The following is a 144179-nucleotide window of genomic DNA, read 5'->3' as shown; positions in this document are numbered from 1 at the left end:
CTAGCTCCGGTTTTGACAGCGTTTCATCTTAGGATTCCTGTTCTCTGAGTTTGGGAGAGATATCTTGTTAGGCCTCTAGGAAAATGAGTAAACTGAATAGATCATCTAGGTTGATCTCTAGGAGGCTTGCGTCAGGTGAGCCAGCTACGGTCAGGCAAGTGGCTGATCAGGTCCTTACTGGCTATGGCTAAAAATACTAGATTACTATACCAAGGCTTGGCACTTTTAGCTGTGTCCTCAAGGCTGTGTCTCTCAGGCTGTGCTCAGTCTTACTCTATACCGTTAAGAAATACAAAAAAGGAAATATTGGGGGCACAAGAATATATACACTGTGCTTACATTTGCCTTTTATAATCTGCACTAGGATGTCTCAAATAGCAATGCCTTATACTACTTAGACAGTTTAAATGCTTTACAGCAATTGCGATAATTCTAGACGTCACCTTTTAAGCACATATTCCAATATTCAACCAAAACTTTTTTCCTTAGCTGGACTCTTCTGTTAGACATTTAAAAAGCTACTGATTTGTGCACAAGTTTCTAAATTATAATATCGACTCTACTCCTAACAAAAATAATGACAAATAGTTACAGAATATTTTGCATTTCATGTTCTCCTTAGAACACATCCCACTAGAGGTGTTCAAAAAAAAAAATTACTGTTTCTTTCTAAGTTTGAAAGACAGTAGGCAAGTGTGAATGTTGTCTTGATGAGAAGGGAGCAGGTCTTTAGTCACCAGGGTCTCTCACTTTGGAAATATCCACTTTGTTTTTTGCAAAAACTTGCATTCATTTGAAAACCAAAACTCAAATTTGGTTGAACCCCAAGATAGTGTTTCTAGAAATTCAGAATTTGATCTTGCTTGGTGGATTTACAATTTAAAGAGACAGATGTGTGTGTTTAGTTGCTCAGTTGTGTCTGACTCTTGCAACACTATGAACTGTAGCCCACCAGGCTCCTCTGTCCATGGCATTTTCCCAGCAAGAATACTGGAGTGGGTTGCCATTTCTTCCTCTGGAAGAAAACTATTAAGTTACAGAAGTGGATGTGTGCAGATCCCTCCTTTCATAAGAAAAGCAGAGAAGACTGCTTCACAGAGAGCAGAGAGGGCCATACTTGCCCCATAGCTGCCCCTTCTTAGACCTAAGTAACCACCCGAACCTTTCTCTTTTAAAGCTTCCAAGACTATCATGCCTCAGTGACAAGTGGCCCTACCAATAAAGGTCCTCTCTTCCAGTGTCTGCTTGATGTAGTAACAGCATACTCTCCCAGGTCAGCCTTTAGGTGCCCAGGGAGAAGGCAAACATGTCTTGTGTAAATGAGATTAACACTGCCCCCAGGCTCTTTTTATCCTCACTATTGGTAGTGTGTGGAGAAGGCAATGGCACCCCACTCCGGTACTCTTGCCTGGAAAATCCCATGGATGGAGGAGCCTGGTAGGCTGTAGTCCATGGGGTCGCTAAGAGTCGGACACAACTGAGCAACTTCCTTTTCACTTTTCACTTTTCACTTTCATGCATTGGAGAAGGAAATGGCAACCCACTCCAGTGTGCTTGCCTGGAGAATCCCAGGGACAGGGGAGCCTGGTGGGCTGCCGTCTATGGGGTTGCACAGAGTCAGACATGACTGAAGCGACTTAGCAGCAGCAGCAGCATTGATAGTGTGTGAAAGACAGGATGTAGCCAACATTGAAAAAGTTCACATTGCAGGAAAGCAGAGATTCCAAGTTAAGAAATACAGAAGACATGGTTTAAAAATGGGTGGTTTTTATGCTTATTCTACAAAATTCTGAACAGTAAGTTTAATACAACCAGAAAACAAAGTATTGTCCCCATTAGCCTACCTATTCTGGGTAAGACTTGTATTTGTGGTCATCATTCATGAGCCAAGAACAACCTTGGAAAAAAGTCATCAGAAACCAGGATTCACATGGCTATGATGTAATCAGCATCAAATAAATGCAAGGGTAAGAGCTGTAATGTTTCAGTACATACAGGCTCTGAAGATCCATGGTCTTGTAAGTAACAGCAATACAGCCATTTTTTTTTTTTTTTTTAAATCTCATGATGGAATACATGAAGTTAGCAGTATGGGCATAATTGGCAATAAAAAACCTAAAAAGATAGTTTCTGAACTTTGAACAGGAAGAGGTGGCACTTGGATACCATGTGAGCTGATTCAACAAACAAGTACATAAATAACTCTTCTCCAGCCATTATTCCAAATCTGTATTGATAAATCACTGTATCTCATATGGATCTATGATTTTCTAAATTTAAAAATTAACATTAAATTCACATGAACATAAAATTAATAATTAAGGTGTACAAATCAGTGGCATTTAGTACTTTCACATGTTGTGTGACCATTGCCTATATCTAATTCTAAATTATTATTTTTTTAATATTTATTTATTTGGCTATGCCAGGTATTAACACAGGATTTTTAGCTGAGACATGTGAGATCTAGTTCCCTGACCAGGGATCAAACTCAGGCCCCCTGCTTTGGGAGTGCAGAGTTTTAGCCCCTGGTGGTCCAAATTATTTCTATGACACCAAAAAGAAACCTTGTAACCTCTAAGCAGTCACTCTTTTTTCCTCTCACCAGCCCCCAGCAATTGTTAATCTGCTTTGTACCTCCATGGAGTTCCCTATTCTTCCTATTTCATATAAATGAAAACATATGATATGTGACCTTTTGTGTGTCATGTAGGAAGAATCCATAGAGATGATGTTTCTCAAAGCAGTAATTTGAATGTAGGAAGGAGCAAGACATCATGAAGGCAGAGAGGCAGAAGAGTGGCCAACATTGCCAGAATAGGGCACAGAGTAGAAGCCAGGGCTTGTATGGGAAGAATTCATTCATGGAAGGTCTTGATGGCTGTAAGAAGAGTTTTAATATTGTGCAGAAGGCAGCTGGAATTCTTGTGGGATCCTTTAGAAGAGAGACAGGTGATTTTCAGTGCTGTTTGCAGGAGTGAATGCTGAAGTCAGGGAAGTTTGCAATATAGGTTATGACGGAGGGCTATGCCAAAACAGTTGGGAAAAAAGAGGCAGAAATCAGGGATAAATAATGTTCCCTCAAGGTTTGGGTATGCAGTTATAACTCTTTAGTATTAACAGTTCCCTGTTTCACTTGTAAAGTTTCTGCTAATTCAGGAAAGAAGTGAATATTCTAAGAATCCATAAAAAATATTTTAAGTGCATGAATGCCTTAAGAAACTATCTCTATAAAAGGTATCTGTTTATTCATAATTAACTACTCTCCAGAGTCTTTAATATTCAACCATTCCATACTTTCCTTCATTCAGATTTTATTTATTCAGCAAATATTTACTGAACATGTGCTTAGGATCATACAGAGATTTAAGAACCAGAGAGGTGTATTTGGACTAGATTAGCAGTTCTTACGGAGAAGGCAATGGCATCCCACTCCAGAACTCTTGCCTGGAAAAGCCCATGGACGGAGGAGCCTGGGGTTGCAGTCCATGGGGTCGCTAAGAGTCGGACACAACTGAGCGACTTCACTTTGACTTTTCACTTTCATGCATTGGAGAAGGAAATGGCAACCCACTCCAGTATTCTTGCCTGGAGAATCCCAGGGACAGCGAAGCCTGGTGGGCTGCCGTCTATGGGGTCGCACAGAGTTGGACATGACTGAAGCAACTTAGCAGCAGCAGCAGCAGCAGTAGTTCTTAACAGGAGCAGTACCCTCTATGATGAATTTTAGAACTTTGGGTGTGTTTTTGGTTGTTGCAGTAATTGGGGTGAACTAGTGGCTCATGGTGGAGGTCTGGGAGGTTAAGTGGCCTGGTTATTCCCAGAGCAGTCCTGCACATGGAAAAATGATCTCATGGTCACACAGCTTCCTAACAGCTCAGATATTCAAATAGGTGGTTCAGTTCAGTCGCTCAGTCATGTCCGACTCTTTGCGACCCCATGAATCACAGCACGCCAGGCCTCCCTGTCCATCACCAACTCCCGGAGTTCACTCAGACTCACGTCCATCGAGTCGGTGATGCCATCCAGCCATCTCATCCTCTGTCGTCCCCTTTTCCTCCCGCCCCTAATCCCTCCCAGCATCAGAGTCTTTTCCAATGAGTCAGCTGTTCTCATGAGGTGGCCAAAGTACTGGAGTTTCAGCTTTAGCATCATTCCTTCCAAAGAAATCCCAGGGCTGATCTCCTTCAGAATGGACTGGTTGGATCTCCTTGCAGTCCAAGGGACTCTCAAGAGTCTTCTCCAACACCACAGTTCAAAAGCATCAATTCTTTGGTGCTCAGCCTTCTTCACAGTCCAACTCTCACATCCATACATGACCACAGGAAAAACCATAGCCTTGACTAGACGGACTTTTGTTGGCAAAGTAATGTCTCTGCTTTTCAAATGCTGTCTAGGTTGGTCATAACTTTCCTTCCAAGGAGTAAGCATCTTTAATTTCATGGCCACAGTCACCATCTGCGGTGATTTTGGAGCCCCAAAAAATAAAGTCTGACACTGTTTCCACTGTTTCCCCATCTATTTCCCATGAAGTGATGGGACCTGATGCCATGATCTTCATTTTCTGAATGTTGAGCTTTATGCCAATTTTTTCACTCTCCTCTTTCACTTTCATCAAGAGGCTTTTTAGTTACTCTTAACTTTCTGCCATAAGGGTGGTGTCATCTGCATATCTGAGGTTATTGATGTTTCTCCCAGCAATCTTGATTCCAGCTTGTGTTTCTTCCAGTCCAGTGTTTCTCATGAAGTACTCTGCATAGAAGTTAAATAAGCAGGGTGACAACATACAGCCTTGACGTACTCCTTTTCCTATTTGGAACCAGTCTGGTGTTCCATGTTCAGTTCTCACTGTTGCTTCCTGACCTGCATACAGATTTCTCAAGAGGCAGGTCAGGTGCTCTGGTATTCCCATCTCTTTCAGAATTTTCCACAGTTTCTTGTGATCCACACAGTCAAAGGCTTTGGCATAGTCAATAAGGCAGAAATAGATGTTTTTCTGGAACTCTCTTGCTTTTTCCATGATCCAGCGGATGTTGGCAATTTGATCTCTGGTTCCTCTGCCTTTTCTAAAACCAGCTTGAACATCTGGAAGTTCACGGTTCACATATTGCTGAAGCCTGGCTTGGAGAAGTTTGAGCATTACCTTACTAGCGTGTGAGATAAGTGCAATTGTGCGGTAGTTTGTGTATTCTTTGGCATTGCCTTTCTTTGGGATTGGAATGAAAACTGACCTTTTCCAGTCCTGTGGCCACTGCTGAGTTTTCCAGATTTGCTGGCATATTGAATGCAGCACTTTCACAGCATCATCTTTCAGGATTTGAAATAGCTCAACTGGAATTCCATCACCTCCACTAGCTTTGTTCGTAGTGATGCTTTCTAAGGCCCACTTGACTTCACATTCCAGGATGTCTGGCTCTAGGTGAGTGATCACACCATTGTGATTATCTAGGTCGTGAAGATCTTTTTTGTACAGTTCTTCTGTGTATTCTTGCCACCTCTTCTTAATATCTTCTGCTTCTGTTAGGTCCATACCATTTCTGTCCTTTATCGAGCCCATCTTTGCATGAAATGTTCCCTTGGTATCTCTAATTTTCTTGAAGAGATCTCAAGTCTTTCCCATTCTGTTGTTTTCCTCTATTTCTTTGCACTGATCACTGAGGAAGGCTTTCTTATCTCTTCTTGCTATTCTTTGGAACTCTGCATTCAGATGCTTATATCTTCCCTTTTCTCCTTTGCTTTTCGCTTCTCTTCTTTTCACAGCTATTTGTAAGGCCTCCCCAGACAGCCATTTTGCTTTTTTGCATTTCTTTTCCATGGGGATGGTCTTGATCCCTGTCTCCTGTACAATGTCATGAACCTCATTCCATAATTCATCAGGCACTCTATCTATCAGATCTAGGCCCTTAAATCTATTTCTCACTTCCACTGTATAATCATAAAAGATTTGATTTAGGTCATACCTGAACTAACACCCAAAAAAGATGTCCTTTTCATTATAGGGGACTGGAATGCAAAAGTAGGAAGTCAAGAAACACCTGGAGTAGCAGGCAGATTTGGCCTTGGAATATGGAATGAAGCAGGGCAAAGACTAATAGAGTTTTGCCAAGAAAATGCACTGGTCATAGCAAACACCCTCTTCCAACAACACAAGAGAAGACTCTACACATGGACATCACCAGATGGTCAACACCGAAATCAGATTGATTATATTCTTTGCAGCCAGAGATGGAGAAGCTCTATACAGTCAACAAAAACAAGACCAGGAGCTGACTGTGATTCAGATCATGAACTCCTTATTACCAAATTCTGACTTAAATTGAAGAAAGTAGGGAAAACCACTAGACCAAGTAGGTGGTAACCCTGTTAATAATTATCCATCCAAAATCTAACTCAAATATATGTAATTATCTTAACTTAGAACCTAAACTAAAATAGTTGGACACACACACACACAAATACTTCTTCATAGTTTCAGTGAAAATAACTTTTCCAAGAATGGTCCTTATTTAGGGAAGACAGTGCTTTGTTTCATTCAGCACTTGTTATGTTCACTATTTTGGAAAATGGCACCACCGATGGTAATATTTAACCTTGTATTTCAGTCTTCATCAACCAGTCTGATTTTCTAACTGCCATATTTGTAGTCATTCTAGATATAGTTTTATGTTGAAGGATAATTTTTGAAAGTGCTCATAACTGTGACTTTCATTCAGCTGTAAAATGAGCCTGTGTGATGGTTAATTTAACCTTGGCTAGGGTAAGGGATGTCCAGATAACTGGTAAAACATTATTTCTGGATGTGTCTGTTGAGGGTGTTTGGGGAGGAGATTAGCACAAGATTTGAACTTGTGAAATGAGTGAGAAAGATCACTCTCACGATGCAGGAGAGTATCATTCAGTCCAATGATTGCAAGTCTAAATAGAATATGAGGAATGGCAAATATGCTTCCTCTGCTTGAACTGGCACATCCAGCTTCCCCTGCCCTGGGAACTCTGGAACATTACTACTTCTGAGTCTCAGGCATTTGGACATGGACATAGACTAGGACTTTGCTCACCCTGCCTCACCCCACTACACCCCCACCATTCTCAGATCTTTGGACTTGGACTGAACTATACTACCAACTTTCATGGTTCACCAGCCTTCTTAGTTCTCCAGCTTCAGATCCAGGGACTGTTGGTTTCCATGATCATGTGAGCCAATTCCTATAATAAGTCTCTCATATATATTTATATATATCCTATTAGTTCTGTTCTCTGGAGAACTCTGATTAACCCAGCCTGTGTCAAAGATTCTTATTTAATGTATCAATTAATAGAATGCTGAAAATGAAAGTCATTCAGTCTTGTCTGACTCTTTGAGTCCCCATGGACTGTAGCCTGCAAAGCTCCTCTGTCCTTGGAATTCTCCAGGCAAGAATACTGGAGTGGGTTGCCATCCCCTTCTCGAGGGAATCTTCCAGACCTCGTTATCAAACCTGGGCCCCCTGCATTGCAGGCAGATTCTTTACTGTCTAAGCCATAATAGAATGCTGAGATAAATTTATAAAAAGACAAATAGGTAAAACCTGATCAGTATCCAAGGGAAATAATCAGTTGCACTCTACCAGACACATTTTACCTTTCTAGGGGCAAGAACCATTTGCAGTGTTGCCATTTATTTTTTAGTGTACAGAGTTGTTAGCTCAAAGGCAATGGCTGAAAGATAGATATATCACAGGAAGTAGGCTAAGGCACTCAGTAATCTACGCACTGTTTTTGCCAATTTCAAAACCTCATTTTTTCCTGATGTAGTCATCTGACTTTGTCTTCTAGGTAGTCATGCTTGAACATTTATGTAGTAAAATGTGTGTCTTTTAAAACTATAAATTATTTTCTTTTAATTTTACTTTATATTATAATTATAGAAAGATATTAATTATTTTAAAATTATGTGTGCAGGTAAATTATGTTATCTATGGAGTTAATTTTAGAATATTAAATGAGAGGTTAGAAAATATTTGTTTAAAAATAAAGCATTTGTTCTCTTAAGAGTTGAGGACCACTGGACTAAATAGTCTTTAAGACCCTTTCCAACCTTGCAATTGCTGACATCTTGATTTCAGGATGTCTAATTTTAAATTGTTTTCTGTACAGTATTTTTTGTTGCAGTTGCTCATCATCTGACCTCATAAACCCAAACTTTCAGTAAGAGTCTGCCCCTCTGGGGAGAGATGAAAGGGGAGGATGTCCAGTATAGGGGTATGTAGTACAGAAAAGGGCCAGCCCACTTCAGGGGTAAGAAACAGACAAGAGAGAGGGAATTCAGGAGCAGAAAATCCGAGCTGGAAGTTGCACCAAGACCCAAGCTCCCTACCCCTGCAGAGATATCACAGAGGAAGCTAGATTATCCATAAGCTAGTTTATTTCTAAAGAAAAGGGTGCCCTAATCTGTTTGAGGGCTCCCCTTGTGGCTCAGCTGGTAAAGAACTTGCCTGCCAACGCAGGAGACACAAGAGATGTGAGCTTGATCCCTGGGTCAAGAAGATCCCCTGGAGAAGGAAATGGCAACCCACTTCAGTATTCTTCCCTGGGAAATCCCCATGGACAGAGGAGCCTGGCGGGCTACAGCCCATGGGACCACAAAGAGCTGGACGTGACGGTACGCGTGCACATACACAGTCTATTGGAAGACTTCAGAACTCCAGAAGGATGGCAAGCATAGAATTCATTCCTTGGGTTTTCTTCATTTATATTAGGAGCTTCCTCAATGTGGGAAAAACTAAGCTAGATTCTTCATAAGTAAACGTCAGCGCAGCCTAATGTGGTTTTATTTGCACACAGTGTGACTGTTCCTTAGTTGAAGGATTGCTTCTACTTCTGTGAAGCCACAGAGCACTCACTTCGACTTGAGTCTGCATTAGCTGCATCACCAGATATCCCGAAGACAGTATTGGTCCCCTGGGACTCGGAGCAGAGCTTTTCTTTAAACTCTCTCTTTTATTTAGGTGACTTCTCTGGTGGCTCAGACAGTAAAGCATCTGCCTACAGTGCGGGAGACCGAGGTTCAATCCCTGGGTCAGGAAGATCTCCTGGAGATGGAAATGGTAACCCACTCCAGTATTCTTGCCTGGAAAATCCCATGGATGGAGGAGCCTGGTAGGCTACAGTCCAGGGGGTCGCAAAGAGTTGGACATGACTGTGCGACTTCACTTCACTTCACTTTACTTTATTTAAGTGCTGGCAACAGGGTTATTGCACTCATCTCACACGCTAGTAAAGTAATCCTCAAAATTCTCCAAGCCAGGCTTCAGCAATACGTGAACCGTGAACTTCCAGATGTTCAGCTGGTTTTAGAAAAGGCAGAGGAACCAGAGATCAAATTGCCAACATCCGCTGGATCATGGAAAAAGCAAGAGAGTTCCAGAAAAACATCTATTTCTGCCTTATTGACTATGCCAAAGCCTTTGACTGTGTGGATCACAAGAAACTGTGGAAAATTCTGAAAGAGATGGAAATACCAGACCACCTGACCTGCCACTTGAGAAACCTATATGCAGGTCAGGAAGCAACAGTGAGAACTGGACATGGAACAACAGACTGGTTCCAAATAGGAAAAGGGAGTACGTCAAGGCTGTATATTGTCACCCTGCTTATTTAACTTCTATGCAGAGTACATCATGAGAAATGCTGGACTGGAAGAAACACAAGCTGGAATCAAGATTGCTGGGAGAAATATCAATAACCTCAGATATGCAGATGACACCACTCTTATGGAAGAAAGAGAAGAGGAACTAAAAAGCCTCTTGATGAAAGTGGAAGTGGAGAGTGAAAAAGTTGGCATAAAGCTCAACATTCAGAAAATGAAGATCATGGCATCTGGTCCCATCACTTCATGGCAAATAGATGGGGAAACAGTGGAAACAGGGTCAGACTTTATTTTTGGGGGCTCCAAAATCACTGCAGATGGTGACTGCGGCCATGAAATTAAAAGACACTTACTCCTTGGAAGGAAAGTTATGACCAACCTAGATAGCATATTCAAAAGCAGAGACAGTACTTTGCCAACAAAGGTCCATCTAGTCAAGGCTATGGTTTTTCCTGTGGTCATGTATGAATGTGAGAGTTGGACTGTGAAGAAAGCTGAGCGCCAAAGAATTGATGCTTTTGAACTGTGGTGTTGGAGAAGGCTCTTGAGAGTCCCTTGGACTGCAAGGAGATCCAACCACTCCATTTTAAAGGAGATCAGTCCTGGGTATTCTTTGGAAGGACTGATGCTAAAGCTGAAACTCCAATACTTTGGCCACTTCATGCAAAGAGTTGACTCATTGGAAAAGACTCTGATGCTGGGAGGGATTGGGGGCAGGAGGAGAAGGGGACGACAGAGGATGAGATGGCTGGATGGTATCACCTACTCAACGGACATGAATTTGGGTGAACTCCGGGAGTTGGTGATGGACAGGGAGGCCTGGCGTGCTGCGATTCATGGGGTTGCAAAGAGTCGGACATGACTGAGAGACTGAACTGAACTGAACTGAACTGAACACGGTTATAATGAGGAACATATTTCAAAACCATTTTTCTCCATCCCTATCTATTTCTTCAATCTTTATTTCAGTAAATAAAACCCAGGGTCCAAGTCCTGTTTTCCCCAGGACAATTTCACCTCTCACACAATACTATGTTTCTAAAATACTAAATCAAGGGCTGTTGGGGACATCCTTAGAGCCCAGAGCAGCATGAGTTGATGAGCTGGAGCAAACATTTTCTTATGGGAACTTCATCTGCCTCCTTCCACAGATATAGCAGAGGAAAGGTCCAGAACACAGAATTTTTATTCACATAGACTTCAGGTTTTCTGACATCTGGAAAAAGTGGCTTGCTAGTGGGACTTTCCAGCAAAATTCTCTTTCATTTGGATTCACATAAGACTATACTGCTCAGTTATAGTTTGGACCGTAGTGACACCTCTCCTTTCACTTGGCAGCACTAGAAGCTATTTGGATAGAAATGAAAGCCCTTGAAAAAGCATTAAGGAAATTGCCATCCTCCTGCTGGAAAGGGGTGAGAGACTTGCTTAGTCTCCTTACTGGAGCTGGAAAAGTCTCTCAGCTCACCTGGGTCATCGCCGCCCTTTGAACTGGGGCCTGAACTCCTGATTTTAAGAGTTGGCATATTAGGGCTTAGTCAGGTAGCGGTAGTGGTAAAGAACCCACCTTGCAATGCAGGAAACTTAAAAGACAAGACTCAGGTTCTATCCTTGGGTCAGGAAGATTCCCTGGAGGAGGGCATGGCAACCCACTCCAGTTTTCTTGCCTGGAGAATCCCATGGACAGAGGAGCCTGGTGGGCTACAGTCCATGATGTCACAGAGAGTCAGGCATGGCTGAAGCAACATAGCACGCACACACGAACCAGGCAGTGAGGTTGCAGGGAAGCCAGGTCTGCAAAGGGCAACCTGGGATGAAAACCCCTCTGATTGGCTTAATAAGTCCCTGGGAGATGCAGAACAGTTCTCCCCGCTCATACTCCTAAGCCATCAGTCAGCACCTTCCTCCCTTATCCTAGAAAGAGTTTTCCATAGAAGAGAATTTTATGGGATCTGAGGGGGGCTTGGCAAAAGAATGGAGAAGAGAAAGGGAGCGAACTGGAGAGAAAAATTATCAAGATGAAAAATGAACAAGATTTATGAAGGCAACCCACCCCTTCCCTGCTACACAGTGCTGCTCCTTGAGATATATTTTCCAGCTCCTCATACAGGCTGGTTTCAAATGAGGCAAATTAGCAGACTGCCATCACTTTCTTTGAGAAACTGTCAGCAGATTAATAGATCTTCCCAATATAGTAATTGCCCTCAAAGTGAGCCTCTATTTTCCATCACATCACTGGATTTATATTTTCCTTGGAGTAGCCTAAGCCTTTGTTTATGCCCTTTGAATGCTTGTTTCATATCCACCACTATCATATTTCCCTGTAGCAGTGTGATCTCTTGGCCAGGTTATATAGAGTTAAGCCTTTGGAGTAAAGCCTTCCAACCCATAATTATTTTCATGCCTCTCTTCATGGTTCCTTTGTGTATCATTGTCTTCTTGTGCTTCGGGGTTCTGCTCTGTGCAGGGATAATGATAGTGGAGTTGCGCTTGAACCCTGGTGCCCAGAGCAGTATTGGGTACTTGGGGGTCTGCAGCTCTTTCTGGCTTCCGCTCTTGCTTTATGACGTGTTATTAAACCTCTAGAAGTCTAAAATTTCTTACTGGTGACAAAAGCAATTTTTACTTCTTCCCTCAATTCTTGGCCACTGAATTCCTTTTCATACTGTGTTAACCTCTACATCCATGTCTGGAGGTACCTCATTTTCAGAGTAACCTGTTCCCCACAGTCTTATGACCCTTTTGAATATGGGAACAAGATGAAGTGCACAGAGAAAAGAAAAAGGACAGGTCTTTTGTGATTCTCCCACAAAGGGAAGGAGTTGTAAAGAAATACAAGTTGCCGTGTAGAACACAGACAGAGTTTGATGTTGGAAAACGGACAGAATTTGATGCTGTTAGAATTTGAATTTCTTGGAACAAAAGTGTTGACTAAAGACAGCGGTTACCTCGCAGTGCACAATCTCAAGAGGCTGCACACAAGCTCACCTTTTCTGCATCGGGTTCAGTCAGTGCTTCATTTGCTCTCATCAGCTTGATTTTCTGCGTCTCTGTTCTTGATTTTTTTTTTTCCTTTTCTGTAACCAAACCTCAGGATTCTTGCACTGTTTTTCTCCCATATGTGCTTAAATTTTTTAAAATTCATCTTTGCCCTTTGGTTTTATAGAAAGATCTTGAGAAAACCTGAAAACCATTAAGACTTGTAGAGACCACTTGATTAAGATGCCACCCCCCACCCCTACTCCTTCATTTAAAAAGAAAAGCTCTTCAAAGTCCTGCAGCTATGAAGAACATATTTTTAGGATCCTTGTGGTTACTTTAATGTCTGACCTTGCATTGACATCACGCTTGTGAAAGACGGGGGATATCTCCAGAGATTAAAAAACATTCAGCCCATGCCAAGTCCTAAACTGTTGACCCTGATTCATCTTGTGAGAGTGAAACGTTCCCCTTCTTTCACCCACACCCCTGGAGTGGAGCATCACTCAGGCCCTTTGGTGCCCCTTTCCCCCCACCGCCCCACCTCCCCCCAGTTCATGGAATCAGAAGTTGCTCCTGCATCAAGGCACTGAGCGGTCCTGGCCCGGTACTTTATTTTCCTGCCTGTTACCCTGATCTGCCATCTGTCTGCTCTTCAGGGATGATGAGGCCTGGGCCCTGCTCTTGAGAGGGCTCCTCTGGGCTCTCCTCTGCCCACAACTGCCCTCCAGACATGGGGCCCATGAGTCTGCTCAGAGCCTGCACCCCATCTTGTAGACAGCCCCTAGAGAACTGGGATCCGGGACCCCTGATGTCTGCACAACCGCCCAAGCATCCTTCCAGGGCCTGTGTGCAGTCTGTTACCTGGCCCTGAGGTGGGGGGCTGTGTGAGCACTGAGGGCAGAGCTTGGAGGCAAGGGCTGGGCTGTCAGCTCTCTGTGATGTTGAGCAGAACCAGGACAGGAAAGGGCAGTAGGTTGGGTCACAGGCTGGGAGCTGGGTGACAGGGTCCAGCTTTCCCTAAGCGCCCGTGTCCTGGGGACTCTGAATTCAAATGTGTACTAGGTCTTCTAGGTCTATTATATTAAGATGGAGGAGTAGACACATTTTAACAGTTTGTGTGCTTGCTGTGGGCTTCCCTGGTGGCTCAGATGGTAAAGAATCTGCCTGCAACGTGGGAGACCTGGGTTTGAACCCTGGGTTGGGAAGATCCCATAAAGAAGAGCACGTATCACTTTTAAATATCTAGACCCATACGGAGCAAGCCTCCTTTAATATTCCTTGTCCTGCGCCTGCTACAACATGTGTCAAGAGCAGGCCTGTTCAGGACGGCAGCTCGGAGTGGTCTGATTTTGTTGCTCGGGCTGGAAACTGTCAGAGAGAGTTGCTTTCTATTGAATAAAAGGCGAGGTTAGGGGCTGAATTCCCCAGCCCAGCCTTCCAGGGCTTCCTAGAACATTTCCATCCAAGTATTTGCCACTTCAGGGGAATGTAGCTGTTTGGGGAAAGGGCTGTGATAGTTCCAGAATCTGCCAGCCGTGGGGAGATGTCATTGGCACATACTCTCCTGGTGGCAGGCACGTGAGTCACCTTGCAAAGCTGAGGGGATGGCAGGCTGGTGGGGTGGTGGGCTGCTCTATTTTATTACAGTCATCACTCAAACTGAACCAAACATGTCACTTTACACCAGTTCAGGTCTGTATGGAACCAGGGTTCCTTTCTCTGTTTGGTACAGACATTGGGGCTGTTTGATTCCCAAAGCATTGTTCGCCTAAAGTCCAAGTCATTTGCATCCTTCGAAGAAAGGGTTAAATATCACTGTCCTCTTTTCTCTAAAATTGAATCAAAAAGCCACATCTTCAAAATGATGATTTCTTTCTTTTTTTTGTAAAACCCCCAAATAGAATTATTAAACATTTTCATGCTGATGAAATAAACTTTTCAAAGTAATATGGAAAAAATTATTTCATTTAAACACCTTTTAGCCAAAAAAACATATGCTGCTGGTTAAGCAGTGCAGGAGTGGAGACTTTCACAGAGTTTGTGCGTCTTGAGGTCTGTGGTTCGGCCATGGGCCGTGCTGTCGACTCGAGACTCAGCTGGAGTGGAACCCACATGTCCTGGTAGGCCCCCAGAAGGCAGGCAGGTTTGCACAGGCGTGCAAGGAAGTGACTGAGCGTATGTGTGCATGCCTGCGGAAACTTCTCAGAAGCAGCCTTCCAAGCCATGCTATAGACTCTCAAGTCTTCAAGTGTCCAGAGCGCTAACCCTTTTATGCATGCATTTTTGTGTTCAGGCTACCCACAGATTCAGGACCATAAATCACTGCCAAAGAAGACCCTTCTCTCTTTGAAGTAATTGTTTCATTTTATAGTGTCAGGAAATCTCATCACAGGTAAGCAGTATGCTGGAACCTTAGCATTAGCTAAACTCCTCTGTAAATAAATAAGAGAAAGTGAAAATACAAACTCCTTCCAGTGACCCTGGATAGGTCTGTCTGAGTGCATTCACATAGTAAGTATTTATGAGCCTATTATGTGCAATCAGTGAAGGAAAAAGGTGTGAACCACAAGGATCAGAAGGGTGGGCTGAGTTGGGACAGAGGGAATGCTGGTCTCTTGTCCTGGCTTTAGAACATATTGACTCACCTAGTGTCTTGGTGAAAGTTTTTGAATCCTCTTGCTTCTGTTTCCACCAACACATTCATGTAGTTTAAGTGTGCTCAATGCCTGCTGCATACTCTGGTTGAGAACAATGACAAAGAATCTCAACAAAGGAAATGGCAACCCACTCTAGTATTCTTGTGCAGCGAATCCCATGGATAGAGGAACCTGGTGGGCTACAGTTCATGGGGTTGCAAAGTCTGCAACTAACACTTTCATTTTCTCCCTTCCCAGAACCTCAACACACCCTGTATATCTCCCCATCTCATGTCACAAAAGACATACTTTTATTTTGTTTAACAAACACACAGCTCTTACCAGGCACTGTTCTAAGCACCTTATAAATATCCATTTAATCTTCATAGCAATCCTTTGGGGCGTGTACTATTATTCTCTGCATCTTCAGCAGGGAAAAACCAAAACACAGAGTAACTAAGTACCTTGCTCAAGGTCACATAGCTAAGAAGTGGTAGAACTGGGATTGAAACCTAGGCAAGGTGAGTGGTGATCCTGATTTGCCCAGTACTAATGGGTCTTCCAGGACATAGAACTTTCAGTACTAAAACTGAGACAGTCCCAGAACAGGGATGGTTGGTCACCAGAGAAGTCCAGCATCAAAGAAATGTCAGTTGTTACACTTCACTACTTCTCTAATTCTTTTGAAGTCATTGACTAGCGGTCAGCTTAATTTTCCCACCTGGTTCCTGTTCCTGGAGGGTGGGGACATGAGATGGGGAGATATACAGGGTGTGTTGAGGTTCTGGGAAGGGAGAAAATGAAAGTGTTAGTTGCAGACTCTTTGCAACCCCATGGACTGTAGCCCATCAGGTTCCTCTATCCATGGGATTCTCTGGGCAAGAATACTAGAATGGGTTGCTGTTTCCTCCTCCATGGGATCTTTCCCAACCAGGAATTGAACCGGGCTCTCTTGCTTTGAGGGTGTATTCTTTACCATCTGAGCCACCAGGAAAGTCCCCTGGGGAGGGAGAGACCCTGCATGTTTTGGAGCTGATACTGGTTCTGTCAGTTTTTTCACATTAGTGGGTCCAGAGGTACTTGATCGTGAGGAAAGTGTCTATACTGTTCTATCTCCTCTGCTTATTTCAATCACAGAACAAAGGGAAAAATGACTGAAAAGATAAATCCAGTTGGCATTGATCAGTTTTGATGAATAGCAAACTGTGCCTTCAAATACATAGTCCTTGAGACCAGAAGTGGTTCTTTCCAGAGACAGAGTCAACTTGGGCTGCCATAACAGGCAGAAATAAATAACAATTATTTCTCACAGTTCTGGAGGTTGGGAAGTCCAAGGTCAAGATGCCAGCAAATCCGGTCTCTGGTGAGGACTCACTACCTGGTTTATAGATGGCATCTTCTTGTTTCACCTCACATGGTGAAGAGCAAGGAGAGGAAACAAGCTCATGTCTCATCTCATAATGGCGTGAATCTCATTGTGAGTGGTTCATTCTCATAACCGCATCTAAACCTAATCATCTCTCACAGACCCCATCTCCATATACCATCATGCTGGGATTTCAGCATCTGAATTTGAGGGGACAAGAACATTCAGTCCATAGTACCTTCCTGCCCCCTTCATCCCCAGGCAGTGCTAAGGAGCAATCTGGAGAAAGAACAGTGCATTCTTTGACCAGACAACTTGTCTGTGTGGTCAGACATGTCCACACTGGACCCCACAGAGCTTTAGCTCTTTATGATGGAGAAGTCACCCTCCCCCAGCCACACCCAGGGCACAGACCCCTTGCTCCGCAGGCTTCATTGGTGCCTTATCATTAACAATGCCCAGAGGAGTCAGAACAGTGCAGGATTTCAAGCATCCCAAATATTGTGCTGAAGAAAAGAATCATTGTCTAGTCATAAATTCCACATGTGTTCTCAATAGATGGCCATCTACTTCTCATTCCCCAATGTTCTTTTACACCATAGAACTCAGGCTCAGGCCACTTTGGGTATGAGTCCCAGTTCTCCACTTACTGTTGTATGGTGCTAACTGAAACTTAGTTTCCTTCTATCTAAAATGAGGATATTCAGGCCTACCTCATGGGACCAGCTATAATCTGGGCAATGCACCTAGCTTAGTGCCTGGCCCCTGTGTGCTGTGCTGTGCTTAGTCACTTAGTCGTGTCCGACTCTTTGTAACCCCATGGACTGCAGCCTGCCAGGCTCCTCTGTCCATGGGGGTTCTCCAGGCAAGAATACTGGAGTGGGTTGCCATGCCCTCCTCCAGGGGATTTCCCCAACCCAGGGATCAAACCCAGGTCTCCTGCATTGCAGGTGGATTCTTTACCATCTGAGCTTAGTGCCTTACCCGTACCTGGTACTTAATACTTGGTATACCTTGAGGAATTTCCATACAAGAATAAAGTCTTTATCTTTTGGTAATAGTGTGCATCGGTAATCCATGTGTACATTACATTTAGCAATTAAAATGTAACTTTTTTAATTGCTCTGATTTGGTAATAATTTACATAGGAAAGATATGCAAAACAAACTCGGTGAAGTCTGTCTCCTACTCATAGTTTCTAAACTCCCCTTGGTTTCTCTCTCCAGAAATGAATGTAGTCTTTTCAGAGCCATCTTTGGCTTACATAAGCAAGTGCATACAATAGACCCCCTTATCCGCGGTTTCACTTTCTGTGGTTTCAATTACTCAGGGTCAACAAAGGTCCGAAAATATTAAATGGAAAATTCCAGAAATGAACAATTCTTAAGTTCTAAATTGCATGCCATTCTGAGTGGTGTGATGAAATCTTGCTCCTACCCTCTGGCCCACCTGGGATGTGAATCATCCTTTTGTCCAGCATATCCTGACTATTAGTCACTTAGTTACTGTCTAGGTTATTAAATCAACTGTCTTGGTATTACAATGTTTGTGCTCAAGTAACCATCATTTCACTTAATAATAGCCCCAAAGCACAGGAGTAGTGATGCTGGAAATTTGGAAATGCCAAAGAGAAGCTGTAAAGTGCTTCCTTTAAATGCAGAGGTGAAAGTTCTTGACTGATTAAGGAAAGAAAAAAAAATCTTATGCTGAGGTTGCTTAGACCTATATTAAGATCAAATCTATTTCTGAAACAGTGAAGAATGGAAAAGAAATTTATGCCAGTTTTACTGCCACATCTCAGATGGCAAGAACTGCTGCCACACTGTGTGACAAGGGCTTAGTTAGATGGAAAAAGCATTACATTTGTGCAATACGATGTTTTGAGACAGATAGTGACCTCATTCACATAACTTTCCAACCAGTCCATTCTAAAGGAGATCAGCCCTGGGATTTCTTTGGAGGGAATGATGCTAAAACTGAAACTCCAGTACTTTGGCCCCCTCATGCGAAGAGTTGACTCATTGGAAAAGACTCTGATGCTGGGAGGGATGGGGGCAGGAGGAGAAGGGGACGACAGAGGATGAGATGGCTGGATGGCATCACTGACTTGATGGACATGAGTCTGAGTGAACTCCGGGAGTTGGTGATGGACAGGGAGGCCTGGCGTGCTGCGATTCATGGGGTCGCAAAGAGCCGGACACGACTGAGCGACTGATCTGATCTGATTGTTATAATTGTTCTATTTTTATTATTAGTTATTGTTAATCTCTTACTCTACCCAATTTACAAATTAAACGTTTTCATAGGTGTGCATGTATAGAGAAAAACAGTATATATAGGATTTGGCATTCTGCAGTTTCAAACATCCACTGGGGGTCTTGGAAGGTATCCCCTACAGCTAAGGGGAAACTCCTGTGTATTTTTTACTCTGTCCCTCCGTTTTGTACACCATGGGTTATTAATTAATTAATTTATTTTGACTTAGTGTATCTTAGAGATTATTGAATGCAGAAACTGTGTTTTCATTTATCTTCAACTTTATGGTATTCCATTATATGGATAGCAGCTTACAATCTCCTATCTGTAATTTCTAACTTAAAAAAAAAAAAAAAGCCTGAAGCCAAAAGTTTTCCTAAGATTGTGGCAAACTTATTTGGTGGAGAAACATAACTTGAGTTGACATGAGTTGTATTTCTCCCACTTTGTATGAATATTCATAGTTTCTCCACAGAAATATTAATGGATTTGATTACTGAGTGTTGCCTTAGAACCCTCTAGAGTGTTACATAATATATACCTACACTGTACCCACACTGTATTAGCTTTCTGAATTTCAAAACATTCAGACATACAAACCACATCAAACTCTAGGGTTTCAGATAAAGAATTGTGGAGCTGTACCATAATTCATTTAACTAGTCCCCTGTTGCCCGCCAACTCAGATTTTTAAAATACTTTTTGCTATTACAGTGTTACAGTAAATAACTTTGTACATATGTCATTTCACATGTGTAAAGTAATATATGTAGGAGAAATTCTTACAATTGTGATTGCTGGGTCAAAGAATAAATGCATGTGCAGTTTTGACAGATGTGGTTAAATTGTCCTCCATAGAGGTCATATACCTTTTACCTCCATTGACCTAGTTTCCCATCTTCCCCAACATAGAATTATTCTTTTTCATTTTTTCTCATTTGAATAACAGTAAATATTGCATACTAAATACATAGAGCCATATTTAGTTCCTTTCTTATGAACTGTCCATCTGTTATGCTCAATTTTTTATGTTGGATTATTGGAATTTTTCTTATTGAGTTGTTGGTTTTTTTTTATATATAAAGAAAATGAATGCTTTCTTTTGTGAAATTCACAATTTCACAAATTAAAAATTTTTAATAATTTTGGAATATAGTTGGTTTACAATGTTGTGTTACCTTCAGGTATACAGCAAAGTGATTGTTATACACAAAGACAAATATTTATATATTCTCTGTTTTACATTCTCTTCCATTATAGGTTATTACAAGATATTGAGTATAGTTCTCAGTCCTACACAGTAGGTCCTTGTTGGCTGTCTATTTTACATATAGTATAATATATATTTTAATCCCAAACTCCTAATTTATCGCTCCCTCACTTTCCCTTTGGTACCATAAATTTGTTTTCTATGTCTGAGTCTATTTGTTTTGTAAATAAGTTCATTTTCATCATTTTTTTAGATTCCACATTTAAGCAATATCATGATATTTGTCTTTCTCTGTCTGACTTACTTCAGTTAGAATGATAATGTCTAGGTTCATCCAAGTTGCTGGAAATGGCATTATTTCATTCCTTTCTTTGGCTGAGTAATATTCCATTCCATATATATATATATATATATATATATATATATATATACACAAACACATTTATACACTATATATATATATACACACACACACACACACACACACACACAAACACACACACACACATACATACATACATGCATGTGGTGTGTTTATGTTTGCGATCCCATAGACTATATAGTCCATGGAATTCTCCAGGCCAGAATACTAGAGTGGGTAGACTATCCCTTCTCCAGCAGATCTTCCCAACCCAGGAATTGAACTGGGGTCTCCTGCATTGCAGGTGGATTCTTTACCAACTGAGCTATGAGGGAAGCCCATAGCTTCAGTGAAATCATTGAATTTAACTCTCAACTCTTCAAATCAAAACATTAAAATCAAAATGTGGTTAACCACTTGACATTTCAACGATATGGTTACACACGCTGTAGTAAGCACATAAAACTGAAATTAAAAGGGAATCGATCCTAATATTAGTCTACAGAGGTGCCTATTTTATTAGGGCTCTATTTGTTTTCTGCTCATCATGTAGTTCAACTTGCGTATGCTTTGGGCTCATGTAGTCATCATTTTCTCTTTCACTTTAAGCCTGTGGTTAATTTTCAAGTAAGAGGGCCCGAGGGGTGAGGCCCGAGAAGGGCTGGGGGCGGTCAGGAAGGGGCCCCTGCAGAAGGCAGGCCTCTGTTTATTCAGGGCGCAGGTGCAGGGAGGGGGCGGGCAGGGAGTGCCCCTGGGGCTTTCCCCAATCAATCACCCCACCTGGGCCACTGGGCCTCCCCTCGGGGCTGCTGTGCACAAAATGTAGGGGCTGCTGTGCACAAAATGTAGCCTTTCTCAGTGACATCCAAACAGGCAGAGAGGTTAGAGTTCATGGAGAGCAGGGCGTTTACTATGTGGCTGTTTTTAAGATTTAGTCCAAAAGTTAAATTGGGGATAGCATCCCAAGTGGTAAAAATCTAAATCTCTCTTTCCTCTCCACCTTCCCCTCTCCCTGGAGCTGTTCAAGGGTTCCTTTGACTTCCTTCCTTGAGCCTCCCTACTCCATTTGAGATCACTGTTGTTTTTCTCCTCCTGTGAAACTCTCGCTTAGCTTCCAGCCTTTGGAAGACATGGCTAATATTTTCAGCAGTGAAAACCTGTTTTCAGAAATAGAAGGTCCCTTTAGGAATGAAGACCGTAGCCTGTTCTGAAGCTGGCCTCTACCCAGATGGATTGAAGAGGAGGAAGAAGTGAAGAACTATGTATGCAGTGTATAGCGGGGAGCAAAGGAAGCCCTGAACATTTATTAAGTACACTCTTCCTCTGGGCAAAACACTATGTTAAGGATGGGGCAGGGAGAGAAAGAAGTAGAGATACACTTCGGCTTACAATCTAGCTGGAGAAATAAAATAATGGCACATGAAAACGGTAAACAGTAAATCAAGTAGCTCATGGTTTAAATCCTAGCTCTGTTAGTGAATAGCTGTGTGACCTTGGCAGACTGTTCAACTTCTCTGAGCTGCTATTTCCTCATCAGTAGTTCAGTGCAGTAGCTCAGTGGTGTCCGACTCTTTGTGACCCCATGTACTGCAGCACACCAGGCTTCCCTGTCCATCACCAACTCCCAGAACTTGCTCAAACTCATGTCCATTGAGTTGGTGGTGCCATCCAGCCATCTCATCCTCTGTCATCCCCTTCTCCTCCTGCCTTCAGTCTTTCCCAGCATCAAAGAAAAAAAAAAAGAAAGAAAGTGAAGTCTCTCAGTTGTGTCTGACTCTTTGTTACCCCATGGACTGTAGCCTACCACATTCCTCCATCCATGGGATTTTCCAGGCAAGAGTACTGGAGTGGGTTGCCATTTCCTTCTCCAGGGGATCTTCCTGACCTAGGGATCGATCCCATGTCTCCTGCATTGTAGGCAGATGCTTTACCATCTGAGCCACCAGGGAAGTCTTTTCAAGTGAGTCAGATCTTCGCATCAGGTGGCCAAAGTATTGGAGTTTCTGCTTCAGCGTCAGTCCTTCCAATGAATATTCAGTACTGATTTCCTTTAGGATTGACTGGTTGGATACCCTTGCAGTCCAGGGAACTCTCAAGAGTCTTCTCCAACACCACAGTTCAAAAGCATCAATTCCTTGGTGCTCAGCTTTCTTTATAGTCCAACTCTCATATTCATACATGACTACTGGAAAAATTACAGCTTTGACTAAATGGACTTTTGTCGGCAAAGTAATGTCTCTGCTTTTTAATATGCTATCTAGGTTGGTCATAGCTTTTCTTCCAAGAAGCAAGCGTCTTTTAATTTCATGGCTGCAGTCACCATCTGCAGTGATTTTGGAGCCCCCCAAAATAAAGTGTCTCTGTTTCCACTGTTTCCCCATCTATTTGCCATGAAGTGATGGGACCAGATGCCATGATCTTAGTTTTCTTAATGTTGAGCTTTAAGCCAACTTTTTCTCTCTCCTCTTTCACTTTCATCAAGAGGCTCTTTAGTTCTTCGCTTTCTGCCATAAGGGTGATGTCATCTGCATATCTGAGATTGTTGATATTTCTCCTGGCAATCTTGATTCCAGCTTGTGCTTCATCCAGCTCAGCATTTCTCATGATGTACTCTGCATACAAGTTAAATAAACAGGGTTACAATATACAGCCTTGACATACTCCTTTCCGGATTTGGAACCAGTCTGTTGTTCCATGTCCAGTTCTAACTGTTGCTTCTTGACCTGCATACAGATTTCTCAGGAGGAAGATCAAGTGGTCTAGTATTCCTGTGTCTTTGGGAATTTTCCACAGTTTGTTGTGATCCACACAGTCCAAGGCTTTGGCATAGTCAATAAAGCAGAAGTAGATGTTTTTCTGGAACTCTTTTGCTTTTTCTATGAGCCAACAAATGTTAGATCATCAGTAAACTGGGGATAATCTTAGCATCTACCTCACAGGGTTGCCCCCAAGGATTAAATGGGATAATGTATTTAAAGTACCTCCCTTGACCTTGAGCAAGCCCCAGTGAATGTTCATTGGTACAAACTAAATACATGCCAGAAGAGTGGGACAGACAATAGAGCCCCCAGGAGTTCAGAAACAAGCAACACCCACCACAGATAAGATGATCAGAAAGAAGTCCTCATGAGGGAAGAAAGACTTGGCCTGGGCCTTGAAAGAAGTGAAAAATGTATATACGTGGAGAGAAGAGGAATGAAAAGTTTAGTTTGGTGGGGACATAGGTGGTGTGAGGCCTCCCAGGGGTTGGGGTGGGGCTCTCCATTTTATGTGAACAAGAAGAGCTCCACTGTTAGCACTTCATATACCGGGGAGCTGGGTCTTCCAAACAAGACTTCATTTGAAATCTGCTCATTAAAAACAAATAGAAAGCCAGTGACTCAGTGAAAGGCAATTGGTTAATGAGACAAAAACTTTGTCTGAAAAGATCATTTATATTCTTTAATATTTGTTCGTTTGAGGAGTCATTTAGTAAACACTTGAATGTGCTGGGTAAGGAGAAGACACAAAGATAACTAATATACAAGTAGGTCCTGCTCCCACTTTCTGCCCACAAGGCAGACAGAGCTGGACAGGCAGACAGCCTGCATGAATTAAGTCATAAGCAAGGGGCTTCCCTGGTGGCTCAGATGGTAAAAAATTTGCCTGTGATGCAGGAGACCTAGGTTTAATTCCTGGGTCAGGAAGGTCTCCTGGAGAAGGACATGGTAACCCATTCCAGTATTCTCGCCTGGAAAATCCCATGGACAGAGGAGTCTAGCAGGCTACAGTCCATGGGGTTGCAAAGAGTCAGACACGACCTGAGCGACTAACACACAAACTGTAAGCAAAGGGTTACCAGGGCCTTCAAATTTGTCTGGAATTAGATGGAAAGGTCAAAATGGAAGGGTCTGGAAAGGCTTCATTTTAGTAGTTTGGGGGAAGTGACAGGTGAGCTGTGTGGCTGGACATGCATGCTGCCTCTGAATGTTTCAAGATACAGAGGTGCCTTGCCCCCTCCAAAGATACACTTGGGGATGCTCCCCTCTGTAGAAGGGGTAAGGCAGGCAGTGTGTGGGAAAAAGAGCGGAAAAGCTGAACTCAGGCAGTGGGACCCCAGGTGTGAGCAGGGGAGCCAAAGCTATGCCTTCGGCAGAGCCTAGCTCAGAATCTGCATCTGCAAAGTGAACGGGCATCTGGACCCTGACTGAACCTGGGGTAGGGAGGCAGGGGAGGACTGTTTTGAAAGAGTTGAGTTAGTGACTGTTTTCTAGAACTGTTCTGACTTGGCCTTTCTGCTTCTGCTTCCCCTTTCTACTTTAACAACCATTTCTTACATGCTTGTGCTCACAGGAATAGTCTTCTGTGGGTAGAAATCTGAGTACATCTTCAGAGGGTATACTGATCAGATGAGGATACTCAGCAGTGTGAATGAACGCAGGCCCACCTAGTTCCTCTGAGGGACTTCATTTTCATACAGCTGCAAAACTGCATGTCTAGTATATCTTTGGAGCCCAGGGTGCCTTGCGGAGCATGGATGCATAATAAACGTTTGTACCATGGAATGAAAGAAGCCAAATGGGGCATGGCTTCATAATTAAATTTACAGATGAAACCTGATAGAGATAGGATCTGGGAACACCAGTGACAATTGAGAAACTGCCCCAAAGGGATGGAGGGGAAAGGGACTAGCTGCGTGGGCAGGAAATAACAACTGGACGTTTGACCTTGAACAATGGAAGGGTAATTCACCTAGGGTGACATAATTGAAAACACAGATATTCAGCCTAGAAAAGGCACATTGAAATCTAAAACGTTGATAAGGGCTCGGGGAGGCTAAGTAGCCGATTGGATTGCAGATTAAATCAGGACAGGGCTGCACAAACTGAACTCCAGTGAGGGGTTCTGCCAGACTTGTAGCCCTGCCTGGCTCTACTGTGGACATTGTGGGCTTGTGCAGGCAATAGAAAGCCTAGGAAGACATAAAATAGGAACACAGGGCTCCCAAGATCAGTGTCATAAATACACATAAGAAAGTGGATGGGAGATAATAATATCTGGAAGCCATTGGTTGGTGAAGGCCTGAGTTTGCCAGATTAAGTCTGTTTGGCTTGAATAAAGTGGGGAACGGCACTTTGTCCTATTTTTGTTTGTTTTAATGTTTATTTACTTATCTGGCTGCATTGGGTTTTGTTTCACTGAGGCTCAAGGGCTCAGTAGTTGAGCTTGCAGTTTCAGTAGTTCTGGCACAGAGGCTTAGTTGCTCCACACTATGTGGGAATGTTAGTTCCCCAACCAGGGATCGAATCTGCATCTCCTCCTACATTGGAAGGCAGATTCTTAAGCACTGGACCACCAGGGAAGTCCCTGTCCTATTTGAAAGATGTGTTGGAAAGAGGTGGGGCAGGAGGCTTCAGAGAGAAGGCTGGGGGGCTAAAATAGATGAAGAGAAAATTGGTCAGGAAAGGCTCTCCTCAGCTTTGAGCACAGAATGAAGCGCACGGTGGTGCCCAATCACAATTATTAAATGGATTCTAGTTAAGAGTAACTAAACTCCACTCCCTGGGGTAAATAATACTGAGGGCTCTTCTGTGGGGTCATCCTGGGATTCTCAGGTTGTCCCTAGCTGGCACACTGTCTATTTAAGGAGTTTCGGTGTCCAAGTCTTTGGCCATGAATTAACTTTTTAGAGGTGTGTGTCTTTTCATTAAGTCTCATAAAAGTAGCCACATTAAATTTTTTTTTTCTTTGTGTAGGAAGCAAAAGTATGGAGATTAAATAGCATATTGGGGCCTGTTTAAATTGCCCACATGTCAAGACGATCTAAGAACCAACACTTCAACAAAGTGTCAGTGATGCAGTTTAGAGGCAATTTAGTATCTGTTATCTTCAGGGTTATGCAGACACAAAAGTGCCGTTGGATTTCTATTCCCTCCTGTTGCCACTCGTTTTGGTGATTGACTTCAGTGGATTCTAGTTCTGTAAATGCCTTTGCAGCTGGACCCTTCCCTCCCTCCACAGCACTGACCTACCTGCCCTGCAAAGGGGCTGTGACTTCATCCTGCTCTCCCCATCCCTTCTTGCACGGCCCCCAGCTCCTGAAACTGGCTTCGATTGGGTCACGCCCCTTCTCAAAAATCGTCAATGACTTCTCATTGCTTTTTTTTCCCCTCAGTATTCTCAAATCCTGGTCTGCTAGTCCAGGCTCACCTCACTTGCCCCTCTTACCTCTGCAGCTTCCTCATCACTCTACCTCCAGTACCCAAGGTAACCCCTCCCTCCCCAGGCAGGTCCTAGGCTTTTCCCAAGGATTTATTTTCTCCAGGCTTCCTTCTCTCCAGCACATCTTCCTGCCCCATCTGTTCGCTCCCTCTCCCTTATCCTCAGTTCAGTTCAGTCGCTCAGTTGTGTCTGACTCTTTCTGACCCCATGAACCGCAGCACACCAGGGCTCCCTGTCCATCACCAACTCCTTGAGTCCACCCAAACCCACGCCCATTGAGTCGGTGATGCCATCCAACCATTTCATCTTCTGTCGTCCCCTTCTCCTCCTGCCCTCAATCTTTCTCAGCATCAAGGTCTTTTCAAATGAGTCAGCTCTTGGCATCAGTGGCCAAAGTATTGGAGTTTCAGCTTCAACATCAGTTCTTCCAATAAACATCCAGGACTGATCTCCTTTAGGATGGACAGGTTGGATCTCCTTGCAGGCCAAGGGACTCTCAAGAGTCTTCTCCAACACCACAGTTCAAAAGCATCAATTTTTCTGTGCTCAGCTTTCTTTACAATCCAACTCTCATATCTCTACATGACCACTGGAAAAACCATAACCTTGACTAGATGGACCTTTGTTGACAAAGTAATGTCTCTGCTTTTCAATATGCTGTCTAGGTTGGTCATAACTTTCCTTCCAAGGAGTAAGCATCTTTAATTTCATGGCTGCAATCACCATCTGTAGTGATTTTGGAGCCCAGAAAAATAAAGTTGACACTGTGTCCACTGTTTCCCCATCTATTTCCCATGAAGTGATGGAACCGGATGCCATGATCTTAGTTTTCTGAATGTTGAGCTTTAAGCCAACTTTTTCTCTCTCCTCTTTCACTTTCATCAAGAGGCTCTTTAGTTCTTCTTCACTTTCTGCCATAAGGGTGATGTCATCTGCATATCTGAGGTTATTGATATTTCTCCCGGCAATCTTGATTCCAGCTTGTGCTTCCTCCAGCCCAGTGTTTCTCATGATGTACTCTGCATAGAAGTTAAATAAGCAGGGTGACAATATACAGCCTTGATGTACTCCTTTTCCTATTTGGAACCAGTCTGGTGTTCCATGTCCGGTTCAAACTGTTGCTTCCTGACCTGCATACAGATTTCTCAAGCGGCAGGTCAGGTGCTCTGGTATTCCCATCTCTTTCAGAATTTTCCACAGTTTATTGTGATCCACACAATCAAAGGCTTTGGCATAGCAATAAAGCAGAAATAGATGTTTTTCTGGAACTCTCTTGCTTTTTCGATGATCCAGCGTTTTTTGGCAATTTGATCTCTGGTTCCTCTGCCTTTTCTAAATCCAGCTTGAACATCTGGAACTTCACAGTTCACATATTGCTGAAGCCTGGCTTGGAGAATTTTGAACATTGCTTTACTAGCTTTTGAGATGAGTGCAATTGTGTGGTAGTTTGAGAATTCTTTGGCATTGCCTTTCTTTGGGATTGGAATGAAAACTGACCTTTTCCAGTCCTGTGGCCACTGCTGAGTTCTCCAAATTTGCTGGCATATTGAATGCAGCACTTTCACAGCATCATCTTTCAGGATTTGAAATAGCTCAACTGGAATTCCATCACCTCCACTAGCTTTGTTCGTAGTGATGCTTCCTAAGACCCACTTGACTTCACATTCCAGGATGTCTGGCTCTAGGTGAGTGATCACACCATCGTGATTATCTTGGTCATGAAGATCTTTTTTGTACAGTTCTTCTGTGTATTCTTGCCACCTCTTCTTAATATCATCTGCTTCTGTTAGGTCCATACCATTTCTGTCCTTTATCGAGCCCATCTTTGCATGAAATGTTCCCTTGGTATCTCTAATTTTCTTGAAGAGATCTCTAGTCTTTCCCATTCTGTTGTTTTCCTCTATTTCTTTGCATTGATTGCTGAGGAAGGCTTTCTTATCTCTCCTTGCTGTTCTTTGGAACTCTGCATTCAAATGGGTATATCTTTCCTTTTCTCCTTTGCTTTTTGCTTCCCTTCTTTTCACAGCTATTTGTAAGGCCTCCTCAGACAGCCATTTTGTTTTTTTGCATTTCTTTTTCTTGGGGATGGTCTTGATTCTTGTCTCCTGTACGATGTCACAAACCTCTGTCCATAGTTCATCAGGTACTCTATCAGATCTAGGCCCTTAAATCTATTTCTCACTTCCACTGTATAGTCATAAGGGATTTGATTTAGGTCATACCTGAATGGCCTAGTGTTTTTCTCCACTTTCTTCAATTTCAGTCTGAATTTGGCAATAAGGAGTTCACGATCTGAGCCACAGTCAGCTCCTGGTCTTGTTTTTGCTGACTGTATAGAGCTTCTCCATCTTTGGCTGCAAAGAATATAATCAACCTAAATTCTGTGTTGGCCATCTGGTGATGTCCATGGGTAGAGTCTTCTCTTGTGTTGTTGGAAGAGGGTGTTTGCTATGACCAGTGCATTCTCTTGGCAGAACCCTATTAACCTTTGCCCTGCTTCATTCTGTACTTCAAGGCCAAATTTGCCTGTTACTCCAGGTATTTCTTGACTTCCTACTTTTGCATTCCAGTCCCCTGTAATGAAAAATTTGGGGTGTTAGTTCTAGGAGGTCTTGTAGGTCTTCATAGAACTGTTCAACTTCAGCTTCTTCAGTGTTATTGGTTGGGGGCATAGACTTAGATTACCATGATATTGAATGGTTTGCCTTGGAAATGAACAGAGATCATTCTGTCGTTTTTGAGATTGCATCCAAGTACTGCATTTTGGACTCTTCTGTTGATCATGATGGCTACTCCATTTCTTCTAAGGGATTCCTGCCCACAGTAGTAGATATAACGGTCATCTGAGTTAAATTCACCCATTCCAGTCCATTTGAGTTCGCTGATTCCTAGAATGTCGACGTTCACTCTTGCCATCTCTTGTTTGACTACTTCCAATTTGCCTTGATTCATGGACCTAACATTCCAGGTTCCTATGCAATATTGCTCTTTACAGCATCGAACCTTGCTTCTATCACCAGTCACATCTACAGCTGGGTATTGTTTTTGCTTTGGCTCCATCCCTTCATTCTTTCTGGAGTTATTTCTCCACTGATCTCCAGTGGCATGTTGGGCACCTACTGACCTGGGGAGTTCCTCTTTCAGTATCCTATCATTTTGCCTTTTCATACTGTTCATGGGGTTCTCAAGGCAAGAATACTGAAGTGGTTTGCCATTCCCTTCTCCAGTGGACCACATTCTGTCAGACCTCTCCACCATGACCCATCCCTCTTGGGTGGCCCCACACAGCATGGCTTAGTTTCATTGAGTTAGACAAGGCTGTGGGCCATGTGATCTGATTGGCTAATTGTCTGTGATTGTGGTTTCAGTCTGTCTGTCCTCTGATGCCCTCTCTCAGTGCTTACCGTCTTACTTGGGTTTCTCTTACCTTGGACGTGGGGTGTCTCTTCACAGCTGCTCCAGCAAAGCACGGCTGCTGCTCCTTACCTTGGACATGGGGTAGCCCCTCTCATTCCCCTCAGCTGCCGCCCCGACCTCGGCCGTGGGGTAGCTCTTCTCGCCGCACTTGTGCATCATCGCAGCCGCTGCCGCCCCCGCGCTTGCAGTTCAGTTCAGTTTAGTCGAAAAGAGGAAGACGCAACTTAATGACTAAACAGTTCAGTTCAGTTCATCATTTAGTCGTGTCTGCCTCTTTTCGACCCCATGGACTGCAGCACGCCAGGCTTCCCTGTCCTTCACTGTCTCGTGGAGTGTGCTCAAACTCATGTCCACTGAGTCAGTAATGCTATTCAATCATCTCATCCTCTGCCACTGCCTTCTCCTGCCTTCAGTCTTTCCTAGCATCAGGGTATTTTCATATGAGTCAGCTCTTCACATCAGGTGGCTGAAGTATTGGAGCTTCAGCTTCATCTTCAGTCCTTCCAGTGAATATTCTGGATTGATTTCCTTTAGGATTGACTGGTTTGATCTCATTCCTTCAAGGTGCAGTCTAGACACCCAAATCTTCCTAATTCCTCCAGCTGGAGTCTGTCTCCCTCTTTTGGTCCCCCATGACACTTGAACGTCACCTGATCCTCTCACAGGAGCTAGATGGCTCAGAGTCACTGTGTTGTGTTAAGAGCACATGCTTTAAGTTCAAAACCTGGCTCTGTCTCTTACTAAGCAGGTAACTTCTCTGAGTTTGAGCTTTCCTGTCTATGAAATGTGTATGACATGCTTGGCAAGGTGGTTGGGATGCTCAGCAAGAATCCACAGCACAAGGTGGAGGGGTCAATAAATGACAGATATTATTACTACATACCCCTCCTTCCCCTTCTGGCTCAGCTGGTAAAGAATCCCCCTGCAATGCAGGAGACCTGGGTTCAATCCCTGGATTGGGAAGATCCCCTGGAGAAGGGAAAGGCTACCCACTGCAGGTTTCTGGCCTGGAGAATTCCATGGACTGGATAGAGCATGGGGTCGCAAAGAGTTGGACGCTACTGAGCGACTTTCACTTTCAGCTAACCTAAAAGTGAAATATGTTAGGTTGTTGCATTTATACATGTCTCATCTGTGTGTTTTTTTTTTTTTGGAAACATTTTCTTTTGTATGGAGTATAGCTGGTTAATGGGGCTTCCCAGGTGGCGCTGGTAGTAAGGAACCCACCTCTCAATGCCAGAGACATAAGAAACATGGGTTCGATCCCTGGGTTGAGAGGATCCTCTGGAGGAGGGCATGGCAACCCATTCAAGTATTCTTGCCTAGAGAATCCCATGGACAGAGGAGCCTGGTGAGGATTACAGTCCACAGGGTCACAAAAAGTCGGACACGACTGAAGCGACTTAGCACACATGCCCGCACAGCCAGTTAACATTGTTGTGATGGTTTCAGGCGGACAGCAGAGGGGCTCAGCCATACATATACATGTATCCATTCTCCCCCGAACTCCCCTCCCATCCAAGCGGCCGTGTAGCAGTGAGCAGGAGTTCTGTGTGCTGTACAGTAGGTCCTTGTTGTCTGTTTTAAATGTAGCAGTGTGTACATGTCCATCCCGAATTCCCTAACTGTCCCTTTCCCCCATCCTTCACCCTGCTAAGTTGCTTCAGTCGTGTCCGACTCTCTGCGACCCCATAGACGGCAGCCCACCAGGCTCTCCCGTCCCTGGGATTCTCCAGGCAAGAACACTGGAGTGGGTTGCCATTTCCTTCTCCAATGCATGAGAGTGAAAACTGCAAGTGAAGTCGCTCAGTCGTGTCCGACCCTTAGCGACCCCATGGACTGCAGCCTACCAGGCTCCTCCGTATATGGGATTTTCCAGGCAAGAGTACTGGAGTGGGGTGCCATTGCCTTCTCTGTCCTTCACCCTTGATAACCATAAATTCATTCTCTAAGTCTGTGAGTCTGTTTCTGTTTTGTAAGTTCATTTGTATCATTTCTTTTTAGATTCCACATGTAAAGGACATCATGTAATATTTCTCTTTGTCTTAAGCCTTATTCTGAGAGCTTCCTTGAGGCCAAACTGTTGACTAACTCATCTTGTACCTTCTGCGGTACCTAGCACAGTCACTTCCCATCAGCCAGGTCCTCGAAGGGTGCTTGATGATAGCCTCAATGACCGAATAAACAGAAATATAATCAATGGTACTACACAGAATGCTCTCTTGAGGCAATCATCTTGTCATTTGACTCAGTCTGACCTTTGCAGTTAAACTAAAAGTGACTGCAAATTGCAAGCATTTACAGGCACGATGGTGGAAAGTGCAAAGCATGCTGATGAGCAGGTTGTAACCTGGGGGATTGCCCACTTGGGTTATACAGTGAACTGATTGACTTCCATGCCTTATTTCCTCCCTTTATTTGACTAATCCACATCCACCCAGCAGCCAACACATGGAACAGAGCCCTGGAAATGCAGGCAGGTTTCCTTCTTTGGGTCCCCTGGGAATTTCACTACCACAACCATTATTAACTGGCTGGAAACAATTTAGCATCTGGCTCCCAAGAGGCAGAAATGTATAGAATAAGGAAAGGGGTGAAAGTACATCCCATCCTGTCGTTTAAACAATATTCTGGCTCTGAAAGGAACAAATCTAAACTATGTTTCCAAGAAAATGTGACTGTGGTCATTTTTCTTAAAAGAGCTCAGTGTTTCTGGTCTTTTGATAACAGAGACCGGCTCTAAAGAAGAGAGGTCATTTCACAGAACAAGGTCGGTCTGGAAGAATTTTGAGGCGTGGCTCAGATGATAAAGAATCTGCCTGCCAGTGTAGGAGACCTGGGCTTGATCCCTCGGTCAGGAAGATCCCCTGGAGAAGGAGTGGCTACCCACTCCAGTATTCTTGACTGGAGACTTCCATGGACAGAGGAGTCAAGTGGGCTACAGTCCACAAAGAGTCTGACAAGACTAACGCGAGGGACTTTTGTTTTTTTCATTCTCTACTCTTTTTCTCCTCACCTCCTCCCCTTAGCAGGTACCTTCATGCCCTTCTGGTACCACCCTGGGAGCTTGTTCCTGTTTTCTCCTCTTGGCCATGCATGCCCTGGGTGATGCCCTGAGTTCTTTTCCTGGGGCTGGATCCTGTAGTCCAACTCTTCCTACTTCTCTATCTCACTTTCATGCTCTTTTGCTCCCAAAGTAGTCTTATGTGGTCATCTGTTACCTGTTTCATGAAATAAATGTGATTTTTTATTTTTTTGTGTGTGTGCAGGCTTTTTCTGTGAAGTAAGCTTTCAAATTCACTGGGTAAATACTTAGGAGCACATTGGTAGGTTACATGGTAAGACTGTGTTCGCCTTTGTGAGAAGCTGCCAAACTGTCTGCTGAAGTAGTTAAAAACAGTTTGCATTCCCCCAGTAATGAATGAAAGTTTCTGTGGCTCAGTATTCTCACCAACAATTGGTATGGTCAGTTGTTTGGATTTTAGTCATTCTGATATGAGTGGTAGATTGTTGTTTTACTTTTATTTATTTTTTTTGCTTTTATTTATTTATTTTATTTTTTAACTTTACAATATTGTATTGGTTTTGCCATATATCAAAATGAATCCGCCACAGGTATACATGTGTTCCCCATCCTGAATCCTCCTCCCTCCTCCCTCCCCATACCATCCCTCTGGGTCGTTTTAAATTGCAGTTACCTAAAGACAAATTAAAAGACGCTTACTCCTTGGAAGGAAAGTTATGACCAACCTAGATAGCATATTGAAGAGCAGAGACATTACTTTGCCAACAAAGGTCCGTCTAGTCAAGGCTATGGTTTTTCCAGTGGTCATGTATGGATGTGAGAGTTGGACTGTGAAGAAAGCTGAGTGCCGAAGAGTTGATGCTTTTGAACTGTGGTGTTGGAGAAGATTCTTGAGAGTCCCTTGGACTGCAAGGAGATCCAACCAGTCCATTCTGAAGGAGATCAGCCCTGGGATTTCTTTGGAAGGAATGATGCTAAAGCTGAAACTCCAGTACTTTGGCCACCTCATGCGAGGAGTTAACTCATTGGAAAAGACTCTGATGTTGGGAGGGATTGGGGTCAGGATGAGAAGGGGATGACAGAGGATGAGATGGCTGGATGGCATCAGTGACTTGATGGACGTGAGTCTGAGTGAACTCCAGGAGTTGGTGATGGACAGGGAGGCCTGGCGTGCTGGGATTCATGGGGTTGCAAAGAGTCGGACATGACTGAGTGACTGAACTGAACTGAAAGACAAATGATGTTGGGTCTCTTTTCATATCGTTGTTTACTCTCTGTCATCTGCTTTGGTGAAGCATCTGTTTCAGATCTTTGGCTCATTTTAAAATTGGGCTGTTTGTCTTCTTATTGTTGAGTTTTAAAGAGTTCTTTGGGTATTTTGGATATAAGTCCTTTATCAGTCTGTGGCTTAACTTTTGATTTTCCTAACAGTGTCTTTTACAGAGTCAAAAATTTTAATTTCAATAAGTCTAACATATCCATGTTTCATTTCATGATTCATGTTTTTGGTGTTATGTGCAAAAACTCAACACCAAATCCAAGGCCATGCAGATTTGCTCCTGTTTTATTTTAGAAATTTAAAAGTTTTGTATTATGAGCATATCTTCTCATTTTAAAAAAAGGTTTTTATTTTACATTTAGGTATTTGATCAATTTTGAGTTCTGTCTTGTGTAGAGTATGAGGTCTGTGTCTTTTATTTATTTTTTGTTTGTTTGGTTTTTGCAAATGGTTTTTTTATCAAAGAATGCTCCTAGTGGTGGAAAGATTTGGGTCCCATCTGATCTACCTTCATTTAGTGTCAGTCTTGGGACCTAGAGATGAATCTAGCCATCATTTTCTTTCACGTAATCTTCCCCTGCGTGCACGTGTGCTAAGTCACTTCAGTCATGTCCAACTCTTTGCGACCCCATGGACTGTAGCCCGCCAGGCTCCTCTGTCCATGGGATTCTCCAGGCAAGAATACTGGAGTGAGTTGTCATTGCCTTCTCTGGGGGATCTTCCCAACCCAGGGATTGAACCTGGGTCTCTCCCATTGCAGGCAGATTCTTTACCATCTAAACCACCAGGGAAGCCCTTTTAAAATAAGACAAAAAGACTAAGCAAGGTTGAGGTGGGAGATAGTGTAAATAAAAATAATAAAATACTAAATGAGGAGAACAGAAAGTCAGAAATCCAACTGAAACAAGGGTAGTCATCAGAAGAAGGATTACTGAAGTAAGGAAAACAGAAAAACCAAAAACCACTGACAATATGGAAGTGCATCCTTCTAGAGGGAAATACCTCCTTCAAAGGAAACCTAAGCTCTGCTGCCCTCTAACTATTGTCCTTAAATGAAAAAGTGAAATTGATGCCCCAGAAAGATGCAATATATGACATCTAACATGAATTACTTTCTTTAGAACCATGGTTCACTTGTCTGGATCTACTCATTCTTTACTTGCTGAGAGCAAAATTGTGCCAGTTTTGGTTTCTTAGGTCACATGGGTCCATATTTACAATAGGCCCCAAATTGTTGTTCTTGGAAGTATTTGGTAGAAACTTGGTGTTTGAGGTTGTGGTTCTTGTGGAAGAATCAAGGGAGGGAAGATATTCCTCCAAGTTCATATTTTATTTTTTAAAAAGAATCATGTTGGGATCTTGCAGATCAGCATTGTTTACCTTCTGTTTTATTGATGAAGATCCTGAGATTCAGGGAGGTTATGCTGTTTTCCAAAGTTTGATTTTACACCCCTCTGTATATATTCAGGAAATTACTGCAGTAGCTTTAAATATTGGTCTAAAGTAACCAAAAACATTGTGTGAATGAATGTCCCTAAATCCATGTGTGGTAACATGGGTATAAAAGTGTATTCCAACTAAAATTAATTGTATGCTATATCCAGAGAAAAATAGACTGAAAAGAAAGACAGCAGAAGATTAACCGTGGTATTCTCTGGAAGATGCAATTATAGGAAACTATTATTTTTTTTCATTCTCTTCTCTGTTTTCCAACTTTCCTGTAGTTATTGTGTATTACTTTTTTAATCAGAAAAATAAGCACTAGCAACTTACTGCAATGTATTTTATAAAGGAATAAAATTGTACATAAATAGTATCCACCCAAAATGGTAGAAGCCAACCAAGGGAGGCTGCATGCATACATGCTTAGTCGCTCAGTTGTGTCCGACTCTTTGCAACCCCATGGACTGTAGCCCGCCAGGTTCCTCTGTTCATGGAATTTTCCAGGCAAGGGTACTGGAGTGGGTTGCTATTCCCTTCTCCAGGGGATCTTTCTGACTCAGGGATCGAACCCAGGTCTCCTGCATTGCAGGTGAATTCTTCTACCATCTGAACCACCAGGGAAGCCCCCAAAGGAGGCTGTGGAAAATCAGTAAAAGCCAACATCTTACAGGAGAACAGACACAGACTGTTTTACAGTATCCATCTGTGGATGTTTAGGTCTAATAGAAGAGGGTTTCAACCAGGAGTCTGAGCTACTTGCATATATGGCAAAGACAGAAACTTCCAGATCCAAAGAATGAAAGGCCAGGGAGGGGAGAGCCCATGAGGATGAGGATGGTACCGTAAGATGCCTCCCTGTGAAAATAAGGGTGCTAAGAGCTGCAAGACTTCTACCTCTGCAGGTGCAGAGCTGGCCCCAATCCTGCACCCTTGGGTGCTCACATCTGATTGAGTGCGAACAATAAGGTGTTACTGGATAAAATTCACATTCTGTGCTCGAAATTGGCCTTAGCTCTCCTTCTTTCACAGCAAAGCTAGTCTACCTTGGTTTCATGCCTGAAGGCACACAGTTGGGAGAAAGTAGAAGACTCTGAACTGTTAGCTCCACTCCCTTTCATCACTGCATGCTCCCTCTTTTTTATTAATAAGTCATTCAATTTACTATGCACAGGTTTTGTGCCTAAAAGCAAATTCTAAATTCTTATTTGCCAAGTTTAGTCTTAAGTATAGGTAGGGTAGGATTAGATGGTGTAATAAAAGCCCAGAAAGTCCATTAATCCAAAAATCTCTTTTTCATGTGGGAATCTAAATGCCTGAGAATTTATCTTAGGAAATAACTCATTCCTTTGGGCTAAAATTCTGGGTTTCATTGAGTTCTTTGGGTTAAGGCCATATGGCAGAAGAGGTGGAGGTGGTGGTTTAGTTGCTTCAGTCGTGTCCGACTCTTTGCAACCCCATGGACTGTAGCTCACCAGACTCCTCTGTCCATGGCATTTCCCAGGCAAGACTACTGGAGTGGGTTGCCATGCCCTTCTCCAGAGGATCTTCCTGACCCAGGAACTGAACTGGCATCTGCCGTGTTTCCTGCTTGGCAGGTGGATTCTTTACCGCTGAGCCACCTGGGAAGCCATAGAAGTACCACACAAGTAATGAGTCATGGGGTCTCATCTGGGCCATTATGAGCTATCGAGCTAGTAGTTCAAACTCTTTGGGTTTCTGTTTTGTCACCAATAAAAGCTCTTAAATACCTCTTAGTCATCAGACTGTTCCCCAGATTTGTCGTCCAGCATGAGTACTACAGAGGAAGCTGCTTTGGAGCTTTTAATGGAGGAAGATAAAGAAGAGAACGCGGGTGCATGGGCCACACTTCACGGCGTTCAGACTCGAGGGGAGATTGGAGAGGGCAGCCCTGGGAGTTGGGGATCCACAAGAGATGGAAGGGCCCCCATGGAAATGCAGATCAGCCTATATTTGTGTTGTCCTTCTCATGAGGACAATAAAACTATCTTTCTTGTCCGCTCCTTACCACCTAGCACACGGTGCGTAGTCAGAAAACTATTCCTTTTGCCTGGAGCAGTTCTCTCCATTAGAGAATGTTAACTCTATTAGGCCATCTCACGTCAATTATACCTAAGGCCTGACTCCAGGATTAGAGGAACATGTGGACCTGCATAAACCCCAGAAGTGAAGGCAGTGTTGTTGGGATTCTTCTACTGACTTCTTGGAAGGACCTGTTGTTCTTTAGTCCAGCCCTTTCTTCAGTCACACAGTTCAGTCGCTCAGTCGTGTCTGACTCTTTGCGACCCCATGGACGGCAGCACACCAGGCTTCCCTGTCCATCACCAACGCCCAGAGCTTGCTCAAACTCATGTCCATCGAGTCGGTGATGCCATCCAACCATCTCATCCTCTGTTGTCCCCTTCTCCTCCCGCATTCAATCTTTCCCAGCATCAGAGTTTTTTTTCCAAGGAATCAGTTCTTCGCATGAGGTGGCCAAACAATTGGAGTTTCAGCTTCAGCATCAGTCCTTCCAATGAATATTCAGGACTGATTTCTTTTAGGATGGACTGGTTTGATCTTGCAGTCCAAGGGACTCTCAAGAGTCTTCTCCAACACCACAGTTCAAAAGCATCAATTCTTCAGCTCTCAGCTTTCTTTCCAGTCCAACTCTAACATCCAGACATGACTACTTTCTTTTTTATTTTTATTTTTTTTTAATTATTATTTTTTTATTTTATTTTTAAACTTTACAAAATTGTATTAGTTTTGCCAAATATCAAAATGAATCCACCACAGGTATACATGTGTTCCCCATCCTGAACCCTCCTCCCTCCGCATACCATCCCTCTGGGTCGTCCCAGTGCACCAGCCCCAAGCATCCAGTATCGTGCATCGAACCTGGACTGGTGACTCGTTTCATACGTGATATTTTACATGTTTCAATGCCATTCTCCCAAATCTTCTCACCCTCTCCCTCTCCCACAGAGTCCATAAGACTGATCTATACATCAGTGTCTCTTTTGCTGTCTCGTACACAGGGTTATTGTTACCATCTTTCTAAATTCCATATATATGCGTTAGTATACTGTATTGGTGTTTTTCTTTCTGGCTTACTTTACTCTGTATAATAGACTCCAGTTTCATCCACCTCATTAGAACTGATTCAAATGTATTCTTTTTAATGGCTGAGTAATACTGCATTGTGTATATGTACCACAGCTTTCTTATCCATTCATCTGCTGATGGACATCTAGGTTGCTTCCATGTCCTGGCTATTATAAACAGTGCTGCGATGAACATTGGGGTACACGTGTCTCTTTCCCTTCTGGTTTCCTCAGTGTGTATGCCCAGCAGTGGGATTGCTGGATCATAAGGCAGGTCTATTTCCAGTTTTTTAAGGAATCTCCACACTGTTCTCCATAGTGGCCGTACTAGTTTGCATTCCCACCAACAGTGTAAGAGGGTTCCCTTTTCTCCACACCCTCTCCAGCATTTATTGCTTGTAGACTTTTGGATCGCAGCCATTCTGACTGGTGTGAAATAGTACCTCATAGTGGTTTTGATTTGCATTTCTCTGATAACGAGTGATGTTGAGCATCTTTTCATGTGTTTGTTAGCCATCTGTATGTCTTCTTTGGAGAAATGTCTATTTAGTTCTTTGGCCCATTTTTTGATTGGGTCATTTATTTTTCTGGAGTTGAGCTGTAGGAGTTGCTTGTATATTCTCGAGATTAGTTGTTTGTCAGTTGCTTCATTTGCTATTCTCTCTCATTCTGAAGGCTGTCTTTTCACCTTGCTTATAGTTTCCTTTGTTGTGCAGAAGCTTTTAAGTTTAATTAGGTCCCATTTGTTTATTTTTGCTTTTATTTCCAATATTCTGGGAGGTGGGTCATAGAGGATCCTGCTGTGATGTATGTCGGAGAGTGTTTTGCCTATGTTCTCCTCTAGGAGTTTTATAGTTTCTGGTCTTACGTTGAGATCTTTAATCCATTTTGAGTTTATTTTTGTGTATGGTGTTAGAAAGTGTTGTAGTTTCATTCTTTTACAAGTGGTTGACCAGATTTCCCAGCACCACTTGTTAAAGAGATTGTCTTTAATCCATTGTATATTCTTGCCTCCTTTGTCAAAGATAAGGTGTCCATATGTGCGTGGATTTATCTCTGGGCTTTCTATTTTTTTCCATTGATCTATACTTCTGTGTGTTGATTTTATATCCTGCAACTTTACTATAGTCATTGATTAGTTCTAGTAGTTTTCTGGTGGGGTCTTTAGGGTTTTCTATGTAGAGGATCATGTCATCTGCAAATAGTGAGAGTTTTACTTCTTCTTTTCCAATTTGGATTCCTTTTATTTCTTTTTCTGCTCTGATTGCTGTGGCCAAAACTTCCAAAACTATGTTGAATAGTAATGGTGCAAGTGGACACCCTTGTCTTGTTCCTGACTTTAGAGGAAATGCTTTCAATTTTTCACCATTGAGGATAATGTTTGCCGTGGGTTTGTCATATATAGCTTTTATTATGTTGAGGTATGTTCCTTCTATTCCTGCTTTCTGGAGAGTTTTTATCATAAATGGATGTTGAATTTTGTCAAAGGCTTTCTCTGCCTTTATTGAGATAATCATATGGTTTTTATTTTTCAATTTGTTAATGTGGTGTATTACATTGATTGATTTGTGGATATTGAAGAATCCTTGCATCCCTGGGATAAAGCCCACTTGGTCATGGTGTATGATCTTTTTAATGTGTTGTTGGATTCTGATTGCTAGAATTTTGTTAAGGATTTTTGCATCTATGTTCATCAGTGATATTGGCCTGTAGTTTTCTTTTTTTGTGGGATCTTTGTCAGGTTTTGGTATTAGAGTGATGGTGGCCTCATAGAATGAGTTTGGAAGTTTACCTTCCTCTGCAATTTTCTGGAAAAGTTTGAGCAGGATAGGTGTTAGCTCTTCTCTAAATTTTTGGTAGAATTCAGCTGTGAAGCCGTCTGGACCTGGGCTTTTGTTTGCTGGAAGATTTTTGATTACAGTTTCAATTTCCGTGCTTGTGATGGGTCTGTTAAGATTTTCTATTTCTTCCTGGTCCAGTTTTGGAAAGTTGTACTTTTCTAAGAATTTGTCCATTTCTTCCACGTTGTCCATTTTATTGGCATATAATTGTTGATAGTAGTCTCTTATGATCCTTTGTATTTCTGTGTTGTCTGTTGTGATCTCTCCATTTTCATTTCTAATTTTATTGATTTGATTTTTCTCCCTTTGTTTCTTGATGAGTCTGGCTAATGGTTTGTCAATTTTATTTATCCTTTCAAAGAACCAGCTTTTGGCTTTGTTGATTTTTGCTATGTCTCTTTTGTTTCTTTTGCATTTATTTCTGCTCTAATTTTTAAGATTTCTTTCCTTCTACTAACCCTGGGATTCTTCATTTCTTCCTTTTCTAGTTGCTTTAGGTGTAGAGTTAGGTTATTTAGTTGACTTTTTTCTTGTTTCTTGAGGTATGCCTGTATTGCTATGAACTTTCCCCTTAGGACTGCTTTTACAGTGTCCCACAGGTTTTGGGTTGTTGTGTTTTCATTTTCATTCGTTTCTATGCAAATTTTGATTTCTTTTTTGATTTCTTCTGTGATTTGTTGGTTATTCAGCAGCGTGTTGTTCAGCCTTCATATGTTGGAATTTTTAATAGTTTTTCTCCTGTAATTGAGATCTAATCTTACTGCATTGTAGTCAGAAAAGATGCTTGGAATGATTTCTATTTTTTTGAATTTACCAAGGCTAGCTTTATGGCACAGGATGTGATCTATCCTGGAGAAGGTTCCGTGTGCACTTGAGAAAAAGGTGAAATTCATTGTTTTGGGATGAAGTGTCCTATAGATATCAATTAGGTTTAACTGGTCTATTGTATCATTTAAAGTTTGTGTTTCCTTGTTAATTTTCTGTTTAGTTGATCTGTCTACTTTCTAACCTAATCCATAGGGAGCGTCCATGCTCACCACCACAGACTGATTCAGACCCTTAGTGCCTGCCGTGCATCACCGTCACTGGGTTTCTTTCACGGGGTTCCCATCCTGTGGTGGAGCTAAATTTGCCAGTAGCTTGAAGGGGCAGAATGAAGAGCAGCCAGACCTGAGATTATGGAGAAGCTGGATAATTACCCTTCAAGTCAATGAGCTGCCTGACTTAACTGGAATCTCGTATGCCGTCGTTGTGAAAGTTTTCACCCAGAACATCAGAACCTCCCAAGAAGCATATGACAATCAATTAGAGGTTTAAGCCAAAGGGGGCCTATTTCCTTCCTGCTGGAGCTAGATTTTTATATTTATAGAAAGTACTCTAGAATGTGTGCCTTTCTCAAAAAGTTTAATTCCCTGAGTCCTAAGAAGGGGAGAAACAAACAAAAGCCCCTGCCATTTAAAAGAGAGACCCAGATATTGTTTGATGTGACTGGCAATGACACCAGTGGTGAGTGCTGCTTTGGTTACAGTGTGGCCAGTAGGGCTGCTGATTAATGTTTCTCCTCTCCTGGTGATTTTCTGTTCATCTTGATTAAAGGAAAATTCCACCTTTTGTGATCAGCTTTCTAAAACTTGAAAGTTCAGACTTGATATACATTTTAAAATGCATCAAATCACAAGGAAAGATTATGCATTTAGCATTTTACATTTTCTTAAGTGTTTGTTGTAAAGCTTTTGGATGATTACAAAAAATTGTTTTTAGTATAGCTTCACCGATATATGTATATCTCACATTTGGATTTTAATTGTATGTAGTTTTGTAAACAACTTTCAGTGGCTCAGACTGTAACGAATCTGCCTGCAATGCAGGAGACCAGGTTTGACCCCTAGGTCAGGAAGATCCCCTGGAGGAGGGCATGGCAACCCATTCCAGTATTCTTTCCTGGAGAATCCCATGGACAGAGGAACCTGGTGGGCTACAGTCCATGGACTCACAAAGATCCAGACATGATTGAGTGACTTTCATGAAAGACAATAACTTTCTTACATAATATAGTATATGACAAGCATTTCTTTTTTTCTTCTAAGGCATGCATTTAATAGCTGTGCAATAATTTATTATATAACTATAGCATAATGTATTTAACCATTTATTTAATCTAACCCCCATGGGACTGTCTTCATTTTTTCACTATTATAAATGAAGTCACAATAACTATCTGTGCATGTATTTCTTTTTCTCTGGTTCAAAAGAGTAATTTGAGGTTACCTCAAACCATAGATTTCACTAGACACGTAAATATGAACAGATTTTCCAGTGGTATTTGCCAACTGCCATCTTCTCTTATATATTTCCTAAAATGTTCACTGCTTGCCAGGAAGCTCCACTGTGATTCTCTCTGGATATCTTGGCAAATTAAGATTGGAGGCCAACCGTGCTGGTACTGTAGACGCTGCAGCAAAAGCATGAGGAAGGGGGGATATGAGCCAACCTTTGTATTTCAAATAGCAGCAGCAGCTCCTTCAAGTTCTGCCTATAACTGAGATTCTTATCTTACCCTATCAAAGAGTTGAGCCAACCATAACTAATGCAAGACATTTTAATTATTAGTATTGGGTTATACGGAGTGCTTGTGTTCTTTATTTCTCTTACCATCTTATCAATCTCTACTTTTGCAACTGGTCCCAAATGGTGTCTCCAAATTTCTGGCATTTTGCGTTTCATGGGTGAAATGGAAATGAAGATGATATCAGCAGTGATGGAATGGAATGAACTTTTCATCCAGCTGAAAAATCACCCTGAGCTACTGAAATATAACAGCATACATCATAGTCAAGTTGTCAAAGGGGGATATTTCACAGCTATGACCTCACAGCTATAAAACATAAGCTGTGTAATGTGTAAGGAAACCCAAGACAACCTTTCCAGATTTTTTTTAACTAATAAGATTACCATATGGAAAATAACTTTAACCAGTTATAATAATCTAATTTAAAAAATACTTGGAAATTGTATAGACTTTTCCATTTTCAAGGGCTGAAATTTGTATTCATTACCTGTGGCAGTACAAAGTCATTTGTTCTCTCCACATCACATGCTCAGCCCAAGAGTGTCCAGGTTAGAGACCGAGTCTTTTTGCACTTTAGTGTTTGAGGTCCATCCCTGCCTGCCTTCTCCTCCATTGCTAACTGGACCCCAGCAGCAGGTGGGATCCAGTGAGTTAACTCCCAGACGACAGTAGAGCTTTGCCAGCAGCTGTCAAAATCAGTCCAGGGCAGGCTTTAACACAAACTATCCTTTTGACCTTTCCCCACACAGAACTCACATCCAACTCGAACAATTCATCAAGGACTTTTGATGGCAGCTCTGTGAGTTTCTAAGGTTACTTTAGAAATCCCATTGTTTCCTTTTAGTGAAGTGTCTTTGTTTCTTTTCAGAGTAAATTTGACATTTTTTTTTCTTCTTTGCATCTCAGGTTTCTTATTTATGATTAAGAAGGCTTATGGAAAAATCAACAGTGCTAAAATCATTTAATGATTTACGTAAACACTCTCTAGTCGTTATCAGCATTCCCACTACTACTGGGTGAATACTTTCTTCCCCATTGTGGAAAAGCACAAGCTGGTTTAGGTGATCACTAGTGAGGAGGGAAAGGGTGAACATCATCTGGAAATTGTTGTAAAAGGAATGTCAAAGTTTCAGTGAAATTTTCAATAAGCAAGTTTTTTTCCACTTCAGGTGTTATGACATAGACGTTGCATCTGATGCGAAGAGCTGACTCATTGGAAAAGACCCTGATGCTGGGAAAAACTGAGGGCAGGAGGAGATGGGGGCAACAGAGGATGAGATGGTTGGATGGCATCACTGACCCAATGGACATGAGTCTGAGCAAACTCCGGGAGATAGTGAAAGGCAGAGAAGCCTGGCGTGCTGCAGTCCATGGGGTCGCAAAGAGTTGCACACAACTGAGCGACTGAAAACCAACATTGACGTTTTCTGGTGACGTGTGTTCCTGAAGGTAGATTATCCCTATTTCAAACCTTGTGAAGACTCCAACGTCCACACCAAGGTTTACATAAGTGTCCAAAGGGTGTACATTGCATGATCACACTTAACTCCTACGTCCAGTCTTCACTGTATCTTGTTTTCTGTTCTGTCTCATGGTTGTTGCTTAGCCTCTGCCTTTACCATTGGCTCCAGTATTAAATGCATCCTTTCCCATGATTTCCTCCAAAAACAAAAACCCACTTAGGAACATTATGTAAGACTTTCCTGAATGTTTGGGGAACTGGAGGGGATTTATATTGCAACAATGACTGGCATTCCTGGTGATAAAAATCCCTTGGCTCCTTTACCTCTCCTCTTAATTTTTCTCTGCTCATTTGCTAAGAATGCTCGCCTGATTGCTGCCCACCAACATCTCCCATTTTCTTATGCAAGGTCACTGGCCTCCCTTCAGTTCTTCCACAAAGGACACTGGGCCAGATGTATCACTTGACCCATTTGAGGATTTCACTGAAGCTTTGACATGTTTAAACAACTATTTCTAGATAATATTCAACCTTGTCCCCATGCACTCTCTAGAGAAAAGCAGGAAACAGTGCTGTATTCTCAATCAAGAGACACACTTCATGAGAGTCAGCACTGAAGACCTAGTAAGTATTTACTCCATGAATCTTGCTTTACTTTCTGGAATCTTTGTCTCAGTCCCCCACAATTTGTTCTTCTATTAGTTCAATCCCTCATAGATAATAATTCCTTAAAATTGAGCCAAAATCCCTTTCCAGATTAGTAGACACGAGTATCCTCAGTAGACATATTGGAGACCGAGCTGGATACACTGGTGCAGAGTAAATCACCACTCAGCTCCCCAGCGGGGATCTCATCAGTTCAGCGACAAAATGATTGATGGAGTCGGACAGGAAAATGTGTATTTTTGTTGTCCAGCAAAATAATATATAAAAATACATCACTTTTTAATGGACATAGGGGAGGTGAACAATTCTATCTGCTTAACATATGAAAGTGGCAAACTCTTACTTGGTAATCACTAAGTTACTGCTTTCGAAAATGATCTGTTGGCTTGCGATTGCCACCAAATTGAAAAGGATCAAAGACAAGATTTGTGAGCTGTAGCTGGAGTTGGGGAAGAGCAGAAAGGAGGAGGAAACTGAGATGGCTGGAGATGAATGTCTCACCTCTCGGAAAACCCAGCAGTACTATTGAGCATCCCCGTAATTATTGCTAACATCTACTGAGTTCTTCCTATGGGCTCCATATGCGATGTCTCATTTAATCTCAAACCAGCCCATAAGGGAGGCTCTATATTTGTCTGTCAGAGAGAGGTTAAGTAGCTGATATTCAAATTCACCCAGGCAGTCAGGGCAGAATCTGGCTCCACAGCTGGTGCCCTTGACCTTCACATTATATTGCTTCCCTAAAAGGCCCAGGAGGGAATTTTCTCTCCCCACATAAAGGTGTATAAGAATTACAATGACTGTGACCAGTAGGATACCTTTTGTGGGCAACAGAGCATTGTCTTGCCTTACAGAGGATACATGTAGAAGTGCTGTGAGAAAAGGTGAAGCATTAGACAGCTGTCGCTGCACTTATGCCTATGCTTGTCATCTTAGTGATAATAAATGCTGCTTTATCTTGGCACTCTCTGCCTTCCTATTAGGTAGACAAAGAAGTTATTATTCAACCCATTTTACAAATGATGAGAATGAACATTCCAGAAGCCTTTGCATCTTGAAAAGAACGGAGGTTTGGAGTTGTCAGAGCTTTATTTATGCACTGGCTGCGCTGTTAACTGGCTGCGGTGCCTTGGGCAGGTTATGTGCCCTCCACGGCCTTTGTTCGCAGGTACAGAGGAGTATTCGTATCTCCCTCTAAGGCTATGGTGAGGGGCAGAGAGAATGAGCTTCAAGCGCCAGCCCGTTTCAGCTGTTGTTCTCTGTGCCCCAAAGGTGCGGTGTTGTCTTTCTCTTGGGTTTGAGGGGAAATGAGCTCCCTAACTTCCAACCGTGATGGCTTCCAACAGGTCAGAAGCAGGAGTCAGTAATCAGTTCCTTACATGTCCCTTGCAAACAAGATGATAAATTTCCCAGTTCAGTGATCCACCCAGTTACCACACATCCATTCAGGAGAGAGGAGAGGAGAAAACCTGGAGAGGAGGGAGGGAATACTCCTCCAACCAGGCTGATTGAAAAACTGAGATAATGCATGTGAAGACCCTGAGCATGGGACCTAGAATAAATTAAGTGTTTAATGAAGATCTATTCCTTTCCTTTCTGTTTTTCTCACTAAAATCTAAAATCTAGGGCCCTCTGTTGACTTCAGTAAGCATCATGTGAATCAAACACATTTGCTTTCAATGTGAACAGACCATTCATGCATCTGGGAAAGGTTTAGCAAAATCCTCCCCACAAATCAGGTAACGAGCTGTGTACAGTGACTCTCTAAGAATATCCAAGCCTTTTCTCAAAAACACTGCTGTAAGAAGTGCCATTGTATTACATTCTCCCACATTAAAAAAAAAAAGTTTAAATATTTTTCTCTCCTGATTCCCATCCACTCTTTTTTTTCCTCCTGGAGTAATTTAAAGCAAATCCTAGATGCTTATATATTCCACTTATAAATAGTTCATTATGAATTACTTACAGATAAGGACTTTAAAAAGATAACTACAATACCATGCCTCACCAAGAAAATTAATAATAATCCCTTACTAGGGCTTCCTGGGTGGCTCAGTGGGTAAAGAATCTGCCTGCTGTGCAGGAGACACGAGTTCCATCCTGGGTTGGGACGATCCCCTGGAGGAGGGCATGGCAACCCACTCCAGTATTCCTGCCTGGAGAATCCCATGAACAGAGGAGCCTTGCAGGGTACAGTCCACAGGGTCACAAGGAGTCAGACTCAACTGAAGCAACTGTAATCATCTAATACCCATTTATTTTCCAGTTTTCTCACTTGTCTCAAAAATGTCTTCTTAGAGTTGACTTGCTTGGGTTACATTCTTTCCTTTTAAATTTCATTTCTCTTGTTTTTTCTCCCCTTCCCTATTCTAGAAACCACTTAGAGAGAGGATCTTTCAAAAATACATATGGGACAGTGAAACAAATTAATTCCACAATCAGTGAGAAAATATGACAAAAGGGTGAATACAAGTAGAAAAGACAGATGGAGCCAAGACTGGGTGAGGACGCAGAACACCTGCTGTGAAGTTTCATGAGCCTCCCGTTTCCTTTTGCGTTTTCTAGCAGACATTATACAGAAGACACATTCACATTTATGGGACTCAGAGTTGATAGCTCACAATAAAATTGCTTAGGACAAGCAAGAGTTGAGAGGCATTTTCCTGTGGAACCAGACAAAGGAACATTGAGTAATCAGAAAAACCATGTTCTCCATAGACCTCCACGTTCCCCTGAAATACAAGAGCAATGAGTTTCATGAGGATTTTTTAAAATCACATCCTGAGTATTCTAATGGTACATTCTAGAATCAACTCCCTTAGAGCATAAACATTTCTTGGAGTTCAGTCATGACCATGTCCAGATCCCTGTAACAGCTGCCTCGTTGATCTTTCCTAGAGCAGCTCCTCATCTCACCCAGCCAAGCCTCCCTGGTGTGAAGGCCCTACAGGCTGACCTTCCTAAGGGACCACTTTCAGCCTGTTGCTCCCTTGCTCAGGGCTCTCCAGTTTTTCCTTATCGCCCACTGCATGTTTCAAGTTTCTCTACTGCAGTGATGCTTCTCAACTTACTCTGCTGGTGCTGAGTGAGGACAGAATTTGAAGAAAGAAGGTTTGCTTAAGAGTTTCAAAAGCATCAGAGAGACAGAGGAAAATGAGAGCCTAGAGAGGCCCATGGACTTGGTCACTGATTGTTCATGGAGTGATCTTGAAGAGAAAATTTTCTGAAAAATGGCCAAGGCAAGACAATGCCTAAATTCAGGACCATAGTGTTTAGCTCTTAAACCCTCTTGGCTTGTTTTGTGTAGGCTTTGCCTTTGTGATCCTAGTGCCTAGATTCCAGGCCCAGACACGTCGTTACTTTGGACAAGTCACCTAATCTGGCACTACCTCAGTTTTCTCATCTGTAAACTGAGGATAATGCAATGTCCATCAATAGATGAGTGGATAAAGAAGATGTGGTACATGTATGCAATGGAATATTACTCAGCCATAAAAAGGAATGAAAATGGGTCATTTGTAGTGATATGGATGAACATAGAGTCTGTCATACAGAGTGAAGTAAGTCAGAAAGAGAAAAACAAATATCATCTATTAATGCATATATATGGAATCTAGAAAATGGTACTGATGAACCTATTTGCAGGAACAGAGATGCAGATGTAAAGAATAGATTTGTGGACGCAGGGAGGGAAGGAGAAGGTGGGACATACATATGCTACCACATGTAAAATAGCTAGCTAGTGGGAAGCTGTGGTGTAGCACAGGGAGGTCAACTCAGTGCCCTGTGATGACCGAGAGAGGTGGGATGGGGGAGTCAGAGCAAGGCTCAAGAGGGAGGAGATATGTGTGTACACACAGTTGATTCACTTTGTGGTACCGCAGAAACTAACACAACATTGTAAAGGAATTATGCTGCAATTTGAAAAAAAAAGAATTTGCAAACTCAAAAAAAGAGTAATACTTCTCTCCTGCTGCTGCTGCTCTAGAGCATACTTACAGAGAGACTGAGTGAGCCGCACAGAGGAAGCGGTAGATGTCATCCCCCAAGGTTGAGTGCCTTGCCTCTACCTAACACAGCAAGTCTTAATGTTTATTACAGTCTGCATCCCTTATATTTTCAAGAATATAGCAAGAGGAACAATTGTTAAGGTTAGTTCTTTCGATTAAAAACTATATTAAATAGTTACCAGCGTTTGAGGGGAGGAGAATGGGCAAGTTGGTGTTTAATGGGTTCAGTTGCATTTCTGGATGATGGAAAGTTCTGGAGATGAATAGTGGCAGTAACTACACAATAATGTGAATGTACTTTATACCACTGGATTATACACTCAAAAAGAGTGAGACTGGTGGAGGCTATGTATATTTTATCACAATAAAAATACCATAGGTAATATAGGCTAAGAAAGAATACAATTTAATTAACTCAATAGAAAATGCTTGAAGATGCATAAGCAGTTATACAACTGTAAACTTTAAAAAGCTTACTGACTCACTGACAAGAAGTGATTTGGTCAGTGATATTCAGCAATAAGGAGCTCTTTCTAGTCAAATGCCTTGTTTTGAGGTCTATAAAGAGGTACGATAAAAACCCCAGGTCACACCAGCAGATGGGCCCTTTGATACTGTTGTAAGATGTGGAAATGGGACTGGTTTGAACATATTGGAGATTTTCAAACTTTATTGTCTGTAACTCTATTTGCATTCAGCCATGACCCATGTTTCCATGAGATCATCTTTCATCAGATCATATTATTTGTGAAATCTAATTTTCGAAGAAACAGATCCAAAGCCATTCTTTGGCCACATCAAGGTGTTCAGCGGGATGGCAGAGTCAAGGCGTCTGGTCCCACTTTTCTTTTTGAAATCCACTGAGCACGACTAAAATAGTTCTTGAAAGTTAGAAAGGAAAATATACATGAAACTTGAAAACAGCCCAACTCCTGATTAACACAGTCGGGTTGGGTTTAGTTTAGAGCGGAGGCTGAAAGGAAAGGCAGGACTCTCAGAGCTCAGGTAACACAGAGCCTGCCTGAAGTGGGCCAAGAATTCTAAGGAGAGAAACCATCGGTTTCCGTGAAGGGTGACATCTGTGTCTACAAAGGTGAATTTGGAGGTGTCCCCGCGTCACATGAGAGGACTCAGAGCTTAAAGAGGAAGTGAAGAAACATGCTACTTTTGCTAAAAGACAGCATAGGAGAGTGGGCGATGGTCTTGCAGCTGAAGGGAGAGGAATGCTGAGTGCCTCCCTGTTGACCATCAAGCTAGCCAAGCCTACTACTTCCTGTTGGGTGAGAGGCAAAGCTACAGGCCAGAGAGAAATCCAAGTGGATGAGTGACCTAGCTCACTTCTCTGTACTCTCTGCCTTATCATATTTTATTTTATTTTATTTACTTATTTTTTTAAGATTAATCACCATTTTATTTCTAGTTAGAATTCTGAATACATTCATGTAAATTTTCAGTTACAATTAAACAACTGCTGTCATTACTTAAAGTAACTAAATTAATTACTTAGCAAAGTAATAAACTGACATGACTTTGGAGAGGCAAATGTTAAAGAAGTGAGTAGTCAAGGCATGTTTAGAGTAGGCTTTTTTTTTTACAGTTCTTTATTTGTTTGCTTTTTTTCTTTTTATTATTATTATTTCTTACTTTACAATACTGTATTGGTTTTGCCATACATCAACATGCCTTATATTTTAGAAAATAGTTCACCTGTATAAGAATAGTCCATATAAATTAATGAGAAATCTCATAGAAATATGAGTATTAATGCAAAGAAGTTTGTATGGCCCATGATACAAATATACTGAGAAAATCAATAAATAGATGAGAGGGATTTGGCAAAAGGCAGGTTAACATTCCAGAAAATTAGACCAATTGTAGATACAAATTGTAGAGGAATATTTTTCCATGAAAAATGTTTAAATATGGCTTTTCTGAATAATAAGTCAAAGAAGAGCTATACTGGCTCAAGTAAGAAATAGTTAAATTACAGAAGTGATTTTTAAAAAGAGAAACTCTTAGAAAGAAACTCCTTAGAAAGAAATAAAGAGTAGATTTGGGAAAAAAATAAAAGAAAATAAATGAGAAAGAATATTTAAATATTTGAAATGATTATTGAGAAAATTATGGATATGGGAAGCAGGAAAAAGAATTTCAACTTTCCTACAAATCTTGTCTCTAATAAAGGAAACAGAAAAAATATTCAGATATAACAGAGTAAATATTTCCTTAAATAAGTAAGGCCTAAATCCATAGTTTGAAATAGGCCCAGCTGTTCCAGGAAATAAGAAAAAAGAAGGATCAGCAAAATCAACACTGAAACATGGCTTAGCAAGGCTCCTGGACTTCAAAGATAAAGGAAAGAATCTAGACCTTAAAAAAACATCAAACAGAAATAAGAGGGAAAATATAACTTTGGTTATAGGATTTTTCTTAGCAATATTAACGGCTAGAAGGTGATGAAAAAATGTTGCCAAGTTCTCAGAAAATGTGTGACCCAAGAAATTTTTTACCTAGTCAAATTGTTGTTTCATATTTCCAGGCATGCAAAAGGGCCAGGAAAAAAGAACTTCTGTATCCTTTATTTAAAAAAAAATTACTTGAAGATGTCAATCAAGAGATGAATGGAATAGCTACGGTGGTAAGGAGAGCAAACACTAAATCTAAGACATGGAAGCAACCCTAATGTTCATTGACAGATGAAAGGATAAAGAAGATGTAGTATATATACAATGGAATATTAGTTAGCCATAAAAAGAATGAAATAATGCCATTTGCAGCAACATGGATGGACCTAAATATTATCATACTAAGCGAAGTAAATCAGACAAAAACAAATGTCAAATACCGTATGATATCATTTATATGTGGAATCTAGAAAAAAGAGGTACAAAGTGAACTTATTTACAAAATAGAAATAGACTCACAGACATAAAACACTTATGGTTACCAAACAGGGAAGTGGCAGGATGGATAAATTAGGAGGCTGAGATGAACACATAGACTAATATATATAAAATAGATAACCAACAAAGGCCTACTGTATAGCACAGGGAACTATTCTCAATATTTTATAATAGTTTATTAAGGAAGGTAATCTAAAAAAGAATATATATATATATTTATATATATAATATATATTTTTTATATATATTATATATAAGAATATATATTTATATATATTTTTATATATACATATATATTATTTTATATATACATATATATATATAACTGAATCACTGTGCTATATATACCTGAAACTAACATGACATTGTAAGTCAGCCATACTTCAATAAAATAAAAGATTGGGGGAAAAAGGCATAAGTTTAAGCAACTGTAGGAATTATGATTACAGAATATAGTATAATGTAGAAAGAGTGATAATAGCAGTAAAGCACTAGTAATTGTGAAACAAACCAAGAATGAGAGATAGAGGGAAAAGCAGTGGAAGCATGATTTCCTCATCTTTTATAGCAGTCTCCAAACTTACCATTTAAAATGATAAACCAAGTGACAGAGGTGTCAGTGTATTATTTTTTTTTCTCTCTTTTTTAAAAATTTTATTTTATTTTTAAACTTTACAAATTATATTAGTTTTGCCAAATATCAAAATGACTCCACCACAGGTATACATGTACAAAGGTAACAGCCAGCAATGTTAATGATGATAATATTATAATAAACCAAAATTGGGCAGTGTAGGATAGGCAAGATGGAGTAGGTGTAAGTGTAGTAATTGTCTCATCATTTTTTTTAATATTTATTTGGCTGCAGTGGGTCTTAATTGCAGCATGTGAAATTCTTAATTGTGACATATAGTTCCTTGACTAGGGATTGAACCCAGGTCCTGTGCATAAGCTCAGAATCTTAGCCACTGGTCCACCAGGAAAGTCCCATGTCTCATCTTTTGTAGTGGTGATTCATCAGGTTCTATTTAAGTATTTTAAAATATGATAATAATATGTAAACTTATAAAGGAACAAGGATCTAAAAGATCTTAGAACAGACTATAAACCTTTAGAATGATCAGAATGAAAATGCGCACACAATAAAGAAATCAAGGACCATGTAGGAAAAAATATATATGTGCATGTCTTTAATTTGTGTGTGTGCAACATTGCAAAGGAAAAATGCAGTGAAGGATGATGGAACCTAACATTTCTCTCACATCAAGTATAAACATATTGAAAGAAAAAATTCTAAAATCAGATTACAAAGCACAGTCCAAATATATGCTATTCTCAGACAGAAGCTGCTAAAATCATGCCAGGGGAAGTGCAGCAAAAGAAGCAGGGTTCCTAATACTGTGTTAGTTCAGGGTGAATTATGCAAAATTATTAAAGATAAAGAAGGATATCTTACAATGAAAAAGGATATAATACATAATGAAGCTCTAATTTTCATGAATCTTCATGTATCAAATATCAAAGCATCAAAAGTCATAAAGCAAGTGCTACTGGAAATATAAAGAGAACTAAGGAAGAACTTGCTGATAGAGGAGCATTTATTCTCTCATCCCATGAGAATAGGAAAAAAAAGTGAGAATAAACTGGGCTTGAACAACATAATAAGATAGATGTAAGCAGTAGACACAGTCTGTTTTTCTAATTATGTCACCAAAATGAAAAACGCATTTTCTTTTTAACTCTACAACATTTAAAGAAACTATGATAAAGGAATCCTCAATAAATCCCACATGTTGAAAATGTGTTGAATGGAATATATTCTCCTAGCTTAATGAAAAAAATATAAATTAATGTTAAAAATAGACAACAATAAACTCTGTTGTTGTTCAGTCACTAAGTTGTGTCCAACTCTTTGCAACCCCATGGACTGCAGCATGCTAGACTCCTCTGTCCTCCACTGTCTCCCAGGAGTTTGCTCAAACTCATGTCCATTGAGTTGATGATACTATCTGACCATCTCATCCTCTGTCACCGCCTTCTCCTATTGCCTTTAATCTTTCCCAGCATCGGATCTTTTCCAGTAAGTTGGCTCTTTGCATCAAGTGGCCAAAGTATTGGAGCTGGAGCTTCAGCATCAGTCCTCCCAAAGAATATGCAGGGTTGATTTCCTTTAGGATTGACTGATTTGATCTCCTTGATGTCCAAGGGACTCTCAAGAGTCTTCTCTGGTACCACAATTCAAAAGCATCAATTCTTCAGTGCTTAGCCTTCTTTATGGTCCAACAGTCACATCTGTATATGACTACTGGAAAAGCCAGTATAGCTTTGACTATATGGACCTTTGTGGCCAGAGTGATGTCTTTGCTTTTTAATATGCTGTCTAGGTTTGTCATAGCTTTCTTTCCAAGTGTCTTTTAATTTCATGGCTGCAGTAACTGTCTACAGTGATTTTGGAGGCCAATAAAGTAAAATCTGTCACTACTTCCACTTTTCCCCCTTCTATTTGCCATGAAGTGATGGGACCAGATGCCACGGTCTTAGTTTTTTTAATGTTTAATTTCAAGCCAGCTGTTTTCACTCTCTTCTTTCACCCTCATCAAAAGACTCTTTAGTTCCTCTTCACTCTTGCCATTTGAGTGATATTATCTGCATATCTGAGGTTGTTGATATGTCTCCCAGCAGTCTTCATTCCAGATTGTGATTCATCCAGCCCAGCATTTTGCATGAAATACTCTACATAGAAACTAAATAAGCAGGGTGACAATATACAGCCTTGTACTCCTTTCCTAATTTTGAACCAGTCCATTGTTCCATGGCCAGTTCTAACTGTTGCTTCTTGATCCACAAGTTTCTCAGGACACAAATAAAATGGGCTGTATTCCCATCTCTGTAAGAATTTTCCACAGTTTGTTGTAATCCACACAAACACTTTAGCATAGTCAGTGAAGCAGAAGTAGATTTTTTTAAATTCCCTTGCTTTCTCCATGATGCAACGAATGTTGGCAATTTTATCTCTGGTTCCTCTGCCTTTTCTAAATCCAGCTTGTATATCTGGAAGTTCTCAATTCATGAACTGTTGTAGCCTGAAGGATTTTGAGTATAAACTTGCTAGCATGTGAAATGAGCACAATTGTATGGTAGTTTTAACATTCTTTGGCATTGCCCTTCTTTGGGATTGGGATGAACACTGACCTTTTCCAGTTCTGTGGCCACTGCTGAGTTTTCCAAGTTTGCTGACACAGTGCGTGCAGCACTTTAACAGCATCATCTTTTTGGATTTTAAAGAGCTCAGCTGGAATTCCATCACCTCCACTAGCTTTGTTTGTAGTGATGCTTCCTAAGGCCAACTTGACTTCACACTCCAGGATGTCTGGTTCTAGGTGAGGGACCACACTGTTGTGATTATCAATGTTATTAAGACATTTCTTGTATAGCTTTTTTTTGGTATTCTTGCCACTTCTTAATCTCTTCTGCTTCTCTTAGGTCCTGTTTCTGTCCTTTATCAAGCACATCCTTGCATGAACTGTTCCCTTGATATCTCCCATTTTCTTGAAGAGATCTCTAGTCTTTCCCATTATATTATTTTCATCTATTTCTTTGCATCATTCATTTAAGAAGGCCTTCTTATCTCTCTTTGCTATTCTCTATAACTCTGCATTCATTTGGGTATATCTTTCCCTTTCTCCAATAAACTCTCCTATCCAGAAATTTAAAAGCCAAACAGAAAGAGCAGAATGTCCCATGGAAAAAGCATGGATAAAGGCATCACTCATCTCATGTCAGTGAGTTGTTACGTCACCTGCTGCGTTTACTATTTCATTTACTAAGCTTCTCTTCCTTCCTGCAAAAAAAAAAAAAAATGCAAGAATAAAATTAATCTCGTCAATGTCCTTTTTCTAAACTAGAAATTTCCTAATACACATGCACAACTGCTCTACTGTGTTCATCCTAATTCTTTATTTGTGTTAGTCACTCAGTCATGTCAACTCTTTGGAACCCCATGGACTGTACCCTACCAGGCTCCTCTATCTTTGGAATTCTCCAAGCAAGAATACTGGAGTGGGTAGCCATGCCCTTCTCCAGGGGATCTTCCTGATCCAGGGATTGAACCTGGGTCTCCCACATTGCAAGCAGATTCTTTACCGTCTGAGGCACCAGGGAAGCCACAATTCCTTATTTGGGTGTGTGAAATTTATTTAGAATTTAATTGCACTTACCATGTATTATAAGAGAATAAACTTTTAAAATTCTTTACTTGAATTACTGCCTCAGTTTCAAACAAGCAGGCTTATTTCCTTAGGTATTAAGACCCTGCCAATAGCCAATTGGAGCAGCCTGACTTAGGAAGCAGGCAAGATGAGGCTGTCATCAGCAAGGTGCACCTGCCATTGTACTAACTTTGGAATCAAGGGTCAGAACTCCTGGGTTCTTTTCTGTACTTGGCCTGCCTTGGCTGTGCGCTGATGAAATGTCTGTCCTCCTCTTCTGTCCTGTATCTGTTTGTCCTTCTCACCTCTAGGCTGTGTTTCTGCTCTTGGAAACCGCAGAAGCTTGGAAACTACAGATAGCCCCCTCCCATTTTCTTGCTGGGTATCTAGCACTTGACCCACACGACAGCCTGTTGGATGAATAAGCTGTCATGAGTCTGTGCTTTCCTGACTCACTCAACACTCTGCCTCCTCACTACTCTGGAAGGGACTGGGTGCCTTGCTGGCAGAGCTAAAGCCAGCTGTGACTTGGAGACACTGTCCAGATTCTCTCTTCCAGGGACCTTCACCTAGTATTGAATAATTACCCTCTTCTTATATCTTGGCGTCCGCACACACTTCTGTTGTTGTTCAGTTGCCAAGTCATGTCCGACTGCAACCCCGTGGTCTGCAGCTCTCTGGGCTTTTCTACCCCTCACCATCTCCTGGAGTTTGCCCAAGGTCATGTCCCTTGAATTGGTGATGCCATCCAACCATCTCATCCTCTGTCGCCCCTTTCTCCTCCTGCCCTCAATCTTTCCCAGCATCAGTGCACGTACTATTCAGTTTTTATATTGATTTCCTTTCATCTGTGTTTATATGTAAATAAATGGTAAGAAAATAATATCTTATTGAGGGGAAAAAATCAAGTAAGCACATGGTCCTTGAAAAGTCACCTCATTTCTGTACACTGTACTTGGTCCCAATTACTTTGTCAAAACCTGGAGTCAGGGAGAAGATTGAAGCATAGTCTCCGATAAAATTTATGGTGTTCACCACAATGTTCAAACCAGCCTTCAATATTTGGGGGAACATTCTTTGTAGTGAAATCACTCTCATGCAGTATTATGTGTGATAATGGTGAAGGTCTACTTTCTTTACAAAGGCAGCAGCTCTTGATATTTTTGTTCAGGTATCGGGGATACCACAAGTACAAATAGATTCACATATGTCAAGCATTAACTTGTGCATTCAAAAGGCAGGCTCTAAGACTGAACTTATCAATTCCTTTGTAGTTGTTTGCAGTGGTTCACAGAACAAAACTCCTTTGATCTGTTTCTCCTTTATGTACATCACAAACATGGGGCTCACTAGGGCCATCAACACTAGATGACCCAGATGGATACCTACTTTGAGAGGACTAATGTAGCTCTCTTCTGCAACCCGCTCTTTAATGAATTCTAGAAGAAATCACATCCTTTTGTCAGGAATCTTGGAGATCCCATTCAATGCACAAGATTTCACGCATTTTCAATTTTTGTATGAAATTTCTTCCTCTTGCCACAACACAAATATGCAATAGGACAGGAGGCTCAGAGTAAACAACGGCTTCTCAGGAGCCAAACCCAAACATTTCAAGACGTTTCGAGAAACAGTTCTCACATCCAACTGCATAGCCTTCTTTTGTTGAAAGGTTGGACAGTTCTGATGGTTTGAATTTGAAAAAAATAAATTGCACACACACAGTGAAGTGTATAGCCACTGTATCATGAACCCTAAGTAATATATTTCTGCTCCCATTTTGTTTCTTTAACATGGCTTACCCCCAGTATATGGATATTTCTCTGAGTTGATGTTGAGTTGTGCTGAGTTAACTCAGCACTGCCTATATTACCTGTGTAAGTGCTGTGACAGAAGGTAGCTTTTAACAAGCAGCTTCTTTGTCCCAGACTCTTTGCTAATACATGAAGAAGATAAAAATTAGAATATTACTAATTTGCAACCTCTAATGAACTTAGGCCTTGAGCATAAACAGCTTCTAATTTCACCGAAAGAGAGACAACCAAATATTATATGCAACCTGTTGGAAGCACTAACACCACCCGAGAAGAATTCTAGATCTAATTACAGGAAACCCAGAGGACACAGGGCCATGTTAAACAATATCCAAGAATTCAGTCAACACAATGCAAGCTGTGGGAAATTCTACAGGACAAGTGTCCAGTTTTCTTCAGTCAGAAATTGCATGGGGAAAAAAAGTTGAGAGCAGAATGTAAAAATTAAAAGAGACTTAAGAGATATATAACCAATCGCAGTGTAAGGACATTATCTGGAAAATGACTCCAAACAATAAACTACAAAAAATTAAAATTTTGAGGTAATTATAAATTTAAAAACTGATTATATAGTTGATGATGTTGAAGAATTATTTAAAATTTTTAAATGTGATAATAGTAGCCTGGTTTTATTTGTTTTAAAAGAATCTTTATATTTTAAAGATATATACTGAAATTTTCAAATAAAATGATATGTTTTCCAGGCTATGCTTCAAAATAATATGCTGTGGGGTGGAGGAATGGATTACAACATAAATGAAATAAGATTGGCTAAGTTAATAATTGTTGAAGTTAAGTGAGGTACATGGGGATCCTCTACTATTATATCTGTTCTTGCAGATTTAAAAAAATTTTCATACTAAAAAGAGAGAGACTATTGATGAAATTAAGTTTTTAATGTCATAAATTTAAAGGAGATTAGCCAGGATTTGAACAAAGAAAATTTTAGTCTAGAATTGAATTTCTTAAATTTTCTACTACCTCAAAAAATATCTTTAAGGGTGAATATTAATTAAGCAATGACAGAGCTGCACAAAAACAATTTATTACTTCTGACCTCTCTATTGATACTCATTTCAGTCTAAGAACTGAATTTTGAGAACTGAGTGTTTTTCTGCATCTTTTGTTTGAGCTATAATAATGCTCCTATATTTATTTTTTCTGCGATTCCTCTTTCTCCAAGGAAGAACATCCCATTTTCCTAGAGGATGCATACATTCCTGGTAAAGAATGTCTCACAAGACAATAATTATTTTCAAAGGAAATTTAGCCCCAAGCTTTTACTTTGCCTAAAAGGTGAAATTTAATCTCAGTCATTTTACGCTTCTGTGTTTCACTTAAGGATTTTCTAAGTCAATTCATGGTAGACTTGTTGACTTCTTTTCCTCCTTCTCATTGGAACTGTATTCAAAGTCTGGGTGCCTTAAGATATCAGGGCATTGGGAGAGGACAGGTGAAGTGTCTAGTCTTGTTTGCCTTCTATCCATGGGGAATCTGCTACTGTATGCTTTAGCCATATTGGTGTCCAGACATTGGCAGATATACATATGTAAGAGCTCTATTCCCTCATCTGGTCTCTGGCCAAAGTCCAATCAGATCATTGTGCATCTCACTTGCTCCTTCAGGTCCCCTGCCTCTCACCGAGCCCAGCTCCCTTGGATGCTCTTCTTCACCACTGAAGCTGTCTGAGCACCCACTGCCCAGACCCACTGAACTGCCCAGTCTAATCTAGCGCTGCTCTGTCCCCCTAGGGGAGGAGGAGCTCTGCACCCTACTGCTCTTCTAGGATTCACTCCAGAAACAAGACAAGATGTCCTCCACTCTCCTGTCCTCCAATTGGCCAACAGTTCCAATGTTCTTCTTGTAGATTTTTACCTCAGGAGAAGATGGACTGCATGAAATATCCCTTATTAAACTCTCTTAGTATTGCTTTCCTTTTATTCTTTGTTCTTCCTCTCACCCAAGGAAATTGTATCTAGTATCCAGTGGGCAGAAAACTTGCTCTGTCTGCTCATGTAATCTTTCAACTCTTGTCTCACATCTGGACCTCAGATTTTGAGGCTAAAAGCTAAGAATTAACATTTAATTTCTGTTCTCTGCAATCAGCTGTGACCTTTGTGGGCAGTAGATTATCCATATCTATATGGCTAAATGGGGCAGGGTCATGGGTTAACAGGGAATACTCGAAATAGACCATAGCTGTTGACACATTAAAACACTGTCTTGTCACAAGGGGATAGTAACTGTACTGAATGGGCTGCAGCAGAAGTCCATAAAATCTGGAGTGCTTTCTCTTATACAGCTACTTCTGAGGGAAAGTGGTTTCAGTTTGTTCTTTCCAGTATAAGCTGCTATGACTACACCATATATTTTTTTTTTAATTTTAAATTTTGGAGTATAATTGCCTTACAAAGTTCTGTTAGTTTCTACTGTACAACAAAGTGAACCAGCTCTATGTATGCATATATCCCCTCCCTCTTGGACCTCCCTCCCATCCCACCCCACCATCCCACCATCTAGGTCATCATAGAGCACCAAGCTGAGCTCCTATACTACACTGCAGGTTCCCACGACCTATCTAGTTTATACGTGCAAGTTTGTATATGTCAAACCTAATCTCCCAACTCAGCCTGCTCGCTCCTTCCCACCTTGTGTCCATGTATCTGTGCTCTATATCTGCCTCTCTATTCCGGCTCTGGGACTAGGTTCATCTGTACTATTTTTCTAGATTCCATATACGTGCATTAATATAGAGTATTTGTTTTTTCTCTTTCTGACTTGCTTCACTCGGTATGACAGACTCTAGATCCATCCGCATCTCTACAAATGACCCAATTTTGTTCCTTTTTGTGGCCGAGTCAGCATGTGTAATCATATTGTTGAAATGTCAAGTGGTTAACCACACTTTGATTTTAATGTTTTGATTTGAAGAGTTGAGACTTAATTCAGTGATTTCGCTGAAGCTATGGGCTTCCCTGATAGCTCAGTTGGTAAAGAATCTGCCTGCAATACAGGAGACCCCGGTTCGATACCTGGGTCAGGAAGATCCACTGGAGAAGGGATAGGCTACCCACTCCAGGATTCTTGGGCTTCCCTTGTGGCTTAGCTGGTAAAGAATCTGCCTGCAATGCAGGAGACCTCGGTTCGATCCCTAGGTTGGGAAGATCCCCTGGAGATACCCAGTCCAGTATTCTGGTCTGGAGAATTCCATGGACCATATAATCCATGGGGTCACAAAGATTCGAACATGACTGAGCAACTTTCACTTCATCTGCAGTGGAAGCTCAGAGTCTTAACCACTGGAACGCCAGTAAGTCCCAAGCCAATATTCCATTTATATATGTATCACATCTTTATCCATTCATCTGTCAATGGACACTTAGGTTATTTCCATGTCCTGGCTACTGTAAATAGTGCTGCAATGAACATTGAGGTACATATGTCTTTTTGAATTATGGTTTTATCAGGGTACATGCCCACTAGTGGGATTGCTGAGGTCACATGGTAGTTCTATTTTAGTTTTTAAGGAAACTCCATATTGTTCTCCATAGTGGCTGTATCAATTTACAGTCCCACCAACAGGGCAAGAGGGTTCCCTTTTCTCCAAACTCTCTCCAGCATGTTGATCAGGATACGATGTTTTAGAGTAGGTCTCTGGAGCCTGTTTATCTTGCTTAACTGAATGCTTCTTGCTTGTGAGTCTCATGGTAACTCCTCATTTCCTCCTCTCCTCAGCCCCTGGCAACCACCATTCCACTCTTGGATTCCCTGAGTTTGTCTGTTTTAGATACCTTTTATAAGTAGAATCATGCCGTATTTATCCTTCTGTGACTGGTTTATTTCATGTATTTTATGTCTTCAGGTTTCATCCATGTTGTCATATCTGGCAGGATTTCCTTCTTTTTTTAAGGCTGAGTAATATACTATTGTATATAAATACCAAATCCATCTGTTGACTGGCAATTAGGATGTTTCCACATCCTGGTTATTGTGAACAGTGCTGTAGTGAACACAGGAGTCTAATACTCCTGTGTCCTGATTTCAGTTCTTTTTGATAAATATCCATAAGTGGGATTGCTAGATCACCTAGTTGTTTTAGGGTTTAAAAAAATTTTTTTTGAGGACTTCCCATATTATTTTCTAAACCTGCTGCCCCGTTTTTCATTATAATTAACTGCGGGCAAGGGTTTTAATTCCTCCACGTTCTTACTGTAAAGCACCCTTTGTCTTATTTTGGAAGTGTTGTTTAACCGCATCCTCTGTTGAGAAGTGCAGATGTATAAACTCCAAAGCATTTCTGTGGGTAGCTCAATATCAGGTTGCAAATCCATAGTACATCCAAATTAGCCATTTGATCTTGATTCAAAAGCAAACAGTTCCATAATCACAGTATAACCCCTTTCACCCTGTCTCGCTACCGCTTGCTTATAAGGGAAGCTACATATTTATTTACTGAACAAGACAAAGCTCCTGGTTCCAACTAGAGGAAGAAGAAGTCAAATTGCCATGTCATGATGTAGTCAAAGACTAGTGGTGAATAACTTTGAGGTGACATCTATGTTATAAAATTATTTAGAAGAACAGGGGAGTCTTAAGCACTTGGAATGTCTTTAATGACATTGTCATGGAAAGAATGCGAGTACGTTGGCAAAGTTAATTGTATGGGGACTGCTTTTGGCCATCGCCTCAAAAGGTCCAAGCAGGCCTGAAGTTGGTGGGAACTCAGAGCTTGTGCCCTTAAAAGAAGAGAACAAAGTGGGGGCGGGCCGGGGGGGGAGCAGAATAATGGAACTGTTGTTGCTGGAAGATATGGGCAGAAATTGTCAAACTCGGATCCTTTGGTTTAGGAGAGAAATTTTAAGAAACAGGAATAACCTACCCCAGAAGGCAAAGAGCATATTCCCACTGGGCTCTGATGTCCCTAAAAATTGTTTCCAGATGCCTGACTTCATGGAAGGGGAGAAGAAGCGCCAGAGAGGAAAGGGGGTGGGAAGGGAAGGTATGAACCAACAACAGAAAAATAATGAGAGGAAAGTACCTTATATTTCCTCTGAAGAAATCACATTTTTTTTTCTTTTTATTTTTTTTTTATTGAAGGATAATTGCTTTACAGACTTTTTTTGTTTTCTGTCAAACCTCAACATGAATCAGCCATAGGTACACATATATCCCCTCCCTTTTGAACCTCCATCCCCATCCCACCTCTCTAGGTTGATACACAGCCCCTGTTTGAGTTTCCTGAGCCATACAGCAAATTCCTGTTGGCTGTCTAATTTACATATGGTAATGTAAGTTTCCATATTACTCTTTCCATACATCTCACCCTCTCCTCCCCTCTCCCCATGTCCATAAGTCTATTCTCTATGTCTGTTTCTCCATTGCTGCCCTGTAAATAAATTCTTCAGTACCATTTTTCTAAATTCCATACATGTGCACTGGAATATGATATTTATCTTTCTCTGACTCACTTCACTCTGTATGATAGATTCTAGGTTCATCCACCTCATTGGAACTGACTCAAATGAGTTCCTTTTTATGGCTGAGTAATATTCCATTGTGTATATGTACCACAGCTTCTTCCATTCATCTGTTGATGGACATCTAGGTTGCTTCCATGTTCTTGCTATTGTATATAGTGCTTCAATGAACAATGGGATACACATGTGTGTCTTTTTCAATTTTTGTTGCCTCAGGGTGTATGCAGGAATGGGATTGCTGGGTCATATGGTGGTTTTATTCCTAGTTTTTTAAGGAATCTCCATACCGTCTTCCATAGTGGCTGTATCAATTTACATTCCCACCAACACTGCAAGGGCATTCCGTTTTCTCTACATGCTCTCCAGCATTTATTGTTTGTAGACTTTTTGATGATGGCCATTCTGACCAGTGTGAGGTAATATCTCATTGCAGTTTTGATTTGCATTTCTCTAATAATGAGTGATGTTGAGCATCTTTTCATGTGTCTGTTAGCCATCTGTATGTCTTCTTTGGAGAAATGTCTGTTTAGGTCTTTTCCCCACTTTTTGATTGGGTTGTTTGTTTTTCTGTCATTGAGTTGTATGAGCTGCTTGTATATTTTGGAAATTAATCCTTTGTCAGTTGTTTTATTTGCTATTATTTTCTCCCATTCTGAGGGTTGTCTTTTCACTTTGCTTATAGTTTCCTTTGCTGTGCAAAAGCTTTTAAGTTTAATCAGGTCCTACTGGTTTGCTTTTGTTTTTATTTCCATTACTCTAGGAAGTGGATCATAGAAGATCTTGCTTTGATTTATGTCATCGAGTGTTCTTCCTATGTTTTCCTCTAAGAGTTTTATAATTTCTGTTCTTACATTTAGGTCTTTAATCCATTTTGAGTTATCTTTGTGTGTGGTGTTAGGAAGTGTTCTAATTTCATTCTTTTACATGTAGCTGTCCAGTTTTCCCAGCACAATTTATTGAAGAGGTTCTTTTTCCCCCACTTATATTCTTGCCTCCTTTGTCAAAAATAAGGTACATATAGGTGCATGGGTTTATTTCTGGGCTTTCTATCTTGTTCCATTGGTCTATATTTCTGTTTTTGTGCCAGCACCATACTGTCTTGATGACTGTAATTTTGTAGTATAATCTGAAGTCAGGAAGGTTGACTCCTCCAGCTCCGTTCTTCTTTCTCAAGACTGCTTTGGCTATTCTGGATCTTTCGTGTTTCCATGTGAACTGTGAAATTTTTTGTTCTAGTTCTGTGAAAAATGCCTTTGGTAATTTAATAGGGATCACAATGAATCTGTAGATTGCATTTGGTAGTATAGTCATTTTCACAACATTGATTCTTCCTACCCAGGTCCTGTGCTCTTGCCTCCAATGCCCACAGCTATTAGAACTAGTGTGTTTTCTTTTGTGGGAGCTCTCAATGGCCTTTTTATATATTCCATAGACACAGATTCTGCCTAGTTAATCGTGTGGATTTAATCTGCAGCTTGTACAGCTGGTGGGAAAGTTTTGGGTCTTCTTCCTTAGCCACACTGCCCCTGGGTTTTAATTGTGGTTTTATTTCTACCTCTGCATGTGGGTCATCCACTGGGGTTTACTCCTGAGGCTGCCCTGGAGGACTTGGGTTTGCCCCTGTGAGGGCCAGGTGTGGAGGTGGTGCATGGGTCGCAGGGGTTCTGGCAGCACCAGGTACTCAGGGGAGTTGGTGGCCAGGGCAGCAGGAAATATGCTCTAGAAGGCTTTGGCAACCCGTATTGGCCAACGCACTCCAATATTCTTGCCTGGAGACCGCTCCATCCCTGACAGAGAAGCCTGGCAGGCCACAGTCCACAGGGTCGCAGAGAGTCAAACACTACTGAAGTGACCCTGCGCGCAAAGTCGCAAGACTTCTTTTGCCTGTGGCAGCTCTGCCCCAGTGAGAGCTGATCATGAAGGTGGCACAGCTGCTTGACTTGTGGGGACCCTGGTGGCACCAAGTGTGCAGGGACACAGACTGCCTCTGCCGCAGGAGTTATGGCCCTATCAGAGTCTTTTTTCAAGCCTCTTGTAGCTGGTGATCAGAAGGCCTCTTTGGCCAGTCTTTCTCCGTAGCTCCACCCATTCAGGCACTTAGAGGGCTCCCTTGCCTGGGGGTCCTTTTCTGTTGTTTGCACGTCAGGCACTTAAAGAGGCACCCTGCGTGGGGCCCTACTCTGTACTTTGGCGCATCAGTCACTTAAAGGGGCACCCTGGATGAGGTCCTACTCTACAGATCTGAGTGTCAGGCACTGAAAGGGGCACTCTGGGTGGGGTTCCTACTCTGTAGTTCAGTGCGTCCAGTGTTTGATGGGCCAGCCTCTCTATTGTTCAGCTGCGGATTCTGGCGTGTGAATATACCCAGAATCCACCCCCTACATGGGACTCAGCAGTGTTGCCCTTCTTCCATGGCTGCCTGGCTTTCCTCCACAGGCATTTCCCACCACAGTCTCCTCCCTCACATCCCCTCAATCCATCTCTCTGCAGTCAACAGCAGCCCTCACCCCAGAATTGCTCCACAGTCCCTAACTCCAGTTCCCAGTCACTGGGCCTTCCAGGGGATCTACGTCCCTGTCTGGGGTATGTATGGCTGCAGCAAGGACTCTCTGATTCTCATTCCATTTAGGCTGCCACAGATCAGCTGTTTCACTATCAGCCTTAAATGTTTCTCCTCTGACTCAGACAGTTGCCCCAGTGTGGGGATTGGACCCCTGTTGCAGTTCCCCCACCAGCTGAGGGCAGGTCCATTCCTACTAACACTCCTGTTTTCCCCTCTAGTTCCTTTGTCCTTCCGAGTTTTGCGTGGGTCTATATATTCTTTTACACTGGTCAGGTACTCCTGTCCGCTCTCAGCTGCTGTTCTGCATGCACTTCTGTGTCTGAAGGTGTATTCCTGATGTATCTGTGAGAGAGACGTACTCCACGTCCACCTACTCCTCCGCCATCTTGTTCTCTCACATTTTTATTCTTACCAGAATTTGATCAGAGAAAATTCTTCTTCTGAAACAATTGGTACAACTCTTTTTCTTTTTATAATTTTTTAATCTTGGCCACACCACACAGCATGTGGGATCTCGTTTCCTGACCAGGGATCGCCTCTGCGTTGGCAGTGTGAAGTCCTAACCACTGGACCTCCAAAGAAGTCCCAGGTACAACTGTTAACTGTGTGTACAACTTCCCCTCCTACTACAGCAGTGAAGACGAGTCTCTCAGTATTGACTGAGTCTATGTGTCAGGCGCTGAGATACAAAGGTGAAGTCAAGGAACCCAGAGGCTCTACCTAGTGATAGATCCCTGTAAACCATGGTGTCTCTGAGCATGACCCACCTGGTCAGACATGGGTCTTCTAGGGCTTCTCTGTTCAAAGCTAGACCCAGACACATGGGACATAGTGACCAGCTGTGGTAGGGACAACCAGAGCCAGGGGAGCCAGGGATCTGACCTTAAACCAGTCTGGTACTTGAGCTTTCTTCCCTTGGAAGGGAAATGAGAAAATACTGGCTATGTTAATATTGAGTATTTTTAAATAAGTAAGCTTTGTTTTTATCATGTTATAAAATGTTTGTTCCCAAGAGCCCTCTTATACTCTTTAGGTGGGTGGTGTGTGCTGCTGTATCAATTTGATGCCCTTATGCCAAGAGGCCAGGCTTCCCAGTTGGCCCTAGTGATAAAGAACCTCCCTCCCAATTCAGGAGACATCAGAGACTAAGGTTCGCCCTCTGGAAGATGCCCTGGAGGAGGGCATGGCAACCCACTCCAGCATTCTTGCCTGGAGAATCCCATGGACAGAGGAGCCTGCAGGGTTACAGTCCATAGGGTCACAAAGAGTCAGACACGACTGAAGCGACTTAGCATGGCTGCACACAGGCCAGCAGGCCAACATTTTGACTTCATGGGCTCCAGGAGCTTTCATTTTTGCAGGTTTCTTTCTCCCTTCCATTAAATTTAAATTATATTTTTAAAGTATGTTTTAAATTTATTTTTTAAGAGTTATATTTTATCACTGCATTGGTATAAAGAAGAATATATCAGTACTATATATCAACCTTTTCTTCAACCTAAAAGTTTATTTTTCCCATCGGATTGTAAAAGAATTTAAAGCATTCTTCTAGGTCCTTAAAGTATTGCGGCCTTAGCACAGAGACTGCTGTGTCTGATGAATAAGTTGGTCCCAGACGCCAGCCTAAACTTCATTGTCACGTTAGTGCCTCCAGGGGAGATGGCAGTAGATAGGACGGTTCTGGATTCACTGTAGCCTCATATACCAACCAGCTAGCATGTAGAGATGCCCAGTTATTTCTTTCTATGCATGCATTCAGGTCATTGCTGCTGCTTCTTTCCTGTAGCAGCTCAGGGCATTTCAAATGTCTTTTTAACTTCACTGCTTGTTCTGTGGCCCACAATGGTATGCAAGGAGATGAAAAGTAAGAAAGATAGGATGAGGTACACAACAGAATAATTCAAGCAACTGAGCCATTCTGAAACTCAAGGGAGAGGGAATTGCTCACACTTATCTTATGGATGATCTGCAAATCAAACGCAAACAGTCAGTAATCATTCAATTCATAACAAACATTGCTGATGAAAAGCATCAATAGAGAACAGCATTGACAAAGGCCAAAATTGCACGACATGAAGTTTTTTGTTGCCAAATATGGATAGGAAAAGTAAAATCTTGGTAAATTTTGGATATGCAAAGCTTGACACAGGAAAGTTGGATTTTATAAAAATAAAAGATACAGAACAAAATTCACTTCATCAAAAATATAAAATACAATAGATCAAAAAGTAATCAATGGACAAAACCTTGAAAAGGTGAAAAGGCAAAAGGAAAGTAATTAACTCTGAAATGGCAACCCACTCCAGTGTTCTTGCCTGGAGAATCCCAGGGACGGGGGGGCCTGGTGGGCTGCCGTCTATGGGGTCGCACAGAGTCGGACACGACCGAAGAGACTTAGCAGCAGCAGCAGATCCCAGTAACTTTCTAACATAAATGCAAAATATGAAAATATAACTGCATTGTATAGACAATTTATCATATATAAAAAATAGGTAATAGAATTCAAGTTAGAGAAAATAATCAACTTGAGGAAAATTATAATTAAAATGTTGATGGTCATGAATATGTACTCAATATGTTCTTATAATTAAAATGATGGAAAGTGAAAGTGTTAGTCGCTCAGTTGTGTCTGACTGTTTACAATCCCATGGACTGTAGCCCGCCAAGCTCCTCTGTCCACAGAATTCTCCGGGCAAGCATACTGGAGTCGGTTGCCATGGAAATAACCAAAATTAAGAGTTAAAATTGTTTTAAAAGATTTAGGCTATCCCAGAAATCTTAGTGTGGTTTTAGATTATTAAAACAATTTACTTAAAACGTCTGTATTCCTGCAGTAAAGTTTAAGATGCTTAATTTAGTTATACATACACATACTATTGTAACTGCCTGGGGATATTCTAGAAGGATCGTCCCAAACAGATACCAGTGATAATCTCTGGAGAAGGATGTAGGACCACATGGGACAGAGTTTATGAACTGTTGGAGTTTCTAAGAATTTGAGACTTTTTGTTTTTTATTCTGATGAAGTTGAACCAGCCAGTTAGGACCAAAAAGAAGCGTGAAAGTGAAAGTGAAGTCGCTCAGTCGTGTCCGACTCTTTGCAACCCTGTGGACTGTAGCCCACCAGGCTCCTCCATCCATGGGATTCTCCAGGCAAGAATACTGGAGTGGGTTTCCATTTCCTTCTCCAGGGGATCTTCCCAACCCAGGGATCGAACCCAGGTCTCCCGCATTGCAGGCAGATGCTTTAACCTCTGAGCATATTCTGTCTTAAAAAACAAGTGTCTTGTTGTCCTGCCCATTGGGCGTCCTACTTCTCCAGCAGTATTTCTAGTGTCTTCATCACTTCCATTCAACTTTTTACGCACTTAGCCTTGCTTATTTTCTGGAATTGCAGAAAATTCCCCTTTAGCACTTTCCTTTCTCTCCCTCATCTAGGAGTTTCCATCTTGACTTGTGGTCAGAAAATTTATCCAACTCTGAGGAGTAGGTAGGACAGATTGTTATTCTAATTTATAGATGAGCAAGTGGAAAAGAGTTTAAAGTACTTTTCCCAGTTGTAGGACTGGGTTTATGACCCACACTCCCAGCTCAGAGGTCCCTCTGTTGTAAGGTTACCCCTCTGAACTTTTAACCTGGCAGGTGTAATACAATAAGTGTGCTACTTAAAAAAAGACAGATTCACAATCCACTTCCTAGATCAATCACCTACGATGGATCCTATTGCCTAATTAAAACAGTCCAAGTCTGGATATATTGGCGAAATCGGAACTAAGAAGAATTTGGAAAAAATTACAGTGCAAATATAATTATTTTCTAAATTATACCTTTATGACTTCAATTCCCTATTGGGTCTATGTGATTATTTTGCAATTCACTTACTATACAAATGTATTTGGAGAAAACAAGGCAAGAGTAAGGAATAAAATTAATGCTCTTCTCTCATTTCTAAAAAAAAGATATGTACGCTGTACCATAACCTCTTAATAAAATGAAATGTCAATTCTCTAAGAATTAAGACTGCACAGAAGTCTTGCAGTGTTACAGTCTGGGGATGAGGGGACCCAGCACCTCTCTCTGCCTCCTGCTGTCCTCTTCCTGGGTTTCCCTTGCCAGCTGTGCACTGTTCTGGCTCTAGAGTGTGTGACGGAGCACTGTGTGAGTGTGATGCGGCACTGCCTGAGTCTGTGTTTCTGGTGTTCAGTCACTAAGTCAGGTCTGACTCTTTGCGACTGCAGCACGTCAGGCTTCCCTGTCCATCACACTATCTCCTGGAGCTTGCTCAAACTCATGTCCATTGAGTTGGTGATGCTATCCAACCATCATATCCTCTGTCGCCCCCTTTTCCTCCTCCTCTCAATCTTTCTGAGGAAGAAGTGGAGCAGTCTCTCACCACTTTAATTAAAGCCACTATGAACCAAAGCAAAACCCTTCCCACCAATTCTGCCAGCTCCTTTATATTCCGCTACAATTTGTCCTTCATACTATAACCAGAATGATCTTTTTAAAATGTAACTCACATTCTGTTACTATTTCATCAAAGCCCTCCTGTGGCTTCCCAGCACATTCAAAATAAGTCTAAATTCCTTCCCCTGGCTTAGAGGCCACTCCTAATCTCCTATGACGCTGCACCTCGGTTAGTCTTCTGCAGCCACACGAGCCTGCTTGCTGCTTCTCACACACCAATCTTGTCCTCTTCGGCCTTTGTGCTTCCTGTTTCCTTTGCCCTCAACCCTATTCCCCAAAGCTTCACATGACTTACTTTCTCAGTTTATTCATGCCTCTGCTCTAAGTTCATCAGAGGATCCTTCCTGGCCATTTTGTTTAAAGTGGAACCTATCCATTACTATTCCTTTAGCCTGACTTTGTGCCCCATAGCATCTCTGTTTTTTAACCCATCATGTTATTTGTTTGCTTGTTATCAGCATCATGAACTAGAATGGTCACTCTTTGAAGCCAAGAGTTTTGTCTTAGTCACCACTGTATCACTGCACATGGAATACTGACTGGTCATTAGTCAGTGTTTAATAATATTTGTGAAAGAATGAAAGAATCTTAACCTCAGTATTATAATTTTTATACATTTTCTTAGAAAACCTGAAGGCAGCTTTGACACATCCCTTCAGAAGATAAGACAGTGTTTCTCCCCCGCTGTTTATTCATAGTAATTGTCAGACCTGTTTCTTTCAGATTTTTCCAAGTCCCTGTTGTCTGTGGATGTTTGTGGGCCTGGACAGAAAGCTTCCACTCAAAATCATCTCATCTAGTCCTTAAATTTGGGCGCACTATTACACTGCCATCTCTAAATTGCAGTTAGGGTTCTCATTTGATTTTACCTGAATTACTCTTCTTTCTGGATAGAGTCTTGTTAACTCCCCATTGGCTCTGTGTTTCTCTGTTCCTCTCCCCGCCACCACCACCAATTTCTCTCAGTGGGAGCTGACTCCGTCAGCAGGTGGGGATTTAGATCTATTCATTCATGACAATTAATAGCTTCTTGACTTTTTCTTTGTATCTCTGTCCACCTAATGAAATTACTGTTCTTCTTCAAAACAAGCAGCTAAAATGCTTTGGTTTTTCACTGTTGGATGATTTTCACCCAACATTTTGGAACTCAAAATAGAATAACTTGCTTGAGGAGAAAGGGGCCTAGACCTTGCCTTAAGAGAAAGTGAATAACCTTCCCTGGGCTTCCTTCATTTCCATATGCCATGAAAACCAGTGCTAGCAGTTGCTGTGTATACCCCCACAACTTTTTCCACACTCATGTAAATATACACAGAGGGTTGTTATTTGATTAATTAAAGTTAGTATACTATGTACCTGACTCCAATTGCTTTTCTCCCTTATCATGAGCTATGGACAGCTCTCTTCTGAAATCAGTCAAGTGCTCCTTCACTGATTTAAATGCAGCAAAAGAGTCCTTGATTCAGATATTGCCACATATTTCTCATTCTCCCCTTGAAGGTCAGAATTTTGCCTCCAGTGTGTCCAGTGGTGGTTGACAAGCCCTACTTCATGACTGTCACCCTACTGAGCTTTTTATTAATAGATAACTTGATTTCTTGCTGAATGTTTCTACAGAAATTCCAACACATCATCAGAAAATGCATATTTGCTTGAAAAGCTTATAGGTAATTTCCTTAGCGTCACCCTCCTTGCTGTTGATTCCATGCAATAATGTGAAATCAGAAATTGTGAGGTGGTGTGGAGTGTTTAATGGGATAAGGACTTTGCATGTGCTTGTGGACAGAGAATAGGCACACAGGGAAAGCCTTGCACCCAAAGGCTGGGGGCCAAATTCCAGTTTTAATTCCAGGATTTAACTGTGCGATCTTAATTAAATCATTGGCCCTTTGGGTCTTACGTGCCTTCAGGTTCAATTAGGGAGGGAGGTAATACAATGCTTCTCAGTCTAGGGAGCCCTTGCCATTGGAGTAGGTAGCTGCTGAGGGTTCTTTGGGAATCAGGATGCGTGTTTCTAAGGTCTATGATTTAAAACTTTTCTAACACAATGTTGTAAATCAATTATACTCCAATAAACATTTTAAAGAAAACTTTTCTATATTTATCATTCACAGACATCTTATGGGATACAGTGGAAAATCAATATGAATGAGACCCTAAAGAAAATCCCTAGCTGTGGTCAGCTGTCATGAGGTTGCTCTTTCCTCTCATCATTGTTTCTAAAACAATGCACTGGGTAGAAATAGCCTAGCAGGGTCTCTTCAACTCTAAAAATGGTGAGGACAGGGCAGTATTCATTCCAATTCTCTCAATTTAGGCAGTGGATCTGTCTCTAAAAAAGGCTGAAATTTTCGTTTGATGTGCAGAAGCTTTTAAGGTTAATTAGGTCCCATTTATTTTTGCTTTTATTTCCAATATTCTGGGAGGTGGGTCATAGAGGATCCTGCTGTGATGTATGTCAGAGAGTGTTTTGCCTATGTTCTCCTCTAGGAGTTTTATAGTTTCTGGTCGTACGTTTAGATCTTTATGTCTTTAATTAAATTTGGGAAGTTTTTAGCTATTCTTTTTTCAGATATTCTCTGCACTTTACCCTCTCTCTTCTCCTTCTGGGACGCCCAGAGGGCACATTTAGGTCCACATGATAGCATTCCACAGATCCCCTGTGCTCTGTTCACTGTTTTTTCACTCCCTTTTCTTTCTACTCTTCAGACTCAACAGTTTTCTTGTCCTTGCTTGTCCTATCTTCAACTTCACCCATTCTTTCTTCTGACTGATTAAATCTGCTTTTGAATCCCTCTAATGAAAGTTTTGTTTCAGGTATTGTACTTCACAGTTCCAATTTTCTTTTTGGTTTATTTTTAGGTTTTCTACCTCTTTACTGATATTTCATTTTTCACACATCCTTTTCTTGACTTTCTCTACATCTCCCTTTCAACCTTTGAACATCCTTAAGATGATTAATTCAAAGTCTTTGTCTAGTACAACTGCTATCAGTTTCAAGGACAGTTTGTCTTGACTTATTTCTTTCTCTTGAATGGGTCATACTTTCTTGTTTTTGTATGCTTTTTGAGTTTTTGTTGGAAAATAGACATTTGAACAAAATTATGTTGGAACTCTGTAAGCTATAATGTCTCCTTTCTCCTCGGTTTGCTGGGGTTTGCTATGGTTTCTGTTTTTTTTTGTTTGTTTGTTTGTTTGTTTGTTTCAACTGTTGTAGTCTGCCTCTATACCAAGGATCATCCTGGTATAAACTTAAGATCATCTCAGGTCTTTTCTGAGCCTATGCCTTTCCCTCATTATGTATAGTTACTTCCTAATTTTCCCCATATATGATATTGTTTTTTAATATCCTTAGCCTATCCAAAAGTTAACAGAAGAGAATAATGATGGGGGATGTGTTCCAGTCCTTTAAATCCCCTACAAGTTACTTTAGCCAAAGGGGAAGAGGGCTTGCAACCCTCTTGAGATATAGCAACAACAGATCTCTCCTCTTTGCATCTCTGTGATCAGAAGCAGCAATTAGAGAACAGATGCTTGATATTTGGCAGACAGGATGCATTTTGCCCACCCTGGCTCCTACAAGCTGTGTGCAAGCTGCTCCAGAAACCCATGCACAGCTGCCTGCCATACAGCTGTGGGCAGGGGAGGATGGTCCTGTAGCATGAACTGAGGCTGATCAGAATTAACCACAATTTACTGTTCAAGCCTTCCCATGGAAGTTGAAAGACTTAAATAGACTCCAGGGTTACAAAATAGTTACATCAGACAAGTTCTTCCAGTGCAATTGTTGTCTAGATGGGGAAACAGATTTTTGGTGATTCCTACTCTACCATCTTCCCCAAATCCTCTCCCATTGGTGAGTTTTTGAACAGAGCTCCTCTATGTCTGTGAATCACTCTGGATGCTGCATTAAGAAATGACCACAGGGAGGACAGGGTGGGTAAAGGGAGACCTGATAAGGGACTACTCCAATAATCCAGGTGAGATATGATCATACTTAACCACCATAGGGTTGTTGTGCTGATAAATATTTGAATCTGGATATATTTTGAAGGTGGAGCCACCAATTTGCTATTGAATGAGAGGCAAATAAAAACTCATGGAAAAGGAAGTCAATATAAGAAATGCCTATTTTTGAAATGAACAAAAATAGTCACGGAAATGTCCTAAAAGCCACAAGGAAAATTAGATTTTAACCATTTGTTCTGACATTCCCTATCTTCTTCATTAAAATTCTTTCCACCATTTTTGGTCATGGGCACTGGTATTATAGACCCAGGCTTTTCACTCCTCTGAATTGAACTTGCATGAGTTGGTCTTACCATATATTCTCATGGATAAAGCCTGTGACCAGCCTTTTCAATGGGCCTAAAAACATTCTTTTGGCTTCAGACATGAAAGCTGTTTGCTGCTCCTCAACTTAGGTCCTCCCAGAAATGATAGCTGATATTTTTTCAGAAATAACTTTTATTTGGACACACATAAGACCACCTGGAAAAATAAGTATAGCCCATTGATGGCTCTCCTGAACTACCACTCTGCTAACATCAGACCCTCCACAATTTTAGCAAGTGTTTTAAATTGTATAATTCTGAAATTTGTATGTCCTTCCAAGAAGTTGTTGGCCTACACTCTTAATGACTGTAATATGTGACGGTAAAACACATCACTCATCTGCTTTTTCAATCTCTGGTACTCTCTATCCCTAAGAACCAGAAAATATCTTTGAGATCCTTTGAATCAGTGAGGCACACTGGGGAAGGGAGAAGTCCCTCACATGTGACAGATATTTTAGGGGATGTGGTTATAATTATTCTTGTCTTCAGACTCCCATCAGTACAGTTCTCGGTCAACATAGCGAATCATGGAATTCTCTCATTGGTAAGCCCCCTCTCAAGGGTGTTAAATGTCTCGCTTGGCACTTTGTTTTATTTAGCTAACTTTTCAGCCTATTTTAACACGTGGAGCCTCCTGAAACATGAGCCAGAGAGCCTACGAATCTAGCTCCATTTCGTTCTGGTCTGTCACTTTGGTGTTAGCATTTTCCTCACTCTTGTTTCCAGTCCGAGTTATGAAACCATTTCAGTTCAGTTTTAATAACCTCCCTGGCATGGCAAGCTCTACGAGAGCTGCCAAACTTAATACGCTGACTCCCTGTGAAGAGGGCAGCGGCTCTGGCCAGGGGAGGACGGGAGACGGATTTTCTATAAACGCATCCGTTTTCCATTACAGCCCTTTCTGATTTGGTAGCAGACTGCCAGGTGCAGCTGGTTTCCTCTTCTATGCACAATCACTTCTGACTTTGGTTTCTGAATTTCCTTGTCTCCTGACTCACCCGTGATCCTCTGACTAAATAAACTACCTCGTGATCAATCTTCCTGCCCGTGGAGTAGGTCCCAGGGCTCAGCAGCTATAAGTGGGGCTAGCTTCACCCTGCAGGACGAAACTTCTGGTCAGCAACGTGTGTTTGTAGAGGCTTCCATGACCACCAGAGGGGAAGCTGCTTTTTGGGGGCAGAGAATGCCGTCTTTGTGGAGTGAAGCAGGATTCTACCTGCAAATGGATTTCCACATGAACTGCAGTCATACCACTGGAGGTGTCAAAACTCTCTGAGTCAGCACCAGTGAGACCTTCTCCCCCAGCCACTCCTCTATGACAAAACAAAGATCAGGCTAGATGTCCAGGTCCATCGTCTTCAGTCTCATTTTTGCCTTAGATTCGGTGTTTATTTCAAATGAAGACATGTTCATCTCATTGAGTAAAGGGCATGAAAATTTTCACTTCTTACAAAATGTGCAATAAACTGTAGATTTCATGGGTTGGTTTACAATATGGAGATGCTCTGCTTTAAGCCAATGAAATGCACGAAATTCCAAATCAATAAACAAATAGAAAGGTTAAGGCAGTATAGAATTACTTGCTTTACAAGAAGAGTGGCTATAAGAAACTTTAAGTAGCTATTCTCTGTCAGGACAATAATACACTATCATTTCTTCTTCAGATAAGGTGAGCTGTTCCTATAACAAGAGTATTCAGTAGGAAAATAGCTCAGGGACAGATCCAAAAGGCCACTCCAAACTGGTGTGTAAATTCCCAGTTGGCAACATGGTCACCTATAATTTCCTTTAGAACCTCAGCTTAATCTGATTACATTTCCACTAAAACTCTCTAGGGGAATTAAGTGGTAGAAGTTAGGGGGTAAACTTTCCTTGGGTTTTAGCTGCTTCTTACCACACAAGTATTTGTGGCCTCATAGCAGAAACCTCAGTGATGCCGAGTCACCGTGTGGAGAGAGGGCAGGCATCTGGGCGTCTTATCACCTGGCAGTTTCCATCTTTTCTTCTGCTACCACCTGTGATGGGGAATGACTTACGCCCATGGGTGCAGACTGCAGGCTGCTGCATCGATAAAACAGACCAGGAGTGAAGCGCAGCTCTGCAGGTCTGCTGAAGCTCTGCTGAAGCCCCACCACATTCTCCCCTGCTCAGGAGAGTGTCTTAGAGTGCAAGTGTATCAAAGTGTTTGGGGAGGGGTAACTTGGGATGAAGTCTTACTGTTTTTATGTTTATCATTGAAAAATTTGGTATCTTCTATTTTTAGTAACAGTTTGCTTGTTACAAACATCCCCCCTGAAATCAGCTGTGTAATCTGCCACTATACAGATTGGAGGCCTCAAAGCGGTTGTCTGTCCTCTGAGTGTCCAGGGTCCAAGCAGACAGGGACAGCCTTCCCTCTGGACAGCTCCAGGTCTGGCAGACTTGCTTAAGGGCTGGAGCTACAGAGAGGGGAAGACTCGTGTAGGACCAGGAAACACCCTCCTATACTTAGAGTCAGACCTTGTTGCTTTAAGTGACCCTCATGCAGGTGGCTGCTCATCATTCTGATCTAGCCGGTGGTTTTTGTTTTGTTTTTTACTTTTTCTGTTGCAGATGGTCTTCAAAGCACAGCCCTTTTCTGAAATATCGCAAGACATTCGAATTAGCAATCTCTGGCTGTAGAGTTGCAGCTTGTTTTGTGTGTGCTCAGTCGTGTCCAATTCTTGGTGACCCCATGGACTGTAGCCCTCCAGGCTCCTCTGTCCATGGAATTCTTCAGGCAAGAGTAGTGGAGCGGATTGCCATTTCCTCCTCCAGGGGATCTTCCCGACCCAGGGATCAAACCCATGTCTCTGCACTGGCATCCCCAAATAATTAGGCTTTTACAAGCTTTTAAAACCCAAAGTTTGTTTCAGAAACATATCCTTAATTTATTGGTCCTACGTTAAATGAATAGATGGGTAAACAGTGGAAACAGTGGCAGACTTTATTTTTGGGGGCTCCAAAATCACTGCAGATGGTAATTGCAGCCATGAAATTAAAAGACGCTTACTCCTTGGAAGAAAAGTTATGACCAACCTAGATAGCATATTCAAAAGCAGAGACATTACTTTGCCAACAAAGGTCCATCTAGTCAAGGCTATGGTTTTTCCAGTGGTCATGTATGGATTTGAGAGTTGGACTGTGAAGAAAGCTGAGTGCCAAAGAGTTGATGCTTTTGAACTGTGGTGTTGGAGAAGACTCTTGAGAGTCCCTTGGACTGCAAGGAGATCCAACCAGTCCATTCTAAAGGAGATCAGCCCTGGGATTTCTTTGGAAGGAATGATGCTAAAGCTGAAACTCCAGTACTTTGGCCACCTCATGCGAGGAGTTAACTCATTGGAAAAGACTCTGATGTTGGGAGGGATTGGGGGCAGGAGGAGAAGGGGATGACAGAGGATGAGATGGCTGGATGGCATCACTGACTCGATGGACGTGAGTTTGAGTGAACTCCGGGAGTTGGTGATGGACAGGGAGGCCTGGCGTGCTGGGATTCATGGGGTCACAAAGAGTTGGACACGACTGAGCGACTGAACTGAACTGAATTGAAGTTAAATGAACACAAATTCATTTGTAATTTTGAAAATTATTTTCCAATTTAGTGAGAATGTTCACTGAACTATTTTTTTCCTTACAGGGAATATAAAATATTTTAACAACAAAAAGGGGCCTTTCAAAAATGAAAAATCTGTTGTTATTACAAATTTTCTTCTCTCCCCTCCCCTGGCCACTGGGGGACCTACAGAATTCAATTGTCTTGAAGGGGAACTGTTCTGGAGCTTGGTGTGGGGTGTAGGGGTGGCTGGTTTGGTTCATCAAAGCTATGTGTTTAGAACAAACGGAAAAGGGGAAATTACCTTGTTATACAGGGAGTGTCCTCAAGAAAGAAGCATCAGCGGGGCAGATGGGGGCTTCTAATATTTGGCTTTGCAGAGTCCGGTGTGGGCATGAAGTGAAAAGTGGAGAGGGAGAAGGAAGATGCTATGGATTGAATGTTTGTTGCCCCCAGTTCATATGTTGAAGCTTTAACACACACACACACACACACTCCCCCCACAGTATGATGAGCCTTGGAGGTAGGGCCTTTGGGAGTAATTCGGGTAAGATGAGGTCATAAAGGTCGAGCCCCCATGATGGGATTAATGTCCTTAAAGAAGAAGAGACCAGAGTCCTCCCCTTCTCTCCAGCAGATACAGCAAGGAGAAAGATATGCACAAACCAAGAAGAGCGCTCTCACCAGACACGGAATCTGCTAGCACCTTGATCTCAGACTTCCCAGCCTCCAGAATGGTAAGAAATAAATATTTATTGTTTAAAGCATGGGGTAATTTGTTACAGTAGCTGGAGCTAAGACAGGAGGAGAAAATGTTGAGTGGAGCAAATTCAGATTTTTTTCTTCCAACTAAAGAAACTCGGCTTTCAGATAAAGAGGACATTATCTGTTTTAAAATTCAAACTTCTCTGTGTGTGTGTGTATAGACATTCGCCAGGCTTATTATTTGATACCAATCCTCTATTTTCACTTAATGCCAAGTGCAAGTTAAAACTTGGAGGGGAAAAGTGATTATTCTCTAAAAAATAGCCTAGATTTCCTGTGTCTTAAGATTACTTACAGAGGAGGGAGCAGAGGAGAAAATGGATCAAAAGAATTACAGGTAATGAAAAAAGATGATTGTATCTCTTTTTGTATGGGCAACTGCACTTCATATTGTAATACTGAATGATATATAGCTCTAGGAACTCTTCCAGGAAGAGTTATTCAGTAAGGGGATATTCATCATTGGTGCATTCAGAAATTACAGCTCTGGTATGTTTGCAAAGAATCATCCATAGGCATGAAAACTCAAGAATAGCAAAGCCAATGAGTGTATTTAAAAATGTGTACTCCTCTTCTGTGAAAGAATCACTCTGTACATGAATGGCAGTTGTGTTATCAACTTGAGTAACTGTTTCTTCTAAGCAAACAAAATTCGAGCTAACAGACCCATAGATCTTATGAATACAGACCATCCTGTAACAGAATGGAAAGAGATGTTTTAGAAAGCTTTGATTGTTAGTGCTGCCCTTCAGTGTGTCTCAAGCTGATAAATACTATAACATGTCCCGGGAGAAGGTGATGGCACCCCACTCCAGTACTCTTGCCTAGAAAATCCCATGGACAGAGGAGCCTGGTAGGCTGCAGTCCATGGGGTCTCGAAGAGTCGGACACGACCGAGTGACTTCACTTTCACTTTTCACTTTCATGCAGTGGAGAAGGACATGGCAACCCACTCCAGTGTTCTTGCCTGGAGAATCCCAAGGGCGGGGGAGCCTGGTGGGCTGCTGTCTATGGGGTCGCACAGAGTGGGACACGACTGAAGCGACTTAGCAGCAGCAGTAGCAGCATAACATGTCCCATAAATATAAGTTGCAATGGTTTGCAGTGTTATCATTTTGGAAGGAGGGAATTAGACCGAGGAATCTCTTCTCTATGCTATATTCTCAAAATGCATGCGGTCTGCTAACTGAGGAGATCTGGCTTTTATAATAAAAAGGGTACCTAGTAATACAAAACCCGTGCCCAGCGGCATATTGTTTCTGGACTTGATCAGAGACATCAGCAATGAGAGACTCAGAGATGGGGTGGTGGGAGGAACATGGGCTTTGGAATTTGATTCACCCAGATCTAAATCCCAACTCTCAACAGAGTTGTCTGAGCAGTTTGTGAAGGTGCTCTGAGTCTTGATTTCCTCCTTTGTAAAATGAGAACAAAATTACATGTCTCACAAGGTCAAGTGAGATACGAAAATCATCTGGGTAAAAATGCCTTGCCCTTGGTAGCTGCTCATATATACTGGATTTCTTCTTTTCTTGAGTCTGAGAAAGGATGTGTTAACTATCAGGAGATGGGAATCTTGAGGGATTCCGCTAGGCTTCCCTTTTGATATTTTCCTGCGTGGTCCAGGATGCAAGGCCAGTACTTAGAGAAATGGATGGACGTGTCCAGGTAGAAGGTAATACAAGCTGCATGGAAGTTGTTACCATTCACTAGCATCAGTGTGTTGTGTATATCAGTACTAGCTTCCCTTGTTCAGGTTCTGCTGAAGTGTATGTGGTGTTTACCTGCCTGGCGATGGTTCTGTCCATCAGTAGTGATGAAACCTTTAGATGAAGATGCTTTCAGAAGTCCTTTGAATTCCATTTCTTGGAGATGAAGTAGGGAAATATCAGTTTTCTTAGAAATTCTTGCAACCTGGCAAGAACTTTGAAAAATGATGGAGGCACTGAAACTGGCTTGGAATTATCCACCAGCTGCACTCTGTTTTAAATATTAGGCTTCCTGATGAGATGTCATTGAAGACAGATTTCTGTGGCCCCAAAGATTTTGTAAACCACTGGCTTAGTGCAGCGGAGCCTTTGTGCAAGAGTGAAGAGCCCCGTACTAGACTGAGTTCTGTCGCTCATTCACTGAGGGACACTCTGCTTTTATGTGTCACTTTCTTCAGAATTAGGGAAAAGATCATGTATTGGGGGCAGGATAGTAGATTTTTAAAGTCTCGAGCGGTATATCCATCACAAAGATCATCTAAACACCACAGGTTCACTTTGTCCTCAGCAGAAGGTTTTCTGTTATTTCAATTATCTCAATATCATAATGGCCTTGGTGGCCCATCTCAAACCACAGCTGAAATTACTTAGTTCAGTGTGGAAGAAACAGAACACCTTCTTGCTTTCTTATGCTTTTTTAACATTAGGCATTAAGAAGTTTCCTAGTTCTTTCAGTTAAAGAAAGGACATTTATTTTTGTACGAATTGGTTTTTCTGCCAATTCCAAAAAATACTTTCATGGAACAAATCCCAGGAATAACTAGGAAAAAAATTCCCCCAGTTCTAACTAATCAGTGTTTCCTGTGAGTTCATCCGTCCAATTCGTTTGAGGGTGAAAACCACCTCTGCTCAATTAGAGCGCATGCAACGCTGCACCCCCCGCACCTGCTTTTCTAGTGTGTGAACACTGGGCCAGACAGGCATTGCAGACTTGCACCGTGAACACATGTATCTCCGTATTCTCACAGCAAGAAGTCTTTTCCAGAGCAGTGCTTTATAATTAATGACGGTGCTTGTGAGCATTCATAAGAACATTGTGCAAGAAACAAATATTTCATTACTTAATGTAAATGTGACATGAAATGTAACAAACACTGATTTAAAAGCTGACATTAATTGCCAAGAGAAATTTAATCATGTTATTAATTTACCGTAACATCTGGGAGTCTTGATTAAACTTCAATAACCCAAAGAATTGTAACCTGTTGTACTCAAGTTACACCAGGCTTCCCTGGTGGCTCAGACGGTAAAGCGTCTGCCTGCAATGCGGGAGACCCGGGTTTGATTCCTGGGTCGGGAAGATGCCCTGGAGAAGGAAATGGCAATCCACTCCAGCACTCTTGCCTGGAAAATCCCATGGACCGAGGAGCCTGGTAGGATACAGTCCATGGGGTTGCAAAAAGTCAGACACGACTGAGCGACTTCACTTCACTTTGTCTTCCTCACCATGCACAGCTCTTACCAAATGTAATCATACCATGAGATACCTTTCCTATTTTGTTGAAAAGTGGCAGATAGAACACAGTGTACAGCAGGTTTCAATAGATTTCGAGCTGAAAGGAGTGCAGAAGTTTCATAAAGATCTGCATCATCTGTATTTTTTTAATTAAAATGATTTGATTTGAGAAAAAATTTTAACCAACTGGGCTAAAGAATCCAGTGATAGGGGACTCTAAATGGATTCCAGTCTTTATTGGGAAAGGAGAAAAGAAGGCAAGAAAATCACTTTCCTCATTCTTCACCCCCTGCCCAACAGCCAAAGCCCATGAAAAGGCACTCAGGCTATACCCACTTGGTGACCTCTTGACACTGGCCATTATAGGAGTCACTGATCTGATTGGTCAGAGTTTGAAACTGATCAGACCACATTTGCAGAGGGCATGGACTGCAATGTCCACCCTCCTGCCGTTCTACCTGTGCCCAGGTGGGTCATTAGCCCCCAAGGCTGCTCCGCAGGGACTGGCATGGTTCCTCCCTGCCTCTCTCTGTAGGACCCACACAGTACAGAATGCAAGGTTTAGATTCAAGATGGTAAGCCTCACATTTGCTTTGGTTCTAAGTTTGATTTTCCTAACCAGTTTATCTGAAGTCTTGTCTTTTCTAGTTTTCAGCTACTTACCCAGATTAAGAAGTTTATATTTTGTGTCTCATTTTCCCAATTAGCATGGTTTGTGTTGTCAAAACCTGAGTGGGGAAGAGAGGCAAGAATAGACAGGGAGTGTTTGCAGGGGAGGAGAGGGAAGGATGTAGAGTACTTAAAAGAAGTCTTCTTCAAGCTCACAGAGCCCAGAAAACATACAGAAAACAACGACAAAGCATGCCAAAGAGGGACATCCTAGAAGGATATTTTCTCCTTCCCCATCCCATCTCCTCTGCACTAGCCACCTGCCGCTGTCTGTATGAAGACTTCCTGGAGGTGACAAGTGGCAGAATCAGAGCTGCATCTATAGTGCCTGAACCGCTACATGCTCGAGACAAAATCAAGCGACCAGAGAATGCATAACTGGGAAAGATAAATTGAAAGCCATGTTTTGTTTTACAAAGTAACATTCTTTTCCTCATTTGATGGATATGTGGAAAAGAGAAAAAAACAAAGCATAAAAAAGGACAACAAATGTCATCGGCATCCTACCAGCCAGGAAGAGTGGGTTTTTTTTCGGCTTCTGAGTTCCCCTTGGCCACCTCTAAGCTGTTGGCTTTCCCACCTGGTTCTGCTTAGACTCGGCGGCTGGTTGGAGTACAGGTGTTAAAGACCTCATTAGCACAGTTCTGCTACTCACTTGGAGAACTAAACACTCTCCAGTGACTCTTAAGTTCTCCCAGAGCAATCTGCTTCTCCAGCTGGCAAGTCCAGAGGTTTGGGAGTTTGTGTGTCGCTGCGTCCTTCTCTTGAACGGTTCTGATTTGTCCTTCTGAAAGAACACGTGTAACCATACCGCGTTAGGCCCTTCTGTTCCTGATTTCTGTGCTCTGGCTTCCTTCCGCGCACCATATTACTGGTTTCCTTTTATTTGGGGGGTCAGGGAGGTACTATCACTTTTCTTTCTTTCCCACCACTGAACAGAGAAAAGAAGAAGCAATGGTTTAAACCCATTTCTTCACAACTCCAGTCCAAAGTGTCCAAGGAAATTAAGTCCCCACACAACGGGGAATTGTTCTGCTGGCTGAAAGACATGAAGAGGACAGAACAGTTCTAACTGTTGAGTAGAAGGGCATCAACAAGCCAGAATCCTAGCCATAGTATTTGGTCAACACACTCCAACATGCATGTGCCCACTGGCATTGTGGACATATTTTCTCTTTAAAAATCAGGGCAAGGTCTGAAGAATATAGTTCAAAGAACAGAGAATAAAGTGACTTTTCCCCCACAAATGTGTTTTCTTCCAACATTTTAAGCAACTGTTGTTCAATTGCTAAGTCGCATCTGACTCTTTGTGACCCCACGGACTGCAGCACACCAGGCTTCCCTGTCCTCCACTACCTCTCAGAGTTTGCTCAAGTTTATGTCCATTGAGTTGGTGATGCCATCTAACCATCTTATCCTCTGCCGCCCTCTTTGAAACAGTTTTAAGCAATAGCCCACATTTTTAAGCAAAAGCCCAATTTTTCGCAATAGATCACATTAAGTTATATGGTCTCTTTCTGATCATTTCTCCTCTGTGTGCTTGTCAGCCTCCTCTTTCTCCTCCTAAGTATCAACATCTCCAGGGTTCTATCCTTGACTCTTTGTCTTCCTTGTTTACATGCTCCCTCTCAGGGAAGTGCTAGCTTACCTCGACTTCAGGTATACCCCCTCCTCTGCAGAGGAAGCCCAGGCCCTCCCTGAACTTGCCAAAAAAGTAGTGTAGCAAAGCTAAAGTGTGCATTTTCTACTGTTGTGTGCCTTTGAGAAAAATTTTCAGTCTCTGGGCCTCCACTTCTCCATCCACACAGTGGGGAGCAAAGCTTGAGGCTGTATCTGAAGGCATTTAAGTATTAGCAAAGCTGTGTCGGTTGTAAATTATCTAGTTTGTTTGTTTGAAAATATCTGAATTTCATTTTGATTAAACCAACTTAAGGTCCCTTTATCTTTTGAAAAAGGAATATATGCACACAGAAAATTTTACAAGGTGTGCACATAGGTAAGTCTCAGTTAACTTCTATCCCTCAGCCACTTTCCAGAAGCAACTACTTTTTTATGCCTCACATTTTCTAGCTGCTAAGGAAATTCTCATGTAATATGTCTTGAAATATGAAATATCTGGTTGGATATATGACACTGTTATTCATTATCCAACTGTAAATTTCAGGTTAATTCCAATTTTTGTTATTAAAATCAGTGGTAGACATGTTGGAATATAACTAGGGATAGATATCCAGAACTGATGTTGATAAGTCAAAGGAGATATGCAGATTTTGTGACTAGGTTTTTTGAGCTATAATTTATACACAATAAAATGAAAGCTTTTAAGTATATAGGTCTGTAGGTTTTTGACAGATGCCTACAGTTGTACACCACCACCAAAATCAAGGTACAGAATACTTCTGTCACCTCAGACACTTCCCTTGTGCCTCGTGATGTGTTGAAGCCAGAATATTGTTAAACTTTAAGGAATTTTCGAAGCCAGTAGTTTAAAACAACTATTATTTAAAATTAAATTACATATACTTATAATTGATATAATTATACTTTTTAGAAGGTAGTAAGTACTAAAAGCTCGTGTGTGTGTGTAGTCGCTCAGTCGTGTCCGACTCTGTGACGCCATAGACTGTAGCCGGCCAGGCTCCTCTGTCCATGGAATTCTCCAGGCAAGAATACTGGAGTGGGTTGCCATTCCCTTCTCCAGGGGATCTTCCCAACCCGGAGGTCAAACCCTGGTTTCCTGCATTGCAGGTAGATTCTTTACTGTGAAAGCTACCAGGGAAGCCTAAAAACTTGTTGATTCCTAGTTATTTGACATTGTACTATTATCTGTGACTGTGAAGTTGTTTATATCTGTTTTATCTGTGTGGTGGAAATACCGTATAATACTGTGTTCTTTTGCATCTCTTCCTAACTCCACGTTCATCACTTTGTCATCACTTTGGGAGGTTAAAGTTGGCAATAGTGGGAATATTTCCACTAGAGTAATTGGCAAATGCTACAAATCAGAGTTTTTATTTGGACAGCTTGACCATTACCTGCCTGCTATGTTCGCACCCTTTTATGCCACTGCCAGACCCTGGCAGTGACTGATAAGTTTTCTGCTCCTATAGTATTGTCTGTTTCTGAATGTAGATTGTAGTCTTTTGAGTTTAGTCTCTTTCACTGAACATAATGCATCTGAGATCAGTCTGTGTCGTATCAGTAGTTCCTTTCATTACTAAGTAATATTCTCTTGTATGAATGGATACGCCACCCTTTGTTTATCCATTCACCTGTTGATTGACATTTGAGCTTTTTTCTGTTTGGGGTGATTATGAATAAAGTCATTATAAATATTAACATACAGATTTTTGTGTGAATATTAGTTTTTGTTTGTCTTGGGTACAAACCTAGGAGTGAGATTATTGGTTCACACAAGAAGTATGTTATACTTTATAAGAAATTGTCAAATTGTTTTAAAGTGGCAATTTTTTTGCATCCTGACAAGTAATATATAAGAGTTCTAGTTACTCTTCATCCTTGCTAACATTCATTTTGGTCAGCTTTTAAATTTTAGATGTTCTAGTGTGTTCATCGGAGAAGGCAGTGGCAACCCACTCCAGTACTCTTGCCTGGAAAATCCCATGGACAGAGGAGCCTGGTAGGCTGCAGTCCGTGGGGTCGCTTAGAGTCGGACATGACTGAGTGACTTCACTTTCACTTTTCACTTTCATGCATTGGAGAAGGAAATGGCAACCCAGTCCTGTGTTCTTGCCTGAAGAATCCCAGGGGCGGGGGAGCCTGGTGGGCTGCCGTCTATGGGGTCGCACAGAGTCGGACACGACTGAAGCGACTTAGCAGCAGCAGCAGCAGTATGTTCATAGTGGCATCTCATTGTCGCTGGAGCATTGATCTGACATAATGTATTACAAGGTTCTTACAAGTATTGGGTTGACCAAAAGAGTTTGCTTGAGTTTTTCCATGTGATGTCATGGAGATATCTGAACTAACTTTTTGGCCAACTCAATATAATCCTTTAATTTTTGAAGAATATTTTCACAAAATATATAATTTATAAACTGCTCTTTTAAGAACTTTGAAGATGTTCTGCTGGGTTTTGGTTTATAATCTTTACGTTGTGAGAAGTCAGCAGTCTTATTATTGAGCTTTTGAAGGCAATATGTCATTTTTTTCCATACCTCTTTAAGAGTTTGTTTCTTTTGTCTTTGGTTTTTGGAAGTTTTATTATTATGTGCTTATATATGATTTGTTTGTGTGTTTATCCTTTCTGGGGTTAGCTGAACTTCATTTATGGTTCAGTGGCTTGATGTCTTTGATCATTTAAGAAAAAAATTCACAACCATTATCTCCTCAAATATCACTTCTTCCAAGACTTTGTCTTTTCTACTTCTGGGGTTCAAGTTACTTGAATTTTAGACTTGTTAACCTTATATTAGGTTCTTTTATCTATTTTGTCTACTTCTGTTTCTCTACATGCCCAGCTAGATATTTTCTCCTATTTTTCATTATCTGTGTTTTGACTCTTCTGTTAATTCTATTAATTGATATCTTAATTGCAGTTGTTGTTTATTTTTTTTCATTTTCATATTTGTTACAACTTCCATTCTGGCTGAAATTCTCCCTCTTATTTAATTCCTCAAAAATATTAACTGTGGTTATTAAAAGTCTATCTCTATTCCAAACATGGACTTTATAATAGCTATTTTTTGTGAATCTGTTTATAGTGGCTGATTTTTTTCATGATGTTCAGTCCAGATTTTCATTTTTTGGAAGCCTTGTTACTTTTGATCACATGTTGGACATTTTGTGTGGGGCACTGTAGACGTATATAAGTTCCTGGATTATATTCTAATGTTATTTTGACCAGAGAGAATTTCCTTTTGTTTTTAAGAGACAACTAGGCTAGGATACGGAGAAGGCAGTGGCACCCTACTCCAGTACTCCTGCCTGGAAAATCCCGTGGACGGAGGAGCCTAGTAGGCTGCAGTCCATGGGGTCACGAAGAGTCAGACACGATTGAGTAACTTCACTTTTACTTTTCACTTTCATGCATTGGAGAAAGAAATGGCAACCCACTCCAATGTTCTTGCCTGGAGAATCCCAGGGACGGGGGAGCCTGGTGGGCTGCTGTCTCTGGGGTTGCACAGAGTCAGACGCGACTGAAGTGACTTAGCAGCAGCAGCAGCAGCAGGCTAGGATAAGCTCACCATTGTCCAATTAAGGAATGAGATGATCAAATTGAAGCTTCAATTTTTATGAGGTCTGATTTATTTCCAGGCCATCCTTATTCTTAGTATGTCAATTTTGAGGGTCCCAAATGAAATCCAAGGGTATATACCAGCTATACTCCATCTTGGTGGGCTTCAAACTCCAATTTTCACCACCCCCAACCCCCAGCCCTGTGAAACTACTGGAAACCCCCTAACTTTTCAATCTCTCAGGCACTGATTTTGAAACTGTCAGTTAATCCTCTTGAGGGAAAAAATTGCCCCAAATGTCTGATCATGACTCCTGGATTTCCTTCTCATCTGGATCTTGGCCCTCCAAATTCTTACCCTCTTGGTAGTTTCAGATGTTCAAACACATTTTTACAAAACATTTTGTTCAGTTTTGTATTTTCTCAATAAAAGGGTGGGACCTAAACAGGCTTGATAGTTGTTTTGGGATGCAGTACTCCATCAGTCATTTTGAAAAACTTCCCAGATGATTCTGATGGGCAGCTGCCGTAACAAACCACAGACACAGAGCATTAAGTGCATGCAGCATTCTTCGTGAATTGATTCCTTCAAATCTGTGTGGCCTACCTACTGGCCCCCAAGCACATATACCAACCAGCCTGATGGAGCCATTTCTGATGTGCCAGACCACAGTGTTCTCTCTTACATTCAGCTCTTGCATTTATCACCATTCCTTGACCTACTCCTTTATTCACCCTTTGTATCTTGTTTTAAATGTTACCTCTTCATATACTTGTTATGCAGGCATACTGTCATAATCAAATAGCACACGTAAGATGTTCATCATACAGCAAGTTAAACAGATTACATCCCTGACCTGATTGAGTGCTGCTGTGTGTGCACTCAGTAATATCTGACTCTTTGGGACCCCATGGACTGTAGCCACTAGACTCCTCTGTCCGTGAGGTTTTCCAGGCAACAATACTGGAGTGGGCTGCCATTTCCTCCTCCAGGGGCTCTTCCCGACCCAGGGATTCAACTTGTGTCTCTTGTGTCTCCTGCATTGGCAGGCAGATTCATACAACAATCCGCCTGTTATCTGCCTCTTCCATCAGTTTGTAAGGCTCACTAGGAGCTGTTTGCTGTTTTAAAGGTAGGACTAGGTCTTCTGAGATATTCTGTCAGTCTGAAGTTCCACTTTTTCTCCTTCAATAAGCCTCCCATTTCTTGCTCTTCTGTCCTTCTACCATCTTATAGCCAGTCATTAGGACTGTGAGGTCACTGAAGAAAGGAACTGACACAGGTGCTTAAATAATGGTTATTGAGTTGAATTAAATGAAACATAGTTTTCAAAAGTCAAATTTCATGAAAATAAGACTGCCTCAGAAATCTGAAGTCTGTGTTCAATTAGTTTTTATTAAATTCAGTCCATAAATAGCTGAATAATAGAGAGAAAATATCTGTCTCACTGTAAATGAAAATAGTGTTCAGTTCCTACTCTGTTGAGTAATTATTTACTCTGTGCTGATTTTCCTGGCGATATCATATAATTAACTAATTTTACGTAGAGCTTGATATGTGCCAGGCATGATACTATCTTTACCCATGTGTTTTCCCATTTAATCCTCACAATAGTTCTATGTAGTAGATGCTATTGTTTTTAAGACCTAGAGATACCAGGTCATCTTACCAAGATCATATACCTAGAGAGTTGCTCATCCAGGACACAAAGAATGTATGTGCGTGTGCTCAGTCGTGTCCAACTCTTTGTGATCCTATGGAATGTAACCTGCCAGGCTCCTCTGTCCATGGGATTCTCCAAGCAAGAATACTTGAGTGGGTTGCCATGCCCTCCTCCCTGGGATCTTCCTGACCCAGGGATTGAACCCACATCTCCTGTGGGTCCTGCATTGCAGACATATTCTTTACTGCTGAGCCACTGGGGAAGCCCCAAACAAGGTATATCTAATCGTGAAACTCATGCTTGAGTAACACTACACTAAACAGAGGTAGAAAAAGCACGCCTGTACACCTACAATTGCTTTCCACACTCATTTTCATTGCTAATTAACAGTACCTCGTTTCCATTGCTAGTTCACTGTATATCATACGACAAACGACTTAAAATTTCAGATCTCCAGTTTCCTCATCTATAATAACTGAATTCAATACTTCCCTGAAAAGTTCTGAGAGAAGGGTCAGGCATGATATCAGGTGTGTTACAAGTGCTTGATAAGCATGATTACACACACACACATACACACAAGCACACACTTTGTCCACATCTTTATTTGTTTTTATTGACTTCTTTATACCATCTGTTATTTGACTATAACTACTTTAGTTATGCATTCTTTTTCTGTACTCTAGGCAGTGCTCGCATGGTTTTAACTAACTTCATATGAATTAATTACTTACCAGTAGTGACATATTTATTATCAATTACACAGTTGCTTTATGGAGTTCTAGTGAAACATTACTTCAAGTGTAAAATATGTCTATGTTAAGAACAAATTACCCATGGTAATAAACAAATTTGATATAAGCCACTATTTACTGAGCTTAAAGCTGTGTTCATTGAAAAGCCTCAAGTCATTTCATCTTTGCTGAAGACTCATATTTAAGTAATTGTGTAATATAGTCTTCATTGTTGCCCAGCTACACTTCTCTCTGAGTTTACAACAAAGAACACAGCCCAGAATTTAGTGCATGTTCTACAGGATTATTTCTTATTGGGGGAAAAAAAGACAGATTTCTAAGAATCCTGGATGAAAGGAAAACATAATAGATTAATTCTGTTCAGTATATTATTTCATAAAGTGGTCAGATTTCAGCACACTTGCCTTTGGTCTGTTTGCCTAGGGTTATCTCATCACTTTATTTTTTTAAAAAAAAGAAAGACCACATTGATATTAGTTCCCTTGGTTGTTTTGAATATCAAGATCTGTTTAACAGTTGCTTTCTGCACATCCAGTTGGTTCACCCATGCAAGGGGTCCGTCTGTGACCCTGAGGCGGGTGACGACATCCACGGGTCATTTATAGGACCGGCCGGAGAAGCGGCGATAGTGAAGGGATTGGCTTCCTAAGTCTTTTCTGCTAAGAATCACCTTGGGCACTTATTGAATGCACAGCTTTTCAGGACTTGCTCCTAGCAACTCTGATTCAATGGATCTGAGCACTTGAAAGTCTAACAAAAAACCAAGGTAACTTTTCAAACTTACCCTTGGGTACATTTGGAAAACACTGTTTCAAGTGTTATATGAGCTTTTATTATTTGAGAAAATGGATATGTTTTATCCTCTTGTGCTTCAGTAGGTATGTATACAGAACTCTGCAGGCTATACCTTCGAATGTGTGCATGTTTATCAATCTGCCTCTCTATAAACACATTTTTGTTGTTTTTAGTTGCTCAGTCACGTCCAGCTCTTTGCCACCCAATGGACAGTAGCCCACCAGGTTCCTCTATCTATGGGATGTTCCAGGCAAGAATACTGGAGTGGGTTGCTATTTCCTACTACGGGGGATCTTTCCAACCCAGGGGTCGAACCCATGTGTCCTGCAAGTCTCCTGCATTGCAGGCAGATTCTTTACTGCTGAGCCATCGTGGAAGCACAAAGTACTTTACACTAAGTTTATCTAAGGCTATCAGAAAAGGGACGGATTTGTATATGCACAATTTATACAAAGGGTCTAGAGAAGGAAAGGAAAGCAGCAGCTCCCCTTGATGTGACACTTGGAGCTCAAAGTCTCATAAGTCATATTCTGGGAGGATTCAGCACTGGAATAGCTGCATTAGGGCTGAACAAAACCCCACTTACCAGCCCCCCAAAGGGTTGCTACATTTTAAAGTGAAGTAGCACTCCGTTTTTTCTATGAATGACTCGCTACCCCGTCTCTAGCGGGCTGAACCAGGGATCAATAGAGAAACCAGGGGTAAACCTATGTGTAGTAGGCGTGTGAGAAGCCAGCTGCCTTTACAAAGGCTTGGTGAGAAATTTTCTCCAATAATACCAGTTGCTGTTGGGATGGAGGCATACCAATCAACAAAAACGCCTTTTGGAAAAGAGTAAATGCCAAGGTATGAGATAGCCAAGACTTTCAAGTTCAGACTGCATACTGAATGACACTGGCCAACTGTCCTTGTTTCCTGAAGCACCGAGACCCTGAGCACCTGTAGCTACTGAGAGTCATCACTTATTTTACCACAATTCCATAAAACCTCAACAGAGAGGCTTTTCCCCAGAGTCATCTGTTCATGTCCCTTTCTTGCAGGCCTAACTAGCAAAGTAATATAAGCACACACTGTCTGCAACCGAGCACTGACCTTATGTCAGTCAACAGCCACAGAGAGCTGTAGGTCTTGGGAAGTTCAGCATACAGCATATGTTAGCTACTTTGCCTTTAATCTAGAAACCTGACTCTCCTGGTGAAGTTTTATGTAATTTTCAGTTTATACAATGACCAATACATCATGGCACCATCTAACCAGAACGGATGCTGGCTATCAAATACCAACTTTGTTCAGGGTTCTTAGTTGAGAACATACAATCTATTCTAACTAGTTTAAGCAGGAAGAAATTTATTTAGAGGTGCTGAAAGTTCACATACTCAGTGTGAGGGCTAAAGAAATAGACTTTGGTCACAATTTCCAGGATATGTCTCAAAACAACGTTGCACAACTAGAAAGTCAAGGGAGCTGCCACCTCTGACATGATCAAAAGCTGAAGAGTCAGCCAGCTGCTACTCTAACTCCCGGCTCCAGAATCATACAGCTGTCACCATGGTCCACACCAGCAAAACAGATGCTTTGTCATCTACCTCTCTCCCTAGTGTAGAGAGTACTATAGTGCCACTCAAACACCTTAAAGCTCTAAGGTGTGGTCCTGAAGCATAGTCCTGGAGACGCCAGCAATGTTGGCTGCAACTCACCACTAAGAATTTCCCTTGGCCATAAAAACCATGCCTAGCCGGAGGAATGCTTTCCACGCCATTGAATGGTTGCTGCAGGGCTGCAAAGGCCCAGCTTCCTCACTTCAGTTAGGGACAACTCTGAAGAGCCATCCTGGCTACAGAGCATCTTATAGAATCAGCAGAGGTCTCTGTTGCTTTTGTATCTCAATGTAGCTTCTTCTTCCCATCAAAATTATTATTGTTCATTACAATAATTGGGTGCAATTATTGCACAATGAAAAACAAGGTCTGAGTGGCAGCCAGAGAGCCTGACTCCTAGAGAGCCATGGGAATGATGAATAGAACATGGCATTCCTAGGACAAGAGAGATAGATAGGCAGCTGAAGAGGGTATTTCTCAATCTATCAATCAAAAGAAATTAAAAAAAAAAAAAAAAAGAGTGGTTAGGAGACTAAGAGCAGCAACCCCCCAATAGGTAGTTCCTAGACTGAGCTGTGGAGAAGGCAATGGCAACCCACTCCAGTGTTCTTGCCTGGAGAATCCCAGGGACAGGGAGCCTAGTGGGCTGCCGTCTATGGGGTCACACAGAGTCGGGCACGACTGAAGTGACTTAGCAGCAGCAGCAGACTGAGCTGATTCTCGTATCTGGAATCCACTGACTGAGAGAAGCTGGGTCACTAGTACAAAGGATCCCAGAGCACCATGGTACTTGTATATGGTAATGAGTCTCCCAGCTCCTCCCCAAAGGGATCTATAGCCACATGTTTGGGTGACTATCCACTAGGGAAAGGAAATTACTCAAATATTTTGAGAACTAGTGGACATGGACATACATAGCAGTTGGCAAATCTTCCACACTGGTTTCTTGGCCTGGAGTTTAGAGCTACCAGAGTGGGGAATGACAAATGGAAGGCTTTGCAACTGTCTCCCTCTTCCCGCCAAGTTTGTAAATTAAAAAATAACATCACATCTTGGGGCCAGTGACAGAGATAAATGCCAACAGAAATGCCTTGGGAGTTTTGGTTAGTCTATGAGCTTCAGGGGATAGGAAGTAACTCTTTGAAGTTCAGAGGCCCCGTATGAGTATAGTTTTTAGGGTCTGGGTATGCCAGGACATCGATTCCAAAGTAGATGATGGGTATTATATCTTGTACTTCCCCTCACTAAGAAGGATATACAAGTGTGATAGACCTCTTCGGGTTCTGAGTACAGCAAATTCCACACTTGGGAATATTTTTCCAGGCTGTGCATCAGGTGACAAGTAGGCCCTTCTTGCTGGGACAGGTAGAGACGGAGCAGGAAGGGCAGAACAGTAAAGGGATGTGCAGCAGGCCCAGGCTTCTGGACAAGCAGCCCAACCCCCTTGGCAATACTGCTGCTGCTGCTAAGTTGCTTCAGTTGTGTCCGACTCTGTGTGACCCCATAGACGGCAGCCCACTAGGCTCCTCTGTCCCTGGGATTCTCCAGGCAAGAATACTGGAGTGGGTTGCCATTTCCTTCTCCAATGCAGGAAAGTGAAAAGTGAAAGTGAAATCGCTAGGGTACCCCAATAGAGACATCTGTGGTAGAAAAACAGATGTCCTGTGGAGTTGATGGCAAATTCGTCCTTACGAGGACTCATAACACAGGCACCTAGCAAGGCACTTGATATCTGCAGCATAAAATTATATTTCATTTGAAAAACGAGTCGGCCCTCACCATGGGAGTGAAGTGGTCATCCGAGCAGAGCTGTCCATCTAGCAGTTATATGGTTGGTGGCCCGACAGTGATCTAGCGTAGGATAGAAGCGGGGCACCTGGGGCGGCACAGTTAGTTGCACAAGTGAGTGACCCAGTCCGTGTGTCGTCCACCCCTCTTGCTCTGGCGTCTCTTGGGCCACACACAGGGCCACATGGAAGTCCCCTACTGCCAGCTGACAGAAGAGGGAAAGGCCAAACTTCATCCACAGGTGAGATGCTGTCTCAGATGAGGACAGAATATACTCAGAACCAACCAACTATATACAGGGCTGTGCCCCCAGAAGGCAGAATGCACGTGCCTAGGAACTAAGTGGTAGAGATACGAGTAGCCCAAATTTTCACACTCCCAGGGACCCATTTGGGGGAATCTGTGCTTTCTATCCCTTCACCTTTAAGCGCTATGGCTCATTGTGCCCAAAGACCAGCATTTCAAGGAAAGGAGTCATCACGCAGGTAGGAACAATTGGCGTTGATCACCGGGAAAAGATAGGCAGCTGTTACACACAAAAAACGCAACACACTGCAGTTCTGGCACCCTGATGACTAACTGGAGTTGGCATGTTTTGTTTGACCCTGTGCAATTTTGATGACAAGTGCGGTAGTCACAGCCTGAAAAGAATATGCTGACCAGGGACCCAGACCTTCGCGGGGGCGGGGTGGGGGGGCGGTGGGATCTGGTCACCACACCAGTGAAGCTTCTAGAGCAGTGGACATGATAGCTAGGAGAAAAGGGAATTTAGAAGGAGCAGTAGAGAAGAAGACCATGAGCATCTGTTGTGACCTTAAAACCAGCTGCATCCATGAAGACTGTAGTTCATTAGATCAAGCTGTTTCATAAGTTTTCCCTGAAAATGATGCCAGCCAAAATCCCCGAGAAGCTGTATGCAGATGAGGTAGATGTAGTATAAGCAAGTCAGTCTGAGCAGAGCAGTGGGTGCTCAGCAGTGAATATTAGGGGTCTGGGCTGGGCTGTCCGCATTTCCTCTTCAGGACCTAGGCGCTCATTCTCCCAGCAGTCCAGAGAGTTGACTGCTGATGACTATGCCCATCTTTGAAAAATCACTCCTGACCATTAGGAGCCACCTTGCCCCAGGTACGCCTTGTCCCTGGGTTGAGAGGAGGGGAAAGGGCAGCCTATGTCCATTGACTAATAAATACAGGATATAGACTTCCCTGGAGCTCTAGCAGTTAAGACTCTGCCTTGCAATGCAGGGTACTTGGGTTTGATCCCTGGTGGGGGAACTAAGATCCCACATGCCGTAGGGCAGCTGAGCCCTACACCACAACTGGAGAGTCACGTGTGCCGCAACAAAAGGTCCCACGTGCTGCAATGAAGACCCCGAGTGCCGCAGCTGAGACCAGATGCAACCAAATAAATGAATGTGTTTTAAGATAGATGCAGGATACAGCATCCTAGTCTCTTCCACCTCAACTGAGGACACCTCTGAATGGCCTTCCCAGTGCGGAGCACTCGTGCAGTTGATTGAAGTCTGCTTTGCAACTACATCGCAGTTCAGTTTCTCTAAACTCAGTCCGTTCCTGCTTCCCTCTTTTCCTTCTAGGTGTTGTTCCCAAAGACAGTCCCTCATAAATCTTCTGTATCCAGATCTTTGCCTGTGTGCTTAGTCACTCAGTCATGTCTGACTCTTTGCAACCTCATGGACTGTAGCCTGCCAGACTCCTCTGTCCATGGATTCTCCAGGCAAGAATACTGGAGTGGGTTGCCATGCCCTCCTGCAGGGCATCTTCCCAAACCCAGGGGTTGAACCCAGGTCTCCCGCATTTCAGGCAGATTCTTTACCACCTGGGCCATCAGGGAAGCCCATTCTTTGCACAGGAATCAGTTTTCAGGAAGTCAAGACTAAGATACCATAAACTTGATATAAAACCTAAGATGTGGTGCATCTATTCCTGCAGTCTACATTACATGTGAAGTGCTAACTGTAAGGGCCCTGCAGAAAGGAGTAGCTAGCCTTGCAAGCACTAAACTACTGGAAGTCATGCCCGGATGGGGGTGAACTGCAGAGGAATTGATTTGCAGTATCCAACATGGATACATCTTAGAAGCCTGTCCAGCATGCTGGTCTGCCTTCAAAAGTAGGAAATGATGGCTGATAATTATTATTTCTTGGAGCAGAGAGAAAACTTGCTTCTACCTCAACATCTTTGCTCCCCTAATTGTCAACACAGACTGGTTTCTCCTTTGGAGCTGGCTAATCACTGCCAAAAGGCCAAGTAACAACTTGTTCAAATATGTGTGTAGAACAATTCTCTGTCATGTGGGCGTGAAAGCTTTGTGAAGGACATTTGATAGTCATTGATGATTTACTTTGTGCCAGCCATGGCCTAAGGTGACTTCCGGATGGATTCAGGAATAGCGATTTGATGTGTTGGAGATCACCATGTAGAAAACTGGAAACAGAAACTGGGGAGTTAAATCGGTGTTTTGTGTTATTTTGTTTTGTTTTTGTGTCACAGTGGCAGTTGTGGGATTTGAACTTTCCTCTGACTCCTAAGTCCATTCTCTTTCCGCAATACTGTGGTGTCTGGTGAAAAGCAGGGAGCAAGTCTTCCTTCTCAACCAGTCTAACTGAGCTGCTTGCTCTATGGGGCTGATGAAACAAAGGGTCATGGTTTTATATTTCCCCAAAAGCTGTGTCTGTCTTGTGAGGTCCCACCGCCATGGAGCATCTCCAGGGCAGCAGTCCATCCATGTGCCACTGGACATGATGGGAATCAGTCCAGATAGACCTGAGAGGCTGGCCACAGCTCCAACACCATCCCCATGGAAACGGCTTGGAGGCCAGGGTCTGCTGAACGCAGGGCAGGAGGCGAGCTTTTGTGTCTTAAAGGCAGTGCATAGTCACTCCAGTGTTCTGCGGAGAAGATGAGCTTAAAGCAGAAGCGTGCAGCTGCAACATCTCACGCATCTTTATCATGCCAAAGCACAAGAGGCCAAAACCTTGGTTGGCAAATTAGAAGGCAATTTGGACCTTGTCAGTGACCTACCTGAACATATGGGAAGCATTTTTTCCCATCTCTGCTCAATCTGGGTTGAGAATTGTGTTTATGGGAAAAGAACCAACATTTACTGAGTGACCACCATGCCCAGGCACTGAATTCCCTCAGCTACACCAGGACTTTGGGCATTGTGATCCAATATTTATGGTTTTTTGTTTTTTGTTTTTTAAAAAGGAACTTGGGGAAGTTTAGTAAATCCCCCAACATCCCCACACCGAGGAATACCTGGCTGAAACGCTAATCCAGTCTGTCTGGCCTGAAGCCCACGTGTTGTCTATGATGCTGTTTAGAGAGAAGAGCAAGACAGAGTGAGTATCACTGAGCTAGTTTCATCAGAACTTTTGCTGAAATGCATTTGCTTCATCTATCTTAAGAATCCAAGGTGGTTTTGCAGCATCTCTCTGGAAGGGATGTGTTCACAGATGGTGCATAGATATCTCAGCCAAGAGCTCTTAAATACTATGTGACTCTATTCTCCGAAGGAATTCCCTGAGCACACTGGGTCTCCGTGCCTTAGACTGCATGGACACCTGCACACACAAAACTCACACTCAGCCCTCCGTGTTCTCACACACAGATGCACATTTTCTCCCATTCTCTCACTCACTCCCTCTCTCACAACACACCTGTTACTGCCTCTCAACAAAGGCCGTTTTGTACTGTGAAAGCACCAATTCAGAGGCAAAACGTAGACCATATGGGGGGAATGGCAGAAGGGAAGTTCTTAAGCAAATAAATAACATAGCTTGTCTCATGAATTTTCCCATTTTCCCTTGGGGTGAAGATGAAGTAAAGGGAACTAGTGCCCACCTGCCCCGGTGTTCTTGCCAACTGCAGTTTGTTTCCAACTTTAAAGGCGAAAAGTAGCTCTTTCCTAGGACTAACCATCGTTGACCGGGGGAGGCAGAGCCTGAAAGTGTCAGTTGCTTAGAGGGACTGAATATAATGCTACAGATTCCAGAATATTAATTAGTATCGAGATTAGCTCCACATCCTAGATAACCAAGAGAAGATGTAATTTGATACCAATTCATACAATTTTCCAATGTAGTCCTACTAAATTATATGTATCTATCAATGTGCAAGAGGTCAGGTCAAGAAAATTTTTTTCTTTATCTCAATAAGTAGAAAACACCATGTTGAATCCCAAGGAAGTTTGCTAAATTGCTTTTTACAAAAGCGTCCTGAGAAATCTGAGTGCTTGACATGAGACAATTCAAAACTGAACAGTTACAAGGTTTTCTCCCATTTTCTTTTGTCTATCCTTCTCATGGAGGAGAAAGAAAACCTTAGCAAAATAAATAAAAGCAGATGAAGTGACCTGGGAAGAAGTGAGAAGCATGGAGTTGGTGGAAATTAAATGAGTCTTTAGTGATCAGTTTCCCAGTTTCCCCATTCCCCACAGATGTTGCCAAGATGCTTCTCCAGTATCAACAGCTAGCAAGGAGGGAGCAGGGCCAGGTTCTGACCCCACGTCCAGTGTTATTTTCTGCTATATTACCCTGCCCAGGAGGAGACTGCTAAGGGGAAAGGGGAAGCCTGGAACTTTCCCTGCAGGTATAATTTGTCCATTAGACAACAGAAAAAAACAGTTGTTAAGTTGATTTCATCTTCAAAATGATCCCTGTGTCACACAATTCCTGCAGATGTGACTACCATGGAATAAATCTGGAGAAGTATTAATTTGCTCCCTCCCATGCCCTCAGATGGGTTGACTGGTGCAGTGTTTTGCATCGCATGGCTCCTGATCCAAGTCCAGGGGGTGTCTCGGGTACCAACAGGGCTGGAAGCCAACCTTTGGTATTTCTGTCTTAAATTACACTTGCAGGGCCCATGAGCATCTTATTTTTCTAATTCTGTTTCATACAAAACAAGCCAACATCTGCCTTTTGTTATTTCTAACCCTCGTTGTTTTTTAAACATTTGTAGTACGTTTTGGGAGAAGGCAATGGCAACCCACTCCAGTACTCTTGCCTGGAAAATCCCATGGACAGAGGGGCCTGGTGGGCTGCAGTCCATGGGGTCGCTAGGAGTCGGACACGACTGAGCGACTTCACTTTCACTTTTCACTTTCATGCATTGGAGAAGGAAATGGCAACCCACTCCAGTGTTCTTGCCTGGAGAATCCCAGGGACGGGGAAGCCTGGTGGGCTGCCGTGTATGGGGTCGCACAGAGTCGGACACGACTGAAGCGACTTAGCAGCAGCAGTACATTTTGAGTAAAAGTGCCTTTACAAAAACTGGCTGGCGGGGCCTGGGCACAGTCACACCACCGGCAGAGGGCTCACAGCCTGCCTCTCCCATGTCACCAACACTCAAGATGCTTCCCAAGGCTATCTAGGGTTTGCCCAAAACGTGTGAGTTCAAGATCTCTGGAAAAGACAAAAAAGAAAGTGAACCAGGCAATTTGTGGTGAGGGTGTCTTACCCAATCAGGAGGGGACAAAAGTGGGAGCCTCCTTTCCTTTCATTGTCACACTTGGCCAACTTTGTTATGCTCCACTGAACACCCATTTTTCATAAGAGGACATTATTCCCCCATCCCACCACTATGTGGAGAACAGAAGAGAATCCTGAAAATAAGAAGAGAAGGGGGGATTTGTTCCACTTTGGTCACATGGAAATGGAAGAGAGGTCTAGGAGATGGCAGGAGGGTTTTGGGGAGAAGGGCTCCCAGCCATGATTCTCTTTTTAAACTAATTTTTATTGGAGTATAGTTGATTTACAATGTTGTATTAGCTTCTGCTGTTCAGCAAAGTGAATCTGTTATACATATACATATCAGTTCAGTCGCTCAGTCATGTCTGACTCTTTGTGACCCCGTGGACTGCAGCACGCCAGGCCTCCCTGACCATCACCAACTCCCAGAATTTACTCAAACTCACGTCCATCGAGTCAGTGTTGCCATCCACCCATCTCATCCTCTGTCATCCCCGTCTCCTCCCACCTTCAATCTTTCCCAGAATCAGGGTCTTTTCCAGTGAGTCAGTTCTTTGCATCAGGTGGCCGAAGTATTAAAGTTTCAGCTTCAGCACCAGTCCTTCCAATGAATATTCAGGACTGATTTCCTTTAGGATGGACTGGTTGGATCTCCTTGCAGTCCAAGGGACTCTCAAGAGTCTTCTCCAATACCACAGTTCAAAAGCATCAATTCTTTGGCGCTCAGCCTTCTTTTTTTTTTTTTCACTTTCACTTTTTATTTTATTTTATTTTATTTATGATATTATACATGTTTTAATGCCATTCTCCCAAATCATCCCCCCTCAGCTTTCTTTATAGTCCAACTCTCACATCCATATTTGACTACTGGAAAAACCATAGCTTTGAAAATCCATAAGTTTAAAAATAAAATTTATAAAGTAAAAAAAAAATAAATAAATAAAATAAATCTATAATTTAAAAAAAAAGAATTAAGACAAAATACTTTAAAAAGTATAAGACAAAATAGACATAATTTCTATGTCTATTTTGTTGAATTATTTACAATATTCTTCTATCAAACAAAAATTACTGTATATTATATACTCTTGTCCGAATAAATTATTATAATAATGAAAAAAAAAAAGAAAATCCATAGACAGACCTTTGTCAGCAAAGTAATGTCATACATATACATATATCCACCCTTTTAAAGATTATTTCCCCATAAAACTGAAAGGGAGGAGGGATTAATTGAGAGATTGGGATTGACATATACAAACTGCTATGCATAAAATAGATAACTAATAAGAATCTACTGACTAGCACAAGGAACTCTACTCAATACTCTGTTCTGACCAGTCATGATTCTTCATCACAAGTTTGGTGAGTCTTTTTAAGATATAGCACAGAGGCTCCTTACAAAGGAGATTATTTAGGTTGCGTTTTTAATCTCTCTTTTATTCACGGGAATTAATCCACGTTCCTTTGAACCAGGTGAATCACAGTTTCTGGCTGGAGTCACAGAAAACCTGAGGCTTTGGGGGTATAGCTGACATAAGCAAAGGTACCCCTCCACACGAGGAATTGTATAAAGTTCTGTCTTAAAAGTCTTACTGCTACTTCACAAATCCAACTGAACTCAGGAATATGGAAAAAAAGGATAGTGTGTGCAATATAATATGAGAAATTACATTTGGAGTCTGAATATTTGAATTAAAATTCTGCTTGTGCTGAATTTCTGACTGGGTGACTTTCTTCGAGTGGCCTGAATTCTGCAAGCCTCAGTTTCCTCAACCATAAATTAGATATTTGGTTGAAAATCAAATAATGTTTTAGATGAAGGCAGTGTGAAGATGCTCAGTAACTATAAAGGCAACCCAAGTGAGAGGAGTGGTCATCCCTGCCCAGCTAGTGGCTGACAGGAAAAAACAGAGTCCTTGAACTGAGTTTTTAGACTTATGAAACAGGGCCTCATTGTGAAATCTTAAACAAACAGAAGCTTTTCCATTCTTTTAATTGAAAACATTGCTAAAATGTTCGCTTGGCCCAATTTCTTGCCTTGTGAAGTAGCACATCAAGGATAGAGCAGGGTCTTGATTTCAGTGCTTTTAGAATCCCCAGCATCACCAGCTGGCCCTAGGGATATGAACATGGAGGAGATTAAGCCGGGAAGGAGGCAGAGAAGAGACTCAGGCTCAGGGACGGCAGAGCGCGTCCTCTACCTGGGGTCTGTCCATGACGGAGCCGGAACCAGCTGGACTGCCAAGTGCCTGACCTTCCACCCTGCAGACCCGCTCCTCTTGCTGTCAGCCCTCTCACACTCGGACCACGGCAGCTCCCCCTCCCATTTGCTCAGAATCAAACCTCTGAGTCCCCCTTCCCTCCTCTGACACCCTCCGCCTTCACTCTGTCAGCAAAGCCATCATTCCACATTCACTCCATTAGCAAATCCCGAGGGCTTTGCCATCTGCTATCCCAGGACCCCACTGCTCTCCACCACTTCCCACTGCCACTTCAGTCCAGGCTGCTGTTGTTTCTCCATAGATCATTTCAGAAGCCTTCTTGCTTCTGCCCCCATCTTAAGGTGGCAGCCAGAGGAAGCTCATTAAACATAAGTCAGACGGTGTCACCCCTTTCTTAAACTCTCCAGTGGCTCCCGCTTTACCCAGATGGCAGCCAAAGTCCTTGTGATGATCCAGAAGATCCTCATATCACAGCTCTTTGTTTCTCTCTGCTTCATCACAGTACTCTTTGTTCACTCTCTCCTAGCCTCGGCATCGTTCCTTAAACAAACCATGAATTCTCTTGCTCCACAGCCTTTGCACTTGTTTGTTCTCTGTCTTGGAATGCTCTTACCCTCGACGTGGTGATCTGTGTGACTAGCCAATCAGGGTCCCTGCCCCTGGAGTGATACAGATTCATTATGCCATGTGCAAAAAGCATGCTGTTAAGTCTGAGCCCCCTCAGAGTCTGTGTTCAAATAGGTCTGATGCTGCTTGGGGGCCAGGGAGTGAGGAAAGGGACAAGAGAGAGATGGGTCCAGCTCCTTGTTTTCAGAAAGCCAGTGTCAGGAACCTGGGCTGTGGCTCATGACAATGTCTTTGCTCACTCCCATGTCACTGCCAGTCACCGCCCTGTTCCAGCTCTGAAGCCAAGCCCTGTCCTGCACCTCTGCCCTGCGTGCACGACTGAGGGTCACCAGGGAGTGGGCAGCATACAGACTCAGAGTGCTGCTGGTGGAGGATTCCAAACCCTAATGCTTGCTGCAGAGCCCAGGGTAGGAAAGCAGTCACTAGATTTATTTATTTGGCTCCTTTTCTTTTCCGAATGGCCACAATCCTGGACTGAGAAACAGAGTCTGATCCCTTCAGCACTCTGGCAAGAAAAGGCTCACAGCCCTTCTGGGGAGAAAGAGAGGTTATGCCACGCATCTGCTGTAATCATGACGGCAGGAGGCACCAAGAACTCAGGCCCCTCCCCCAAAGGATCTGGACAAAGCTGAGGAGGGGGATGGGAGTTTCTCCACCACCTGAGAGGCGTTGCCCAGGTTACCCTGGGAGACGTTCTGGTCTTTGCAATCAAGGGCTGGGTATGGGCAAGAGAGGCCCTGTGCATGTGTTGGTTACACAAGCTGGAATCAAGATTGCTGGGAGAAATATCAATAACCTCAGATATGCAGATGACACCACCCTTATGGCAGAAAGTGAAGAGGAACTAAAAAGCCTCTTGATGAAAGTGAAAGAGGAGAGTGAAAAAGTTGGCTTAAAGCTCAACATTCAGAAAACGAAGATCATGGCATCCAGTCCCACCACTTCATGGGAAATAGATGGGGAAACAGTGGAAACAGTGTTAGACTTTATTTTTTTGGGCTCCAATAATCACTGCAGATGGTGACTGCAGCCAAGAAATTAAAAGACGCTTACTCCTTGGAAGGAAAGTTATGACCAACCTAGATAGCATACTCAAAAGCAGAGACGTTACTTTGCCAACAAAGGTCCGTCTAGTCAAGGCTATGGGTTTTCCAGTGGTCATGTATGGATGTGAGAGTTGGACTGTGAAGAAGGCTGAACACTGAAGAATTGATGCTTTTAAACTGTGGTGTTGGAGAAGACTCTTGAGAGTCCCTTGAACTGCAAGGAGATCCAACCAGTCCATTCTGAAGGAGATCAGCCCTGGGATTTCTTTGGAAGGAACGATGCTGAAGCTGAAACTCCAGTACTTTGGCCACCTCATGCGAAGAGTTGACTCATTGGAAAAGACTCTGATGCTGGGAGGGATTGGGGGCAGGAGGAGAAGGGGATGACAGAGGATGAGATGGCTGGATGGCATCACTGACTCGATGGACATGAGTCTGAGTGAACTCCGGGAGTTGGTGATGGACAGGGAGGCCTGGCGTGCTGGGATTCATGGGGTCGCAAAGAGTTGGACACAACTGAGCGACTGAACTGAACTGAACTGATAGAGAGAATGAGCTGGTTTTAGAACATCATGGCACCTGGAAAGCTCCAGAAAGATCTCAAAACCTGTTATAAAAGGAGTGGTAAAAAGGTCTGGGAGTTTGGCTTGAGAAAAAAGGTTTGGGGCATCCAATAGGAGATTTCAAATATTTGAAGAGAAATTAGGTATGTTCTTCAAACTACCAGCAGGAAGAGCAGGGAGAAGTTGCAAAATGTTCGATGAGTTCTTCCTGTTTTCATCTGAATCAGCAAGAACTGTAACACAATGGAACAAGCTTCCTCTGTAGGTAGTGAGCTTCCTGTCTCTGGAAGTGTTTGAGCAAAGACTGAGTGGTTATGGAGCAGGTTTGTTGTTGAGTGGACTTTTCACTGGGGGCATAACCTAGATGGCCTCTTCCAACTTGGACAGCCCTTAAACCTACAGTGGGCTTCCCTGATGGTTCAGATGGAAAAGAATCCTCCTGCAATGCAGGAGATCTGGGTTTGATTCCTGGATCAGGAAGATCCTCTGGAGAAGAGAATGGCTACCCACTCTAGTATCCTTGCCTGGAGAATTCCATGGACAGTGGAGCCAGACGGGCTACATGGGGTCACAAAGAGTCAGCCACGACTGGGCGACTAACACTTGTACTTTCAAACTTATACTATCCCCTTTGCCTATATGACTCAGTGCCTGACTGTCCACCACTGCAGAGGCTAGGTCTCTCTCTCATATTACTCTTGAGGGAGCAGACAGGAACGATTCTCACCAGAGTGTTAATGCCTCAAAGGCTTTTCTCTTCCGTCAGTAGGCATGCCTGGGCTGAAGCTTGGCTGGGCTGCGGCTCACTCCTCCCCCAGTCAGCTCTTACAGGTTAGCTCGATGTCTCAGGAGAGTCAGCATGGTCACTCTGCACTGTGGCTTCAAGGTAAATTTCTGGCTTTTAAAAAATAGATTCCCGAGGCCTCTGATGTGATACTGATTCAGCAGATCTGAGGTATGAAAATGTTATAAAATGTTAAAAAATAGAAAATGTTTCCAGGTGATTCTGTCAGTCAAGATTTGGGAATACTTTCCTAAACTTTGCCCCGACCAAATTCCTGAGGATTCAGCTGGGTAGGATCATTTTGACCTTAACTGTATCAAACCTGTTGATTCCTGTTGGATGTTCTTATTCTGACCCATGTGTTTGGCCAACCCTGAGCTGCCTTTGTCTTCTGCTCAGAGTCCCAGACCCACTGGCCACTGGTGTTGTGCCCTCGTTGTGTCTGATAGCCAGCACTCTTTGATCCCAGGCACACTTCCCCCTGCTTTCTACAGCCTACGTCTTTTGAGACTACTTATTTCCATGGGCATTATGACCCCGCCCCATAAAGACAGCTAAACGTTTTCAGCTATTCGCACATGATGTTCGTCTGGACTTTGAACCTAATGTGCTTGTTGCACCGTGCGGCTCTGCTCTCTCCGTGTGTCATCCCTGCAGACCCTGCTGACCTCTAGTTCCCGAGGGCCAGGGCTGTGCCTTCCTTTGTGGAATCTCTCACATCTAGCACGAAGCTAGACATAAACCGTGTGCTCAATATCTGAAGAGGGAAGGGATAAGAGAGAAGGATATGCTCGTTCCGAAGATCACGTCTAGTGTCAACAAAGATTTCTTGATAAGTTGTACAAAAATCGTAGTGACAAAGACGCAGTTGGGATTCGGGCAGTGTGTGTGTGTGTGTGTGTGTCTGTGTGTGTGTGTGTGTCTGTGTGTGTGAAATGCATACAGTCTGGGGACTCCAGGTGTTACAAATGTTAATCTGTGTCTTATCAGAGCCCGATGTCATCACGAGGCTAAGAGCGCCACTCACCCATCTCACCAGCTTTCAGCCTGTCCCAACGTAAGTCTCCAAGATGTCACACGGCGTAAAGACAGCTGGCTATTCTGATGGCAGTTTTCTAAAGACATTCACTGACACTGTTTTAGCAAAACCCATGAGTACCTTGAGATGAATACATTATGAAGACGACTGTCATCATGGCCACATGTGGTATTATTTACTCACGTCAGTTTGAAGGATTAATGTGACAAAGTGGCTGAGCAGCTAGTAAGATGGAAAGCCGTGTAGGACGATTTCTATGTGATTTCAAACAATGCCCGCAGTGTCTACAGCAAGTTGAAGAGACGTGAATCGCTGGTGCCACGGCCCCCACCTTCCACTGGCTCCCATTCTCCACTGTGTCCTTCCCCTACACTCCCCACCCCCAGAGACTCCAAATTTTCCAACTGCAGCCAAGGAGGAGAAAGTGGAGACACTTTTCATTTCAGCAGCCTGGGGTTGTGAGCAGTGGCAGCTCTCCGGCTGACGTCTCTGGTGACTCCTTAGATGGCCAGGGGACAGAGAGCCTTGTGGGGCCTTGCAGGAAAGTCCGGGACTGCCGGCTGGTCTTTGCCCCCTTAAACGAGTGACTACATAGACAATGTTAAAAACTGAATAATGGTGTTGATGTATGGCAGAAAGCAAAGCAATATTGTAAAGTGATTATCCTTCAATTAAAAATAAACTTAAACAAAAACACAAATAATGCATCATTCTGCAGAGAACCGTCATTGTAGTGGAAGAGTCTGAAAGAGAACGAGGTGCTACAACAAAGCCAGGGGTCTGTACTGTAGGCCTATTGGTTCTATAAGTATCTAAAATTCTGCTTAGCAAGCACTGGTTTGATATACAGCCCCAGGGAATAAGAATTTCCCAGGCTCTTTCCTTTGCAGAAAGCCTGAGAGATGACACGATAACACAGTTTATCCACATCCATCTTGACAGCTAGTCCCATGCTTGTTACTGTTACCTCCCTTTTCCTGAGAGTTCAGCCTTGAGAGCTTGCTAGAACCTTACTGAATGCCTTGAGGGCATTGGCTTGCTTTATCTCCAGGTTTGTGAGGAAACTGATGCTCAGGGAGTTAAAATAAGCTGCGCAGGGAGTGGCAATCCAGGGACTGGCAGTTCCAATCCCTGGGACTGGAATCCAGGGCCGTGTGACTCCAGAACGTGAGTTCATCACATCTGCCTTGGGTGTGTCGCCTGCTTTCGTTCCATTCCTTTAATTTTCGTGGTGTGTAGGGAAGGAGGATGGGGCTCAGCGCTGTGAGAAGGAAGAAGGAGAAGTGGCAGGGCCCAGCCCCCTCCAGACTGCCCACCGCATGGTTTGATGGACAGGCCCATGGGTGACCTATGGGGATGGTGGAGCTGGGAGACGAGGCGGTAGACAAGCCGGGTATCCACCACAGGAGACAGTGAAAAGAAACTGCTTTCTCCTTCTGTATTATAGATCATGGTGCCAATCTCAGCAATGTTGGTTGAAGAGTATTCTTTTCCAAGAATTCTGGAAGAGTTCAGTCCAGGTGTGAGGCAGGACCGCCTACTACATGAAATGCAAGATAGATTCAGCAGAAACTGAAAACTATGAGTGTCTCTTGGAAATATCACTCGTGGCTCTGACCCCTGGGGAGAAGTTTCCTAATACTCTGAAAGGGATCTCCGGCAATCTTGAGGCCCACGATGCACACGACACACACGTCTGGACGTGGCTGTGCTCCTTGTGGGCCGCTGGCCCTGCCACAGGATTCGGGTGGTGGTACCGCTTCTCGTCACCCCTGCAGACTAATCACTGTGAAGGCCCCTCGGGGCCAGGGATGGCGCTGTCTGTGGGGTGCTGACTCCCTCTGTGGTTTGTGATACGAATGTCAGATAAGACCTGGAATCCGAGTCAGTAGCTCATTTGCCTGTTATATGGGGAAAAAACACCTATATTTTTCATGCCAGCAGACAGCAAGAAACAAAAAGCCTCTTTTTCTAAGTTTATAAAGATTTTCAAGCAGATACATATAAGAAAACCAGAATGGAGTGACAGCGTTACATCTAAACATTTGATTTCTTTGTTACTAAGAACACTGACTCTTATTATGAATTTACTTTATTTCGGAGGTTTATTTTTATTCCTGTTTCCTTCCTGTTTTGACTTTTGATCCAGCATGAGTCATGTTTGACGCAGCATAATCTTATACCACCATTGCATCAATGTTTTCCTATCTTCATCCTGTTTGGGGGATAGGTACAGGAATAAATTTACCTTGAAAAACCAATTATTTTGTAATTTTCCCCTTTCACTAGAATGTCTGGCTAGAGCTACCTGCTTTGACTTACATTTTCTATTGATGTCTTCTGCCTTGACTGCTGTAATGACTGAGTCTATATGGTAAGTGGTAGAAGCACAATCATCCATTGGAAACTTCAGCCATAATATCAGTTGAGGAGGCTTCGTACACTCTTTACTCTTGGTTCAGTTTTGGACAACATTTTAATGAATAACGTGATCACATCTATCCATGTCAGTGATCCATTTTGATTGATAGTAGAGCTCCTTTCAAACTAATGGTGCTGAGTTACCTTGTGCCCATGATTTGGATGCAGTGTTTCTCAAAAGATGTTCCTGGGAGAGAATTGCCCAGAGTGCTGATAAAAATGCAGATTCCTGCTTCCCACTGTAAACCTACTCAAAAGGACCCTCTGGAGGCGCATGCATTTAAAAAATAAGTCCTATACACGATTCTTGGGTATATTGAAAACCACTGGTTTAGACCTCGGGTAATTTGAGCAACACTTTTGGAATTTTGCATGATCAACATTAGTGATTAGGGAAGGTTCAGAAGTCCTGAGAACTGGCATGCATCTTTTTTATTCATTCAGTGAGCCTTTCTTGCATACATCTGATATTCAGTCTTAGACTAAGATGATGAATGTGGGTTCTATAGAAGCCTCATTTCCCTTGCCTTTAGAATAGAAGTGTGGGTCTAAAATAGTGGTTCTCAAACCTGCTTGTATATCAAAATAATGGAGAGCTTGACAAAAATGCAGAGTCTCTCCCTACACACACACACACACACACACACACACACACACACACTCCTACACACAGAACCACCCCCACCCCCCCACACACATAGACATACACAAGCACATTCTACAGAAACATGTCCCTCCTCACTGGTTATACTTTATGTCCTTCCTAGAATAAGATAAAGTGTTAGGTAGATGGCCTATATCTTAATTCATTACCGCCCTGTTGTTGTTCAGGTTGATCAAGTTCAGTTCTTAGTTTCATAAAGAATACACGCCATGTTGATTTTTTTTCTGATTTTGGAATTTCCTTAGGCAGATATCTAAAAATGAATACTTCATGTGGTAACTTCTCTGAAACTGGCTCGGTTCTGCTTTGCCCACTCTCAATGCCTAAGTGGAACTATGTCCCTGAGAAAGCACAGATAAATCTATAGGCTGGTCCTGGATCTCAAACAGTGGGATCCTTAGGGAGGAGGTAAGGTGCTATAACAAGAAGACCCCGCAGTACTGTGGTGTAAATGAGATGGAAATTTATTCCTCTTTTACTTTATTGCTCAGACAAGAATGATTCAGGGCCAGTGAGGAGACTCTGACATTCTTAACCCAAGGCTTCCATTTCTGGATTTGAAGGGACTACTGCATTCTCATTGTTTTGCAGAGGATGAGTAGGAGGAAGTCATCTGGGGGCGTACCCACCTAATTATCTTAAAGCAAGATCCAAGCATGGCACATACCGGTTCAGATCGGATCCTGTTTGTACGGACTGAGTCACTGGTTTCATGTAGCTGCAAGAAGGATAGAAAATGAAGTCGTTGCCTGGATAGCCAAGTGCTCAGCTAAAGGTGGGAGAAGAGATTTGGAAACACAGGTAGCAGTCAGCTGCACTTCCACCTGGGGTCTTGGAATCCAGAAAAGCAATCCAGAAGGGTTTGTGTACTGGGGCCTTTCCTCTACGATCCCTGTCTTGCTCAACTCTGAGCCTTCAAGATGTAAGCATTAGAAACGTGAGAGTCAGATAGCGAAACCTTTGCTAATCTGACAAGGAATCAAGGTTCATTACACTCCTAAATGTGGCATTTTTATAGAGTATGAACGTACTGGAGTTGGCAAAGTGCAGATGTCATTAGCTCCAGGTTCATTTGAACTCCATGGTGCATTTTTCCTCTCTCTCTCTCTCCCTCTCTCCCTGACTTTGCCACTCTCTGCCTCTCATTCTCTGCATTTCCTTTCTGTTTTTGAACCCTCCTTTCTGCTATTGATAGGTACACAAGGAAAAAATTTAGGGTGTCAGTGGAAAAAAAAAAAAAACAAGTTCTAAAGCAGAATTTTCAACGAGAAGCCTCATGAACAATGGTCTATTCGCACAGCTGAAAGCTCTACTCACAAATCTCTCTCTCTTTCAGATTTGTGAGGAACAAGGGGTTATATTCTCTGCATGGGATTTTGCTTCTGGGTTAGGGTTGACTGCAAGTTTATTGGAATGAGCACTACGTTTTGTTTTGTTTTTACCATGAGGGACCTCTGCAAAGAGCCCCAGTGCTTGTCATGTGTTACAAGGAAAATGGAGAGTTTGCAGAACAGTTCTTTCCCTTCATTCAAAATTAGGTTCAAGCTGAGAACCACTGGTAATTTTTCAAGTCTTGTTTTAGATGAAATAAGCAGACATATTTGAATTAATTTACATTGCAAGGCAACTCTTAGCACTGAGACTTAGTGCCTAGGAGAAGGAGCACTGAGCCAGCAATCTTAAAGCTCCTGTCCTATCCTTGGCCTTGCCACAAACGCTTTGTAGGACTATGGGCAAGTCACCAATGCTTCTGCACCTCATTCCCCCAGTTACATAAATTCAGAGATACTTACAGTTTTAGAATGATTAAAGATACTCTAGTCCCGCTTTCTTATGATAACAGGAAGACTGAGGTTCAGGAAGTCCTTGCTGATCATCCTCCCCTCTATGATCCAGGTAAAGTAGACCATTCCCTTCTTGGAGACCCCTGGACCCTACACCCTTGTTCACTCAGTCATGTCAACTCTTTGCGACCCCATGGACTGTAGCCCGCACCAGGCTCCTCTGTCCATGGAATTCTCCAGGCAAGAGAGTGGGTAACCATTCCCTTTTCCAGGGGATCTTCCTGACTCAGGGATCAAACCTGGGCCTCCTGCATTGGAAGCAGATTCTTTACTGTCTTAGCCACCAGGGAAGCCTTACACCCTTGCACTCTGTACATCTACTCTTGTGTGTCTTATAATATCTTATTTATGGGTCTGACTTCCCATGGACTTCTTAAGAACTCATTTCTTACCTGTCTGTGTTGCTCTACAGTGCCTAGTCCTTAGCTGGCTCATGTACTGTGCTTAGTCGCTCAGTGGTGTCCGACTGTCTGCGCCCCATGGACTGCAGCCCACCAGGCTCCTCTCTCCATGAAATTCTCCAGGCAAGAACACTGGAGTGGGTTGCCATGCCCTCCTCCAAGGGATCTGCCCAACCCAGGAATCATACCCAGGTCTCCTGCATTAAAGGCAGATTCTTTACTGACTAAGCCACCAGGGAAGCTCGGGTTGGCTCATAGTAGGTGCTTGATGTTGGATAAATGAATGAAATAAAGCACATCCAAAGTCAGATAGCTGGCAGGGTGCTGGCTAGTGGCTGTTTAGGGCTAAGTCAAGTGTCATTATTCCCAGACCAGTTTTTTTCATATTCAACCTCTTAGTACCCTCAAGAACAAAGTGAAATGTGATGTCAAATGTAAGAAGTGCTTGAGCACAGGAGATTCTGGTACAGGACATGAGTGATTTCCTTTGCTGAGGCTTGATCTACTGTTTCGTCTGTTGATCCTTCATAATGATTCGTTCTTATATTTCTCTTCATTTTTCCTCAGGAATCTCTGTTGGAAGTGGTTGGGTAGAGGTGCATGCTTGCTAAGTCACTTCAGTTGTGTCTGACTCTGTGGGACCCTATGGACTGTAGCCCACCAGGCTCCTCTGTCCATGGGATTTCCCAGGCAAGCATAGTGGAGTAGTTTGCCGTACCCTCCTCCAGGGGATCTTCCCAACCAAAGGATTGAGCCCACATCTCTTATGTCTCCTGTATTGGCAGGCAGGTTCTTTATCACTAGCACCACCTGGGAAGAGGTGCCACAGGCAAAACCAAGGAGGAGGGTGTTGCACTGAGATGCAGCACACTTTGTAGGAACTTTTAATGTCAAAATCTGAAGTCCACAATATCCCCTAAGAGGAGGAATAATTCGCCAAGATGAGGCTTGCAGGAGCTGCCCTAAGGAAGGTAGAGTGCCTCTTGCCTTTGGAATGGGGCCCAAGACCGCTAAGCCCATGCCTGGGGCTGTCACCCAGGTCTGACACTGCTTAAGTTAAATGGGGTCCATGCTCTGGTGGTCAAAATAACCACTCAAGGCAGGGAAGGACATAGCCCAGAGTCTCAGGAAGTGAGAAAGGGGCTGCTTTTAGCACATGGGGAGGAATACAACAACCAAAGCTACAGCAAACAAGCCGGGGAGGAAGGAAGGCAGCTGTGGGGTCAGTGGGAGAAACGCTTCCTGCCATTGTCTGGCCTCATGGCTTGAAAATAAAAATAGGTGGAGCTTGAAGGCTGGCCGTGTGCATCTGGAGCCAGATCCACACAGAGAGTCTGTGCTGTGTCTAGGGGCCAAGGCGAAACGACCCAGGGCGTTTCAGCACTGTGAATATAGGATGTGAAGGTCAGAGATCCAAGGAGCGAGGTTGATAAACCCCAGCCATGCTCCAAGCCTTTTAGAGAAGAATTTCTCAGCCAGCCATGCTCCAAGCCTTTTAGAGAATTTCTCAGCCTTTGGGTCCTCCCCAGCAATATTTGATAGAAGAGAGAGAAGCATACAGTGCAAAGCACTGAATCATGGAACACTTAGGGCAAAGCACAGAGCAGCAAAATACCATTTCACGAATGCTGAACAAAGGTGGAAAGTCAGGCTTTCAAGCCTTCTTTGACTCTCACCTTGTTTTTTTAAGATTTGTTGAGAGTCCAGAAAGGGGCTATTTGAGGATCTTTTTCTTTTCCCCCTTCACTTTTTTATTTTCTGCTGTTTTGTTTTAGTTTGTATATGGAGAGTATCAACTACACATACAAAATAACATAATGATCTAATGAACTTCTATGTACCCATCAACCGCTTTCAACAATTATCAACTCATGGCCAGTCTTATTTCATCTGTATCCCCAGCTCCTTTCTCATCTCACATTACTTGGAAACAAATTACAGACATTATGTAATTTCATCTAAAATGTTTTGTGTTGTATTTCTAAAACATAAGGATGCTTTCTGAAAACCATAACTATTCCATTGTGGTGCCTAAAAATATTAGGACTCTGTAAGGTCATCAGATATCCAGTAGTGTTCACCTTTCCAGCCCCTGACATCTAACTTTCCTCCTGGAAAGCAGACTTAGCCCACAAGGAAAGGAACTGTGAGCCCGGGTCCATTTGTTCCCACTATAGAAAGGTAACAAACGCATGGTGTGCTGGAAGCAGAGGACGACCCCAAAATGGAAGGCAAGCGCATTGGCAACATAAAGAGAAAGTAACTGACAAATCCCGAATTCTGAAAGATACCCAGAGAGGCTGGGCCTTGAGCCAGGAGCTTAACAACTTTCCATTGTTATTGGCAGCCGACAAATTTAGAAGCAGACAGGGGACCTTCTTATCATGGGGAATTTTGTTAGCTGAGACTGTATGCATTAAAAAACATAATCAACCTGTAGTGAGCTAAGGGATTAAACATGATTTTTCTCAACTTGAATGACCCCTCTCCCTAAATTAAGCTGCCTATTTAGCGCCCTTAATAAATACATAGATAATTTAAACCATGTGGCAGCAAATTGAAAACATGGGCTTTTTGAACTATGTATTTTCTTTCTCATGTTGGAACATTTCCCTCGAGAAAATCTCAGGTCTCATGATTATGGAAAAGAAAGATCTGTGTATCTTTCTGATTAAGTGTTTCATGATACACACATACACACTGATCAAGCTTTTTCTTTTTTTTTTTTTTGGCTGCAGTGAAGCATATGCTTCTGAGAGAAGTGTTCCATCGACACTCCTCTGGCAGCTGCCTTGTATATTTGTCAACAAAACAAAATGTGAAAGGATTATATTTCTATAAAAGTAATTACATTTCAAAGCAGCTTGTAATCGTATACCATGTGGCATTACATTGAACCAAGATGCTATTTTCTGCCTGATCGTTAGAAGTAATGATCCGTATTCACAAGTCAGTAAAATAGTCAAGTATGTATCTTCTCCTTTGCTTCATTAGGGAAAATAATACTCCGCTGGAATACCTGGAGATTTGAACTGAAAGATTTAACATGTCAGTTTTCAGATATTCATATTCATCTACTGATTTAAAATACAGCTGACACACGCAAACACAAAATATTTATCTTAACATTAGGGATCTTGATTTGAATCAAAATTAATGTGACAAAGATTTTTTTTTTTATAATTTCTGTATGGTAAGATTTTCTCTTTTCCTTGAATGAATGAGTCACATCAAAGAGTGTCCCAACTTTTAAAAGCTTTGTTACAATTTGCTTTGGCGTCTTTCATGTATATAAAAAAAAAAAAAAAAGTGTCCATAAACATTTTTCTGTGCTCACGGGGCCCAGGGGACTCATCTGGTCTCCTCATCTTCTTTGTAGTCAGAGTTCTACCCAGTTTTCACTGCAAATTCTCTAGAGATAAAGTCTGCAGCTTCCCTTCTGATTCCAAGCTTGTGGCCTTCTTTAAGCAGAGAGTCTTAGACAAAATTGCACAATAGGACAAATCTTGAAATTCCAGGTTCCATCTGTACTGACTTTCTCTTGCTATCAATGTGGCAAGTGAAGGACTTGGCTTCTGCAGGCACGAAGGCTATTTTTCAAAGAGAGGATTCAGCTACTCCAAAACTGGGGAAATACTCACGTAGGCCAATTTCATCTGGTTAAAACTTTTTTGTTTTCTCTTGGAAGACAGATGTCGAAAAACAAGTCTTCGAGGCCAGACTTCAACAGGACAAGAAAGCCTAATTGTCTGCTAAAGTGTATGAGGAGACAGAGTGTTAGCCTTTTGAGCCCATTACGCAGTAACAGGCCATGGAGTTAGCACCACGCCCTCTTTGAATTAGTTTTCTGAGTGTCCACTGCCTGACTTCTTTTTGGCCCTCTGTCTGATGTTGGTAATCAATGGTATCATTTGAAGGAGCCAGTCTTTCAGACAGAAGCATGAAATCTTCTGAGGAGACCTTTATACTCTATTAATTTGTAAATCTAAATATTGCATACAGCTCTTTGTTCAACAATGCTCCTCTTTTTCTGAAAACTGACTGAAACTTATTGGATGCAGGGCACAGCTAGCTGGTGGGCAAGTCGAGATGTTTCAGTTAGCTTCTGAGACAATACATGGCAGAAGAAAGCAAAACTCCCTGGCCTATTTTCTTAATGATGTAATTAGTGCATGTCTCCACAAGAAAGGAGCCAAGAGATTGGCCTTCACAAATTATTTAGAGGTTATCCTCAGCAGTAAATAATTTGTATTCATTTTAGAAATTATCTGAGTAGTTCAAAAATAAAAAGACACAGGAGTATTATAGATAGCAAGTATACATTCTCATGTTTTAACTTCCTTACCAGGATTACAGAAAAGATAGGTTATACAAAGCAACAGGACTGTTTGTGATAACTTTTCTGTTGGATCTAGTGTTTCTTGTATAATCAAAAATGAAAGTGCTTTTTCTTTTCAATTTCTCATGTTGAACCCCTGGTATTTATAGAATGTATATAACACAATGCTATAGCAAGTGGTATATTTTGGTAGTGCAAGTGTGACCAAAGCCTAGTAGAGGATGATTCAACAAGCCCCGTGAATTTAGTTTATCTAGACTAGCCTTCTAAAGCCATGCTGTCCAACATGGCACCCACTAGCCATCTGTACTTATATTAAAATTAAAATTGAAAACTCAGTTTTGAGTTGCACAAGCCATATTTCAAGCTACCATTTTAGACATTTCCATCATTGCAAAAAAGTTCTTTTAGAAAGTGCTGCTCTAAAGAATCCTAAATTCACTGGGTAATTATTCCAGCTGTCCATACTTGATCTCTGCAGTTTTTCAACTGGGAAATAAGAGAGTGACATCACATAGTCTTTAGGATTCTCTCATTTTTGAATCTCTCATCTCAAGCACTTTCTTAATACTTGGGGGCTAATCTGCATGACAGTTTTCAGAAAGGCCTCAGTAAGAAAGACTGCAGTATTGTGGAGAAAAACATCTTGGAACCTGCTACAGAATGTAGTAACTGCCAGCGCCATTCATTCAAGCTACATAAGTCGGGAAAAGTCACTCAATTCTGTCGAGTCTCTTTACTCATTCATCAAATGAAGGCATTGAGCTGAATAATGTCTGAGGTCTGCGTTTACTCTAAAATTCTAAAATATCACTGACTTTTAAAAATATCCCTTGCTTATGAGGTTGAATCAACCAGATTTTGGTACTGTGTAGTCTAAGCTATTTTCTCTGAAAACAGTCTGAATTCTCACAACACCCATTCAAGGAAGGGGAAACTTATTACCATTTTCCTTTCCCTGAAAGGTCTGCAGTGACGGAGTCCTCCCTGCACCCAGTATTTGGAAGATGTGTGAAAAAAAGCCAGTCAAACAGCTGTTTTCAATATAAAGATACTTGGCGTCTGTGTTCTGGGTATCAGAATGATAAAAGTTTTTACTTTACTTCCAAAAATATCGGTGTCTTGTCAACTTACCATGTGAAAAATACTTAGCTTAGTATTTTAACTTGATCTGTAGCTAGTATACTATGGCCATTACGTTTTGGTGGCTCAGACAGTAAAGAATCTGCCTGCAACGTGTGAAACCCTGGTTTGATCCCCGGGTCAGGAAGATCCCCTGGAGAAGGAAATGGCAACCCACTCCAGTATTGTTGCCTGGAGAGTTCCATGGACAGAGGAGCCTGGCAGGCTACAGTCCATGGGGTTGCAAAAGAGTCAGACACAACTGAGCTACTAATGATCTTAATATTATAAGCAATATAGAAAAAAATTTAGACACTTTATTTCATTTATTATAGACACTTTTAGAGATTTCATTTGTCATAAATGTTTTCATCAGTGTGGTCTTTGATCAGTTGACATTACATGATTAATTATGAAATATTTTCATATAGTGAGTTTATTTAGAACATTAGAAGACTAAAGCTAAAATTAAGGAAAAGGATCTATAAATTTACTCAAATGATATTTAATGATTATTTTCTATATGGCAGGCACTATTCTAGAAGTTTAGCACTCAGCAGTAAATAAGAAAAAAAAAAAAAAAAACCTCTAAAGTTGCTGTATTCTAGTGGGGGAACTCTGGAAGAATATATAAAACATATTCCATGAAACGAGATTTTTCTGAAATATTAACAGCTTATAGTCAAACAAAAACTATGCTCAAAGATGGTGAGGAAATTGTGTGCTAAACAAAATTAAAATTTTGTTTGTTTATTACTGTAGAATTTCCAGAGTATTGCCAGGTACATTGTAAATTTTCAAGATTAGAATATAATAGGGAATGTAAAATAAACTCTTTTGATCACTGAACCCTTTTTGCCTCCTAGAATACTTCAAGAAAATGATTAAAGCTCTGCTGCACAGAAGCAGCTTGATAGAAAACCTTTATCACTGAATGAATGGTTAAGTCATTAAGACTGAAACCTCTTACAGTCCCTTAAATAGACTCCAACCGATACTTTCAATTCGCTAGTCTCTTCAGGGGGTTAGCCCTGGACACCATTCCAGGCCTGTGAAGTATTTGGGCAGGCTACTGGATCCACAGCTGGTGCTTGGTCGTCATCAACAACCATAAGATCCTGAAAAGGATCATAGGGTATGGTGGGAGTTTGCTTTCTAGATCAGAGCTGTAGCAACACCACACCGACACTGCATGATATCCAAAGTCCTTGGGCTTTAGACTTGGAAGCCCTGGGTTGAAATCCTAAGTCTACCTTTTATCTGCTAAGCATCCTCAGAGAAGACGCTTACTTTTCTGAGCCCGTTTCCCTGCTTGTAAGAAAGAAGGTATCATGGCCACTCCCTGAGCTCATTATGAGCCTCCAATAAGATCTTGTGTGAGCACAATTCATAATCTTGGCTCTGAGTATGGAACAGGCTATGCTGGCATGAGCCACGTGGTCATGCCCCTCATCCAAATGGGTATTTTGGCAAAGCAGGCAGCTGGGATCCATAATCTCTTATTATATACCTACATGACAGAACATGACCCTTCCCCTGCTTATAAAGGATTCTTGATCCAGCCAAAACACTCAGCACTGAAGATTCAATAATGGATAAAAATTACGTTCAGATTTATATAATTTGAGTACAAAAAGTATGCTTACGTTTTCAGTACACTGTTAAATATGGCATTGCTTATATATCCCCTGGAGAAGGGAGTGGCAGCCCACTCCAGTATTCTTGCCTGGAGAATTCCATGGATGGACAACCTTGGTAGGCTACAGTCCATGTGGTGGCAAAGAGTTGGTTCCAACTGAAGCAGCTGACACACACATATGTCATTATGTAATTCTTCTTTTAAAAGAAGAGCAGAGGAACATGATTATCTTTGTATTAATTATGCCAGCAAGCTGATTCTTCTCAAATAGTACAATGCAGAAAAAATTGCAAAAAAAAATTTCTTTAACCAAGATTGTCATTTGATTATTGGGAAAACTGGACTATCCTTGGATTATTCTATGGAATTTACCATCTTCCAACTGCTGTAACAATTCTTTGGTCAATAGCTTCCCACTTCTCAAGTGAGAGGCCAAGAAGAAATTGTTGAGAAAAATTCTCCTTTCACCCCAAGTGGTCAGGGCTGACATGCAGGATCCTCTGGTAAAGAAATAGTTCTCTGCCACCAACAGCTTTGAGAAGGAAAAGAACAAAAGCATGCTGTCTCCAAAAAAGGCATTAGTGGCGATTGGAAGGTCTAAGGGGAGAGATTTGCTGACTTGACAAACCATGATTACTTTTTGCAGCTCATGAAACTGTCTTCTTACGAGACATGTTCTATGGCCTTAAGTTTATTGCCCTCACGATTTTAGAAATGTCATGTTTTGGAAACATGAGAAGCCTCAGTGAGAAAAGGCAAGATTAATAGCGGAGCTTTGCCCTGATGCTAAGCATCTTAGCATTTGTTGCCAAACGGAGAAGAGAATGCAGAATAAGTCTTCAGAGGCCCACAGGCTGGGGAGCTGTGCCATCCCTCAGCACAGATAACACCCCCCCCCAATCCCAATTCACTCTTTAATAATAAAGTCTGTTGCTCTGCTTTATTTTATAAACTGATCGTGAACATCCAGATTGAATCATGGTTTTACTCCTTATTAGGTGACCAGGAGCATATCACTTATCAACCGCCGTGAGTCTTAATTCCTTCTTGTTTAAAAAGAGGGTAGTAACAGGCTTCTCTTTGAGTCTTGGGATATTTGACAGCTAAGTCATATGATGTCACTCATCTACTCAAAATCCTCCAAAGGCTGCCCATATCACTCCAAGTGAAGCCTAGAATCCTGACAGTGTCCCACAAGAAAGATCTTACAGTGTCTTCTACTCCATCCTCTTCTCTGATCTCTTTCCCTATCAAGCTCCCCACTAGCCATGCTGGCCTTCTCATTATTGCTTACATAGGAGGAGGCAATGGCACCCCACTCCAGTACTCTTGCCTGGCAAATCCCATGGACGGAGGAGCCTGGTAGGCTGCAGTCCATGGGGTCGCGAAGAGTCGGACACGACTGAGTGACTTCACTTTCACTTTTCACTTTTATGCACTGGAGAAGGAAATGGCAACCCACTCCAGTATTCTTGCCTGGAGAATCCCAGAGACGGGGGAGCCTGGTGGGCTTCTGTCTATGGGGTTGCGCAGAGTCAGACACGACTGAAGTGACTTAGCAGCAGCAGCAGCAGGCTAGGCCCATGCTGGCCCCAGGGCCTTTGTATATGCTATTTCTCCTACCTGGAGTGCTCATCCTCAGATGCTGGCATGGGTTGGGTCCTTAACTCTTAGGGTCTTACTCAAATATCTTCTTCTCAGAGATCCTATCGATTCTATTCACAATTTCAAACTCTCCTTCCCTGGCTTAACTTCTTTTCTCCTTCCCTACCTTATTTTTCTCCATAGCTCTTATCACAGCTTAACATACATATATTTTACTCATTTTTTGTTACCTGCTTTTCTCCTCCTGAATAAAGCTTATGAGGTCAGGGTTTTTATCTGTTCACTGCTGCATTTCAACACACATAGTAAACACTAAATAAATATGCGTTTGATGAATGAGTATTAAATTATAACACCATGAAAGCAACCAGCACTGGGCCTTGGATTAAAAAAAAAAAGAAAAAAGATGTGAAGAGATAGGGGTAGGTAGAAACATTGACTTGAATGTGTAGAATGTTCAAATTTTTATTTTACTATCTCGTAGCAAATGGTAAAAAAAAAGAAAAAAAAATAGCCCAAGATGACCTGAGAGTCACGAAGGAAACACATGTTAAAAATAGTTTTTTAGAAAGGAAAAAACAATTTTTATAGAAGATTACCATTTAGATGGAGGAATGCTAGAATCACCCTTTTTAAAGAATCACCATTTTACAGCCCCTATTGGAACAACTGATCTCAGTATGAATCATCAGTGGATGGTAGAACTGGGAGGTGAGAAATGCCTGGGAAGTCGATAGCTGAGCAGAGCTAAAGAAATCTATTTACAGAGTTTTTACTAGTGATATAGACAGATAAATTTTAAAAACTCAATTATTTTATCCCGTTCCTTTGCTGTGTCAGGAGCCTCGGGACAAGAGCAGTGCCAGAAGGAGGCATGTGCTCCTGCATGAGCCTTCCCACCCCACGCCACTGCACCGCAGACCCCAAACCCAGGGCCTCAGTGCTCATTCAGGACCAGGCCTGTGACACACAGCATCACTGTGCAGAGAGCTCTATGCTGTGTGTGCAGCAGCCTGCAACCTTGGACCTTCAAATGGAGCTTACCTGTGAGTTATATTCACTAATGAAAACAACGTTATGCGTGCGGGCTAAGTCACTTCAGTCATGTCTAACTCTTTGCAACCCCCATGGACTGTAGCCCGCCAGGCTCCTCTGTCTATGGGATTCTCTGGGCAAGAATACCCGAGTGGGTTGCCATGCCCACTCCGGGGGATCTTCCCGACACAGGGCTCAAACCCGAGTCTCTTCTGTCTCCTGCATTGGCATGCGGGTTCTTTACCACTAGCACTACCTAGGAAGCCCCAGTGAAAACAGCTTTATACAGAACTTTATTTTCCTAGCTTGCCCTGTTTTCACTTCTACTTCTCCTTTCACTCTTAGACAATTTGATTCAGATTCTACTTATTTTTTTTTTTAAAGAAGCAGTCAATGTCAGTGGACTCTTCTAGTCCCCTTTGTTCCTTGTCACTTTCCTCAGATGGCAGATCCACAGTCTGGGCTCTGCAGGAGCCTCTGGTGAGGAGAGACCTTCACAAGCCCCGTGTAGATCCATTTTCTCTGTAAACTGTCATGGGAGAAACTAGAGCATGGATTAATGTTGCCCTCAGTTGTAAAACCATCCAGGGACTAGGTTTCTGCAAAGAAGGGGAAGACAGAATTCAGTTGTAAAATGACTCCCAAGAATACTAGGAATTTGGGGCCTTTAAGGGAGTCATCTGGCTGGAGGCATTCTGATGACTAAGCACTCTGCAAAGGGGGCTCTCTCAGTCCTGTCTTCCTTTTCCTCTTCTCCTTTGTTCTGTTTATTCCTTTTGAAAGGAAAAGCAAAATTACCTTTCCATCCTCCGTGGGAGAGTTTATCATGGGGAATGAGATGTCAACAAGTCTTGAGAGTAGCTGGGCCCTAGACAGCATGGGGACTTGCTTGTAAGTGATAACCATTTTAAAAACCAATATGAAACTTCGCAGGGAAGCAGTGTAACAATCGAGAGCTGAGTGGAGAGAAGGACCGCTGGGGCCCCGAACAGAGAAGCCTCAAGAACCACAGTCCGTTTTCTAATCCCAGCCTTGGGAATCCCCCCCTCCTGGGTTTGGCAGACTGGCTTTTGATTAGGAAGTTCACATGTGACTTAAAAACAGTTACAAGTGCTCTATGGATTTGAGTTTGCTGGCATTAGAGAAAACAGACAAAGCGTGGAGTTGATGTTTCTGATGGTCACAGCCAAAAGGCAGTTCTGTGGTGGTCCTGAAGGGTCCCCCAGACTCCAGTTCATTTCCTTCTCTTGCTTTTTGTAAGTGGGCTCCCAGTTTTTATCTCCATGCACTTCATATTTTAAAAGTTGATTTTTCAATCATGTACTGTATCTTAAGTAACAGTCTGGATAGCCTTAGGGTTTTCATTTCGCTTTGTGAAACATCCCTATCTGATGTTCCTCCTGGACGGATGGGTTGGGAAATCCAGTGGGTGAGCTTCTGGAGGGCTGGTCCGAGCCTGGTTAGAGATGGGAGATGGGGGTGAAAGAATCTACCCCATGTTTCCTCTGACCATGTCAGAATCAAGGCTCCTAGTCAGGAGACTTTGACAGGGCAATCAAGAGGATTAGCCCAGAACAGGCAGCTATGAGGTCAAAGCATAAGGTGAACAGAGTGGAAAGACTGCTGCTGCTGCTGCTGCTGCTAAGTCGCTTCAGTCGTGTCCAACTCTGTGCGACCCCATAGACGGCAGCCCACCAGGCTCCCCAGTCCCTGGGATTCTCCAGGCAAGAACACTGGAGTGGGTTGCCATTTCCTTCTCCAATGCATGAAAGTGAAAAGTGAAAGTGAAGTCGTTCAGTCCTGTCCGACTCTTTGCGACCCCATGGACTGCAGCCTACCAGGCTCCTCCGTATATGGGATTTTCCAGGCAAGAGTACTGGAGTGGGTTGCCATTGCCTTCTCCCATGGAAGGACTAGCTGTTGAAATTCCCTTGACTATGGTGTATCTTCCAAAGGCTTTTCAGGTGACACCCACTGCTTCAAGCATAAATGGGTGGATAATGGAAGAATTTAAGGAAAACAGACATCTCCAGGCCCCCAAAACCGATTTTGGAGATCTGCCTCAGCCCAAGGGAACATGCAAATGGACCGTGCAACCCACACCTGCCCAGAAAACTCTGACCCACCAACTCTGCAGCAGTTGGCTCAAAATGAAGAACCTGGCCAATGACCGTCAGCTTCCCTATTTTTTGTCATCCATTTACAAATAACAACCAATCAGAGAAAATCTAACATGTTCCCCAAATTCATCCTGTAATATGCCCTGCTTCTAGTAAGCCCACCTCCAGGTTCCCCAGCAACCTCTAATCAGCATACCTGAAACCTTCTCTTTTTTTCACTAAAGCTTTCCAACTCTTGTGCCTGCCTATGAATCTCTGCCAAAGGCTAGTGATGAGGGCTGGCTCCCTCTGTAAAAAGCTAAATAAATAGCCAGTGTGTTCCCCTTTGAGTAGTCTTTGTTTATTTCCACAGATCTATAATAGACATATGAAGATCCATTATTTAAACAAATAGCCCAGAATCTGCACATCTAACTAGCACTGCCTGTAATTCTTCTGAGTTATCTCTTTGAAGATTTAAGATCTTTTTTCTGATACCATCATTACTCCAAGTATTTTTAGCACTCCTTTTCCAGCATTGAATTTAGAGTCAAGATGGGATTATAGGGTTGTGTAGGGGGCTCACTTTCCATTTTCTCATGCTTTCACAGTTTCTTTCTCTCTCTCTCATGCACACACACACATACCTCCCAGTACATTTCATTTCTGGCCTAGAATATGCCTTCTGCCACGTTTATGTTAATCTTACTCACCAGCCCTATCTTCAAAATGATTTTAAATCATTTGCCTAACTGACCCACTCCCCTCCAAGATTTTGTTACTTACCAAAATGATTTTCCAAAGAGCGACTCAAGGTTTTGTCATCTATTTCAGAGATTTGTCACAGACTCTTCCTGTCTGCATTTTGCAGTTCCACTGGCAAGGGCACATGTTTAATGAATTTTGCCTTATTCCAAATCCTCCCTAAGTCCATTCTGCACCAGGTCGTTCCTCGGATGGGAGACACCATTGGCGTGCATGCCAGAGTGGGAAGGGTAAACCCTCTTTTGCTGGCAAATCAGATGGTGTGTTTTCATTTCCTAGACACATGCATAGGACAGGCTTTTTGGTGTCTGCTCTTGTCATCCACTGGAAACAGTATATGTCAGCACCTGTAGGTGATATCAGTTGGTTTTGGAGAATTGTAAAATTTGTAAACAAGTGTAGATTGTAAGCAATCATTGTGACTTTCATTCTCATTATGAATTCCTATGGTAAACGGATACTTGTCCCTATATATCACTATTTTTGCTCATAAGGTTCAAACATCAGAATTCTACCAAGTGGCTCTTTCAATCTGGGTGGGCTTAGAATGATTTTGCATCTTATAAAGAAACTGAACAGAGCAGCCCCGGGTCAGCAATGTTCAGTTCTTTGAAGTCTGGAGTATACAGATACCCACGTTAGAAACATGCTGGAGTGTTTACAATGTACTCAGGCCATGGAGCTGAAAGTCCACGGAAGGATAATTGCTGGAAATGGTCTATAAACAATTCATAATAAGCATATTCAAAACGGGCACTTTGCTCTGAAATGATAAAATCATTGAATTGTTTGGAATGCCCACATTGATCCTTTGAAATTCTTCAGCCATTCCTCCTGTGGAATGCTATGAGGTGGGGGATAACTGGAAGGATATTTCAGGGGTTTCATTCTAATTTTTCACCCTATACCAGCTGTTGGGGGGTGGGGAGGAAGTCTTCCCAATCCTTCTCTTCTTATTCTTGTAGCTCAAGAAATGTCCTGTCCTTGTTGGTCCTTCTAAGACATTAATTACTACTTAGGGATACGTATATTGGCACTCCCATCCTGTCTGCACAAATGACCTTGGGAGCTGACAGGAAAATCTAGGGGACTGCAAGTCTGGTGGCTGCCTGTGCACACGGTCACCTCACTGGGACACCAAGGTAATGAGGGAAGGGCACTTCTCCACCTGTGTTTCCTGATTCAGGAATGGCAGCCATTTTTTTCAGGAGCCCACTCAGCTCCAGGGAAGAGGTCATGCCCTCAGACTGCAGTTCTTTGTCCCTTGGAAGTGGAAGTGTTAGTCACTCAGTCATGTCCAACTCTTTGCGACCCCATAGACTATAGCCCGCCAGTCTCCTCTATCTATGGGATTTCCCAGGACAGAATACTGGAGTGGGTTGCCATTTTCTTCTCCAGGGAATCTTCCCAATTCAGGGATTGAACCCGGGTGCATTGCAGGTAGATTCTTTACTATCTGAGCTACCAGGGAAGCCCTCTTTGTCCCTTTCTGGTCCCTACCCTGGGATTAGACACCTCTCCTCGATTCACCTCTTGCACTCTGTGCTAATCTCCATCATAACAAGTAATCCTAATTGCTCAGGTACAGGTTGGTCTCCCAAGAGACTGCACATTTCTTAGAGCTGGACCTCATCTTAGCATCTTTGTGTTACCTGCTCAATCAAAGAAGCAATAGTGAAAACAAGGTTCTACTGTACAGGACAGGGAACTATGTTCAAAACCCTGTGATAAACCATAATAGAGAAGAATATGAAAAAGAATACGTATGTATAGCTGAATCATTTGCTGCATGGTGGAAATTAACAAGATATAAATTACTTTTATGTCAATAAAATTTATTTTAAAAGAAAGAACAAATAAGCAACAGAGAGAAGTGTCCAAAATCAGAACTCAGTGATAAGCATTTCAGGCAACCAGGGAATAAAATATATAAGTATAGATACATATATATTTGAATGACATTGTTTTGGTCCTCTGGGAATTACTTGCAGAAGTAGGAAATAAATCTGTGTAAAATAAATCAGTGAAAGTATATCATAAGACTACACAGTCATTTCCAATTGACTTCTTATGAGACCCAAAGCACTTAACAGAAGTAAAATCACTTACAAACTTTTAGGCCGTAGTTAATATTATTAATAGTTCTACCTTCCCTGGTGGCTCAGACGGTAAAGCGTCTGCCTGCAATGTGGGAGACCCAGGTTCAATTCCTGGGTCGGGAAGATCCCCTGGAGAAGGAAATGGCAATCCACTCCAGCACTCTTGCCTGGAAAATCCCATGGACGAAGGAACCTGATAGGCTACAGTCCATGGGGTCGCAAAGAATTGGACACGACTGAGCGAATACAATAATAATATAATGTCTAAAAACCTCATCCTATTTCTCTCAATGACAGGAGACTTCAGGCAGTAGAACTTTCTTAACCTAATATTTGGAAAAATATACAACTTGGTTAATGATATTTAGGCTATTCTGTCTGTCTGTGGGTTTAATCTTGTTCATCCCAACCTTTAACTTATTGATTTCTCTCTATATAATTTAGATTAAACCCCATGTTTTCTTGCAGCTTTGAAATACTAGTATTATAATTTACTTATTTTGTATTTGCTTTATTTCTCTCATAGAAAGATTCATAGATATGCAAATACAATATTATAATGTCACTCATAAACACTTCTGCATGGCTTTCCTACAACATAAAGACAGTTTCTTTATTACAGTCAAGAAACATTAGTATATATAGTTTACTATGGAAAAGGTCAGTTTTCATTCCAATCCCAAAGAAAGGCAATGCCAAAGAATGCTCAAACTACCGCACAATTGCACTCATCTCACACACTAGTAAAGTAATGCTCAAAATTCTCCAAGCCAGGCTTCAGCAATATGTGAACCATGAACTACCAGATGTTCAAGCTGGTTTTAGAAAAGGCAGAGGAACCAGAGATCAAGTTGCCAACATCTGCTGCATCATCAAAAAAGCAAGAGAGTTTCAGAAAAACGCCTATTTCTGCTTTATTGACTATGCCAAAGCCTTTGACTATGTGGATCACAATAAACTGTGGAAAATTCTGAAAGAGATGGGAATACCAGACCACCTGACCTGCCTCTTGAGAAACCTATATGCAGGTCAGGAAGCAACAGTTAGAACTGGACATGGAACACCAGACTGGTTCCAAATAGGAAAAGGAGTACAGTCAAGGCTGTATATTGTCACCCTGCTTATTTAACTTCTATGCAGAGTACATCATGAGAAACACTGGGCTGGAAGAAACACAAGCTGGAATCAAGATTGTTGGGAGAAATATCAATAACAGATGATATGCATGACATCATATACATATAACAGATATGCAGATGACACCACCCTTATGGCAGAAAGTGAAGAGGAACTAAAAAGCCTCTTGATGAAAGTGAAAGAGGAGAGTAAAAATGTTGGCTTAAAGCTCAACAGTCAGAAAACTAAGATCATGGCATCTGGTCCCATCACTTCATGGGAAATAGATGGGGAAACAGTGGACACAGTGTCAGACTTTATTTTTCTGGGCTCCAAAATCACTGCAGATGGTGACTGCAGCCATGAAATTAAAAGACGCTTACTCCTTGGAAGAAAAGTTATGTCCAACCTAGATAGCATATTCAAAAGCAGAGACATTACTTTGCCAACAAAGGTCCGTCTAGTCAAGGCTATGGTTTTTCCAGTGGTCATGTATGAATGTGAGAGTTGGACTGTGAAGGAAGCTGAGCACCGAAGAATTGATGCTTTTGAACTGTGGTGTTGGAGAAGACTCTTGAGAGTCCCTTGGACTGCAAGGAGATCCAACCAGTCCATCCTAAAGGAGATCAGTCCTGGGTGTTCAATGGAAGGACTGATGCTAAAGCTGAAACTCCAGTACTTTGGCCACCTCATGCGAAGAGCTGACTCATTGGAAAAGACTCTGATGCTGGGAGGGATTGGGGGCAGGAGGAGAAGGGGATGACAGAGGATGAGATGGCTGGATGGGATCACCAACTCGATGGTCGTGAGTTTGGGTGAACTCCAGGAGTTGGTGATGGACAGGGGGGCCTGGCATGCTGTGATTCATGGGGTCGCAAAGAGTCAGACACGACTGAGCAACTGAACTGAACTGAACTGAATTGATGCAAGCCTTATTTAAATTTCCCATTTTTTCCCAAATTGACTTTCATATTGGATCCAGGATCCAGTCAAGATTCACACATTTTGTTTCTCATTTGTCTTGCCTTTGTTTTTTTTTTTTTTTAATGATATATATTTTTCTGAATAGTTCAAGGAATTTGTCTTCCAGAATATCCCACTGTCCTATTTTGTATACTTGTTTCTTCATGATTGAAGTAAGCTTAAACTACTTCATGTGTGTGTGTTAGTCGCTCAGTTGTGTCCAACTTTTGGGAACCCCGTGGACTGTAGCCCATCAGGCTCCTCCATCCATGGGATTCTCCAGGCAAGAATACTGGAGTGGGTTGCCATTCCCTTCTCCAGGGGATCTTCCCAATCCAGGGATTGAACCCAGGTATCCAGCATTGCAGGCAGGTTGTTTATTATCTGAGCCACCAGGGAAGCTCATACTTAAAAGAATAATACATAAGTGATATTGTGCATCAGTGAAATAATCCTTATTATTTTTAAGTATTTTTAATCATATGTAATATAAAGATATAGCAGAAAAACTACAAAATAGGAAAGGAAACCACCAATCATCCCACTATCCTAATTCATACAATCACATTTTGGTGTATTTCCAACGTTTTTCCTATTATTTTTAGCATAGTATCAATTATACTGCAGATCTAAATTTGTAGTCTGGTTATTTTTGATATAATATTGCACAATAATCATTTCCACTAGAAATAATGGCAAATTACTAGCAGTACTGTTAATACGGTTTACTGAGTTTTTTGAGCACTAATTGCAGCTAGCAGCAACCACTCTCTTTATACTATTACTTTTAAAATTTATCACAACCCTTGGAAATAAGTTCTTTTATATCCCAATTTCCTTTTTTAATTAATTAGTTAATTTTTAATTGGAGGATAACTGCTTTATAATGTTGTGTTAGTTTCTGCTGTACGACAACGTGAATCAGCTATGTGCGTACATATATCCTCTGCTCTTGAGCCTCCCTCCCACCCAGCTGCGTGTCCCACTCCTTTGGGTCATCACAGAGCACCGAGCTGAAATCCCTGCGCTGCACAGTAGGATCCCATTCGCTATTCCAGTTTACATCGCGCGTGTGCTCAGCCGCTCAGTCGTGTCTGACTCTTTGTGACCCTGTGGACTGTAGCCCCCTGGGCTCCTCTGTCCATGGAATTTCCAGGCAAGAATACATGGAGTGGGTTGCCATTTCCTTCTCCAGGGGATCTTCCCCACCCAGGGATCAAACCCATGATTCTTGCGTCTGCTTGCAGTGGCAGGCGGATTCTTCGCCGCTGCGCATCTCGTTTACACGCAGTAGTGTGTATATGTCAGTGCACTCTCTCAGTTTGTCCCGCCCTTTCTTCCCCAGTCGCCACGTCCACAAGTCTGCTCTCTGTCTGCATCTCTATTCCTGCCCTGCAAACAGGGTTATTAGAACCATTTTGCTATCTCCATTTTAGACTTGAGGAAACTGAGACTCCATTCCACAGCTGGTTGGGGGTAAAGAAGAGATTTGAACCCAAGTGTATATGACTCCATTGCACCATCTGTTTCCTAGCATTTTTACTGAATGTGCTTTGATTTATCCATTTCATGTAAACACACTAGTACATATTATCAACCTAGACATGTCCTACTTTTAAGAATACTTCCCAAGCTCTGACATTTTGCCTACCTCCTTTGAATTACGAGCATAGCCCAGACTGGCTTCAGAAACTAGCGCTTCCTATTTTTCCCCCAGAGAACTTAATTTAAAACAAATTTGATTTTCTCAAAGTCTATTTCATTTATAAAGTGGCAACGCAATTTTTTAGCTAAATAACAAAGCCATCAAGGATACCAAGTAGGGGTGAATGAACAAAAAATAAAGCAAATGAGACAGCTTCTAGGGGCCCAAGTCTCAAGTACCCCAGCCCACCTTGAGCTTTCCCAAGGGTGGATAGGCTGAGGCAAGGTTCTTTCCTAGAGCCCTGGCAGCCCCCCTTACAAGGATATTGCCTTTGACAGCAGCACGACTGTGGGGTGTCTGTCTTCTCTTTGGCACTACCAAAAGACCCTGGAATTGAAGCTGCACAAGGTCATTCTGTTGTCAAGATCTAAACACACCCCACTGGTTAGAAATGTGTTTGATGTCAAAGCCCTGATAAACATGAATTCTAGTACTTCTAAATGCACTTTAATGTGGGTTAAATGCCTACATTTGTCTCACAGCCCACAGTGCCAGCTGGGGAAGAGGCAGCAGTAGCAGGAACCTTTGCCAGCCCAGCCTTTGGGAAGACTCTGAGCACAGTGGGAAGGAGCTGAATGCATTTCAACTGCAGCCAAGTTAGTGGTTTTAACTTCATAAACATGTCTTAAATGTTATGGCTCTTATCTCTATGCCATGGCATTCCTACCTCAAAGAATAACTATTAAAAATAAAACACACAATTCAGCAAATAGTTCTAAGAACTTTGATTTTTAAAAAAAAGTCGATTAATCATTTTTGGATGCTTATCTTTCTTCTGAGTGGTTCCTTTAGATTCATCTCCACATCACAGTCAGGGTGCTCAATCATTTACTAAAAGGTTAAAATAATAATAAACTCCTTGTAATTAAAAATAAAGACAAAGTGAATTCTCCATGGTCTCATAGTTTTACTTGACTCAGGGGTTGGAAGTGGTGATAAGGACTTACCAGAATTTCTCTTGTGATAATTTTTTGTTGTTGTTTAATATTTGGTATTGAGAATGAAGGCGAAAAGGCAAGTTTCATGATTAACCCATGAAACTAGCTACATTTGATTAATGTCCCAACCCTGGTAAGTTATTGCGTGATGCTGTTTGTAAAGAGTTTAATGAGCCTGTACATTATTCAGATGTGTCAACTGTCTGCTGCCACAATGATGCTGTGTAATAAACAAAAACAAAATTTCAATGGCATAAAATAAGAATGTATAGCTCCTACATTTGGAGTGGTTGACTAGAGAGTTGGTTATTCTGATCTTAGATGTGAATGTTCACTTATCTAGGGGTTGGTTTGCTGTCAGATGATCTAGGCTGCCCTTTACTAGAATGACTGGGACAACTTGATTAAAGGGGTAAAAACTTTGATCCATAATTTCAATATACTATAGCAGGTAGTTCTATGCCCTATAAGGTTAAAGTCACTATGAATAGTCTTCCAATAGCTAATATCCAGTGCAGATCCAATCATGCGGCCAAATTTTACAAGAAAAGTATGATTTGGGAGGCTGGTCTCATAATTCAAGGTAGAAGAAATGATTTGGCGTCAAAAGATGGCCAGAAAGATTCAACATTCTTAAAATGTCGACCCTTCTCAAACTGATCTGTAGATTCAGTGTAATCTCATCAAAAATCCAGCAAGGTGTTTTTATAGAAATCCCCAAGATAATGCTAAAATTTATAAAGGAAAGCCAAGGAAACTGCCATGAAAACAATTTTGAAAAAAAACAAAATTGAATTCAAGACTTAAATAAACCTACAGTAATCAAGTGTGTGTATCAATGAAAGAATAACATGTAAACCAATGGGATAAAATAAAATCCTTAGCAAATATACAAATACATGCAAGTCTGTTCATAATCTTCAAAAACAAAAGAACCAAGGAATTCAATAGAGATAGTTTTTCAACAGATTGTGCTGCAATTTGGACATCCATGTGTAAAATTATGTTCCATGATCCATACCTTTCAAAAATTATATATGCAAAAGTCAACTCAAAATGAAACATATACCCACATATAAAACCTAACAATATGAAAGTTCTAGAGGAAAATAGAGGAAAAATGTCTTTGCAACCAAAGATAAGGGAAAGATTTCTCAGCTGTGACATAGAATGATGAAGTATGAAAGAAACAAAATAGGCAGCACTTTGTCGAAATTAAAAACTCTGAAAGACACTGTTAAGAAAAGGAAATGAATAAGCAAGCCAAAGACTGGGGGAAAATATTTGCAAAGTAAATTTATTACAAAAGACTTGTATCCAGAATATATTGAAAATTCTGACAAACAATAATAAGAAACAACCCCAGCAAAAAATGGGAAAAGATTTGGGCATTTCTCCAAAGACGTTAAAAAAGATAGCAAAGGAATGAATGAAAATATACTCAACATTATTATTCATTGGGGAAATGAGATTTTAAAACTGCAGTAAGGTTCTAAAACACTTCTATTTGACCATGAAGATTTAAAAACCAAGACTGATAACTGATGAGAATATGGAGCAATGGGAGCACTCATACGAAACAGTGCAGCCTCTTTGGAAAACTGCTTAATAGTGCCTTATACAGTTAAATGTCACTTATGGGACTGAGCATTTGGGTGTTCACCCAGGATAAATAAAATACATGCCCACACCAAAAGCTATATGTGAATGTTTCTATCAACTTTTTTCATAATCTCCAAAAACTAGAAACAATCCAAATAACCACCACCTGGTGAATATATAAACAACTGAAACGTAGGTCCAATGGAATAGAAAGAAAAGAGCTAGCGATAGAGAACATGGATATTCGAGTGCATTATGCCAAGGGAAAAAAATTAAAATTACAAAGCTACCTGCTCTGTAATTCCACTTAACATGCCGGAAAAAGAAAAACTATGGGGACAGGGGAGTGGTTGCCAGGAGCTAGGGGTAAGGTGTGAACCATACAAAGGAGTGAACACGAAGGTCCAAGAGAGAACTTTTGGGTGATGAAATGTTCTGTGTCTTGATTGTGGTGGTGCTTATATACAACTGTATGCATTTTTCAGAATTCATAAAACTGCACCAAAAACAGAGTGAATTTTGCTGTATGTAAATTATACCACACACACACAAAATCGGACTTAAAAAAAGAGGGAGAGAAATGCAAATCAAAACTACAATGAGGTATCAACCTCACCAAGCTCAGAACGGCAGTAATCCAAAAATCTACAAACAATAAATGCTGGAGAGGGTGTGAGGAGAGGGAGCTGTCTTAACACACTGGTGGGAATGTAAATTGACACAGCCACTGGGAGAAGAGTACGGAGGCTCCTTAAAAACTGAAAATAGAACTACCATGTGTGAGTGTGTGCTCAGCTGCTTCAGTCGGGTCTGACTTTGTGTGATCCCATGGACTGTAGCCTGCCAAGCTCCTCTGTCCATGGGATTCTCCAGGCAAGAATGCTGGAGTGGGTTGCCATGCCCTCCTCCAGGGGGTCTTCCCGACTCAGGGGTTGAACCTGTGTCTCCTCAGTTCAGTTCAGTCACTCAGTCATGTCTGACTCTTTGCGACCCTATGGTCTGAATTGGCAGGCAGGTTCTTTACCACTAGTGCCGCTTGGGAAGCCCCAAACTACCACATGACTCATCAATCCCACTCCTGGATCATAAACCAGGAGAAAAACCGTAATTCCAAAAGATACATGCACCCCAGTGTTCATTGCAGCCCTATTGACAGTAGCCAGGACATGGAAGCCACCTAAATGTGCATCCACAGGAATGGATAAAGAAGATGTGGCACATATATACAATGGAATGTTACTCAGCCATAAAAAGGAGCAAAACTGTTTCATTTGCAAAGACATGGATGGATCCGGAGACTCATACACAGTGAATTAAGTCAGAAAGAGAAAAAGAAATATTGTATATCAATGCATTTATGCAGAATCTAGAAGAATAGTACAGATGAACCTATTTGCAAAGCAGAAGTACAAACACAGACATAGAGGGCAAACATGTGGACACCAAATGTGGAAGGGAAGGTGGGATGAATTGGGAGATTGGGATTGACATATTCATTACTATGTATAAAAGAGTTAGCTAATGAGAACCTACTGTGTAGCACAGGGAACTCAGTGCTCTGTGGTGACCTAAATGGGAAAGAAATCCAAAACGGAGGATATATATATATAAGATTCACTTTGCTGTACAGCAGAAACTAGCACAACATTGTAAAGCAACTATTCTCCAATAATAAAAAAATAAAAGAGGGAGCTAGGAAAGCAAACTACAGAATCTTTTACATCATAAATCAGTAGGTGTGTGGTTAAAGCCTTGGATCTGACCACCAAGAGAGGCCAGGCCAAGTGGGCTCATCTCTTATTAGTCTTCTCAGTTAAGACTATTGTCAGAAGAGACATTTGGAGCCAAAAGCTTTACACATTTTAGTACTCCTTGACCCAGCATCATTTCTAGGAATTTATCCTAAGGAGAGACTCATCAATGATTTTCCTCAAAGAGAATTATCAGCCACAAAATTCAAAGAAGTTGGAAATAACCTAATGCCCACCAAGACTTCTGGCAGTGGAAGGACTGAGCGTGGAAATATTAAATAAGCCTTGGTGCATCCATGCAATGGAATATTATCCATCTATGAAAGAATATTTAATGCTCTGGAAATATACCCATGTAGTAAGGTTTTTTTTTAAGTCAGATAACAAAAGAGTATGGCATGATCCCTCTTGTTTTTTAATCCCCATATTATTTTTTATTTTTAAAATTAATTAATTAATTTTAATTGGAGGCTAATTACTTTACAATATTGAGGTGGTTTTTGCCATACATTGACATGAATCTGCCATGGGTGTACATGAGTTCCCCATCCTGAACCCCCCTCCCACCTCCCTCCCCATCCCATCCCTCAGGGTTGTCCCAGAGCACCAGCTTTGAGTGCCCTGTTTCAAGCATTGAACTTGGATCCCTCTTTTGAAGTGTATGGAGAGAGAGACTGGAAGGGTCAATATGCCCAAATGCTAACAATTATTGCCTCTTGGTAATGGATTTGTGAATATTTTTTTCCCTACATTTTCTAAGTCTCTTCTGACGAATATATATTTCTTTCATACTAATAAGCAAAATAACCTCATGTTATTTTTAAAAAGGCATTTGTAGATTAAGCCGAGTGAATTTCACTACACTTACTTGGTCCTCCTGGATGTCCTAAAAGTTTGTTTAGTTTTCATTGAGTCCAGTCAAACAACTGAACCCTACATGTTAGCTGACCCTCTGAGAGGAAGGAAGCATTTGACCTTTTTAAGAATCTTGGAGCCCTGCCTTAGGTCTTCTCCTGTCCACAAAAAATGTGAAGTCCTAATGAGAGAGAACCAGGTGCAAAGAGATGTGTTCATGAACCAAAAAGATTTCAGTTGGGATAGCAGGCTGATAAACTAGCTTTTTAAAATCCAGCACTGAGATGTTATGACAATATTATGTTTGTGAGCAAGACCTGTGTGATGGTAGACAGGAGTCTTTCCTCTCTGGGTTTTACCTCAACTAGGAAGTCTCTGAAAATCCACTCTCTTCCAATTTTCTGGGATTTGGGGGTGGGGTGGCTGAACCCAGACCAGGATGGATTTCACCATTCCTTATCTATTTGCATAAATTCATGGCATTGAAGCCTGTTTTGACTGTAGGAAGAAGGAGATTATTCCTGTTTTTTGTTTTCTACAATGGGAAGGAGAAACTGAGGAATGGAAAGAGCAAGTTATCTATTTCCCCTAGGATCCCTTGTATTCAGTTGATGATTGCTGAGAGAACAGTTGAGGCTGGAAAGTGACTGAGGTTTCCTCATGAGAGGCTTGGAGATCCTCGGGCTCCCTGGTCCTACTGTGGGGTCCTTGTGATCAAGGGCAGTGCTGGGCAGAGAGGCACTTCTCCCACCCTCCAGGGAACCAGCACTCTTCTGGCTCCCTGAGGACCAGTGGATTTGGGCTCTTGGAGAGAGTAGCCCTGTATGAAAATTAGTATATTCTAGATGGTCCCATCAACACAGCCAACAGTTTGACCGCATCTGAAGCTATACAAGCTATGGTTATGAGCAAGGGCTGCTGGAAGAAAATAGCAGAAGGTATACAGTTAGTGTCGTCTTCAGGCTTGTGAGAACATATAAAGCACTGTTTGAAGACTTCTAGAAACAGCAGTTGATTTTTTTTTATGATTTTTTTTTTTTGTAACTTGTAGATGTTAAGTGCTGAGGATGCCTCCACTGCCACTCTCTACATCAGCAAGGGTAGCAAAGACTCACTCTTTGAGTAACCAGGTCATGTGTCTAACCTTCTCCTGTTTCCTATGAAAAAGGATATTTTCAGGAAGCAGTTTCTCTGAGTTGATTGGCCTCAGGCTGAGTATTCCAAGCCCCCCGCCTGGACTCAGAATCTCTGAATTGATAGGAGAATTGATTATCAGGGGGATGATTATAAGATGATCGACATCAGACTGAATAGACTGCCTGGGTCTGCACATACAGGCTGTCTCTCTGGCTGTCCCCTCAGAGGTCAATGGCAGCTTAGAAGGCTGCCTTTGGGGAAATTTTGGTCAAAACAAGTCACATACTAAAGAAAGGAGTGGTTAACTTTCAGAAATTATCAAAACAAATTTTTCTCATTGCTTAAAAGCCACTCAGTATGATTACTGGGCTTCCCAGGTGGCTCAGTGGTAAAGAACACACCTTCCAGTGCAGGAGACATAAGAGATGTGGGTTCGATCCCTGGGTCGGGAGGATCCCCTGGAGGAGGGCATGGCAACCCACTCCAGCATTCTTGCCTGGAGAATCCCATGGACAGAGGAGCCTGAAGGCCTACAGTCCATAGGGTTGCAAAGAGTCAGACACTACTGAAGTGACTGAGCACGCACACACGCGTGATTGCTAACTCACCATACAGGACCAGCCTGGAGGAAGCCATGACCTCTCCCAGATACCCATGGAGAGAGATCAGGGGTCTAGTCTAGACACCCACGCCCTGCTTAACGACCAAGATTTACCCTCAGTTGAGACTTGGCTTTATGGCAGATACTGGCGGTCATACTAGGCGTGTGTGTTTGTGGGTTGGTGGGTTGCCTTTCCTTCTAAAGCTTCAGTCCCATTGGAAGGTAAAACCACTGTGTTTCTATCAATCCTGAATGCCTTCTTACTGTAAAGGAAGGTCAAGGTTTATTTCACTGTAAAGGAAGGTCAAGATTTATAATGGTTGTTTTCTGAGGACCTTTTAAAAGTTTTGGAAATCACAGAACCATATACTGTCCAGGGAAGAAAGAAAAGGAGAAAGAAAGTCAAAGGTGACTGGCCAACTGACTTCTTTCACAGATGAGTAAATAAACCCTCAAAGCTGGCTTTTCTCGAAGTGATAAAGCCAGGAAGTAGCAAGTGTTGCCATTCATTAAGCCTCCTGATATCTGGTTGTTTCCTCTACTAGAGCAAGCCAGCTCCAGACCAAACTGAAGTCTTTTGCTTAAGAATTTCCCTAAGAAATACACAGATACAACACACACACACACACACACACACACACACATGACACACGGAGAAGAATATAATACATTGCAATATTAAGCGATTCAAGTCAATCCTTCTCCAATTAGGGTTGTTGTTAGAAGTAAATAGTAGAAAAGAAGAAAGTCACAGGACCTGGAGTGAGACCACTGGGATGCCACGTAATCTAAGGCTCTCTGTGCCTCGGTTTCCTCCTTTGTACGGGAGGGACAGCAGTAACACTACATTGTGAGGCAGTTGTAAGTACTTAATCAGTTACTATGCACAAAACACTTAGAATAAAGCCCAGATTCAATCTCTGGTTGGGAAACTAAGATCCCACAAGCTGTGCAGAGCGTCAAAAAGATAAAAGCAAAAGGGAAGAGAATTACAACAGAGGGGTTAGTGAGCTAAGCTGTAGCCCCTACACAACAGCTGGTCCTTAGGTCATAATTGATAGTCATGATCCAAGACATCTGTAGAGCCTGAGACCCTTGAATTACCTCACCTCAAGGACCCAAAGAGACAATCTGAATCTTATTCCAAAACAACCAGCACAAGATTTCTGCATTTTCCCATTCGGTTATTACCGGGTACGGCAGCGCCAGTAAATCCCGCTAAGATCCAGGCATGCCCCCCTTGTGCCTTCATGGTAGAGCAAGAGGCCTATCTCATCATGATAACAAGGTAGCTTCTTTCTTTGCCTGCTACTCTTTACCGGCATGAGGAACTCAGAATACAAATGACAGCCATCATTTTAGGGCCCCTCCAGGAACTCCTCCCAACCCAGGGACTGAAACTGTGTCTTCTGTGTCTCCTGGACTGCAGACAGATTCTTTACCACTTGAGCCATCAGGAAAGCCCAGGGTTGACATAATGCTCCCCAAAATACTGTGTCCTGGCAGAAGACTTGCCAAGTCCCACTGGAAACCAGAAGCTCTCGCCCAGCGGACCCTAACATTGTGGGTCATAGAGCAAAATTCCCCAAGAGGATCAAAGAAGGGTAGTATCAGGAGCCATGCCCTACTTCCACCTCTTGGTTCCCAGCCCCACAGATTCTTCCCGTTGAGGGTTTGTTGACTCACACTATGTACTACATTTCAAACAGCATACTCACATCCTACAGGCACCATCCTCAGGCTGTTACCTGAGTTGCACCCTTAAAAAGTGTAAAGAAAGTGAAAATGAAGTCACTCAGTCATGTCCGACTCTTTGCAATTACATGGACTGTAGCCTACCAGGCTTCTCCATCCATGGGATTTCCCAGGCAAGAATACTGGAGTGAATTGTCATTTCCTTCTCCAGGGGATCTTTCCAACCCGGGGGTCGAACCTGGGCCTCCCGCATTACAGCCGTCTGAGCCACCAGGGAAGCTCTTAAAAAAGGCGTTCCAATTCCTATCAGACTGGCTGTATTGAAGTGATATTGTGTATACAGAACCAGCTGATACCATGACATGTACCAGATGTTATAATTCTTTCCCTGGGAAATGAGTCCATTGGACTCATCATAGGAGTACTATGTAAATCAGACACTCTGTAAGTGCTCGAATGTCTTTCAAATGCCCTTGATGTTACACAAGCCAGTTCATCTCTAACCCATTCAGATCCATCACTGCTACTACTGTACATGAGAGTTATCACTGCCATCTGTTGTTGTTCAGTCGCTAAGTTGTGTCCGACTCTTTGCGATCCCATAGACTGTAGCCCGCCAGGCTCCTCTGTCCACGGGATTCTCCAGGCAAGAATACTGGAGTGGGTTGCCATTTCCTCCTCCAGGGGATCTTCCTCACCCAGGGAACGAACTCACATCCTGCATGGGCAGGCAGATTCTTTACCACCTGAGCCACCAGGGAAGCCCTCCGTCCATCTGTAACCCATCCAAATGTATCCTTAGTGCTACTGCATACTGGGGCTTATCAGCACACCATTTACCACCAGCACTGGGGTCCGCTTAAGTGAGGTGGTCCCAGAATCCAGCCTCATGACCTGTTGCTTGGGACCCCTGCTCATACCAATAACCTAAGCTCGTGTTCCCCCAGAAGCTGATGCTGAAATAAGTTTCTGAACACAAGTAGTTTAGCATGGAGTTGACCCCAGGAAGTATTGGTAAGGAAGTGGAGCGATGAGACAGGCACAGCAAGGCTGTCAACATCATCAAACAAGTTATAATAACTAGAGCAACTGGAGCTAAATCCACTGAAGGAACTCTGATAGACCACACAGGACCCACTGCTGAGGTTTATTCCTTCTGAATGATGAGGAAGCTGGGGTATTGGTCCACCAACTCCCGTCTATTGTTGGGAGAGAGAAGGGCTGTTAACTCCCTAGCACTGCCAGCTTGCCATGGGTGCATAGGGACAGAAAAAAATGAGTGTCAGAGAAAACCCTCAGGCAGAATCACAAATGCTAGCAATTACTTGCAGCTGATGCAGCATGCACACACATGGGAGAGGTTGTGGAGCTATGGGAGCAGTCTGCTACAACCTGGAGGAATGATATCTGAAGAGCAATTAGTAGCCAACATTTATTGACTGATTAATGTGACCCAGGGGACTTCTGTATATGCACTGTATGTACTTTGTCTCTGGCATTTCTCACAATACTTCTATAAGTAGGATCAACCTATTACTAGCCTTATTTTCCAGGTGGAGAAAAGGAAACTCAAGAGATGTTAAGTCACTTTCCCAAGATCTCTCAGGTAGTTGTTGGAGGCACTGGGATTCAAAACGAAGCACTCTTTGCCTTTCCAGAACACGGAGGATTGTGATGCTGTTGACAGAACAGCATAGAGGCAGTTGAACAAAACAGAAAACCACACAGCATGCTCTTGATTGTATGTACTGGTGTCCAGAGTGCCTGAGTTCTCACGAGGAATCACAGCAGAAAAGAACAACTAGCTAGAGTTAGGGCTCCAGCCGGCGTGACGGGCTATACTCCACATTCTCTCAGCCTTTTTAAGAATCTCTTCCCTCCACCTCCCATTCTTACCTACCTACATGATTTGAAGGTTTCTAGCTACGTTACTGGCTCATTACTGACAATTGATTGTGAGACTGGACAAATCAAATGTCAATTTTCCATGTGGCAACACTCAGCAGGCTTATGTTTCAAGCATGCTTGAAGTTCCTCCTGCAAAGGGAAAAAAGAGAGAACTGAAGATAAATCTTTTGAAGCCAAGAAGGCTTATAAGGCAGTGGTCCCCAACCTATTAGTCACCAAGGGCCAGTTTCACAGAAGACAATATTTCCATATATTGGGCGTTGGGGGGGATGGCTTTGGGAAGATTCAAGTGCATTACATTAAATTTGCGCTTTATTTCTGTTATTTCATCAGCTCCTCCTCAGATCATCAGGCATTGTATCCGGGAGGTGAGGGACCCTGGTTATAGAGCACAGAGTAGGAACTACAATCTTGACTGGTCTCAGGGGCCAGGCAAGCATCATAAAATGAGGAAAGCAGGCTCAGTGCAAGACAGTAGGGAGCGATGAAGCCTGTAGTGACCAGGCCAGCACATCCCCTGTCTAAAGGCAGCGCTACGAGCTACTCAATTCAGTCCATTGTTACCATGTGGGAATGTGTGCTCATTGCTTCCGGAGCTCCCAAAGTTTCAAAGGAGTGAAAAACATGGATTTTGATAGGTAATTTTCCAAGTTTTAAATATCAAAAGCTGATTTCTAATTATTTAAAATTACCCTGCGGGCTAATCTGTGACCCTTGCCTTAATGTTTGTAATGGAATGTTTGTAACGTTTGCCCCTGCAAGTGGGATTCTGCTTGGGTGTGACCCTGAGTGACCGAAATAGGAAGAATGAGTGGAAATTTCATAGAAACAGGCCTTGATCCAAAAGAAGAGAACATTTTCTTATTCAAAGATAGAAAAGGGACTTTAATTCAAAGATACAAGAGCCAACTCTAACGGAGCAAGCTGCTCATTTCCAGTATCAATTGGATGATCTTTCTGCCAGAACAGAGTAGAGGAGATCCAGGCATCAGATGGATGAGATGTTAGGCTTAATATCTCCCTTCCAACCCTGGGCTTTTCTGAATCAAAACCACTGTTTCCTTCATTAAAGTTGCAACCCAAGTTGAATTTGACCCTCAGAGTAAGCCTTTTGGTTTTACTTACTGTGTCGTTCACAGCACACATGTGTGTCTCTTCTCATCTATTAATGCAGGATGTTATTGGGATGTCTCTTCCAAAGGAAAATGTTTCCAAAGCTATTTATTACTATTTTATACTTCCTATCTCATGAGCTTGCCTTGCCCTGAGTTGGCCTATGTTTCCGCAAACCTAACCAGCAGGACTCAACTTGGCTTAGCTGTGTCTCTGCTGGTATTATTATTATTTTTTTAATGGAAATAAATGCACACAGACTCTGATAATTTACACATGTTCAGAAGTAGCCATAAGGAGAAACCAACACTTTCCTACATATCTAAAAATCGCTACAAATCTGAGCTTTGGAAATGAACAATATCTCTCCCTCTGAACACATGTATTTGCCACTATTGGTATTTCCTTCACTCTTGAAAGCAGTAACTATATCAATACAACACTGAAATATGTGAACATTTAAGCAAAAATAATTTGGCCAGTTAAACCAGATACATAAATTAATTCAATGACAAAAATTAGTCAAGCTCTCACTTAGCTTTGGCCTCACATGAAGGCATTCAAGATACCATCGTCCACTTTATTTTTGACAGCTGCGTCTGGTCCTCATATAGCCATCTAACACTTTCAGTAGATCTTGACCTCAGTACGAAACTTGTCCACGTTTTCAGATCTACAAAGGACAGATTTTAACCATTATTCGGAAATGCTTTTCCTTCCATAAGAAAATGAAGAATTAAAAAAAAAAAAGAAAGAAAGACTGTTTTACATTAAACTGCTTGTTTTAGCCATGAAGATAAGCCCTTCTAGCCATTCTCTGATGCTGAAATGTTCTGCTTTGGAACATCTTTACTGCTTGGTTCTTGGCCTGGAGCCTCATCATGCTACGGAATTTGTTTTAATGCTCTGTTTTTCAAATTGTTTGTTTGCAAAGTCTAATCTGCGGTATGGAACTGGTGTCATTATTAAGGATCTTTTATGGTCAAGGCTTGTGCCAGGCATTTAACATGTAGCATCTCATTTAATCTTCACAGCGACCCAGTGGTTGCGAGCACTGTTTTGCACGTGAGAAAGTAGGGTCAGGGTATGTAAGGATCAGACCTAGTATCAGGGACTCAAGTCAGCTAACTCCAAAGTTCATACATTTTCTTCAGCATCACAGAAAAATGATGGGACAAAGGAGACGAGAAACCCATCATAAATTTAGGTAATCCAAAGTTAAAATTCTGCGAGACAGCAAAAGAGACACAGATGTATACAAGAGTCTTTGGATTCTGTGGGAGAAGGAGAGGATGGGATGATTTGTGAGAATGGCATTGAAACATATATAATATCATATATGAAACGAATCGCCAGTCCAGGTTCGATACATGATACAGGATGCTTGGGGCTGGTGCACTGGGATGATCCAGAGGGATGGTACGGGGAGGGAGAGGGGAGGGGAGTTCAGGATGGGGAACACGTGGACACCCATGGCGGATTCATGTTGATGTATGGCAAAACCAATACAACATTGTAAAGTAATTAGCCTCCAATTAAAATAAATAAATCTATATAAAAAATAAATAAAAAATAAAAATCATGACATTAAACATTTAAAAAAGTTAAAATTCAGAAAATCAAATCTCTGAAACTATCTCTTTGAGTCATAATTCAGTTGCATATTAAGTTAAACTGGAGGGAGACCTGAGTACAGACATCTGTCGATTAGCCTTAAAGTAAATCTGTGCAATAG

General features: G+C 42.1%; 1 long non-coding RNA gene across 2 annotated transcripts; it reads left to right on the top strand.

The window, feature by feature from the left end:
• The first annotated feature begins 44635 nt into the window (after positions 1 to 44635).
• Positions 44636 to 107876, top strand: LOC112578479. 2 transcript variants are annotated; one of them, XR_003102768.3, is made up of 4 exons: positions 44636 to 44767; positions 79434 to 79533; positions 98480 to 98613; positions 106979 to 107876. It is a non-coding gene; the product is annotated as an uncharacterized LOC112578479 (long non-coding RNA). The 2 variants fall into 2 exon arrangements; XR_006543808.2 differs by lacking the exon at positions 44636 to 44767 and having other exon boundaries at positions 79007 to 79533.
• Positions 107877 to 144179: the final 36303 nt, after the last annotated feature.

This window comes from Bubalus bubalis, chromosome 13 (assembly GCF_019923935.1).
Source record: "Bubalus bubalis isolate 160015118507 breed Murrah chromosome 13, NDDB_SH_1, whole genome shotgun sequence".
Taxonomy (NCBI): Eukaryota; Metazoa; Chordata; class Mammalia; order Artiodactyla; family Bovidae; genus Bubalus; species Bubalus bubalis.
This window is presented reverse-complemented; position numbering and strand designations above follow the sequence as displayed.